The sequence below is a fragment of the Bubalus kerabau genome, chromosome 13 (assembly GCF_029407905.1).
Source record: "Bubalus kerabau isolate K-KA32 ecotype Philippines breed swamp buffalo chromosome 13, PCC_UOA_SB_1v2, whole genome shotgun sequence".
NCBI classification, from domain to species: domain Eukaryota; kingdom Metazoa; phylum Chordata; class Mammalia; order Artiodactyla; family Bovidae; genus Bubalus; species Bubalus kerabau.
This window is the reverse complement of record NC_073636.1, coordinates 26004606-26116452: the sequence shown is the minus strand read 5'-3', so window position 1 is coordinate 26116452 and position 111847 is coordinate 26004606. Positions and strand designations below refer to the sequence as shown.

The window sequence follows — 111847 nt, the reverse complement described above, 5'->3', positions numbered from 1 at the left end:
GTAGGTTTATTTACTTAAAACTTTTCAATTGATCTGTTTATTAATCCAGAAATTCTAATTAGGGATTCTATTTAAAATTATTCTTCTTAAATAATAGATAAAATGTATTGTGAGCTCCTTAGGTTATCTGGACACATTATTTAAGCCTCACAATAGCCCCAAGAAGTAGGAACTAACATTATCTTCATTGAACAAATGCAAAAAATAAGGCAAAGAAATTAAGAAATTTGCCCAAGGTCAGGCACGAAGTGGCAGAGTCTGATTTTAAAGCTGAGTCTGCCTGACTTGGAGCCAAAGGCCTAACACAGAGTACCATAAACTTTTCATTAGTCTAGGTATTACTTTATGGACTACAGCAATAAAAGCACATTGTTTTAAAGTAGTCTATAGTTAAGAATTTACCATAAATTCAAATTGACTTTTTCTTATTAGTTCCAATTACTAAGCTTTTAACATATGTTAGCTAATACTCTACCCTCAAACCTCAAAGTATTTTTGTAATAAAGTTTTATTCATGTTCAGTTAAAAATCCCATGAGATTTACTATAATTTTCCATTGAAGAAAGACATTAATATTGCAAGCTAAATTTAGAACTATATATCAAGAGTCTTAAAAATATTTATACCCTATAACTTAGAAATTCCATTTCTAGAGAATTTATCCACCAGAAATAGTTAAAATATACATAAATATTTTATTAAAAACATATTTATATATTTTTATAAAATCAAAATTTGGAAGTAATAAAAATATATTGAGGAATGGTTGGCATTGCCATTTCAAGCGATATTTATAAAGAGTTTACTATCCCGTGGAAAAACACTTGTGTTATATGTTTATTTTACACATAACATCAAAAGGTATTAACATTGTTAAAATGTCCATACTGCACAAGGTAACCTACAGATTTAATTCAATCTTTATCAAAATGTGAAATACCTATATCTATTGTAATATAATATATATAATGTAATGTTATATATTATCCATTATATTTATACTATATATTCCATTATATATTATATACATTATCTTATTTTATAAATTATATTTTACTTCATATATATAGTGACTTATTACTCACCATAAAAAAGAAGGAATTCCTCCTTTTTATGATAACATGGATAAATCTGGAGGACAGTATGCTAAATGAAATGAGACAAGACAAATACTGTATACTCTCACTTAGAAGTAGAGAAAAGAGTGGTAATTTCTGAGGACTCAGGTGAGGTGGAATTTTGGAGATGATAAAAATGTAGCAACTTTCAGTTATAAGATAAATAAGTTCTGGCCATCTAATGTATGGCATGGTGACTATAGTTAATAATACTATCTGGTACATTTTATATTTGCCAACAGAATAGACCTTAAGTGTTCTCATCACACACACACACACAAAGACAACTGTGTGATTACTATGTGGATATGTTAATTAGCATGATTATGGTTAATTATTTTACAATGTATAGGTATATCTTAAGTTACTACATTTTATACCATGTGTGTGTGTGTGTTTGTGTGTGTGTGCGCACGCACGCATGCATGTGTGTATGTGTGTGCGCGCTCAGTCATGTCAGACTCTTTGTGACTGTGGATTGTAGCCCACCAGGCTCCTCTGTCCATGGAATTTTCCAGGTAAGAATACTGGAGTGAGTTGCCATTTCCTTCTCCAGGGTATCTTTCCAACCCAGGGATTGAACCTGTGTCACCTGTGTCTCCTGCATTTGTAGGCGAATTCTTTACCACTGAGCCACCTGGGAAGCCCCTTTTTATATCTTAAATACATACAGTTTTTATTTGTCAATTATACTCAAAAAAGCTGGAACAAGACCAAAAACTTAAAATGAAAAGTTATGAACAGAATTATTAAAACTTAGCAATTTTCACCCTCTGTGAATCAGGTTTGACTTGCCATGAATCCCACTGGTGCAGCTGAGGTAGTCAGTAGAGTTAAAGGTCCCGAGTTAGAAAACACAGGGAACTCAGTTCCTTCAAGTACAAACCCCACCGGACTATTAACCTGGCCACTGCAATAGAATCTCATTGCCCTGGCTATGACAACGCATGACTTGCTATATCACATCCCAGCTTTGCCTCTTGGCTCATCTGGATATTCTATATGCTGGCAGTGTCTAAAAACAATGGCCTTGGAAGCCACCGCAGCCACCACAGTTACTGAGAGAGACCAAAGGAGATTGCCACAGTGAGATAGCTTGCATCTATCTTGCTACTCTGGAGGCTGATCTTGTTTGTAGAGGGGAAATAAAGTATGAATGGCAGAGGGAGAGGGAGTGGGTGTGAGAGTAAATCCTTGTCTTCTAAAATAATCAAGTTTCACGTCTACTTGAAGGATGGCACAAATTGCAAAGCCATGGCCTTTCAGAGGTTGAGAAAGGCCTTAGCCATGTCCATTTAAGTTTACTGCATATTTTTGAAAAGAAAAACAAAATGCATAGTCAGAAAACTATATTTTAAATATTTAGTCCTCTCAAATATAGCCTTTAAGTTCATATAAAATTGCCTACTTCCAGATAAGTATAAATATAAATATCTTATAATAATGCAATTTAAAAAACCTTTTATAAAACACCCTCTAAGAAGATTTGCACGGTAAAAAAAAAAAAAAAGTTTGGGAAACACTGCATTTTGCTATAGTCTTCTTGACTATTGACAGTACATGTTGGCATATTTAAGACTCCCAGACATTCCACAAGATAGAAATGTTTAGCTTTGCTTATCTCATTGTTTCTCAAACATAATGAATCACAACTTCATCTTTTTCAAACATAAAGAAAAATGAATTGAAACACACTTTGGGAAATGTTCCTCTAGGTAGATCAGTGTCCAAATCTCTTTTTCTTTCTCAGTCTCTTTTCCCATGTGAGATGACCTCGACCTCAAACCACTTCTCAGTCTCTTCCCCAAGCTAAAATATAACCCTACAGTACAATGCAGAACCTGACAAGAACTGGATTCATTCCTGGGATGTTGCCAGTGGATGTCATACATCAACTCTCATCTGAAGAGAATCCATGTTCAGCCAAGAGAATATTCAGCTCCCAGTCCAGTTGGTCCTTACAATTCCTACACCACCAGCAAAAGTTCTCACCAACTAAGGTTTCCTTGTTCTGTGTGTATGTGTGCATATTTGAAGTAGACATCTTTCCATTAGGAACTGGGCACTGGCTGAGGTGCCAATTAATTTTGCATAAGCTGCCACTGCACCCTTAGATGCTAATCCGCTCATTCATAACCACAAGGTATTGTGCTAGAGTCATGTACATGACTTGTGCCTCCAGCCCTGGGATTTATTTAGTCCTTAGCCTCTAGTTCCTGCAGCTGTGTCCTTTCAATGACTGCTTTATGGTGGCCAAGAGAGTTGAGGGCGGCTGCCAGGACTCTGAGATCTGGAGGAACACATGGACGCATTATTCTTCTCTGAACCTTTCCAATTCCTATTCCGGTCAGATGGGGGAGATGGTGGGAGGATATCTCTGAAGCAGCCCAGCACTTACTGCTGATGGTATTATTCGTGTCTGACATTATTGCAAAAGAACAGACTTAAATTTTACCCTCCGTGTGTTCTTCAGGGTAAGGTTAATTACAGTGAAAGTGTCATAATGCAAAACATAAATTCTGAATTTAGCTCCTGGGTTGTTTTGTAAGAACTGCTACAGAGTCATTATTTTTTGCTTACTCTAAGACTACACATTGGATCCAGTCTGCTTCAGACAAGAGTCCAGGAAAGAGGGCTTACTATGCTAATTGAATACTAATTAGGCTTTTGCTTAAGTTGTTTTGTGTTACAGTCATTTGCAACTACATTTTTTTCTGTATTTATGTCAAGGGGAAAAGAATACCTCAAAGGTAGCAAGATTCTTACTTAACCTGAATATCTGGAATAAAGTATCTTGCCACTTTTTTTTTTTTGGTACTTGTAACATTTGTAAAGGGTTTTGTTCTGCACTAAGAAAAAGCAAAATATCATCATCATTATTACTGGCCTTTGTTCACAATGGACTTCATCCAGACTCTAACCAGTGACTCTATGACTAACAATCTGAGTCACTAAGTTTCACATGTTTATGAATTTCAACACAATTCCCAGGCTGAGAGTTTTTTGTTTATTTTCATGTTTCAGGACTCAGAAAAAAGTAAATGCCCTTCTGGATTTCAAATCTGGTGTCACTGAGTGACTGCTCAGAACAACTCAGCACATAGACTGAATCACTCCTTCAATAAAAATTAATATTGGCACAAGTTCAAGAACTACCAACTGTCAGAAGATTAGTATATTCTTTTGTTGGGGGAAACACATTAAATGAAACCGCCTACCCTGGCCAGGCACAATTACCATATCTGTGAGTTATTTTATGACAGGAGGTCCTGGTGAGGAACATGTAACTAACAAGCCACCACCAACTGGAAGAACTGGGGAAATGTCAAAAGAAGACTCCATGTCCTACCACCTCCCAGAATTCTTGCTGGCATCCACCTTGACTGAGCCATGTGTGTGCCACCAAGGAATGATTACCCAGAGAAAACCCGGAAACTAATCCCATCACCATAAAACCTGAGACTATGTGCCACGTTGCAGAGCAGTTCTCCTGGGTTCCCTCACCCTCCTGCTCTCCACCCAGGTGCCCCTTCCCAATAAGGTCTCTTGGTTTGTCAGCACATGTGTGTCTTTGGACAATTCATTTCTAAGTGATAGACAAGAGCCCATTTTCGGGCCCGGGAATCAGTTCCCCTTCCTGCAACACTTTCAGGACAAAAGCCTTTAGCCTGGTAGAGAATTCAGGTAACCATAAATATTTGCATTTTCACCATGGTAGTGAAACTAGACAATTTCAGAATTGAAAATGGAGGAACCTCCAACTAAAAAGTGGATCAAGAGAAGGACTGAAAAATGCAAGTATATTTACTGGTTATTAACTTTGCAAAGATGTAGTCCTTATCCTTATAGCTTCTTCAAAGGAGTATCAGAAAATGGACAATCTAAGCTAAAATACCATTTTTTGTGTGAAAAATTCCATTATTTTAATGATTTTCTTTCTTTTTTTTTTTTACTGTATCCACTCTCATACCAGTTCCACCTTGTCCCTAGATTATAACTGTCCCTGATTGGTCACCCTACACCCATCTTAAAAAGGCAGTTACTGTGTCATTTTCCCATCAGATAACATTATAAACATTTGGTCACACACTGTCACAGCATCTCAAAGTAACACCTTACAGTTTTATAGCATTTTTCAAAGGATTCTCTTGCATGTCACCTCACGTTAATCTCATCTTCACATCCAGTAGAGCAAAAAAAAAAAACAAAAAAACAAACTTCATATGCAGTATTGTCCTTCTTACTGATGAGAAAATTGAGGCATATTGTTGGATGTAATTGGCTTAGCCTTATTATCTAACTTCATATGGATTATTACTAAAAAAAAATCAGAATCGTTGTCTAAAGCCATTGCAGTAGATGCATAACAGAAATCTGAGATTTAAAAAGAATTTTTGCCTCTTGGTCCTCATATTAGGATTAAGAATAAAGTCAGGATGGATGATGTTATTCTTGGGTATTGGTTTTGGCAAATGCGATTTGTGATGTCAAATGTATACTGTATTACATTAATGTAGTCCAAAGTAGAGAAGCATAATTAGATCACCCAAAATGTTATCAAAATATACAAAGGTAATAAATAAAATGAATTCAATTTTAACAAACCATTTGTGCACATTCCGTATTCTTCACAGGATGTCCTGTGGGTCTCTATAGGATCTTCTTGAGATTCTGTGATCATTCAAGTGACTTTTTTTTTTTTTTTCATTGTGAACCTACTGGATTTTACATTTAAATTAATGGCCTTTTTAAGGAAAAGATTTATCTGCCATTTCCTTTACATCTTTCACAGTGCCTGGGCTGAGCACACAGTAGTAGCTTTTTTATATCTTTAGAGCAGCTACATCTGTAACTGATACTGAAGTTTCTTGTTCCCAAGGCGCATGTACCCACGGGTAAACCTGACTTCACCGCAGTAACAGTGGGATTCCTTAAGGCAAACCACTGCGTTCCAACCTCCGAGCGTCTCAGCAGTTCAGGTGTCTGAATCGGAGCACACAGCTTCTCCACCGTAACCTGCCCCGACGTGAGGTGGCTGGCTTCCCAGCAGAGTCTTCTGGACACTTCAGTCTGATGATCACCTTCAGTTCCTGGAAATTTTAGTGACTTTGGTTGTGAAGATGCTTCCTGGGCTTGGTCTTCGACAATGAAAATAGAAGATGGTGCCTCACTTTTGAGAAAAGAGGTGGGTCAGACTATAAAAATCGCCCCAAACAAGGACGTCTGACTCGTTTATCTGTGCAAGAAGCATCTAAGCGCTAGTTAACAGGGGCCTCCCCGCCGCCTTTCCCCTGCCCCTCCGCAGCACCCCCCCCCTCCCCCCCGCCCCAGGACAGCGCCTAATCTCAGCGATGCACGTGCGGGCTGTACACACACAAGAGGCTGAAGGCACATAGGGCTGAGTCGGGCCACGTCGAAATGACTAATATTTTCCCCACCCGGAGCGACATTCACGGATTGGTAACTATTTTCCCCTCAAACCAAGCAAAATCAGCAGTCCTTCCCAGCTTTGCGCCAGAACTTGAAGATGAACAAAATAGTCTTTCGGAGAGGCCTGAGTCCAGCTCGGGGCTTCAGACCAGAGCCGGCTGCAAAGGATGAAGCGAGATAGCAGAGACGAGGGCAGTGAATACTTTTAAAGGGAGAGCCGGGCCCTGGAGGAAGGGACAAAGAACCAGGACCCTCTAAGGGGGAAGGCTGAGATCAGGGTTTGAATTAACACAAGATTCATAAAAGAAGGCTCGTGAATCTGACAAGAGCTATGGCTTTAAGCTGCAACCTGAAACAATTAAACTCTGACCATGTTCTTTAAAAAGTGGTGAAGTGAAGGACGTGTAAAAAAGCTCTCCCCCGTCCCCCTCCCCGCCCTGAAAGCAGTAAAGGAAGGGCCTTCTTTCCAAGTCCAGACCCTGTAACCGCGGGTTTGGTTCAAGGGTAAACCGCCGCACAGCTCTTTCCAACTCCTGGCTGGGCAGTTAGAGGGTTTTAAAAACACATCATAGTTTGGTTCACAGCCGCACTTCGAGAACATCCCATACCGCAGGCTCTTTCGCGGATTTACTTGCGGTCAAGAGCACCCAAAAGTCAGCAGGCAGGATTCCAGGACCTTGTTAGCCAGAAAGCGGGGACGACAGACTTAGGGAGGCGGGGGACCTGGGCACGTCTTCTGTTGCAGCATGGGCGAGCTGCGTGCAGCCTGGGTCCCCCGGGTCCCCGAGCTCGCAGACGGGCGGTGGCCGCAGGGGACCCGCGCTCAGGTGGAGCCGGCCTCGCGGCAGCTGCGCCCCAACCCCCTCCCCACCCCCACCGACGCCCCGGGCCCTTCCCCTCCCCCCGACCCCGCCCCGCCCCGCCCCGCGCCCGAGGACCCGCCCGGGATGCGGGCGCGGGCCGAAGCGCTGGAGTCCCGACAGGCCTGGGGTACTGGGTGAGCAGCGGCTCTCCCGCCCTAAGGCCAGGGGCGGAGCGGTCCCCCCTCTCACCCCTACCCACCCTCTCCCGGCCCATCACCCTCCCCTCTCGCTCCTTTCCTTCCCGCTTTTCCCCGGAGAAACATGGCAGGGAACCGTGAGGAGGCGCCAGACTACGGGCGAGGCGTCGTGGTAAATGCAAACTCCGATTTCGGGGCTGAGGCGCGCGCTCCCCGCCCCTCCTTCGTTGGCACCCCCCTCCCCCACCTCCTTTTTAGATTAAACGCCCGAAATGCATTCGGGAGCGAGCTGGCCATGGCTTTGTTCTTCCCTCCCAGCGGGTCGCTTCCATCCTCCCCCTCCCCCGACTGACCCCGCGATTAACAACCCTTCCCCCGGGTCCTCGGTGTCCCCACCGCCCCCCGACAGCCATCCGCTCCTCCCCAGGGTTGAGCCCGCGTGGTTCCGGGTCCCACTCCCGCTGGCCACTTGGGCGCCGGGGGAGGGGCGGGGGCTGCGAGGACTTACGTGCTCCCTCCCGACTCCCCCCAGCGCGGGCTTCACGTGTTGTTTTCAAAAAAGATACCGAGAGTTGGCCAGGGCAGCTAGGACATAAAGTTTGAGATTTGAAACGCCGACCAGGGCTCTTACTGTGGGGCCTCTGCACGAGCTACGGACACAAGAGTGCCCCTCGAGAGAGCATCCGTGTCTGCAAAAGGACCCGCTGAGCGAACTCGAGAGCATGTGTATGGAGTACCAGAAGGTGTGGGAGGCTGGGTTCGCAGACCAGATCCTCTTTATCCCTGGGAGCCCCACAAAGTCAGCCATCGCCCGGTGGGTACCCAAGGATCAATATTCTGGAATCAAATCTGTTCTTGCCATAGGGCTGCTGGGTTCTTTGGAAGGTAGTGGTTTTAACGTGTCAGGTTTAAAGTGAAACTGTGGCGAGGGTGGTGGGTGGGTGGGGCCAACTTCCTACTTTTTAAGATTCTTTGTTCAGAAATCAGCCTGTAATGTACAGATAATCCTGTCTGTGACTGAGGCCTGCAGGAGTGGGAGGGTTGGATTAAGAAACATCTCATTGTAACTGATCTGTTCGGGTTGAACTCTGTTGCCCAGCGTTAATTTCACAGCCAGGCCTGTTAGTCTTAAAGGAGTTCATTTATTTGTTCATTGGGCTCCTGTTTATTCTACTGCTGGGTACCTCCAGGCAGTGTTCTAGTCTCTGGGAAAACCAGACAGACCCCTGTGTTCGTGGACCTTACATTTTAGAGAGGAACACACAGGCAAGCAGTGTGAAAGTGTCTACACGAAGAATATGCTCTCAGTGATATGTGCAGGGAAGAGAAAAGAGAGTCTTGAGATAGTGATTGGAGGAGGGCTGGGGCTGCTGATTTAGCTCAGATGGTCAGGTTGGCCCCCTGAGTGACATCTAAGCCAAGAGAGAAGGCTGAGGGGGAGGTAGCTGAGGGGGAGGCTGAAGATTGAAGAAGGGTACCTGTAGCAAGTCCCCTACATACGAACAAGTTCCGTTCAGAGAGCAAGTTCACAAGTCCAATTGGTTTGTATGTCCAACAATAAGCCTAGGTACCCAACTAACATAATTGGTTGTATAGTACTGTACTATAATGTTTATAATATTTTTCACAAATAATATATTAAAAAAAAAAATAAAACATTTTAAATCTTACAGTACAGTACCTTGAAGAGTACAGTAGTCCAATACAACAGTTGGTATACTGTAGGGGACTTATTCTCCAAGACAGCACCTGCCAAGGGCAAAGAAATTGTTATAGTCTGAGAAGGAATCGTAACATCCAGCTTATGCTTTTTGAAAAAACGATCACTCCACTTGCCATGCAGACGATGGTCAGGCCTAGATTTGGGGTGAACATGTGTGAAAAGAGGAAGTCATTCAGTTCAGTTCTGGACAAGTTGAGTCTCTAATGCCTGTAAAGCCTATGGGTCAGGATGCACGGGAGGCAGTTTGAAATTCCTGTTTGGAATTTAGGAGGGTGACTGGATAGACTGGAAATCATCAGCAAACAGAAATATCTGATGCTTATCAGTGGGCTTCCCTGATAGCTCAGTTGGTAAAAAATCTGCCTGCAATGCAGGAGATCCTGGTTCGAGTCCTGGCTCGGGAATAGGCTACCCACTCCAGTATTCTTGGGCTTCCCATGTGGCTCAGCTGGTAAAGAATCCACCTGCAATGCGGGAGACCTGGGTTCGATCCCTGGGTTGGGAAGATCCCCTGGAGAAGGGAAAGGCTACCCACTCCAGGAATCTGGCCTGGAGAATTCCATGGACTGTATAGTCCATGGCATCACAAAGAGTCGGACATGACTGAGTGACTTTCACTTGGCAGTGGATGGGGATACCTGGTGAACATGGTGCGGAAATAAAACTTGTTAAGGGTAGAAACCTGGAAATCCCCGGATGAAAGAGACTTAGTGGGAGAAGCCAGATAAGGAGACCAAGAAGGAGTGGGAAAGTAGGAGAAAGCAGATAGGGTGATCGGTGCCTAAGGAACAGAGTTTTATGGAGGTAAGGGGGCAAAAGCAGGGGCTTTCCTCATGGCTCAGATAGTAAAGAATCTGCCTGCAATGTGGGAGACCCAGGTTCGATCCCTGGATCGGGAAGATTCCCTGAAGAAGGAGCTGGCAACCCACTCTAGTATCCTTGCCTGGAGAATCCCATGGACAGAGGAACCTGGCAGACTACAGTCCAAGGGATAACAAAGCACTGGACACAATTGAGCACACACGCATGTTCATGAGGGGGTTAAGATTGAGCAGGAGGGTCACATGCTGCAGAAAGAGCAGGTAGCATCAAGATGGCAAAGCCAGTTATGAAGCCAGCAGTAGTGAGAGTCTTTCAAACAACTATGCCATCAGTAGAATGGTTAAATACAGTAAGTACTATTATGCCCACCAGGCTTCCCCATCCCTGGGATTCTCCAGGCAAGAACACTGGAGTGGGTTGCCATTTCCTTCTCCAATGCATGAAAGTGAAAAGTGAAAGTGAAGTCGATCAGTCCTGTCTGACTCCTAGCGACCCCATGGACTGCAGCCCACCAGGCTCCTCTGTCCATGGGATTTTCCAGGCAAGAGTACTGGAGTCGGGTGCCATTGCCTTCTCTGTTATTTAATAATAGATACTCTTAATAAGGGATGAGGCCAATCAATGTGACTAATTGGAAAGGTAGATTTTTAAAGTCTAAAAAGCAAATGGTGGAACAGTGAATAGCCCAATCTGTTGGTGTCAAAAGAAGCCCTCTTGAAAACAAGGTAATTTGGTGAAAGATAAAGGAAGGCAGTGTGAGGGTTCACTGAGGTTGGAAATAATAAAGGTATTGTGGAGATATTCCCTGCATTCGTGTCATTCTCTCCAGTAGAGCTTGGGATAATTAGATTCACATCAAGTTGCCTATGGGCAGGCAAGACAAATTCAGAGTGAATTCAAGGCGAGCTAATGGCATCAAGGGTCAGGAGGATAAAGAAAGCTCAGGAGGAACGGTGTACTGGGAAAGTATATACTTCTTGAGAGCCCCTCAAGAAGGGGTTGCAAAAAGCCAAAGGGAAATTTCAGTACGTGTGGGAAAAGGGATAGGTAATAACATTGGGTTGGCCAAAAGGTTCGTTCAGAGCTGGGGCTGCTGTGGCGGATGGGCTGTGGCCAAGGTGGAGGGGAGGCAAAGTCGTTTGAGCTAAGGTGGGTGAAGTTGCCTCAAGATGGAGTAGCTAGAATGATCATCGCGGTGTGTATTGGAGTATCCAGAAATGAGGTGGTGAAGAGAACTCTGAGTTTGTAGAAACTTGGTGATGAAGATGGCAAGGGGCCTAGATGACTGAAGCCTAAAATGAGTACAGTTTGTGCAAGAGAAGGGAAAATGAAGAAATGGAAACTGGCTATTGGGTGCAGATGGCTTTCAGTTGAATTGGAGAGATGAGACATTAGTAGGTTATTAACAGTACATGGGATGGCCAAGCTAGAGATGTGGCCCTGGGTTCAGATACTCTGCTTAGGATAGCTGGTCACCAGTGTCCCCCCACTACCCCTCACCCGACTCCTCCACTGGTGTATCTTTGTTACTTCTCAGGGATAGAAAAGATCTTTACCTGTCTGCCCTTTGGGCATCAGGTTTATTAGATATATTTTACTTTTACAGAACCATTATCAGAAGAACCATATTTGGTACCTACACATGTGCATTTGGTAGGAAAATAAGGAGAAGAGGAAAATATAAAATAATTCTGCTTCTGTTGTCTCCCTCCCCATCCGTCCATGGAAATGTGGCGGGAATCAGAAAATCCATCGGAATCACAACTTTCCTAGGGGTGATGAGTTTCACCTTTCGGGTGTAGAACCTTCCATGGGAGAGGAAGGCATGCAGGACACAAGGTGTTATTTGGCCTGTGTGGTTCCCCCTTAGTTCTCCTGGTGGTAGATCTCCGGGGCCCTTCTTTTCAGACTCTGTTTAGACTCAGTTTCTCAACATGTGGCTCTGAGGCGTCCGTCGCAGTGTGCCTCCCTCCGTGGTTCTGGGCCTGGACTAGTGACCCCAGCTGGGCCAACTCCTGTTCTTGTCTGGGGTTCCTGGAAGCAGAGACTCCCTTCCTCTCCTGCAATGGATGGGTCGATGTGAACCTGAAATCGGCAGCCGCCATGGTCACTGCCAACAAAGGTCCATCTAGTCAAGGCTATGGTTCTTCCTGTGGTCATGTGTGGATGTGAGAGTTGGACTGTGAAGAAAGCTGAGCACCGAAGAATTGATGCTTTTGAACTGTGGTGTTGGAGAAGACTCTTGAGAGTCCCTTGGACTGCAAGGAGATCCAACCAGTCCATTCTGAAAGAGATCAGCCCTGAGATTTCTTTGGAAGGAATGATGCTAAAGCTGAAACTCCAATACTTTGGCCACCTGATGCAAAGAGTTGACTCATTGGAAAAGACTCTGATGCTGGGAGGGATTGGGGGCAGGAGGAGAAGGGGACGACAGAGGATGAGATGGCTGGATGGCATCACTGACTCGATGGACATGAGTCTGAGTGAACTTCAGGAGTTGGTGATGGACAGGGAGGCCTGGCATGCTGCGATTCATGGGGTCGCAAAGAGTCGGACATGACTGAGCGACTGAACTGAACTGAACTGATGGTCACTGCCTGAAGGAGAGAGTGGGGCCCGTGGTCTGGGGCTTAGCAGCAGAGAGGTGCCGAGATTAGCCTATTGTATGTGTTTCCAAACTGTTTTTATCCCCAGAGCAGCCAACTTGAAAAATAAAGCAGGAAATATTCTAAGCAAAAAATTAAGTTTTAATGACTTAGAAAGAAGGTCTTTAGTATATCTTCAAATGGGGAACAGAGGGTCCGAGGGAGTTCAGAGGCTTGGATGTGATGTAAAATGGCTTGGTGAATGTGTTTGTCACTTCCCCAGCTTGGCCGTATTTTGCGTCTTTGAACAGAGAAAGCATTGTTCTGAAAAAACTTAGAGCGTATTATCTGTGATACTGAAACTATTTAAAGACTTGTTTTGATTTTTCAAAAAGTAGATGGATAACATAATTATCTGCAGTTCCCAACAGCCTCCATTCCCTCAGGTTTGGGACACATTAACAGTGCAATTTTGCATGCACTATTAAGGATAAACCAGCAGTTCGCTCATCTCTAATTGTCTTTAATCTCAACAGTGAAAATGAACTATTTCAGACTCATTTGGAAATAGACTGGTTTGGCTTATAGAATAGTGTTTAGAGAAACACGTTTCTTCTACTTTTAAATTTGCAGCTTTAACTCAGGCCATAAGACTTTAGCAAAGAGGTTTGAGGCACTTTTTTAAGTTAATCAAAACATAATTTTTAAGTAAACTATTGATGTTTCAGTATGTCTTACTGGTTAGCATTTATTGCAGGGCCATGTGGGAGACCCAGGTTCAATCCCTGGGTTAGGAAGATCTCCTGGAGAAGGAAATGGCAACCCACTCCAGTATTCTTGCCTGGAAAATCCCATGGATGGTGGAACCTGGTAGGCTACAGTCCATGAGGGTCGCAAAAAGTCGGACACGACTGAGCGACTTCAGGGACAGCGTAGACCAGATACTGATGTAAGAGTTTTATATCCATTATCTATCTTATTTAATACTTCAGTATTCTTGCCTTGAGAACCCCATGCACAGTATGATAAAGGCAAAATGACAGGATACTGAAAGAGGAACTCCCCAGGTCAGTAGGTGCCCAGTATGCTACTGGAGATCAATGGAGAAATAACTCCAGAAAGAATGAAGGGATTGAGCCAAAGCAAAAACAATACCCAGTTGTGGACGTGACTGGTGATAGAAGCAAGGTCCGATGCTGTAAAGAGCAATATTACGTAGGAACCTGGAATGTCAGGTCTATGAATCAAGGCAAATTGGAAGTGGTCAAACAGGAGATGGCAAGAGTGAACGTTGACATTTTAGAAATCAGCGAACTACAATGGACTAGAATGGGTGAATTTAACTCAGATGACTATTATATCTACTACTGTGGGCAGGAATCCTTTAGAAGAAATGGAGTATCCATCATGGTCAACAGAAGAGTCCGAAATGCAGTACTTGGATGCAATCTCAGAAACAACAGAATGATCTCTGTTCATTTCTAAGGCAAACCATTCAATATCACAGTAATCCAAGTCTATGCCCCAACCAGTAACGCTGAAGAAGCTGAAGTTGAACGGTTCTATGAAGACCTACAAGACCTTTTAGAACTAACACCCAAAAAAGATGTCCTTTTCATTATAGGGGACTGGAAGACAAAAGTAGGAAGTCAAGAAACACTTGGAGTAACAGACAAATTTGGCCTTGGAATACGGAATGAAGCAGGGCAAAGACTGATAGAGTTTTGCCAAGAAAATGCACTGGTCATAGCAAACACCCTCTTCCAACAACACAAGAGAAGACTCTACACATGGACAGCACCAGATGGTCAACACTGAAATCAGATTGATTATATTCTTTGCAGCCAAAGATGGAGAAGCTCTATACAGTCAACAAAAACAAGACCGGGAGCTGACTGTGGCTCAGATCATGAACTCCTTATTGCCAAATTCAGACTGAAATTGAAGAAAGTAGGGAAAACCACTAGACCATTCAGGTATGACCTAAATCAAATCTCTTCTGATTATACAGTGGAAGTGAGAAATAGATTTAAGGGCCTAGATCTGATAGATAGAGTGCATGATGAACTATGGAATGAGGTTCATGACATTGTACAGGAGACAGGGATCAAGACCATCCCCATGGAAAAGAAATGCAAAAGAAGCAAAATGGCTGTCTGGGGAGGCCTTACAAATAGCTGAAAAGAAGAGAAGCGAAAAGCAAAGGAGAAAAGGAAAGATAAACGCATCTGAATGCAGAGTTCCAAAGAATAGCAAGAAGAGATAAGAAAGCCTTCTTCAGTGATCAATGCAAAGAAATAGAGGAAAACAACAGAATGGGAAAGACTAGAGATCTCTTCAAGAAAATCAGGGATACCAAGGGAACATTTCATGCAGAGATGGGCTCGATAAAGGGCAGAAATGGTATGGACCTAACAGAAACAGAAGATATTAAGAAGAGGTGGCAAGAATACACAGAAGAACTGTACAAAAAAGATCTTCATGACCCAGATAATCATGATGGTGTGATCACTGACCTAGAGCCAGACATCCTGGAATGTGAAGTCAAGTGGGCCTTAGAAAGCATCACTACGAACAAAGCTAGTGGAGGTGATGGAATTCCAGTTGAGCTGTTCCAGGTCCTGAAAGATGATGCTGTGAAAGTGCTGCACGCAATATGCCAGCAAATTTGGAAAACTCAGCAGTGGCCACAGGACTGGAAAAGGTCAGTTTTCATTCCAATTCCAAAGAAAGGCAATACCAAAGAATGCTCAAACTACCGCACAAATGCACTCATCTCACACGCTAGTAAAGTGATGCTCAAAATTCTCCAAGCCAGGCTTCAGCAATACGTGAACCATGAACTTCCAGATGTTCAAGCTGGTTTTAGAAAAGGAAGAGGAAGCAGAGATCAAATTGCCAACATCCGCTGGATCATCAATAAAGCAAGAGAGTTCCAGAAAAACAGCTAGTTCTGCTTTATTGACTATGCCAAAGCCTTTGCCTGTGTGGATCACAATAAACTGTGGAAAATTCTGAAAGAGATGGAAATACCAGACCACTTGACCTGCCTCTTGAGAAACCTATATGCAGGTCAGTAAGCAACAGTTAAAACTGGACATGGAACAACAGACTGGTTCCAAATAGGAAAAGGAGTACGTCAAGGCTGTATATTGTCACTCTACTTATTTAACTTATGTGCAGAGTACATCATGAGAAACACTGGGCTGGAAGAAGCACAAGCTGGAATCAAGATTGCTGGGAGAAATATCAATAACCTCAGATATGCAGATGACACCACCCTTATGGCAGAAAGTGAAGAGGAACTAAAGAGCCTCTTAATGAAAGTGAAAGTGGAGAGTGAAAAAGTTGGCTTAAAGCTCAACATTCAGAAAACGAAGATCATGGCATCTGGTCCCACCACTTCATGGGAAATAGATGGGGAAACAGTGGAAACAGTGTCAGACTTTATTTTGGGGGGCTCCAAAATCACTGCAGATGGTGACTGCAGCCATGAAAGTAAAAGACGCTTACTCCTTGGAAGGAAAGTTATGACCAACCTAGATACCATATTCAAAAGCAGAGACATTACTTTGCCAACAAAGGTCCGTCTAGTCAAGGCTATGGTTTTTCCAGTGGTCATGTATGGATGTGAGAGTTGGACTGTGAAGAAAGGTGAGCACTGAAGAATTGATGCTTTTGAACTGTGGTGTTGGAGAAGACTCTTGAGAGTCCCTTGGACTGCAAGGAGATCCAACCAGTCCATTCTGAAGGAGATCAGCCCTGGGATTTCTTTGGAGGGAATGATGCTGAAGGTGAAACTCCAGTACTTTGGCCACCTCATGCGAAGAGTTGACTCATTGGAAAAGACTCTGATGCTGGGAGGGATCGGGGGCAGGAGGAGAAGGGGACGACAGGATGAGATGACTGGATGACATCACTGACTCGATGGACGTGAGTCTGAGTGAACTCCAGGAGTTGGTGATGGACAGGGAGGCCTGGCGATTCATGGGGTTGCAAACAGTTGGACACAACTGAGTGACTGAACTGAACTGATCTTATTTAATCCTCAAGTTAGCCATATGTGGTAGGCATTGACTGTTTTATAGACGAAAACCCCAACCCAGAGAGGTTAACTCCTGAGGTCCCATAACTAGTAAATGCACCCCCAGGTGTGTTAAGGTTCTGATCCACGCTCTGTACTGTTACTCCATGCTGCCTTTGAGCCACAGATTTCCAGTATAGTTTTTGTCTGTAGTTTGATTGTTGTTGTTTTTTATTTGGCTGCACCAGGTCTTGGTTGCAGCATGTGGGATCTAGTCCCCTAACTAGGGATGGAACCTGGGCCCTCTGCATTGGGAGCACGGAGTCTTAACCACTGGACCACTAGGGAAGTCACTATAGGTTTATTTTATTTGTCATTTTATCATTCTTTTCTTTTTGGGAGGCATCATTTATTAAGCATTTATCATATATGGAAATGGAAATGTACTAGGAATCTAAGTACATTATTTATTCTTTTTATCCTGAAAACAACCCTGTCTTTGGGTTTTTATTGTGTTCTATTTAAAGGAGGGGGAAATGAGTCTCAGAATTTTCCTCACATCCATAGTAAGTGTCAGAGCTGTGCCCCAGAACATGAACTAGAGAGTGGTCTCAGATTCAGCTGGGCAGGGGCTACTGCAGGATTTCACGGTGGGAGAAATAACCCCTATTTCATGCTGCCACTGCTGCAAGGGCTCCAAGAGGTGGTGTATGTGTTCTGGCAGGGGAGCCAGAAGGTGCTGTGTCTCTGGGTGATCTTCCTGAGGCCGGGTGCTGCTCAGGCGTCTCTTCTGGTCTCTATCATGGCCTGCCAGCGAGTCTTCTGGAAGCTCCTCATGTTCAGCTGTTGCTTCCAGGCACTAACCAGCGGTGTTGAAAGTGAACAGCCAGCCCTAGGACGTCTCGGGGTGGAAACCAGTGTTGCTTTGTAAACAGATTCAATTGTGCCCCTAGCCGATTTGCTGGTCAAGGCATAGCCCGTGTGACACTCTGCAAATACGCAGATGACACATTGTTTGACCACCCGTCTGCCCTTGGTCAGGTAAGCATTTACAGAGCCGTGAACAGTGGTGCTCTTTATCACGAGGAGATAGACTGAGGGTTGGGTAGCACGTGGGTGGAGACTGTCATTTATTCACTCAGCATTTTTGAGCACCTGTGGTATTCTGGGTCAGTGTTGTGAACGCTGGAATTTCAACAATGCATGAGACAGACAAAGTCTCTAGCAGAAGGAGCTAACATTCCAGTGCGAGGAGATAAAACACACAAACACATGTACGCATGTCACACCCAGTGGAAATACATGCTGTGAAGGACAGTGAGGCTGAGTAAGAGAAATACAAAGATGCGTGGCAAGGAAGGGGTGTTTTTTTACATAGGTGTCCAGAAGGTCTCGCTGTGGAGGTGATGTTTGAGTGGAGCCTTGAAGGAAGTGAAGGGTAAGCCATGTGGGCTTCCAGGGGATGAGCGTTGTAGGCAAAAGAAAAGCAAGTGTAAAGCTCTTGGGGCAGAAGATGCTTGGGACATTCAAGCATCAGGAAGGAGAATGGTGGCTGAAGCAGGATGGGGTTAGACAGCTCCAGGGATGAGTCAGAGGCCCCCGCCCCTGCAGGCCATGGTGGCAACTCCAGTTGTACTCTTAGTGAAATGGGAAGCCCTTGAAAAAATCTGAGCAGAAGCCTGCTATGATGTATATGAGGTACATTTTTCAAAGGAGGACTCCAGCTGCCACGTGGGGGTGGAGGATGGGTGGGATGCCAGCACAGTGGAAGCAGGGAGGCAAAATTGGTAGCCATGGCAATGGTCCTGGAAGAAATGGTGGTGGCAGGGACTGGAAGTGGGGCAGTGGAGATGCTGAGAGGTGTGTGTGCGTGCTAAGTCATTTCAGTCATGTCCAACTCTTTGCGACCCCATGGACTGTAGCCCACCAGGCTCCTCTGTCCATGGGATTCTCCAGGCAAGAATACTGGAGTGAGTTGCCATGCCCTCTTCCAGGGGATCTTCTCAACCCAGGGATCCAACTCGTCTTTTATGTCTCCTGCATTGGCAGGTGGATTCTTTATCTCTAGTGCCACCTGGGAAGTCTGCTGAGAGGTGGTCCTGGTTAAATTCTGAAGGATCTGATGATAGGATTCGCTGCTGGGTTGCAAGAGGGGGATGATAGAAAGGGGTCAGTTACAACTCTGTGGCTTTGACCTCAGCAGCTGAGAAGAGTTGCCCTTTACTGAGAGGGAAGGGGTTCATCTGCAGTGGGTTTGATCTGGCCAGCGTTCCAGAGCCTGGAACCAGGATGGGAGTCAGTGGAGTCTGGACCCTATGTGGCCCTTCCAAAACCTGGGTGGAGGAGAACTAGTTTTGAGTTCCGGGTAAGGAGGCAGGGGAAAAGCAAGGGGATATCCCAGTGTTCGATGAAGTACAGATGGGTTTTAAAACAATAGAAAACAGATGAGATGAGGGAGCCAGAGGCAGGAAGAGACAGGAGTCTTCTCAAGGAGCAGAGAGCTCTGAGGGATACAAGGAGTTTGGGCGACAAGATCACACAGAGGTGGGAACAGTCAGCAATTACTGGGGCTTGTCCTGAGTTTCTGCGGATGATGTGGAGTTTGGGATACAGGTGGGGGAGTGGATTAGACAGGGAGAGGGTGTAGGTGAGAGACAACAAATGAACAGAACACAGAACTGGGGAGGATCCTGATTCGACCACAGACCAATCTGAGAACAGGAGGACAGGGTATGGGGAGTTGTACTGGGAATTTAGGATAGGTCTGCATTAGGAGAGACCTTGAAAGCATACAGCTGCATGGAGAAATCTGATGGAGGTGTGTGGGAGTAAGCAGAAAACCGGAGACTGCAGTTCAGCTATGGTTTAGCTTGAGTGCCTTTCTGGATGATCTGACGGTAAAGGGAATATGGTCTTCACTGGCATTTTCTCTCCTGCCTCTTTATTGTCTTAACCATCAGACTTGCACATCCAGTCCTAAGCAAGAGGGAGGCTTGCTAGCAGTCTGTCCACTATCTGAATACAACAGTTTTCTGGAGCAATCGGTTCCCAACAGGACTGACTGACGTTCCCACCACAGCACATCCTTTTAAAGTCTTTACTAAAACGACCCAACCACTCAGAAGTTTGGGTGCGCATGTACTTTTAGTAGGTAACCTTTCCTAGGCAGGTGAGATGATTACAATGCATAGACATGTAATAGTATATATAATCATATATTATAATAATGTGGAGTGATACTGTCTGTGTCAGTGGCCAGACCTCAGAGATAGTGTGGGTTCAGTTCCAGACCACCAAATTAAAGCAAATATCTCAATAATGCAAGTCACAAATTATTACTATTTTGGTTTTCCAGGACATATAAAAGTTAGGTTTACCCTATACTGTGGTTGATTAAGTGTGCAATACCATTATGTCTTTGGCTTCCCTGGTGGCTCAGAGGTTAAAGCGTCTGCCGGCAATGCAGGAGACCTGGGTTTGATCCCTGGGTTGGGAAGATCCCCTGGAGAAGGAAATGGCAACCCACTCCAGTATTCTTGCCTGAAGAATCCCATGGACGGAGGAGCCTGGGGGCTACAGTCCACGGGGTTGCAAAGAGTCGGACACGACTGAGCGACTTCACTTTCACTTTTCACCATTATGTCTAAAAAAAATATACATACCTTAATTTAAAAATGCTTTATTGCTAAAAGTGCTAAGCATCCTCTGACAACGCAAGGTTGCCATAAACCTTCAATTTGTGGAAAAAAAAAAAAAACTATCTGCAAAGCCCAATAAAATGAGGTATGCCTGTAATTACAAAAATAATGTTACTTATATTCATGATAATATTTATAATGTAAATATACATTGTATCTTTACATTTGTGCACTCTTACAAACAGTGCTGTCAGGTTAGCCGTAGGTTGGGGTTTTATCTTATGATACCAGAAGTCAGGATGGCATTCTCTGTTCACTTCAGTAGGTCTTTACCTTGTTCCGCCTGGCTTCTCACAGGTTGATGGAAGACAATTTAATGCCATTATGGATGGCAGTCTCTTATTTTCAATGGTATTCATTTTTACAAAGCATGCTCTTGTTTCTTTATGTTTTTAAAAATAAATTTCCAATGAAAAATATTGTAACCAAAATCAGTTGGTTTGCAGATTACAGATGACTGGCCAGGGTATGATTTGAGCTTATTCACGTACCCACAGCACTACTATGGAGACTTGGAATACGTGCTCATCCCTCATGGCATCATTGTGGACAGGTGAGCGCTCTTTGCTGAGTCCGTTTTCTCTCGTCCTCTCTTGTGTGAGTCAAACAATAGGCTCAGGGACCCTATTCTGGAGTCTCTTCTATAGAGGGGTGGATAGAATGTTTATAGGACAGAAAAATTGGAGTAAAATAAATCTGTGATTTCCTTGGATATTTGTTCAGGGGAAACAGAGGGTTGTACATGCAAAAGATAGTAAGGACTACAGATAGATAGTAAGGTGGTAACGGCTGTACATACAAGATAGATAGCCTCAAAACAACCGCGTCCTATACAGGCTGATAAAAATGAGGGCCGGGAAAGCATTTGTCTCCCGTTTTTCACAGACTCTTACCGGGGAGAGTGAAGAGGTGACCTTTACCTTCATTTGCCTTCACAGGCCATACCCTGGAAACCCTGGCTTTTCCTGCAATTTGCATTTATCTCGAATAAGTCCCGTCTCACAGGTTGGCCAATCTGTGGATGTTTTCAGCGGTAATGTTTTGGAAATAAGAATATGTACAGCTTAAAAATAGCAGCATGGAACTGTTTCTCCACTACTGTTTCTCGTTCTTCTGAACCCCTTGACACAGATGTCCTCTGGCTCCTTCCTAGTCACTTGACTCTCCTCTTCTAAGCCCCTAAGTCACCCTCATTTGTTTCTTGGTTTTCAGAGAAAAGAAAGTAATAGAAAGTTAGTCACTCAGTTGTGTCTGACTCTTTGTGACCCTATGGACTGTAGCTGCCTGCCAGGCTCCTCTGTCCATGGAATTCTCCAGGCGAGAATGCTGGAATGGGTAAGAGCCTCTTCCAATTCAGCCTACCACAGGCGTCAGCACTTAACAGGTCTTATCCCTTCAACAAAGCTGCCTTAATGCCCTGACTCTTGCCTTTCCTTGGACTTTTGATTTCTAGCACAAGATCAAATACGTAAGCCTTCACATTTATATGAAAAGCAAGCTTCCTGTATTTCACACTCAGAAATCGGGGTGGGAGAAGCTCTGAGAAACAAGGGCAAGCTGAGACTTGGGGCTCCCACTCTCCCCTTTTCCTTCAGCCTTTGTACTTCTGCCTCTATTTTCTTAAACTGTGACTTTCTTCTGAGTTGAAATTTAACTTATGAAATAGACCCTCAGCCAAAGGAAAGTTTGAAAAGCACCAGCTGGTCACTATTCCCAGGATGTTATCTTTCCATCAATGCCTGTCTGTAAGCAAAAGGAAATGTCATTCTTTCACTCAAATTCTAAGATTTCCCATTGGTTAAGATCTGCATATTGTGTGTTCTCTCAAACTATAAAATATTATTAAAATAAGATCTATTTTGGGATTTCTCACGGCCTCAGGTGGCTTTCCACGGAGTACAAGTTTTGATCCTTAAAGGGAAAAAAGGTTCTGAGAAGAAATAAATGTGAAAAATTTGGCATCTCCCAACTTGTCAAACCTCCCAGTTGGCAATTCATATTAAAGATGCAGATTCCTAAATCATTTCATTAGAGAACGCCCGGTACTTGCTATTGTTCTGTTTCACTAGATTGGGAGACAGATTTCTGAGCCCAGTGATACTTACTGTATGGCACCAAGGAAAACAGCTGCTCAATAAATTTTTCCTTTTCCAAATGTAGACAAATATGAATGCAAAACTCCTGTTATTGATACGGTAGGGGAAAAGTGGTCTCCGCTGTTGAATAGAATATTTATCCATTTCTTTTTACACATGCTTGGAAAGAAATTTCTCCCAAATTAATTTGATTCAGTGGCTGCATTAACTCAATATTTTGTTTAGTCCAACCTCAGCCATTATGATGAATGCATTACACATAAAATATGGTGGAAGGTTAGAAAACAATAAAAATACCTAATTTTGTAAAAGGGGTAAATTTTGTAAAATATATTCAGCTTCCTAAGAATCAGTCTACTGGATTTCTCCTACCAAAGAAGAAGGATACAGATTCTTGCAAAGGAAAGGGGAGGGATGGGGAAGAAATATGCTTAACTTTGATAGTTAAACCAACTTCTCTTGTGCATTGGGCATCTTTGTACTCAATTCGCTTCTTAATAGCTCTCAGAAGTATTTTGTCTTCACATAAGTTTGGGAACCCCCTGGTTTAAACAAATTCTGGCTTTTCTCATCTGAAAATTAATTATGACTTAAGTTAATTGCATCCTGATCTATTATAGGATTGAATCCTGGCAAGGTTACCAGTTGCCTCTACAGGAGGCTTTATGTCAAGAAATTCTGATTAGGGGGTCTGGGGTGGGGCGTGAAGAATGCCTGACCCCACCTTTAAAATGAATTTATTGAGGTATAATTTACATACAACAAAACTCACCCATTGTAGGTAAATGACTCAGTGATTTTTAGTACATTTTTATGGCTAGGCAACAATTACCAGCATCGTTTTACAATATTTTGTTGTCAATCAAAAGTTTGTTGTCAATCTCTGCTCCTACCCACACTATCAGGCAATCACTAATCTAATTTCTTCCTCTATAAACTTGTGTTTTCTGAGCTTTAAATATAAATTAAATCAATATCTGATTATTGATTCATCGATTGATGGACACTTAGATTTCTTGTTTGGGGCTACTGCGAATAATGCTTCCAGGAACATTTGCATGTAAGTCTTTGTGTGGACACATCTTTTCATTTCTCTTGGATGGGTTTTTGGAGAGGAATTCTGAGTTTTATGGTAAGCGTAAGAAACTGCCAATTATTTTCCAGATGGCTGCACCATTTTCCATTCCCACCAGCAACGTTTGAAGGTTCCAGTTTCTCCACATTGTTGTTTTAGTTGCTCAGTCATGTCCAACTCTTTGTGACCCCATGGACTATAGCCCACCAGGCTCCTCTGTCCATGGAATTCTCCAGGCAAGAATACTGGAGTGGGTTGCCATGCCCTTCTCCCTAGTTTCTCCACATACTTGGCAACATTTCATATTGTTTGTCCTTTTAACTCTAGCCATTCTAGGTCTTCCCAGGCTCAGTGATAAAGAATCTGCCTGCCGATGCAGGAGACAGAGGTTTGATTCCTAGATCGAAAAGATCTCCTGGAGAAGGAAATGGCAACCCACTCCAGTATTCTTGCCTGGGAAATCCCACGGACAGAGGAGCCTGGCAAGCTACAGTTCATGGGATTGCCAAAGAGTTGGACATGACCTAGTGACTAAGACAACAAAACAAAAACGTGGATATATAAAGGTGTTTCGTTGTGGTTTAAAATTTTCCTAATGATTAGTGTGCTTTCTAGCTGTTCATACATCTTCTTTGGAGAGGTGCCTATTTAAGTTTTTTGCCAATTTTGCTGTTGGGTTGTTTGTCTTCTAAATGAGTTGTAAGAGTTCTTCGTATATTCTGGACACAGCCCTTTATCAGACATATGCTTTGCAAATATTTCCCACTAGTATGTGGCTTGTCTTTTCATTATTGATATATTTTAAGGAGAACATTGGGTGAAGTATTCTGTAAATGTCAACCAGGTCCAGCTGTTATATGGTACTGTTCCTTTATATCCTTACTGGTTTTCTGCCTTGTTGAATCTGTCATGTACTAAGAGAGGGGTATCGAAGTTTCCAACTACATCAGTGGATTCATCTACTTCTAGTTCTGTCAGTTTTTTGACACTCTGTTGCTAGGTGCAGACACATGAAGGACTATTATGTTTTCCTGGAGAGCTGACCTCTTTTTATTACAGTAATGTCACTCTTTATTCCTGACAATTTCCTTGCTCTGAAGTCTGCTTTGTCTGAAATCGATGTAGCTTTTCCAGGTTTCTGTTGATTATGTTTGCATGGTGCATCTTTCTCCATCTGTTTAATCTGGGTCTTTTATCTGGATCTTTGTGTTTAAGATGAATTTCTTGTGGACAACATACCTTAGGGTATTTTTTGGTCCACTCTGACAGTCTCTGCCTTTAATTGATGTTTTCAGACCATGTGTGCGTGCTGTGCATGCTAAGTTGCTTCAGTTGTGTCTGACTCTTTGTGATCTATGAACTATAGCCAGCCAGGCTCCTCTGTCCATGGGGATTCTCCAGGCAAGAATACTGGAGTAGGTTGCCCTCCTCTAGGAGATCTTGCTGACACAGGTATCAAACCTGCCTCTCTTACATCTCCTGCATTGGCAGGCAGGTTCTTTACCTCTAGCACCACCTGGGAAGCCTATTTTTAGATCATTCACGTTTAAAGTCATGATTGATATTCTTGGTTTAATCTCTACCATATTTGTCTCTATTTATTACTCATCACTCTTGTTGTTTGTTTCCTTTTTTGTCTTTGCCAGTCTGTGAAGAGTGTCTCCCCAGCAGTGCATAGCTGTCTGTTTTTCTTGTTTTTCCTTTTAAGTTTTGCTCACTGGGGTTCACACCTGTATCTGAATAGCCTAGTCTTCGGCGTAATATTGATTAGAGATTGTTCTCAAACACCTTGAGATAGTGAGGCTTCCACTCTCTGCTGATGAATGTGTGTGGGGGCCTGGCAAACACATTCATATTGCCTCCAGATAAAGAGCCATATCTTTTTAATTAATTTTTACTGGAGTATAGTTGCTTTGCAATGTTGTATTATTTCTACTGTAGAATAAAGTGAATCGACTCTGTGTGTGTGTGTGTGTGTGTGTGTGTATCCCTTCTCTTTTGGATTTCCTTCCCATTTAGGTCACACAGAGCACTGAGTAGAGTTCCCTGAGTTATACAGTAGGTTCTCATTAGTTATCTATTTTATACATAGTATCAATAGTGTATATATGTCCACCCCAATCTCCCAGTTATTTCCAGCCTTTTCCAAGTCTTCCCTGGATTTTTACTTTTCACAGAGCTTTCTTGTGTCTGGGGCACCTTTCACATAGGTAACATGCTATCTTCAGTAAATAAAAGACAAATATTATTCTTTTGATAGTTACTGCAGGCTTGACTTTTCCTCTAGTCTTGTCTAACGTGGTCAGGTGGGTGAGTCATTCTCCATTTCCTCTTTCTTTGCTTTTTAAAGTGAATATAATATCACCACATACCATCATAGCCTTGTTAAAGCTAACAACCAGGCTCTGTAGTGATCAAATAAGTGCCTTCATGATCTTTGACATCATGTTTTACACCTTAATCATTTTTTTTTGTGACACAGAGGAAAAAAATGTACCACTGATGATATGGTTATCAGAAATATGTTTTGAACACTCTCTCTTTGTCTGACGTTAACAAAGCTTCTTTATCTGGAGGCTTTGGTCTCCCAAGACCTTTTCCACTTTTCTCCTGCATAATCACATATGTAGAGTACATCATGCAGTTTTTTTTTGAAAGGAACAAATATGCTCAGAGATGGCTATACTTTAATATGTCTTTTAATCCCTTCTTTCAGAATTGAATGGCTGGCTAAGGATATTATGAAAGACATAGGATGCTGTGACTTTATGGTCCTGTGTGTACTCAAAGAAGACTACAAGTTCTGTGCAGACCTGGTAGAACACCTGAAGAACGTCAGTTGAAACTCTGAAAGATGTGTCTTTATGAAGGTTGATTTCATCCGACTAAAAAGTTACAGGGTAAGTTATGATTTACTCCATTTTCATTATGTGATGTTTAGAATGAACAGTGTTATAAAAGCAAAGAGCTAATAATGTGATGAAAATGAAGGATGTATTTTATTTTAATTTGCAAGATACTATAGCCTGTCATTCAAATAATGTTCTTGATGGGGCGGGGAGACCCTCCTATCTATTGCTCATATAGGGAAAGAAGCTTCAGGAATGATTCATGCTTTCTTTTATGGCTATAAAGTTGAGTGGTTATTTCCTGGTGCCTAGTCTCAATGAATAAATGTGAGGAGAAAGAGTATTAAGGAAGTCCAGTGAATACAGATGTACTTCTGCTCTGGATATTGCTCTTGGCCCCAAAGATCTGTGTGAGGACGTCCCCCCAGCGTTAGTACTTGGGTGACTGCAGTCAGGGCCCAGATATGAAGAACTAAAACCTGTAGGGACAATGAGTTATCAAGAGCAGTGAGACAGAAGACCAGGGAATCTCCAACAGAACGCTCTTCTACCAGTCTGTGCTGGGTTTTCATGGCTACTCAGTTGTGTCTGACGCTTGGCGACCCGATGGACTGTAGCCCGCCAGGTCCCTCTGTCCTTGGGATTTTCCAGGCAAGAATACTGGAGTGGGTTGCCATTCCCTTCTCCAGGGGATCTTCGCGACCCAAGAATCGAACCCGGGTCTCCTGCATTGCAGGCAGATTCTTTACCATCTGAGCCACCAGGGAAGCCCAAATCACTAGCTTTGAATTGTGTTTGCTTTGCTTTGGGACAAAATAACCACAAACTTAGTGGCTTAAACCAACATATGTTTATCATCCTACAGTTTCTTTAGGTCAGAAGTTCTCTGCTCAGAATCTTTCCAGACCGAAATAAAGGTGTTAGTTGGGGCTTTGATCACTTCTAGGATTTGGGGTCCTTCTCCAAGATCACTGGTCATTAGCAGATTTCAACCCCTGATTCCCTGCTGACTCTAGACTGGATTCACTGTCAGCTCTGAGAGGCTGCCCTGGGGTCCCTGCCTCGTGGACAACAGCATAGGCTGTTCATTGCAGGGCAGGAGAGCTGCTCCCTCCAGTGGGGCCCTGCTCCTTTCTAAAGGACTCCCCTGATTAGGTCAGGTCTACACAGGATAAACTCTCTTTGATGAACTCAAAGTCAGTTGACTAATCACCTAATCATGAGAGTAAATTCCTATCATATTTACAAGTCTTGCCCACAGGTAAGTGGAGGAGATTATACACAAAAGGTGTGTGCCTGGGGACAGGGATGGGAGGGCATCTTAAAACCACCGAAGAATTGATGCTTTTGAACTGTGGTGTTGGAGAAGACTCTTGAAAGTCCCTTGGACTGCAAGGAGGTCCAACCAGTCCATTCTAAAGGAGATCAGTCCTGGGTGTTCTTTGGAAGGAATGATGCTAAAGCTGAAACTCCAGTACTTTGGCCACCTCATGCGAAGAGTTGACTCATTGGAAAAGACTCTGATGCTGGGAGGGATTGGGGGTACCAGGAGAAGGGGACGACAGAGGATGAGATGGCTGGATGGCATCACCGACTCAATGGACGTGAGTCTGAGTGAACTCCGGGAGTTGGTGATGGACAGGGAGGCCTGGTGTGCTGCGATTCATGGGGTCGCAAAGAGTCGGACACGACTGAGCGACTGAACTGAACTGACCCTACTGTTCTCCTTCTTTGACTCAGTTGCCTCAGCTTTCAAGCGGCTAGTAAATTTTTCATTTCTTAAAATACTCTTTTTCTGATGACCTCTGAGGTCAGGATAAAATTGTCTTTTGGTTTTGTTTTGGGGTGTGTGTGTGTGGGAGGGGGCATGTGGCCATCTTAACTCTAATTTATTCGTTTCATCTCTTGAAAATCTTTCCTCTCTTTAATTGTCTCTCATCCTAGTTTAAGTAGCAGTGCTTCCTTCTTACAAGATTTTTTTCCCCGCTTGGCTCTGATCCTTATTGTAAAATCTTCTAAAATCTTAAAAAAAATTAAAGTCAGGTTTATTTGAGCCTAATTTACATGCAATAGAATTTACCTGTGTCACTTTGGTGTTCTATGAGTTTTAACAAATGCATAGTCTTGTAAATCACCACAGTCAACACACAGAAGAGCCCTTATCACAAGAAATGTCCTTGTGTCCCTTGGTAGTTAATCCTTTCTCCAACCCCCAAGCTCTGGCAAGCGCTGATTCGGTTTCTTTCCCTGGAGTTCTGCTCTTTTTAGAATGTCATATAATGTAATCGAATGTCATATAATGTAATCAGATACCATGTGGCCTTAGTAAATCTGTAAAGCTTAGCATCTTTCATTTGAAATTCATCGATGTTGTTATATGTCCCAGTAATGCATTTCCTATTGTCAGGTAGGATTTCATTGTATGGATACGCCAGTTTTAAAATCATTCATCAGCTGAAGGATATTTGGTTTGTTTCCTTTCTGGGGTGATTATGAATAAAGCTAGTAAGGGGGGGTGGCAGAAGATGAGATGGTTAGATGGCATCCTTGACTCAATGGACATGAGTTTGAGCAAACTCTGGGAGACAGTGAAGTACAGGGGAGCCTGGCATCCTGAAGTCTATAGGGATCACAAAGAACCAGACATAGCTTAGCAGCAGCACAACAAAATATTCACATGCAGGTTTTTGTATGTACTTATGTCTTTGTTTCTCTTGAGCAAATTTGTCTTGAGATTGCTAGGTTATATGGGGAGTATTTATAAGAAATTACCAAACTATTTTCCAAAGTGATTGAATAATTTTGCTCCCCTACCAGGACTATATGAGAGTTCCAGTTGCTCTACACTTTTGACAACACTTGTTATTGTCAATATTTCTTTATTTTTTCCTTTTTTTTGTTTTACTGATTTAGATAACCAATAGTATCTCATCATGGTTTTAATTTGCATTTCCCCAGTGAATAATGATGTTGAGCATCCTTTTATTTGCTTTTTTGTTGTTTATACAGTTTCTCTGATGAAATGTTTATTCAAATATCTTGCTCATTTAAAAAATTGGGTTGTTTCTATTATTGAGTTTTAAGTTTCTTACATATTTTTGTTACCAATCCTTTATTAATGTGTTTTTGAATATATTTTCCTTTCAGTGGGTTGTTATTTTTGTTTTCATTAGAGTACTTTTTTTTCCAAAGGGTATAATTTAAACATTTTTGTAAACTCTACTTTATCATTTTTTCTTTTGTAGATCATAATTTTTGTGTCTGTAAGCAATCTTGCTTAAATCTTTGTATATATGAGTAATCTTTGTCTAATTCAGGGTCATGAAGATTTAGCCTCTATTTTCTTTGAGAAGTTTCCTAGTTTTAGGTTTCTAGGTGTATCTAGGTGTATAATTCATTTTTTGCATGTGTGCTTAGTCACTTTAGTTGTGTCCGACTCTCTGCGACCCCATGGACCATGGCCAGCCAGGCTCCTCTGTTCATGGGATTCTCCAGGCAAGAATACTGGAGTGGGTTGCCATTAATTTATTAATGTGGTACAGATCAAGATTTCTTTTTTTTTCTTTTTACAAGTGAATGTCCAGTTTTTCCAAGATCATTTGATGAAAAGACTATTCTTTTCTATTGAATTGCCTCTGATCTTTTATTGAAAATCAATTCACTGTATATTCGTGGGTCTATTTCTGAGCACTCTATTGAGTTCAGCTCATCGCTATGCTTATTCTTTGGTCAGTATCACACTGTTTTGTACTGTATCTGCATAGAAGTCTGGAAGTCAGAGAGCATGTGTCCTTCAACTTTGTTCTTTTTCATAACTGTTTATGAAAGTTTATCTTTCTATGTAAGTTTAAAAATCATGTTGTTGATATCTACAGAATAACCTGTAATTGGTGTCCTGTACTGGAGTGTTGGAGTTACATGTTCCTTCTGGAATGCATGCTCAGAGAATGGTGTGTTAGGGTGATCTGAGAGTGGGGGTTTTGGTCCTATGATGTCAAAAGCTCATCCATCAGGTATTTCCACTAGACCAGGTTAAGGGTTGGGGATCTTGGCTGGTTTGACTTGGGTAAGACTAACTCTCTGCCCCTGAAAGAACAGCTGTACTGTAGCAATCCATGTGTCAGAGGTGTTATCTGTAGGGGGTGCTGAAAGGAGTCTTGTGATATATTGTCTAAGCGATGTGAACCTTGGAGGGTGTGCAATTTTCAAAACAATTAAAGAGAGCTTAGTCAGGAAAGGCAGTTACAGGATGTTATTTATGAAGCAAGTTATAGTTTAAGGGATCCAACTGATGACTGCCCTTGGTTTCACTATTATATATGGTAAACTTTTCCTTGAATTTCAAATTGTCTGTTGCAGGTACATAGAAATTTTGTGTATTGAATACTTGACTTTTCAAAACTCTCATTAGTTTAAATAGCTCTTTTGTAGATGCTTTTGGGTTTTTCTATGAAGATAATGGTTTTCCTTCTTTCTTTCTAATTTGTGTATTTCTTTTTATTGCTTTATTGTACTGGCTAGGACTTCCTATACAATTCTGAATAGAAATAGTGAAAGAAAATATTCTTGCCTTGTTATCAGTCATGTGATATTAACTGTTACATCATCAAATTTTTGTTGTATTGTTTTCATTTTCATTCAACTCAAACTATTTTCAAATTTCCTTTGTGACTTCCTCTTTCATTCATGGATTATTTCTTACTGTTTAATTTCCAAATATTTGGGGATTTTCCAGAGATAGCTGTGTATGATTTCTAGTTTAATACTGTTGCAGAAAGAGTACTTTGTATGATTTCAGTTCTTTTAAATTTTTTAAGTCTTGTTTTACGGTCCAGAATACAGTCAATCTTGCTGAAACTAATAATCTTGCCGAAACTTCCCTGCTGGTCCAGTAATTAAGACTTCTCGATTATAATGTAGGGGGTGCAGGTTTGATCCCTTTTCAGGGAACTAAGATCCCACATGCTGTGTGGCACAGCCAAAAAAATTTTTTTTAAAGCAATGAACAGATATATTCAAATCAACATTATTTTTCCTGGGGATCAGGCTGTGGAGGCTCCTACCCAGGGTTCTGATGAAGGAGGAAGGCTAGAATAGACTTTAAATGTTTACCACCAGCATCGGTTCTTACACACAGCACGTTTTAGTGTTTGTCCCACCTTTAAATCCCAGGGACGGGGGAGCCTGGTGGGCTGCCGTCTATGGGGTCACACAGAGTCGGACACGACTTAAGTGACTTAGCAGTAGCAGCAGCACCTTTAAATCATGTAGCAACCAAGCATAACTGTGGCATCTCTCCTCTTCCCTTCTTACAAAATGTCCTTCCTCTTGTCCATCACCAAGGTGACGCAGATCATCTCCTGATCAATCACCTCACATAAAAGCCTGCCTGCTCACTTAGAGCAAGCTTTGCCCCTGATTAAATACCCTCTCAGAAATGGATAGAAAACCATACTCATAAACCAGGCTCTGAGGCAAACAGCCCAGCTTTCTCTGCTCACAGCACGTAAGCTTGTCCTCATCCCGAGATGGATTCAATGCCTTCAGATTAGTCTTGAGCTGACCACCCCTTTACACACTTGAGCTCTTTCCACAGTCCTGAGGACAGAGACCTATTAAAAGCCCAAGCTAATAACACCACCAAGGAAGAGAAACAGGACTAACTCATTTTCCTCTGAGGATGTCTGGTGCTCCCACATACCTCCAAACCGACTCATCCCAAGCAGACACCTCGAAAACAGCTTGGCAGAAACAGTGGCCACTGAGGTATTCTTTTCATTCCTTCAGAAGTTCCTGGAGGGCAGTCGGGACTCTGTAGGCTGTTGTGGGTGCTGGGCAAAAGCATCATGTAGGTTTACTCCCTCCTGTGCTTCTACTCTGTGATTCTTTTATTTGTTTGAGGAAAACGTTGGAAGTTCTGTTTACTGAGAGGCTGTGTCTCCTTGTCACAGCCGTAGGCATTCGGAGGTCACTCGAGGGGCTCTTTTTCTAGGAGGGGTCCCAGTTGTTTTACGCCCTCCACTAAAGTTTACTAAGGGACCTTCCTGGGGTATGGATGGGTCAGACGTCTCAAGGCAATTTGACTTCTCTTTGTGTTGTATTACACTTCCCATGAGACATGAAATGAATTTGCTGAATGATCCCCATCTAGACAAAGATTACTTAGAACTTACCATTAGGCTCATTCATTGGAGAACATAGCCCACAGGCTCCTGTTTTTTAAATGAAATGAGAGGCGCTGGTAGCCCGGGTTCCTTAACGTTTCGAGGTTTCCTTCCTCCTTCCCTTCTTTCGTTTTTCCTCTGTCCCTCTTTTCAGTAGTTTTCACTTAGCTCTTGCTAGATTAATTAATTTAATCTCATTTAATCCTGACTGTAACTCTGCCAAGTATCTCTCAGCTTTTTTTTTTTTTAACTGGTGAAGAAAAAGAGGCTCAGAAAGTTTAATTAACTCATAAGGTCACACAGCCAGTAAATAGTAGCGAAGGCACCAGAGGCCAGACCCATCTATTTCTCAAGCATGTGCCCTTTGCAACGTATCACATTTTCCACAAAATTTTACTGTTTCATGAGATATTAATATGTTTGCTAACATTTATTAAAGGAGTTGGTTGTATTTTTCTTCTAAACAATATATAAGACAAATATTAAGTTCATATATAGTTATTATTGTCATTATGCAATAATTTGCCTTTAAGAAATGGTGACATTACTTGAGAAAATCCAGAAGTTGCATGAGAGAGAGAACTTATTGCATGTATTACATTCCATGTGCCCGCAGGAGGCTATACTTTGTAGCTTCTCTTAAAAGATCAGCAAAACTTGTGAGAGTATTCAGTGTTTATTTTATTTAGCAAAGAATCTAATTTCAGTTATTTCTCAAAAGAATTTATTTATCTGAGGGGCCTAATTTTTCAGCTGATCTAATAACCCAAAGATAACACTGCATTATGTGAGCACTTATTTGTGTTACACCATTACATTACACATTAAAAAAATATTTTCTTTTTCTCAAAATAATACATTCAAATAGGTTAACAACCCAGACAAAAATTTAATTGTGGCAGTTTTATGGAATAAACAACTGGAAAATTCTCTTGCTACAAACATCTAATAATACTAGGTGAATATAATAATAAATTTTTAGTCATTCATTTACTGATCGTGGCACATGGGATCTTAGTTCCCAGACAGAGGGTTGAACCCGCAACCTCCTGCAGTGAAAACGTGGAGTCTTAACCACTGGATTGCTAGGGAAGTCCCTAAAAAGCCTTTTAAATGCTTACTGGAGTTCACAGAAGGTAGGGGATATCCAAGGCAGAAATGACGAGTCTGAGAACCTAAGCGTAAATGTGTACCAGGGCTCCTAGGAGAGGGGTTGGGAGTTGTTTTAGTAATCTGACTTTAACCCCCATGCAGAGACAGATGGCAAAGCCTTGGACTTGTATCAGATGGGACATTAGATGAGACCCTCATGCAAAGCCATTGCCTTCAAAAATATATGCCCTTGCTGAAAAAAAAAAAAAAAAATCCATCCTCTAGTAATGGGAGACCCTAAGAAGCTAGTTTGTCATTCTTGGCCTGCCCTAGAGGGGAAAGTAAATATCCTGTGAGAACTTTTAAACATGAATCTGTACCACATGTGAGTCTGAGGTTTTCATTTACTTTACCTGTATCATCTGGGAAACTCCAACCAGAAAACTTAATACTAAAATTGGTCTCAGACCACAAAATCCTCAAGACACCTGATACAAGCAAGTGGAAAACCTCTGTGGAGGAAATACCTTAACTTTGGCCAGATTCCTACAGATATACCTCACTTAACCTGAGCTCAAAAACCCAAAGCACAAAAGATGCATAGAAGCAATCTTTCACAGGCAAGATCAGCGGCTGGCAAAGTAAATAGCAAAAAATAGGTAAGCAAGCTATGTGAAAGACAATATAAAATAATTATAGTTAATTTGACTAAAGACATAAACAAAAAGATTTAAATAAAAGATAAGACAACACAAGAAGAAAAAATAAATGAGAACTTTTGGACGGGAAAGAGCAGAATGTCTAGCAGTGAGAAAGATACCAATTGAATGGATAAGAAAGTGACTCACATAATAGGATAAACAGCAGATTGAAGTTCTTATGGGTATGAATTTTTAACTGGAAGATAGATCTGAAAAAACTATCCAGGAAGTAGCATGGATAGAGATGAAATATAGGAGAGGATAGGAGACATGAAAAGTTGAGTGAGAGGATACAAAAGATGGTACCTAGGAATTCCATAAGGAAACACTAGAGACATTGAGGAGAGGTAATTTTTGATAAGATAATGCCTAATCATATTCCAGAGCTGATGAGAGACATGAATATCCAGGAAGCACATATCCAGTGAGACCACACGTAGACACAATCTGGTGAAACTGAAAGGCAAAACCCCAGAGTCAAAGAACAGATCATGAAAGTAACTGGAAAAAAATTAAAAATTCCCCTCTATCCTATCAACAGACTTCTCAAAAGCAACAGCAGAAATCAGAAGACATGGTGTAGTAACATCGTCATTCTGAGAGAAAATACCTGGTAACTTAGATTTTCATTTGAGCTGATCTCGAACTCAAGTGTGAGGGCCAGCTATAGACATCAGGGGTCACCTTCCAGAAGAGTTTCTTGATAATAGATGCTGGCTGAAAACACCTCCTAGTTTATTTTAGTATATTTAGGGTACATTTTAGTAAAAAGGAAATTGAAGCCAGGTAAATAAACATAATGCAAATGAATTGACAGGCATGTAGGTAAATCAGCAAAGATAGGTTCAAATAATAATTGGTGAAATAATAGTACTGACTATGACCCATTTTATGGGAAAACAATCAAGATGGAATTAAATACCAGCTCATATTCAGTTTTAAAAGACCAGAGTAAAAGCATTCTAAGGTTTTCTATGGTTTAGGAGAAGTATAGAGAGGTTTATGATTTACAGAATTTCAGTTAGGTATGCCTGTTAAAGTTTAGGTGTAACCACTGAAAGAATAAGAATACAGTGTATATTATGTATACCTTCCCAGCAAATAGAAAGGATGAAATGGAATGAAGAAGACTCCAAACTTAATTGATTCAGTAGGAGAGGGAAAATGAATAACAGTTGGTAACGTTGTTATACCCATTTTGCAGATGAGGAAAGTGAGACCTGGGCTGTGAGGTAACATGCCAAAGGTCAAACAGCTTGTAATAGAACTAATATTCAAACCCAAGTTCAACTCCAGAGCCCAAGATTGTGACCACTGAAACATACTGTGAATCTAGAGATGTGTTGATGTATTGAGAATTATTAGGCTAAAAGGAGGGAAATTTCACCAAATGAATCAGCTTAATTTTTTCCCAAGGTTTATTTTGATATTTACATACCTAGGTTAAGCCAACTCCTGTAACTGCTGGAAGAACGGCAAAATCTATAAATAGACAACTGCTTATTTTTCTGACATGTGTTATGTTTGATATTAATAAACTATGAAATGCCCTCCAGGAAAATGAATAATAAATATTCATAGGGGTTTTTTAATAAATGATGGGAAATTATGATTTTTTTTTCATCTTTGCCCCCTATGCCATGGAGATTTTCCAAAAGCTTAGAACATTCATTCCACCTGCTTCCTCTCTGGATTCAGTTAGAGCTGCTGCTCTTGGGAAGGCAAACCTAGAAGAATCTCCCAGAAACCTTGAACTCCAAGCTCCCTGCCAATTCTGGAGGCTGTAGAGGCTTGAATCAAAGAGAAACAGGCATCATTCAGCTTGCAGTTGAACTCCCCACCTTAGTGTGTTCTGAAGAAGCTCTTTTGGGGTGAGGGTGGGAAGCCTTTCAAAACATCTATTCTAAGGGGCTTGGGGGTAAAGAAATGGGAGGATATGAGAGAAGTCAGATGGAATATTGGTAGGTGCTAATAAGGGCCTCTTGAGAAATTTGTATGCAGGTCAGGAAGCAACAGTTAGAACTGGACATGGAACAACAGACTGGTTCCAAATAGGAAAAGGAGTTTGTCAAGGCTGTATATTGTCACCCTGTTTATTTAACTTATATGCAGAGTACATCATGAGAAACGCTGGGCTGGAAGAAACACAAACTGGAATCAAGATTGCCGGGAGAAATATCAATAACCTCAGATATGCAGATGACACCACCCTTATGGCAGAAAGTGAAGAGGAACTCAAAAGCCTCTTGAAAGTGAAAGTGGAGAGTGAAAAGTTGGCTTAAAGCTCAACATTCAGAAAACGAAGATCATGGCATCCAGTCCCACCACTTCATGGGAAATAGATGGGGAAACAGTGGAAACAGTGTCAGACTTTATTTTTGGGGGCTCCAAAATCACTGCAGCTATGAAATTAAAAGACACTTACTCCTTGAAAGGAAAGTTATGACCAACCTAGATAGCATATTCAAAAGCAGAGACATTACTTTGCCAGCAAAGGTTCGTCTAGTCAAGGCTATGGTTTTTCCTGTGGTCATGTATGGATGTGAGAATTGGACTGTGAAGAAGGCTGAGTGCCGAAGAATTGATGCTTTTGAACTGTGATGTTGGAGAAGACTCTTGAGAGTCCCTTGGGCTGCAAGGAGATCCAACCAGTTCCATTCTAAAGGAGATCAGCCCTGGATGTTCTTTGGAAGGAATGATGCTAAAGCTGAAACTCCAGTACTTTGGCCACCTCATGCGAAGAGTTGACTCATTGGAAAAGACTCTGATGCTGGGAGGGATTGGGGGCAGGAGGAGAAGGGGACGACAGAGGATGAGATGGCTGGATGGCATCACTGACTCGCTGGACGTGAGTCTGAGTGAACTCCGGGAGTTGGTGATGGACAGGGAGGCCTGGTGTGCTGCGATTCATGGGGTCGCAAAGAGTTGGACATGACTGAGCGACTGATCTGATCTAATCTGAATAAGGGCCAGCTCTTTTGTATGTGGACGCATTATTTGCAAGCCTTTTCCTTTTATTCCCTCTGAAATGCTGCCTTGATTTAAAGATTCTTCAATCTGTGTACAATCCAATGTGAGGATAAAGTGTGATTCAGGGAACTATACTCTGATTTCTTCATGTTCCACCATTTCGATAACTAACCTGTGAGCAAAGTAAAATCTTCATCGAACTTCAAATCTTTACAAACCGAGAATTTAATTTGAGGCATTGTAGTTGCCCTGGATCCCTTCCCTGTGCTACTTGTACATGCCCTGCTTGTATTCATCCATAATTCCTGTGTGTTGGCAGCACCGAGAGGAAGCTTTCTGGACATAAAATAGAATGCAGAGTGGGCTGCAATGGGACTGAGACGTTTGCCATGCAGGGTATGTGGGCCCCTGGGGATGCTGGCACCTTTATGAAAGAGGCTCATTAGAGCAAAGAGTTGGCCACAGACCTATTCCCATAAGAGGAGTTTCTTCTCTCTCATTCCCAGAGTTCAGAACAAAGGCTTTAAGTCATCCTTTGTCATCCAGGCTAGTGAGGAATGGGTAAGAGATAGATAAACCAGACCCAGCATCCCGAGAGTTCATGTTTTCACTTCACCTTGCAAAGCCTTTCACTGTAAGTTTTCCACATAGTAAGGGGGCCTGAATACCTCCTTTCTTTTTTTTTCAGTGTATTTTAATAAAAACAAAGATAAGAACTGTTCACTCATTTCTTCCACCTCTTACTGCCCACCCACCCATCCGCACCTCTAGTAACCACCAACCTGTTCTCTGTATCACCGAGGTTTTTTTAGTTTCCACGCATAAGTGATCATGTAATATTTATATTTTTCTGATTTATTTCACTTAGCATAATGCCTTCGAATTCCATCTACATTGTTGCGAATGGCAAGGTTTCATTCTTTTTTATGGCTGAATAATATTTCAGTGTGTGTGTGTGTGCGTGTGTACCACATCCTCTTCTTTATCCATTTTTATCAGTGGGGACGTAGGTTGTTTCTGTACTGATTATTGTGAATAATACTGCAGTAAATATGCAGAAATCTTTTCAAATTAGTGGTTTTGGTTTTTTCAGATAAATGCCCAGAAGTAGAATTTCTGAATCATAGGATAGTTCTATTTTTAATTATTTGAGGAATTTCCATTCTTTTTTCCATAGTGACTGCATCAATTTACTTTCCTACTAACAGTGCACAAGGGTTTTCTTTTCTCCATATCCTCACCAACACTTGCTATTTGGAATAGAAAATCTTAACAGACCAGTTACTATTAAGGTGATTGAATCAGTAATCAAAATCCTCCTAACAAACAAAAGTCCTAAGACGTGACAGCTTCACTGATGAATCCTCCCTTTCTTTTTGAGGCAGGAAGTCCACCATTAGTAGAGTCCCATCTTGGGCTCAGGGTGATAAAAAGGACCCCAGTTTGATTCTTTAGAGATAGACAGGTGCAGAAAAGAGGTCCTCATTTCTTGGAGATGCTGGTTGGATCCAAGACAGGTGTGTGTGTGTGTGTGTGTGTGTGTGTGTGTGTGTGTGTTTGTATCTATAGTGTATATATATTCATATATATATATACACACACACATACTATATACATTTTATATATATATATACATTTTACATATATATATTATATTTTCGTGCTTTTTCAAGTAAGAAAGGGAGGAAAAACAAAAGGACTAGAAAAATAGAAGAAAATAAAGGAATAAAAGAGGGAAGTTAAAAAAAAAAGAAACTCCAGAACTTAACCATATTTTGTTAAATTCAAGATATCATTGATTGTAAAGAACACTGTTACTTTACCTACCAATAAGGGCTTCCCTGGAGGCTCAGTGGTGAAGAGCCTGCCTGCCAGTGCAGAAGAGAGAAGAGACATGGGTTTGATCCCTGGGTTGGGAAGATCACCTGGAGGAGAGCAACCCACTCCAGTACTCTTGCCTGGAGAATCCCATGGACAGAGGAGCCTGGCGGGCTACAGTCCATAGGGTCACAAAGAGTTGGACACAACAGAAGCAACTGAGCACGCATGCTGGTTTTGGGCAGTTCTGAGTGTTTGAGTAGCTAATATGTGACAGAAAACACTGTCTTTATCCTTTGGTTATTCTTAAATCTCAGGTCTTGTGATATTATTCCAAAATTATTTTGCAAATGGTGGGATATTCCTTTGAGGCTACAGATTTTTTCCACCTTAGTATCTAAAATATTTTTAATATCCTCAAAACATTTTTGTAGACTTCAAAGGGAGAGTTATTTACCAAAGAATAAATCAGGGGGAAGCCTGGGTGGTTTGATTCAATCCACATAAATCCTTAAACGAAATCAAAAGCGCTTATGAAAACCAGAACATAATTTCTCTGTGACCTCTGGATAGAGATGCTGAAACATCTGTCATGTTTATATGTTTACCGAAACAAGGAGTGTTGACATTACTTGTTTTGTCTTTGACCTTTGGCTCTTAAGATATATTTACTGTTGGCTTTCAGGATGCATGAATGCCAACAAACTTGGCATGAAGCAAATATCTAGTTTGATTTTAAAAGAGATTATTTACCATTGCTCTGGGGAGGTTTACTTTGAGATTCCAGTTCATCAAGTAAAATACATTAAAGAAAAATGTGAAACCAAACCATTATGTAATGTAATAAGGTTGCATTGTGTTCAGTCACTCAATTGTGTCCAATTCTTTGCCACCCCATGGACTATAGCGCACCAAACTTCTCTGTCCATGGGATTTTCCAGGCAAGAATACTGAAGTGGGTTACCATTTCCTTCTTCAAGGGATCTTCTGGACCCAGGGATTGAACCTTTGTCTCCTGCATCTCCTGCATTGGCAGGCAAGTTCTTTACCACTAGTGCCATCTGGGAAGCCCATAATAAGTTAATGAAGGAATGGCAACTCGCTCCAGTATTCTTGCGTGGAGAATTCCATGGACAGAGGAGCCTGGTGGGCTATAGTCCATGGGGTTGCAAAGAGTTGGACACAACTGAGCGACTAACACACACACAGGGATTATAGCATACATTTTTAGCTATCATTCCTAGTCTTTATCTTGTGTCTGTGCATTTTATTAAAGTATACATTCTTTGTATTCAGGTTTACTTTCCCGTAGAACACTGAGAGGGCAAATAAGGGAATAATGCAGAAGCAATGGTTAGATTGTAGAGGCAACCAAGTTTTCAGAGAACACTGTGGGGTCAGAGCTGTGCTTAATTCAGTGTCTGCCTCAGGCTGTGTTTGGATCCGGGATAAGGAAGCACACAGAGGGGGGTATCTATTTTACCCATGCAGAGCAGGGCGTACTGGGGAAGGACTCTGCTCCAGCACAAGGTGAAGTCCAGTACAGCAGGCATAAGAGGTAGTTGAAAGATGGACTGAAGGCCCACGGCCTGTAGAGCTCCAAGCACTAGGCTGGTAGTTTCTGCTGGCTCGTGTTGTACTGTTGGTTCTATTATTAATAAAGCCTGATATACCCTGAATACTCATTTATGGCCAACTCTCCTTCTAAGTGCTTTATATGTGCGAACTCTCTAAACTCTCGCAAGATGCCTATGAATTGGACACTACTAATACTCCCTTTTCACATATGAGGACACAGAGGCCAGAGAGGTTAGTTAGACCCCCAAGGACACGTGGCCAGGAAATAAAGATCTGTCTAGTAGGAGAGATACTAGAGCTTTTTTTTTTCCAAGGAAAATTGCTTTACAATGTTGTGTTGGTTTCTGCTGTGCAACAACGTGAATGAGCTGTAAGTATAACCTATATCTCCTCCCTCTTAAGCCTTCCTCCTACCCACTCCCTGCCCCACATCATCACTGAACATCGAACTGAGCTCCCTGTGTCATCCAGCAGCTGTCTGTTTTACACATGGCAGTGTGTATGTGTCAGTGCTATTCTCAACTCATCCCGCCTTCTCCCACCCCCCCTGTGTCCACAAGTCCACCAAACTAGAATTTTTAACCATAGTACCACAGCTGCCTCTTGGAGCTGTGGAGGGGACAAAGGACCCCAGTGCTTAAGAGGTAGACGGGCAGAAGAAGGGAGCACCCCAGTTCTTCACGAATGCTGGGCAGGTTTCTAGGAGGAGACTTGGGCAAGGAAACAGAACAAGACACAGATGCAGAGTACAGTGGGTTCTGATCTTGAGAACGAGGCGGATTGCCAAAGCCAGCAGGAAAAGTGTACTACTGAGTCATGGGGTATTATGTTCTGATTGCCTGCCCAACAGTTCCAAAGAGTTCCAGTCCCATCTGACGTTGGAGTTGTTCCTAGATATGCGATGAAGTGGGAGTGGGGATCAAGTGACTGAGCTATTAGAGGCACCTGCCGATGACGCAGGGCCTGGCCTCCACAACGTGTGTGTCCTAGGAGTATTGATGGCAGCACATGCCCCAGGCTTCCAGTTGTATTTCATGTTCCCATGTCACCCCATGTAGTCTTCACATGCATGCTGGACCCATGAAATTCAAGTGTACTGCATTTCAGCACACTTATGTGTTAATGCTGCTGCTGCTACTGCTGCTAAATCGCTTCAGTCGTGTCCGACTCTGTGCGACCCCATAGACGGCAGCCCACCGGGCTCCCCCGTCCCTGGGATTCTCCAGGCGAGAACACTGGAGTGGGTTGCCATTTCCTTCTCCAATGCATGAAAGGAAAAGTGAAAGTGAAGTCACTCAGTCATGTCTGACTCTTAGCGACCCCATGGACTACAGCCTACCAGGCTCCTTTGTCCATGGGATTTTCCAGGCGAGAGTACTGGAGTGGGTTGCCATGTGTTAATAGTATGTGTAAATATGCTGAAAATCATTTAAATCCATTTGTACCTGACCTTTTCCCAAAAGTATGCAATGTGGTATTTTATTAATTATGTTCAGACAATTTCTAATTTTTGGCACAAAAATAATTGCTGGCAGCAAAAATCCTTGTCTTTATTTTCAAGTGATGTTATTTAATCAACATTTTGTAACTGATGTAGAATATAAAACCTAGCATCAAGACCATAAAGCCTTTAAGAAATTATATATTCCATAGATATTTTATAAACCACATGGGCTTTATGTGCTAGGGAAGTTACCAAGGAATAATTTGGATTTAGATGGGAAAAATAGTTGGATATAATAAAATGACTTGGGGGAAATTAGTCTCTTTAAAAATCCTTTATGATGATCATTGTGGTATAACATGGTTTGAGTTTAATGTTTTGGTTTCAATTTTGGATTATAATATGGGTTACTTTTATGGCATGAGTTTGCTGTTACTAAGCACAATACTCCAATTAGGTAATTTCAATGTATATTAATATAATTTTGACATATTAAAATGCTTGAGATCCATAGCTTTAAAGGACAAGAATGATTTCACTCTGTTTTTGTTAATTAGGCATTCTTCTAGAGGCTAGTTTTGAAAATACTTCTTTTTTTGTTTGCCTAGCACTATTTTCTCCTGGAGAATAGACATGGAATTCGAACAGACATTGACAAATGAGAGTCTTCCATGAAAACAGGATGACTCTCCGGGGGGAAAGGGCACAGCAATACGTCAAGGGCCCCGAAACTCACGCCAGAGACAGAAATGACTGGTCAGAAGCGCCTCCGGAAGAGACTCAGCAGTCACTGTAGAGCAGTAGTCGCGATGAATCAGCAGTGCTTTGGCTACAGACACTGATCTAATACAGCAGTGGGAAGCACAGGCAGGCATGTGACGCGCGGAAGCCAGGAATTCCTCTTTCCTCTCTCATGGGCCCCTGCAGAAGTGCGGGCATGGGCTCAGTGCCCTGCTAACCTCTGCGTGTTGTTTTGGTTGTAAAGTCTCTTCTAATTAGGAAAGGCAGCTGGAAGAAATGGCTTCCAGAATCTGCCCCAGTTAGAATTCTGGTAAGGGCACACGTCTGAAGTTCATCATGGCCTGTGTTTTCAGAAATCTGAGAAGTGAAAATGTACCATTTTAGCTTCCTTCCTCCTATGAAGATAATTTAAGAACTTTTCACATTGAAGCATAGGTGCTCTGGGCTTCCCTGGTGGCTCAGCAGGTAAAGAATCCGCCTGCCAATGCCTGCCAGTGCAGGAGACACGGGTTCGATCCCTGGGATGGGAAGATCCCCTGGAGAAGGAAATGGCAATCCACTCCAATATTCTTGCCTGGAGAATCCCATGAACAGAGAAGCCTAGCGGGCTACAGTCCCTGGGGTTGCAAAGAGTAAGACACGACTTAGTGACTAAACAACAGCATAGTTGCTGTGCAGTGTTATATGTTGCATGTGTACAACACAGTGATTTCACAATTTTTAAAGATTACACTCCATTTATAGCTATTGTACAATGTTGGCTGTCTTCCTCTTATCATACAATATATCCTTGTAGCTTATTTTATACCTAGTAGTTTGTGCCTCTTAATCCCCTACTCCTATGATGCCCCTCCCATGAAGATAAGTTCTTAAAGATGAAAATAGGATTTTTCTTTTATTCTACTACTTTCTGAGCCGGAGTCACTCAGGAAGGTGTTAATTATGCCTCTGTTGTTCAGTTCTTTAGATCACTTCTAACAGTTGTTGAATTGTAGGCATGGAAATTCTTAACAATGGCAAGACAGGAAGGTGTGGCAATTGGGCCCTAAGAGGGAAGGACTACAGATTAGGTGGAGACTGCCTTGTCAGGAAGTAGGTGATGATGCCAAAGGGGGGTCATTTGAACACAAAATTTCCATAGGCTAGTCATTCAACAAATAATTATACTATGGGTCAAACCTGTTACAGGTACTAGGGAGACAGGAGTGAACAAAACAAATTCCTTGCCATTCTCCAGCTTACCTTCTAGGTTCAACAGACAGAAAACTTCAAAACACAGATATGAAATATTTCAAGTAGTGAGAGATACTGCAGGGACAAATAAAGCTGGGTCAGAGAGAGAGGGTGAGTTGAGGAGGGCCAAGGGAGAAGTAGTTAGAGAAGATGGGTTCTGATGGGCGTGTGAAGCAAAGACTAGAAGGAAACCAGAGAGCACACTATATGGATAAGGGAAGTAAGCTCTAGGCTTCGTTGGGTTTTGAGCAGAGTGACACGATCTTACTTCTGTTTTAAAGGATAAGTCTGTTATGTTGAGAACAGAATGAATGGGGTAAAGATTGAAGCAGGGAGACATTTGGAAGACCATTGTGGTAATCTGAGAGATAACAATAGGCTGAACCAGGCTGAACCATGTTTCCTGAGCAGGAAACCCGGTGAGAAGTGTTTGGATTCTGTATGTGTCTTTTGTTTTGTTTTGTTTTGTTTTTTTAATTTATTTTTTATTTATTTATTTTTTTAATTTTATTTTATTTTTAAACTTTACATATGTGTCTTAAAGTAAAGCCAAAGCACCGGATTTACTGTCGATGGATTTGACATTGTGTTTCAAGAGTGACTCCCAAGTTTTGGGCCTGTGCAACAGTAAGAACTGAACTGCCATTTGCCTCAAATGAGGAAGAGTATGAAAAGAGGAGGTTTGGAAAGGAAACCAGAAGTTTGATTTTGAGCTGTTTTTCCTCTTGTATATCTAAAATAAGCAGCAGCTGGATGTGCCAGTCTAGAGTTCAGAGAGAAGCTTGAGGATGAAGAGGTCAATGTATGGAAGGGATTTGAAGCCATAATAAAGGATGAGGTCACCCAGGGAGTAGGTAGAGAAGAGATCCAAAGACTGAGCCCCAGGGCATCCTATTATTTAGAAACTAGGAGAACAAGAAGAAACTAGCACAGGAGTCAGAGGAGAAGCCGCCAAAGAATCATATCCTGGAAGCCAAGTAAAGGTGGGGCTGATCAAAAATTCAGTTGATGGATCAAGTAAGAAGATTGAAAATTGACCTCTAGCTTTAGCAAGGTGAAACTTGTCGGTGGCCTTGACAAGAGCCAGGTGTCTTTAGGAACAAAGAGAAGACAGGTTCAGCAAATGATGCTGTCAGCAATAGCACCTAACCTAGACAGCCAGTCATTGGAAGTAGGCTGCAACATGGAAAGTGACTCCTCGTCTAGGAGGCGGGTACGGTTCTAAGCCTGTAAAGAAACAGAAGTCAAATTTGGACAGTCGTTAAGAAGAAAATAAGAGGCTCTGGTAAAACACCATTTGAGTAGTAAATTCCCTCTGAAGCTCTTATTCATTTGGAAGCTAGAAGACCGATTCCCCTGTCCAAACGTCAGAGGTCTCTGAAAAGGCAAGCATAATAAAAAAGAATATGAAGAGAAGAAAATGGAAGCAATAAGCATAAACTTTAGAATAAAGATGCATCTGATACAAATTCCAATATTCCATACTAATTTTTGGTACCAAGCTACTAAATCTTTCTGAATCTGAGTGTTCTCATCTATTAAAAAAAGGCTGTTCACGTCTATCTTATGGGACGATTTTATGAGGAGTAACTTAGATTGGCCCATAGAACACCCCTAGAGTACAGATTTATGCAAATTGATGATCAATAAATAGCAACCATGATTTATTATTATCATTATTGTTATTATTATTATATCCTAGTTAGATCTGAGGTAGAGGCCCTTTGCTTTAATGTGGAAAAAAATGAAGTATTTCTTGACATGAACCTAGTTGGCTATGCCTGCAGTTTCAGTGAAATTCTCTGAAAGGCATTTCTCATAGCCTAGACCTTGTATACGGAGAAGGAAATGGCACTCCACTCCAGTACTCTTGCCTGGAAAATCCCATGGACGGAGGAGCCTGGAAGGCTGCAGTCCATGGGGTCGCTGAGGGTCGGACATGACTGAGCGACTTCACTTTCCCTTTTCACTTTCATGCATTGGAGAAGGAAATGGCAACCCACTCCAGTGTTCTTGCCAGGAGAATCCCAGCCTGGTGGGCTGCTGTCTATGGGGTCACACAGAGTTGGACACAACTCATGCAACTTAGCAGCAGCAGCAGACCTTGTACGAAGCAGAGCAGGGCTCAAGGCCATATTTTCACGATATCTTCCAAAACAAATTTCACTGACTTCTCTTAAACTCTACTCTTTAAACCAGATCATAGCCTGTGTTGAGGTTAAGATAATACCACACCCCTGGGATGCTGAGGGCAGAAACCTTGAGCAGGAGAGAACACCTTTCTGCCTAAGGATGTTGCCAGGCCAAGAAGTACATTTCTGTGAGGCACTCAGTGGCCATAAACTCAGCTTCATTCTCTTGTTTCCACTCTCCCTTATGTATTTTTACAATATGTACTCATGGGTGTTGGTTCTCTTCTCGCTGGTTCACAAAACAGAAAGCAGATCGCAAAACCGAGGAAATAATTTTGTGAAAGCATGTTATGACTTTCTTTTTATTTTCACAGTAACTCAGACCAAACTGGCATCTTTATAGTAGAAAGTGTCACATTCCTCACACTTGAGTAAAATATTTAGAAATTTAGCAAATGGGTTCTGTGTCCTAAAACAATGTTTACTTGCAGCTATTACTGACTTCGTTTTCTTATTTAAATATGTAATTTTGAGTCCAGGCTTTTTGATTTGTTTTTTCTAGCTGACTTTGACTCTGAAACTTTATGGCATTGAAACAGTTGAGCCAAGAGGTTCACAGGACAGTGTTGGTTTTGGATTTTGTTTTTGTATTACAGTTCGTGGTCATTTAATTTATCAACAGAAAAATTCAAACAGATATTCCCAGAAGTCAAGTAATTTCCCCAGAGGGCAAATAAAATGTCATTAGTTCCTTAAGTTTAAAATCTTCTAACTCCCTTTAATAATAACCATGGAAATCCTATTTCTTCACATGTGACTCAGAGAAAGATTTTTTTGTGCATCTTGAATGCACAGCTGCTTTGTATGCTAACCCCAATGTTTTTATTGTATGCACTCAGTTGTGTCTGACTCTCTTGCTACCCCATGGACTGTAGCCCGCCAGGCCCCCCTGTCTGTGGGATTTTTCAGGCAAGAATACTGGAGTGGGTTGCCATTTCCTTCTCCAGGGGATCTTCCTGACCCAGGGATCAAACCCACGTCTCTTGCATTGCAGGTGGATTCTTTACCCACTGAACCATTGGGGAAGCCCTAGATAAATTCTAAAACTTGCTTTAAAGACATTGCCTGAGTGAGCTTTATCCTTATTAGCATCTGACTGTAATCTGAATGAAAATACATTCTAATGGGGCATTAGAAATCATTTAGGCTAACTCGAAAGGGTCATTTCTGACAGAAATGACACAAGTTTATTATAACTAAAACTTTCATTAAGCATCTCATAAACTTACCATACTCATGAAGTTACTTAATGGGTCAAGCTTAAAGGAACAGCAAGATTGATGCTGAAGCTGAAGCTCCAGTACTTTGGCCACCTAATGTGAAGAGCTAACTCATTGGAAAAGACCCTGATGCTGGGAAAGATTGAAGGCAGAAGGAGAAGGGGACAACAGAGGACAAGATGGTTGGATGACATCACCGACTCAATGGACCTGAGTTTGAGCAAACTCAGGCAGATGGTGAAGGACAGGGAAGCCTGGCATGCTTCTGTCCATGGAGTCTTAAAAGAGTTGGATACAACTGAGAAGGAAATGGCAACCCACTCCAGTATTCTTGCCTGGAGAATCCCAGGGATGACAGAGCCTGGTGGGCTGCCCCCTATGGGGTCGCACAGAGTCGGACACGACTGAAGTGACTTAGCAGCAGCAGCAGCAGCAGAATTACTGAACAACAACAAAGATTGCTTGATGTCATTGCCTGATAACATAACACTTCCCTCTCGTTGCTAACCTAACTTTGAACTAACAAGAGGAAGCCAGTTACAAGGTTTTTTTTCTACATGAGGGCTTCCCCCATGGCTCAGGTAAAGAATTTGCCTCCAGTGCAGGAGGCACAGGAGATGTGGGTTTGATCCCTGAGTCAAGAAGATCCCCTGGAGGAAGGCCTGGCAACCCACCTCAGTATTCTTGCCTGGTGCATCCCATGGACAGGGGAGCCTGGAGGGTTACAGTCCAAAGGGTTGCAAAGAGTTGGACGTGACTGAGCATGAACATGAGCTCAGCATAGAGTTCCTCTACTGGGTGACTCTGCCTTCAAAGCTGGGCAGGCCTAGAAAAGGTAGTGTTTACTATAAAGTGGCTGAAATTTCAACAGTAAATGGTACTAGAACCATCCAAGAGGCCATGCTTGAAATCTTTTGTATTTGGTTTAGTGAAAAGATTTTATTATATTGAATTGCCAAGTCTACTTTTAAAAAATGTAAATGGGAAATATTTTCTGAAATGAAAATGTAAACATTTTGTCTGTTTTTATAAGTGTAGTTTTGACTTAGTAAAGGGAAGACTTTGAAAGGTTTCAAGTGGGAAAATGACAGGATCTGACTTTTGGTCTGAAGGGATCACTCAGGATGCTATGTTTGGAATAGAATGAAGGGGCAAAAGGGACCAGTTAAGAGGCTACTGCAGTAATACCAGTGAGAGATGGTGGAGCAGAGTGGGAGCAGTGGAGGTGATAAGAAGTGTCAGATTCTGGATACATGTTAAGACAGAGGCAAGAGCGTCGGATTATGAAAGGAAAGAGAATGAGAGGTGTCGAGGCTGACTCTAAGGTTTGGTGCTTAGGCACAAATTGGAGGAAAATATTTGCAAAATGTATCTGATAAAGGTCTTGCGTGCAAACGTATAAAGAATTCTTACAACTCATTAATGCGTGTGTGGTTGCTAGTGTCTGACTCTGTGCGACCCCATAAACTGCAGCCCGCCAGGCTCCTCTGTCCATGGGATTCTCCAGGCAAGAATACTGAAGTGGGTTGCCATTTCCTGCTCCAGGAGATCTTCCTGACCCAGGGATCAAACCCATGTCTCTTATGTCTCTTGCATTGGCAGGTGGGTTCTTTACCACTAGCACCACCTGGGAAGCCCCACAACTCATTAATAGGAGGACACACACCCAACTTTTAAAAATAAGCAAAAGAGAGACTTCCCTGGTGGTCCAGTGGTTAAGAATCCACCTTCCAATGCAGGTGACATGGGTTCAGTCCCTGGTTATGCTAAGTAGCTTCAGTCGTGTCAGACTCTGTGCGACCCCATAGACAGCAGCCCACCGGGCTCCCCCGTCCCTGGGATTCTCCAGGCAAGAACACTGGAGTGGGCTGCCATTTCCTTCTCCAATGCATGAAAGTGAAAAATGAAAGTGAAGTCGCTCAGTCATGTCCAACTCTTAGCGACCCCATGGACTACAGCCTACCAGGCTCCTCCATCCATGGGATTTTCCAAGCAAGAGTACTGGAGTGGGGTGCCATTGCCTTCTCCGGGGGAACCAAAATCTCACATGCCTCAGGGCAACTAAGTCTGCAGTCTGCAGCAAAGATCCAGTGCAGCAAAAAAAATTAAAAATTAAAAAAAAAAATAAGCAAAAGATTTGAATAGGCCATCCACCAAAAGAGATATATAAGTCACAAATGAGAACACGTGAAAATTCCCAGCATCATTAACCATAAAAGAAATACACATCAAAACCCCAGTGAGATAGGACTTCCTATCCACTAGGGTATGTATAATCAAAGAGTCAGAAGATGATGTCGAGAAACTGAAACCCTCAAACTGGTCAGAATGTAAAAAGGTTTAACCACTTTTTAAAACTCTTTGGTAGTTTCTTAGAAAGTTAAACATGCACTTGCCATGTGAAAAACAGTACTGCTCCCAAGAACTTTTCAAGTGGAATTAAAACATGTTTTACACAGAGACTTGTATACAAATATTAATGGCAACTTTATTTATAATAACTCAAACTAGAAATAATTCAAGTGTCCATGAACCACAGAAGGGACACATGGTGGTACATCCCTGAATAGAATCCTAGTCAGCAATAAAAAAGAATGAACAACATGTAAAGAGCAATCCATGGCAACATGGATGAATCTCAGTGCATTATGCCCAGTAAAAGAGCCAGCCTAGAAGAGCTACACATTGTGATTCCATTTCAGTGAAATTCTAAAACAAACAAAAAAAACCCCAGACACCCAAACTATCATAAGAACAAGTGGAACAACATTTGCCAAAGGCTGAAGGTAGAGAGGAGAGAAACACAAGGGGCACAGTGAGCTCTGGGGGTGATTCTTGATTGTGTTTGTGGTGATGGGAGCATCGCTGTTTACATTTGTCAAAACTCATTGAATTACATGCTCAAAATTGGCATATACAAATTAAGCTTCCAAAGAGTTGATTTTTTTTTTTAAAGTAGCTATTAGTATCACTGTCTTTATTTTTGAAGTTAGTGTCTTTTAATTGTTTGAGATTCAGTAACTAAATGCACAGGTGGAAAGTGCCTAAGCAAGATTGAAAAAGCTACTGAACTCTCTGGCCATCTGTCTCCTTACCTGTAAAATGAAGCCCATTGTTCCCGATTTAGTTTTTTTTAAACCTAAAAAGTCACATGTAATAACCATTTTTGTAAATTGTGTTGAATTTTAATTGCCTCAAGTTCAGTTTTCATTTAATGGAATCCAATAGTGATTCATGTGGTCAAGTATCCTTTGGCAGTAAAAGAAGTGGGCTTGAATTTTGTAGACTTGCATTTTTGAATATTTGATTTATTGAAGCCAGATAGATCTATAAACATATTTCTGAGGGGAGAAGAAGGCTTGCTCTCACACCGACAACCAGAAATGCTAGGATTTTAGTTGATTCTCACTGAATTAACATTGATTATGGGATTGACTGTGACCGTCCATTACAGTTTGACATACATTATCTTCATCTTCCATAGCTATGATATGCACCGCAAGATAAAAAGAAAAAGCTATGAGTTGCTAGATGACGTGCTCGTGGTCACCCAGCTTGTGATTGGTAAAACCAGAATTAAATCTTAGGCTTTCTGGCTTTATGCCCATTCCTCAACCAAAGCTGCATTCTTCCCCTAGTCCTTAAAATACACGTGAGGTGTCAAGCTAATAATGGTCCTTAATTTGCTGATACGCCATCTTCTGCCATTGTTCAGCTCATTGGATAGGTTTGTTTTGTTTCCATTTTATTGGACTAAATCTGCATGGGAACATGGCGTTGTTGACAGAGTCCGGCCACTGCTCAACTAGTCCCCTACCTAATTTCACTGAGGTGCTAAGGGTTTCGTGGACTTTCTGTAGGAGGTGAGATGAAACAAAATGTAAAGAGCAATATCGCATAGGAACCTGGAATGACAGGTCCATGAATCAAGGCAAATTGGAAGTGGTCAAACAGGAGATGGCAAGAGTGAACGTTGACATTCTAGGAATCAGCGAACTAAAATGGACTGGAATGGGTGAATTTAATTCACGTGACCATTATATCTACTACTGTGGGCAGGAATCCCTTAGAAGAAATGGAGTAGCCATCATGGTCAACAAAACAGTCTGAAATGCAGTACTTGGATGCAATCTCAAAAACGACACAATGATCTCTGTTCATTTCCAAGGCAAACCATTCAGTATCACGGTGATCCAAGCCTATGCCTCAACCAGTAACGCTGAAGAAGCTGAAGTTGAATGGTTCTATGAAGACCTACAAGACCTTTTAGAATTAACACCCAAAAAAGATGTCCTTTTCATTATAGGGGACTGGAAGGCAAAAGTAGGAAGTCAAGAAACACCTGGAGTAACAGGCAAATTTGGCCTTCAAATACGGAATGAAGCAGGGCAAAGACTATAATAGACTTTTGCCAAGAGAATGCACTGGTCATAGCAAACACCCTCTTCCAACAACACAAGAGAAGACTCTACACATGGACAGCACCAGATGGTCAACACTGAAATCAGAATGATTATATTCTTTGCAGCCAAAGATGGAGAAGGTCTATACAGTCAGCAAAAACAAGACCAGGAGCTGACTGTGGCTCAGATCATGAATCCTTATTGCCAAATTCAGACTGAAATTGAAGAAAGTGGAGAAAACCACTAGACCATTCAGGTATGACCTAAATCACATCCCTTATGACTATACAGTGGAAGTGAGAAATAGATTTAAGGCACTAGATCTGATAGACAGAATACCTGATGAACCATGGACAGAGGTTTGTTACATTGTACAAGAGACAGGGATCAAGACCATCCCATGGAAAAGAAATGCAAAAAAGCAAAATGGCTGTCTGAGGAGGCATAACAAATAGCTGTGAAAAGAAGAAAAGCAAAAAGCAAAGGAGAAAAGGAAAGATATAAGCATCTGAATGCAGAGTTCCAAAGAATAGCAAGGAAAGATAAGAAAGCCTTCCTCAGGGATCAATGCAAGGAAACAGAGGAAAACAACAGAATGGGAAAGACTAGAGATCTCTTCAAGAAAATTAGAGATACCAAGGGAACATTTCATGCAAAGATGGGCTCAATAAAAGACAGAAATGGTATGGGCCTAACAGAAGCAGAAGATACTAAGAAGAGGTGGCAAGAATACACAGGAGAACTGTACAAAGAAGATCTTCATGACCCAGATAATCACTGTGGTGTGATCACTCACCTAGAGCCAGACATCCTGGAATGTGAAGTCAAATGGGCCTTAGAAAGCATCACTACGAACAAAGCTAGTGGAGGTGATGGAATTCCAGTTGAGCTATTTCAAATCCTGAAAGATGATGCTGTGAAAGTGTTGCACTCAATATGCCAGCAAATCTGGAAAACTCAGCAGTGGCCACAGGACTGGAAAAGGTCAGTTTTCATTCCAATTCCAAAGAAAGGCAATACCAAAGAATGCTCAAACTACTGCATAATTGCACTCATCTCACACGCTAGTAAAGTAATGCTCAAAATTCTCCAAGCCAGGCTTCAGCAATATGTGAACTGTGAACTTCCAGATGTTCAAGCTGGCTTTAGAAAAGGCAGAGGAAGCAGAGATCAAATTGCCAACATCTGCTGGATCATCAAAAAAGCAAGAGAGTTCCAGAAAAACATCTATTTCTGCTTTATTGACTATGCCAAAGCCTTTGACTATGTGGATCACAATAAACTGTGGAAAATTCTGAAGGAGATGGGAATACCAGACCACCTGACCTGCCTCTTGAGAAACCTGTATGCAGATCAGGAAGCAACAGTTAGAACTGGACATGGAACAACAGACTGGTTCCAAGTAGGAAAAGGAGTCCGTCAAGGCTGTATATTGTCACCCTGCTTATTTAACTTCTATGCAGAGTACATCATGAGAAACACTGGGCTGGAAGAAGCACAAGCTGGAATCAAGATTGCTGGGAGAAATATCAATAACCTTAGACATGCAGATGACACCACCCTTATGGCAGGAAGTGAAGAGGAGCTAAAAAGCCTCTTGATGAAGGTGAAAGAGGAGAGTGAAAAAGTTGGCTTAAAACTCAACATTCAGAAAACGAAGATCATGGCATCTGGTCCCATCGCTTCATGGGAAATAGATGTGGAAACAGTGGAAACAATGTCAGACTTTATTTTTGGGGGCTCCAAAATCACTGCAGATGGTGACTGCAGCCATAAAAATTAAAAGATGCTTACTCCTTGGAAGGAAAGTTATAACCAACCTAGATAGCATAGACATAGATAGCAGCCTAGAAAGCAGAGACATTACTTTGCCAACAAGGTCCGTCTAGTCAAAGCTATGGTTTTTCCAGTGGTCATGTATGGATGTAAGAGTTGGACTGTGAAGAAAGCTGAGCGCCAAATTGATGCTTTTGAACTGTGGTGTTGGAGAAGACTCTTGAGAGTCCCTTGGACTACAAGGAGATCCAATCAGTCCATTCTGAAGATCAGCCCTGGGATTTCTTTGGAAGGAATGATGCTAAAGCTGAAACTCCAGTACTTTGGCCACCTCATGTGAAGAGTTGACTCATTGGAAAAGACTCTGATGCTGGGAGGGATTGGGGGCAGGAGAAGGGGACGACAAAGGATGAGATGGCTGGATGGCATCACTGACTCGATGGACGTGAGTCTGAGTGAACTCCGGGAGTTGGTGATGGACAGGGAGGCCTGGCATGCTTCGATTCATGGGGTTGCAGAGTCGGACAGAACTGAGCGACTGAACTGAACTGAACTGACAGTCTATGGGATCATGAAAATTCGGACATGACTGAGTGACTAAGACTAAAGCACTGGAAGAAAGGGACATTCTACCCCTACACAAAGCTGTCAAAATTAAGAAGAAATATACACAATATTTTTAAATTCATCCATTCAGCTAACATTCAGTGAAAGTCTGTGCATCAGTGATTCTGCTAGATCCCGTCAGTTTGCGAAAACATAAGCCCCACATAATCCCTGTCCTTGAAGAGACCACAGCCCAAAGGGTAAACAGTGTGATCACAGATAATGGATATTTTTATAATAAAAAGAGTGCATACCAGCTACTTATTTAAAAGTCCTGCAATATCTCTCTAATCTTTCAGATAGATGTTCTTTTATTTAATATTTATTTATTTTATTTATTTATTTAGTTGGTCCCGCTGGGTCTTAGTTGCAACATGTGGGATCTAGTTCCCTGACCAGGGATCAAACCCAGGCCCCTTGAACTGGGAGCTCAGAGTCTTAGCCACTGGACCACCATGGAAGTCCCTGAGGCAAATGTTCTCATCCCCACTTAACATATGAGGTCACCAAGGCTCAGGAAGTTTAGGCACCCTGTTTGAGATTGATCTTCCCAGGGTGGGAGTTGATGTTTCCAACAGCCGCCCTCTTTCCTGCATTCTCAGTCCAGCCAGAGATCTGTTTTCCTTGAGGTAGATGGAATCAAAGGGACTATTTGGAAGAGAGATTAACTCCTAATGTTCATCTCTTGCCTCCACACCCCACCTCGGTTACTAGGGCCCGAGTGGAAATAGGTCTCAGATCCAGTGAAGGAGTACAGTTGCACATGGAAAGTTCTAGCATTCAGCCCTTCCCAGCTCCTTCCAGCCCTGGCTATGCTGGCAGTCCTTAGAGAAAAAAAACCAGACACTTTGTCACTTAGTATATTTCTTCCTGCCGGAGACTGTGAAAAATAACAAAATATGTAAAGAAACACTGTTTAGGCATTAAAAAATGTTGCCTTAAAATACAGCTTGGAATCTTCCAGTCCTTTATTCATTAAAGGATAGAAGGCATGTTCAATTAAATTCAACTCATCAAAAATGCATTGAGGGTATGTTATGTGGCAGCTTGGGTGGGAGAGGGGCTGGGGGAGAATGCATATATGCATAGGTATGGCTGACTTGAGTCCCTTCGCTGTTCACCTGAAACTGTCACCACATTGTTAATCAGCTGTACTCCAGTACAAAATGAAAAGTTCAGAGGTAAAAAAATAAAACACTTTTATATTTTAAAAAATGCATTGAGGGCCTTCTGTTACGACAGGAGTGGGCATGTAAACATGTGATGTAGCCCTGGGCCTTGGGAGACTTTGTTACAGATGAAGCCACGGTCAGTGAAACTTGACTCTAAAAGGCTCTATTCAACATTCATGTTAAATGTCTTGGACCATATCCTAGAAAGCAGTGTTGCCCTCAAGTAAAATTTTCCCACATTTAATGCTCAAAACAGTTGGTTGCTAGAAAACTCTGTAAAGAAATTTTACTGAAAATCAAACTCTGAGGGCAAAGGTTATGACATTTTGTTGCCTGGCTTCAGAATGAAATAGCCTTTTATTCTGTATTCTCTATTTACACTGGGTTAGAATACTTCCCTTTGAAATGAAGTTGGATATAGTTTTAAAATGAGAAAGGACAGAAAGAAAAAGGAAAAAAACAATCATTCAAAATATTTTTTTATTGTTAAGACATTACATTTGGAAGAGTAGAATTTCTTCAGTAGTGTGGATGAAGCTGTTATAGATTTTCAGACTCAAGTGAATTTTAATTAGCCCCAAAAATGATCATGTTGCTTTTTTCATAGAAATGATTTTTTTTTCTCTTCTCAAGAATTTGCCTAGAAGTGATTCAAGTCAGATACTTTTATCCTGTGGGAATTCTAATTCATAAGCTCACCATCTCTCCATCTCCATCTCCTGAGTCATTTTCCATTTTTATTCATATCTACACTGTCCCATTTTTCCATAATGTGTTCATGTGACTTTTATATTCAAGAAAGTTAAAATGTGAGCTGCTTTCTGTTATGAAAGGATAGAACTATGACAAAACTGTATGCCCGTATTCCAAAGAAACCCATTAAAGGAAAGATCAGCTAGCAGCAAAATCAGGAAAAGTGCCAGAATTGCCTGACATCTTGTCCATTTCTCTATTTCTCGGACCTGTGCCTCTCAGAACCAGGGCCTGTGATGCTTGAGTAGGAGCAAGCAGCCAGTAGCCTCAAGAGATCTCTGAGGAGCAGCCGAGGCAAACCTCTTATGTGTGTTGCTCCCGTAAAATGAGGTCTTGTAGCAATCTCACTTTTATTTCTTTGATAAATAAAAATGTTCCAGTTCACTGGCCTCTTAGCAGAAATGCCAAGGATACCAAAGAATCAAAGGAAAAAAAAAAAAGAATCAAAGACAGGCTTTCGTGTTCCTTCTGTGTGGTCTATATTCTGGCCATGTATCAAGGGAGATATTATTCTGTTTGTTCCACATAATCAGGTAAACTCATTTATTCATCCTTACGAGTCATTACTTCCAGGTATCAGCGAGGCCCATCAGCATCTAGGAATTAGTAAGTGTGTGTGCACACATGTACACATAAGCTAGTATTATGTTAGCATTCAAATTATACCACATTATGTTTATTCTTAGTATTTCTTCATATGCAGCATCTAAGGATCCTCATATGATGGGTGACCCAGGCCTCTCTTGACTTCAGAGGGGACCTGGCAGCCACAGTGTCATGAGAACTGCAATGAGGCATATAGCACAGAGAGGCATACAGTAAGAGATGCGGGTTCCATCCCTGAGTCAGGAAGATCCCTGGAGAAGGAAATGGCAACCCACTCCAGTATTCTTGTCTGGGAAATCCATGGACAGAGGAGCCTGGTAGGCTATAGTCCATAGGGTGGCAAAGAGTCGGGCACGACTATAATGACTTGGCATGCACGCATGTTGTACACAAAGCCTGGGAGCAGAGAGACCGTGGAGAGCCTCCTCAGTCAAGTCATGAATGCAGAAGAGGGCTCCCTCTGAAGATAAGGGGAGATGGGAGTCAGGCTGAGGAAGTGGCACCTCCCACTCCAGAGGAACAAGAAGAAACTTGATCTGGGATGGATGGAGGCCCATGCGCTCAGGGTGTGATAGGAAGCAGGTCTGCAAAGATGGGCCTGGTCACCTCTGAGAAGTTGCCCCTGACCCTCTGGGCCTAGAGGATGAGTGAAATGAGTCGGGTAGAGAAAGACAAATACTGTGTGATGTCACCTAATGGGGAATCTAAAAAACAAACGAATGAATATTACAAAATGAAGCAGAGTCACAGAGAACAAACTAGTGGTTACCAGTGGGAAGAGGGTTGGGAAGGGCAAGACAGGGGTAGGGGATTGAGAGGTTATACTGCAAAACATAAAGAATTTAGCCAAGATTTTTTTAATAACCATGAATGGAGTATAATCTTTAAAATTTTTGAATCACTATGTTTTACATCTGAAATGTGCATAATATTGTAGATCAACTATGAAAATTTTAGTTGCTCAGTCATGTCCAACTCTTTTGAGATCCCATGGATTGTAGCCCGCCAGGCTCCTCTCTCCATGGAATTCTCCAGGCAAGAATACTGGAGTAGGTTGCCATTCCCTTCTCCAGGGGATCTTCCTGACCCAGGGATTGAACCCAGGTCTCCTACATTGTAGGCAGATTCTTTACTGTCTAAACCACCAGGGAAGCCCGCTAGATCAACTAGACCACGAGTGTAATTACATACAGAAATGTGCTCAAATTGTGAGTGTACAACTCAGTGAATCTTTCGCCAAGTAAATATGAATACACTTGTGTGATCATTACCAGTTAACTACAAATAGAACATTACCGATGGCTTCTTAACTAGTTTTCAACTTTTTAATTGGAGTATAGTTGATTTATAGTGTTTCACGTGTACAGCAGTGATTCAGTTATAAATATCTATTCTTTTAAAGACTTTTCCATTATAGAGTATTACAAGATATGGGATACCTGTGCTATACAGTAGGTCCTTGTTTTAGTTTTCAACTTTTAAGCGATGCTCAGTAAATAACAATTTACTTAGTTTGTGAAGATGATCCAGTCGTCTTTTCTCACAGAAGTCTCTGTCCTGTGTTATTCCATTCATAGTGGGGAATTTGTGCCAAACAATCTACTCAGTCTTTTATGGTCTTAGGGAAATCAGTAGGTATTTGTTGAAAGAATAAATGAATGACTATCTAAACCAACCATTATAGTAGAACACCAAAAAAATGAAGGAGAAAGAAAGTTAGCTAGACTCTTTTAATATATATATTTATTTATTTATTTATGTATTTATTTATTTATTTGTCTGCCCTGGGTCTTAGTTGCAGCATGTGGGATCTAATTCCCTGACCAGGTATCAAACCTGGGCCCTCTGCATTGCGAGCATGGAGTCTTAGCCATTTAGAGCACCAGGGAAAAGTGAAAGTGAAAGTTGCTCAATTGTGTCCGACTCTTTGCAACCCCATGGACTGTATAGTCCATGGAGTTCTCCAGGCCAGAATACTGGAGTGGGTAGCCTTTCCCCTCTCCAGGGGATCTTCCCAGCCCAGGGATCAAACCCAGGTCTCCTGCCTTGCAGGTGGATTCTTTACCAGCTGAGCCACCAGGGAAGCTGTAATTTTGATAGATGACATTTGCTTGCTTTTGCTCCTAGCTCTCTTCCTAAGACCTCGTCACTGTGTGGCGGGAGGAAAAAGCTCTCTAAGTTTCAGTATTACTCTCTTTGGTCTCAAGTGTGAAGGAAACTGTAAAAAGTAACTTCCTCCAGGACTTCTAGAAAGAGCCACAGAGGCCGTTTGCACTGGATTGCATTTACGAAGACTAGATCCTCACCCTGGTTCTGATGTGACCTACTGAATCACACAGTCTCAGGCAAAAGCTGAGTGGGTCTCTCATCTGTGAAAAGACAGAAGTAGACAATTGCTAGAAATTATTCCTACTCTAAGATTCTGAGGGCTTCCCTGGTAGCTCAGAGGTAGAAAAAAATCTTTCTGTGGTGCAGGAGACACAGGTTCAATCCCTGGGTCGGGAAGATCCTCCAGAAGAGGAAATGGCAACTCACTCCAGTATTTTTGCCAGGAAAACTCCACAGACAGAGTAGCCTGGCAGGCTACAATCCAAAGAGTCACAAAGAGTCAGACACAACTGAGCACGCATGCACCACTACTAAAATTCTAACGACACCCACTTTTTTCACAAAGACTAGCTGTATGTAGTTCAGGGTGCAGCCTCTGGCCACAGAGGAGATAAAAACGAACTGGGCCTTGCCAGTAGTGAGCCATTGACATGGCTCTGTGAGTTGGTCAGTCATACTAACCAGGCAGAGAGAGATCCGTGCCTAACTAGGATGTGAACTATCACTCTGCAAAAGAGCAATTTAAAGATTAAGGGGGAGAAAAGAAAAAATCCCGGGCAATCTTATCCCTCTCCCATTTAGCCAGACGGGCAGCTTTGATGAGTAATCCATCGATCGCTCTAAACCATCAGCCTTCTTTCATCCAGATTTGCTGCAGCAGAATTTTGACTGCCAAAAGCGACTCCGAGTGCGCAGGCTCACGCCGTCCGAACGGTGCAAGAATTGCAGTGATACTCAATTGGGGGAGATTCTGAGGCTTTGGACCCTGTGGATAGATAGCCTGTAACAAGTCATCTGGGCTTTGGATTGTCTCATTTGGGGGAGTTGGATATTCATGGATGTTCAGGAAGAGAAATTCACTGAAGTGCAGTGGTTTAACACAACAGGAAGCTGTTCTTGGTGTGACTAGTTCCACGACATGGGAACGATTAGAATTGTTCTGTGGCAGCCTTTTTAAAAACACACTTTCGTGTGTATTAGTGAGGTTAGGCAGTGGGGAGTCATCTCTGTTTAAAAGCAACTTTCCTTTGGTAACATCTATTTTTGCCGCACTGTGACAGCGTGCACACGCTCTGACCCTTGCCGGTTTCTTGATGCTTCTGATTGCTGACATTCTGCCAGAAAAGAAACACCCACTTGGTTTCTTCTCACACAGTCGCAGGTTCCCTTTTTCTTACTGACTTGATGTTACCCTGCTCGGCCATTCAAGAAACAAGAGCCTGACAATAGAGATCTTAATTGCGGCCTGCAAGCCACCACATGTGCATAAATGAATGGCGATACAATTTCCTGTTCAATTGTGTGATGATATTTGAGGCATATGATTTTGAAGAATTTTAGAGGATGAAACTCATTTCCAATGCTAAATTATGATTTCCAGGTTGTAAGTACTTTGTACTATGATAGTTTGAAGTTCAGTTTTCAGATTAGAAATTTCAAACACCCATTCTTGACAGGTGACCATGAAGTAATTTCCTTTCTTAAGGATGTGCACAGGAAGCAAGGTTCTTCCTTTTTAATGCACCCTTTATGCATAGATTTTATTTATATAAAATGTGCATCCCGAGTCTTTGTAAATAGTGTTCAGCCCAGTTATTTTTTTTTTTTTAATTCTGAAAGCAAATGTACAAAATGTGGTAACTAAAAATCCAGACTCATTGGGCTTGCAAAGTGATGTTATATAGATTCGATGATTTGGTTTGTAGGAGAAATGACTGATTAAAAAAAAAAAATCAGTGAATGGATTTGAGGAAACTGCCTAAAATAAAGAGCTATATATCCCAAAGAGCATTTTCTTTTGGTCACCCAATTAGCACCTTCTTCTTTCTTTATCCTCACTCAAAGTTCTAGAAGATTCTGAGGTGTTGCCTGTGTTAATTAGCCAGAGTAAGGGGACAGCTTCTTAGGAGCTGTAGAAGTTGGTGGGGAAAATTCAGTTGCAAAAATACTAAGTTCCCTAAAATTATATAAAAAGTCAGCTGCAGAGATGCAGTTTCAGAGTTTCTGTTTTTTCTGGTTTACTTTCCTGTTTGAGCTGAGGCATGAAATGGTGTGTAACCTACTGATCCAGGGCTTCAAGGGAGTCTGGCCCAATACCACCACCATCTCTCTCATGTCTTCTCAATACTTGTTCAGCTTTTCATAAGAATTTGTATTTGGAAAGAAACTCTGAAGAGTCAAATGTTTTTAAGTTCTCTCAGTTTAGCAATATAAGAAATGATCAAATAAATTGTATGCTTTTCAAAAGGGAGGATTAGGTTGCATCAGGAAATTAGGTGAGGTCTGAAATTCTGCCTGTTGATGGGCAGTAGGCAGCAATTAAAGTTTTTTTTTTTTAATTGATTTTCAAACCTTCACCAGCTAGCAAACTAAGTAGATTTTTTTCTCTTCATAAATAAAATCTGTGCACTCATTTCCAATTCATCTTCAATCCGCTTTCTAAATCTCCCAATTTTAGTGGGTAAGAATCCATGGATATCCACATCTGAACAATAAAGAAAATCCATAACAGGCAGCAATATTATTTAATTTGAAATACTTCCTGCAACATTGTTGGCTGTTCTCTAACAGAATTAGAGCATTTCACTGTTGTGGTAGCATGTTTAAAATGACCATCATTTGTCATGTCATCTGTCTCTATTGTCTTGAAATCTTGGATTTTTAAAGACTCATGCTGGATTTTTCTCTCTCTTTCTAAGCTATGGGTTTCAGCATGACATCTCTAATGATAGCATGATAGAGTACACTTTCTGGTTAGTTAGAAATCAGTATGTTTTAGAAAGGCTAGATTTCAATGGAATAGATAAGTTGCTGTTTCCCATAACCAGTTCTTACCCACTTTTGTGGAAGTGGGTACGAATTTCTTACAAATCTTTTGTGAAAGATTCGAAGTCTTTCATCAGTGGTGGCAGCTCATCTCTGGTCCCATTCAGACAATGAGAATGGGGACAGTCATGCTCAGGATAACCCCTGTCTAGTGCCCTTTATCCCAGACCACTTCCCAACCACCAAGGGAATTCCTCTACATGAAATAGAATAAGACATATTTCCTCTTTAATCTCACACACACACACACAATTTGGTCCAGCTATTGGAAAGGAAGCAGTAACAAATAATATCAGCAACTGAAGTTGCCCAGGTGTCCCTGACCATGCTGTTCCATCCTCTGTGCCTCTCACAGGGAATCCAAATCACCCTATTGATCACAGTGGTTGATCTCAAGTGGTTATTTGACACAAAGCAGACAAATCCTTCCAGGTCACAAATACAATGATTGGAGTAGAGATGCGATCCAAACCAGACCAGCCAAGTCTTCCTTGGAGTTTATCACAGGGAGAAACTATTTTCTCTTGGGCCACGAGGTTATTAGGATGAGCCCAGAGATGGAGTGGAAGCAGACACACGAGAAGGAGAGGGTCCTGAGACCATCTGAGTCTCCGGTTCAGGATGCCCTGTATTCATCCTACCTTCCTAAGCTTAGCCATTCAGCTCTTCCTTGACAGTCACCTTTCTGTTTAAATTAGTTCAAATGAGCTTCCTATCACTTGCACTTCAGAAAATCCTGAGTTGCACATGTACCAAAAAGAATAATTTCAAACTCATAGAAAAAGAGGTTGGGTCTGTGGTTACCAGAGGCAGAAGTTGGGAGGTTGGGGGAAGGTGGGTAACTGGATGAAGGTGGTGAATAGGTACAAACTTTCAATTGCAGAATAAAAAGGTACTAGTAATGGACAACATGATGAATATAATTGACACCACTGTCTGTTGTATATGAAACTTGTTAAGAGACTAAATCCTGGGAGTTCTCATCAGATGAAAAAAGGTTTTTGTTTATTTCTTGAATCTTACATCTATTTAATATGATGAGTGTTCACTAAACTTATTTTGGTAATCACTTTATGATGCATGTAAGTCAAATCATTATGCTGAACACCCTAAACTTATACAGTGCTATGTGTCAATTTCAATAAAATTAGAAGAAAAAATAATGAAATATTTTTTGGAAGAGCAATTTATGATACCAGTTTTAACCACTAGTAAGCAATGATAATCATGATGGTGTGATCATTCACCTAGAGCCAGACATCCTGGAATGTGAAGTCAAGTGAGCCTTAGAAAGCATCATTACAAACAAAGCTACTGGAGATGATGGAATTCCAGTTGAGCTATTTCAAATCCTGAAAGATGATGCTGTGAAAATGCTGCACTCAATATGCCAGCAAATCTGGAAAACTCAGCAGTGGCCACAGGACTGAAAAAGGTCAGTTTTCATTCCAATCCCAAAGAAAGGCAATGCCAAAGAATGCTCAAACTACTACACAATTGCACTCATCTCACACGCTAGTAAAGTAATGCTCAAAATTCTCCAAGCCATGCTTCAGCAATATGTAAACCGTGAACTTCCAGATGTTCAAGCTGGTTTTCAAAAAGGCAGAGGAACCAGAGATCAAATTGCCAACATCCTCTGGATCATGGAAAAAGCAAGAGAGTTCCAGAAAAACATCTGTTTTTGCTTTATTGACTATGCCAAAGCCTTTGACTGTGTGGATCACAATAAACTGTGGAAAATTCTGAAAGAGATGAGAATACCAGACCACCTGACCTGCCTCTTGAGAAACCTGTATGCACGTCAGGAAGCAACAGTTAGAACTGGACATGGAACAACAGACTGGTTCCAAATAGGAAAAGGAGTTCATCAAGGCTATATATAGGCACCCTGCCTTTTTAACTTATATACAGAGTACATCATGAGAAACACTGGGCTGGATGAAGCACAAGCTGGAATCAAGATTGCCAGGAGAAATATCAATAACCTCAGATATGCAGATGACACCACCCTTATGGCAGAAAGTGAAGAGGAACTAAAGAGCCTCTTGATGAAAGTGAAAGAGGAGAGTGAAAAAGTTGGCTTAAAGCTCAACATTCAGAAAACGAAGATCATGGCATCTGGTCCCATCACTTCATGGGAAATAGATGGGGAAACAGTGGAAACAGTGTCAGACTTTATTTTTGGGGGCTCCAAAATCACTGCAGATGGTGACTGCAGCCATGAAATTAAAAGACACTTACTCCTTGGAAGGAAAGTTATGACCAACCTAGATAGCATATTCAAAAGCAGAGACGTTACTTTGCAAACAAAGGTCCATCTAGTCAAGGCTACGGTTTTTCCTGTGGTCATGTATGGATGTGAAAGTTGGACTGTGAAGAAAGCTGAGTGCTGAAGAATTGATGCTTTTGAACTGTGGTGTTGGAGAAGACTCTTGAGAGTTCCTTGGACTGCAAAGAGATCCAACCGGTCCATCCTAAAGGAGATCAGTCCTGGGTGTTCATTGGAAGGACTGATGTTGAAGCGGAAACTCCAATACTTTGGCCACCTGATGCGAAGAGTTGACTCATTGGAAAAGACCCTGATGCTGGGAGGGATTGGGGGCAGGAGGAGAAGGGGACGACAGAGGATGAGATGGCTGGATGGCATCACCGACTCGATGGACATGAGTTTGAGTGAACTCCAGGAGTTGGTGATGGACAGGGAGGCCTGGCGTGGTGTAATTCATGGGGTCACAAAGAGTTGGACACGACTGAGTGACTGAACTGAACTGAAGCAATGCATCATATGCATATGTTTACAGACTTTTCAGGCAGCCCACTATGATTGGATACTTAGATCTCTTAAAGTGTTCCTGCATTATAAATAAGGCTGTGATACACATCCTTATTCACAATGTATTGTGCCCATCTCTGATTGTTTCAGTAGGCTTGCTACTAAAACCATGTGTACTTTGAAAGCTTATTTTTTTCATTAGAATATAATTGCTTTACAGTGTTATGTTGGTTTCTGCTGTGCAACATCGTGAATCACCCATAAGTATACATATATCCCCACCCTCTTGAGCCTTCTTCCCACCCACCCTCTAGGTCATCTCCGATCTGAGAGCTGAGCTCCCTGTGCTGTACAGCAGCTTCCCACTTGCTCTCTTATTTTACACACAGTAGTGTATGTATCAGAGAAGGCAGTGGCACCCCATTTCAGTACTCTTGCCTGGAAAATCCCATGGACGGAGGAGCCTGGGAGGTAGTCCATGGGGTCGCGAAGAGTCGGACACGACTGAGCAACTTCACTTTCACTTTTCACTTTTATGCCTTGGGGAAGGAAATGGCAACCCACTCCAGTGTTCTTGCCTGGAGAATCCCAGGGACGGGGGAGCCTGGTGGGCTGTGTCTATGGGGTTGCACAGAGTCGGACACGACTGAAGCGACGCAGCAGCAGCAGCAGCAGTGTATGTGTGTGTGTCAGTGCTACTCTCTTGGTTGGTCTGCCGGTCACTTCCCCCCGCTGTGTCCACAAGTCCATTCTGCATGTCTCTGCCTCTATTCCTGCCCTGAAAATAGGTTCATCAGTACATTTTTTTGTTACTTGTTTTTCTCTTTCTGACTTCACTCTGTATGACAGGCTCTAGATTCATCCACATCGCTTCAGTTGATTCAATTTTGTTCCTTCTTATGGCTGAGTAATATTCCATTCACACTGGCCAGAATGGCCATCATCAAAAAAAAATCTACAAGCAATAAATGCTGGAGAGGGTGTGGAGAAAAGGAAATGCTCTTACACTGTTGGTGGAAATGTAAGTTGGTGCAACCACTACAACGAACAGCATGCTGCTGCTGCTAAGTCGCTTCAGTCGTGTCCAACTCTGTGCAACCCCATAGACGGCAGCCCACCAGGCTCCCCCGTCCCTGGGAATCTCCAGGCAAGAACACTGGAGTGGGTTGCCATTTCCTTCCCCAGTGTATGAAAGTGAAAAGTGAAAGTGAAGTCGCTCAGTCGTGTCCGACTCTTCACGACCCCATGGACTGCAGCCTAGAATATAGCCTGTGAAAAATGAACTCAAAAAGACATATGTGTGGCAGTGTTCACCACAACACTGCTAAACGATAGCCAGGACATGGAAGCAACCTAGAAGTCCAGGGACAAATGAATGAATAAAGAAAATGTGGTACTTTGAAAGCTTCTGATACATTATCGCCAGATTTCCCTGCCAAACAATTGCATTTATTATGTACTGTATCCCCAATAGTGGTTCAAGAAGTGTTGGGTTTTTTTTTCCCCCACACTGTCACCACCTCAGGATATCGTCATTCTATTTCTTTAATATGTTTCTCAATTATACAGGCAAAAAGTGCCAACTCATTGTTTTTTGTTTTTTGTTTTTTGTTTTTTTTTTATAGTTCTACCAGTTTATTGCTACCAACCCGTGACCCTCCACCCTCATGCACACATGCTCAGTCATGTAACCCCATGGACTGCAGCCAGCCAGGCTCCTCTGTCCATGGACTTTTCCAGGCAAGAATACTGGAGTGGGTTGCCATTTCCTTCTCCCCAACTCATTGTTTTCTTCAGTTTGCACTTCTTGGGAAAAACGCATCATTCTTACAAAGAAGCCCGGAATTTCCTTCACATTTTAGAGCGTCATCACCATCATCACTCCACTGGGCCTCTGTGGCCACCTCACTCACTCTATCAAAATGTTGACACAGTTTCCTGCCATCAGAGGGTTCTGTCAGAACATCACATTGACTGATTTTGATCCAAAATACTAACAACATCCTTCATTCTTAGGGACAGGGAAGAGAAAGCATCAAATACACATCCTGAGAGATGATAGCAGGTGGTAGGAGCATTTCTGCTTTCATTTGTCTGGATTTGTTTGGATGTAGTGACTGAAGAACAGGTAGGAAAGCCCTTTCATGGACAGGGAAACCGATCTTTCCCAAACCGTGGGCAGGGAAAGCTGAGCACTGAAGAATTGATGCTTTTGAACTGTGATACTGGAGAAGACTCTTGAGAGTCCTTGGACTGCAAGGAGATCAAACCAGTCTATCTTAAAGGAAATTAGTCCTGAATATTCATTGGAAGGACTGATGCTGAAGCTGAAGCTCCAATACTTTGGCCATCTGATGCAAAGAACTAGCTGATTGCAAAAGACCCTGATGCTGAGAAAGACTGAAGGCGGGAGGAGCAGGGGATGACAGAGGATGAGATGTTTGGATGGCATCACCAACTCAATGGACATGAGTTTGAGCAGGTTCCAGGAGTTGGTGATGGACAGGGAAGCCTGGCGTGCTGCAGTTCATGGGGTCACAAAGAGTCGGACACGACTGAGCGACTGAACTGAACTGACTGAAACCAACCTTAAGGAGACTTTCTTTGAGCCAGCTCTTGATTTTTTAATGCACCCACAATAGTTTCTCCTTCTGGTATGGAGTTGGAATGACCTTGGATTTCACAGAGGCGCAGTGCCTCTCATTGCAGACTGAATGACTCATGCTCTATCCTTCCTCTGTCTCCGTTCCAAACAGGGTGCGTTTGCTCTTGTCTTTTTCTCCCCTTCCATTAGAAACAGACTAAATCTGCCGTTACACTCTCAGAAGTTGAACTTAGTGAACTCTGGGATACTCATGAAGAGGCCTGAGTGGAGAAAGGCCAGGTCTCATAATTAAAGGCTTCGGGGAGCATCCTTTTGGGCACATGCCAGTGGCTTCTGGACCTTGTCCAGCCAGAGCCCCTTCTCTGCGTGTTGCGGTGTGAGTGTGACGTGGCCAGAGTGGATGCTTGAGACTTTTTTCTCTGTGACAGTGCAGAATACGAGAGAAGGGGGAAACACTATATTCATTTCATTTTTAGGTTAAGTTGATGTTTACTTTTAAATTCCATTGGTCTGAGAATTACTATATGAAAAAAATTTTAATAAAGTTTGTACTGTGCTGTGCTTAGTCATTCAGTTGTGTCCAACTCTTTGCAACCCCATGGACTGTAGTCTGCCAGGCTCCTCTGTCCATGGGTATTCTCCAGGCAAGAATACTGGAGTGGATTGCCATGTCCTCCTCCAAGGGATCTTCCCATCCGGTGACCGAACCCAGATCTCCCGCATTGCAGGCAGATTCTTTATTATCTGAGCCACCAGGGAAGTTTGTACTAATGTATCATTATTATTGATGTAATGGGTTAAAAAGATTGCATTGAATCATATTGATTTTCATTTTTATCAGTCTATTATATGCAGTATATATAGTGGATTGACCAAACAGTTTGTTTGGGGTTTTCCATAAGATGCTATAGAAGAAACTGAATGGACTTTTTTGCCAACTTAATATGTTAAATATTAAATACAGTTTCCATATTTAAATACAGATGTGTATGTATATATTTGGGTTTCCCTGGTAGCTCAGCCAGTAAAGAATACACCTTTAATGCAGGAGATCCCAGTTCGATTCCTAGGTCTGGAAGATCCACTGGAGAAAGGATAAGCTACCTGCCTTCAGTAATCTTGGGCTTCCCTGGTGGCTTAGACAGTAAAGAATCCACCTGCAGTGTGGGAGACCTGGGTTCGATCCCTGGGTTGGGAAGATCCCCTGGAGAAGGAAGTGGCAACCGACTCCAGTATTCTTGCCTGGAGCATCCCCATGGACAGAGGAGCCTGGCAGTCTACAGTCCATAGTGTTGCAAAGAGTCAGAAACGACTGAACGACTAAGCACAGAGGTATATATTTAGCCAGCTTCATCTTTACACCCCTGCTAGGTTTTAAGGCTTTCTTTCACTTGTTCTAGAACTGCATCTTTTCCCTAAGCTTATAGCAGGTCCCCTCATATATAGAAAACTACTTTGTGTATTTAAATAAGAAAAATTTAGAGATTTGCAGAATAAAGGAGAAAAGGTGCATGGATATAGAAACAGAGTATAGAATATACATTTCTAATTCAACCTTGGTGTAAGTCACATCTTCTCTGGGCCTCAGTTTTTGCATTATGTAAGGAGAGTTTTATCATTAGAAGAGGTAACACAAGTAAACGCCTCTCTTTACCTCAGACCTGTCTGGGGAGCCAGGCCCCGAGTCTTTCACAAGCCATCAGCTCTTTCCCTCCCTCTTCCTCCTCCTAAATTTTAGCGCAATTCCCCTCTAGCTCTTCACCTGCTAATAAGGCCAGTCCGTAGGGTTAATAACCACCATTGCTTCTTACTCAGTTGTCAGAATAAGTTTGAGCTTCAGAGGTTGGATTAACTTGCTCTGTGAGGCACATAAACCAGGAGCGGTTGAACTTGGAGTTGAACCTATGTTATCAAGCTCCAGAGCCATGAGCTTAAGCACTGAATTATGCCATCTCCAGCAGCCTGATGGTTCGCCAACTTTTTTTCAGCACTGAAACTTTTTAAGTGATATCTTCCATAAAACCTCAAAATTGGGGCTGCTCTGGGTCAGTGGGAACCGAGGTCTCAGCCGCTTGGCCTCATCTACAAAGTCAGGTGGGCCCCATGGTGCTGCCACAGAACTCTGAGTGGCCGGAAGTGCGAAAGAAACCACTACACTCTCATGACTACACGTGACCACGATGGATGGAGCGACACCCACCTTGCCTCCTCTCCAGAGTCTCTGGGTGAAGACCAAGCAGTCAGGGTCCGCAGAGGCAGAGGCCAGTGCGTGACTCACAGCTTGAGCAGCAGCGCCAACAGCCAGAGGGCCCGCAGAGCTGCCCTATTTTCATACTTCCTTTGAGAGCCACAGAAACATTATCAGGAGACAGGCGGCATCTGCACTTCCTCTGCCTTGATCCCGCCTCACATTTCCAGTAGATATGACAAGGGAGGCGCCCTCGGGCCTTCATTTTGGAGTACAGCTGCCAGTAGCATTGCCAAGGTGATTAATGGTCATTTGTATCTTTTTTTTTTTTTTTTGCCACATCTTGTGGCTTGCAGGATCCCTGACCAGAAATTGAACCCTGTCCCCAACAGCAAAAGCACCAAGCCCTAACCACTGGACCACCAGGAAATTCCCAAATTTGTATTATTTTCATGAGGTTCACCATAATGGTCAAGTGTAAGAACTCTGCCATGGGTGGACCTGGGTTCCCATTCTGGCCCTTCCAGTGAGTGGGCTAGGATCAGCTTTTTAATTAAGATGCCATTTTCTCATCTGAAAAATGAGATAAAGGGACTTCCCTGGGGGCCCAGTGGTTAAGACTTCACGCTTCTGATGCAGGGAGTGAGGGTGCAACCCCTGGTTGGGGAACTAAGATGCCACGTGCCCTACAGACAATAAATACATTTTTTAAAAAAAGAAAGAAAATGAGATAAAGCAAGTAAAACCCAGCACAGCATCTACCACAATAAAGGTTAGCTATTAATAATATTGTAAGTTAACAAGAGATATGTTTCTAGTTATATGAAAAGTCAGTGTTTTAAAAAACTTTATTAATACATATATAATTTTTAAGAGATGGACCCATGAAAACTTTTTTTTTTTTTTTAGTTTGGATACTTCCCTTCTGAACTGCATTTGAATATCTTTTAATGATTTCCACAGTAAGTCTAGTTAATATCCATTACCACATATAGTTACAAAACTTTTTTCTTCTTATGAGAACTTTTAAGATCTACTCTCTTAGCATGATGTAAGATACAGCCTGTTGACTGTAGTTAATAATACCAATTATAACAGTATTGTGTATTTCAGAGTTGCATTTGAATTTTAAGTGAGTTTTCTCTCATTGTGTAATATAGGTAGTACTACTTCCATTTCATGGCACTTCAGTTAGAGGTGCCCTTAGAAACACAGATGTTATATGATCAGAGTTTGGGAGATTTTTATTATCTATTGATTAGCTAAATCCCAGGGTTTTAAGAGAATTTGGAAACTTCTTCCAGTTATTCTCAACCAAATAAAAAACAGTTTTATAAAAGTCAAACATCCTGTGTGGCAGGTTTGGGAATCATGAATACATCCTTCATATCTCACCATGTTAACAGTGGTAGCAACGTCTACTTTTAGGTCTTTAATGCTTCAGAAATAGCTAAAGCTTTACTAGAATCTGAATTGTCAGTTTTTTAGTGAAGAAGAATATGGTTTTCATTGCCACTTGCCTCCTGAAATACCTCAGTCCCTTTCTACTGCGGACGAGTGTATTTATAGTACCCACAATTTGTTATTACATTTCAGCTGCTGAGTTAGATGTGCTGGAAGGGTATGTGAGCACAAAACCACGGCTACACTACCTAATTGGCCCTGGCGGCACTCATCATCAGATAAGTGGGAGAAGAAGAGAATCTATTTTGACTGTAAGGGTAAAAATCATAGTGTGAGAGCCAATCTGAGCAGATGAGGATCAGGGGTGAGCATGCAGAAGAAACAGATGGTGGTGAGTAAAGGGAAGCAGGAGGCCAGGAGTTTTACATAAGAAGTGTGACCTAATCAGAACCCTGGCAACTTGAATGTGATTTAAAAGCACATCTGAAAGAAGTTTGCTTTACTGGTCTCTGTGGTAGAAATGGAGTGAGAGCCCTTGGAGCAAGTTTCTAGAACTTTTGGCCACAGTAGAGTGTAAATTATGTAACATTAATCAAATCTGTTTATTGATATTTTTTAAACTGAGTTTTTAGTTTTGAGTTTAAAATTTTCAAACGTTGTTGTTCAGCCACCAAGTTGGGTCTGACTCTTTTTGACCCCATGGACTGTAGTACACCAGGCTTACCATCTCCTGGAGTTTGCCCAAGTTCATGCCCATTGAATTGAATGCCATCCAACCATCTCATCCTCTGTTGCCCTGTTCTCCTTTTGCCTTCAATCTTTCCCAGCATCAGAGTCTTTTCCAGTGAGGTGGCTGTTCGCATCAAGTGGCCAGAGTATTGGAGCTTCAGCTTCACCATCAGTCCTTCCAGTGAATATTCTGGGTTAATTTATACTTCGGCCAGATATGAAGTTCTCTTTGAAAATGGCCAGTCCACAAGCATTGTTAGAGGCACATGTGGTCACAGCACGCTTAGCACGGGAGCCTATATAAACATCCACTCACCCACTTATTCACTTGCCAGTGTGAGGCATTTCTGTTTTCTAGTGCACAGCACCCTGCTGCCCACTTGGTACCTGTTGGTGGACATAGAAGTTCTCAGTTTGGGGCTATTGCAAGTACAGCTGTTACGAACATCTGTAACAGATCTTTGTATGGAGATAAGCTTTCTTTTCTCTTGGTAAATACCTAATGGTGAATAAATACCTGGACTTTGTAGTAGATGCATATTTAATTTTCTTAGAAACTGCTCAGCTGTTTCCCAGAATGGCTGCACCTTCTTATATTCCCCGCAGTGTGAGTTCCACTTGCTCTACATCCTCACCAGCATTTGGTATGGTTGTTAATTTCAGCTATTCAAAGGAATAAAACCATCTTATTGTATTTTAACTTGTATTTCTTTAATGAATGGTGATGTTATATATTTCTCTTTCCTTTTACTTTTAACCAATTTGTTCCTGAACATGCAAAGTTGGTGTCTGAAGGCAGCATATATCCAAATACCATCATACTAATCTGTAACTGTTCTGTAAGTCTGACATTATTCCAAAATTAAAAGTTTATGTTTTAAAAAAGAGTTATACTAAGAAAAAAATATTTTATGTTTACTCATGTAGTCACCATTTCCTGTGCTGTTCATTTCTTCATGAAGATCCACACTCCCTTCTCATATCATTTTCCTCTTCTCTGAAGTTCTTCCTTTAATGTTTTCTATAGTACAGCTCTGCTGGTGATGAATTATTTCAGCTTTTGTTTGTCTGAAACCATCTCTATGTCACCCTCAGTTTTTGAATGATAGTTTTTCGGAATATAGAATTCTAGGTTGACAGTCTTTTTTCAGTAATTTAAATGTATACTTCCATTATTTCCTTGTTGTTGTTCAGTCGCTAAGTTGTGTCTGACTCTTTGTGACCCATGGACTTCAGCACACCAGGCTTTCCTGTGCTTCACTATCTCCCAGAGTTTGTTCAAACTCATGTCCATTGAGTCAGTTAGTTCCTTACTTGATGAGTTTCTAATCAGAAGTATATCATCATTATTTTTATGCTTTGGTGTATTTTTCTTTATGTTGCTTGTACTTGGATTTCATTGAGCTTCTGAGGTTTGTGGATTTATACTTCTCGTCAAACATGGAAGTTTTTCAGTCATTATTTCTACTAATTGTCTTTTCTCCACTCTTCAGTTTCAGGTACTCTAATTACACATCTATTCGGTAATGTCTTAAAATTGGCCGACAGCTAATTAATGATCTTTTTACTTTTTATTAAGTTCTTTTTTCTCTGTTCCATTTTGGATACTCTCTATTGCTGCCATCAAGTTCACTAATCCTTTCTTCTGCAATGTCCCGTCTGCCATTAACTCCTTTTCATTGTATGACTTCTCTGTTGCTGCATGACATATTACTACAAATTTAACAGATTAAAACAACACATGAGCATACCTCATTTTACTCTGTTTCACTTTATTTAGTTTCATGTATTTTTTTCATACATAGTTTCATACCATTTTTTTGCAAGTTGAAGTTTATATCATGCCATTTTCAAGCAAGTCTGTTGTCGCCATTTTCCCAAGAGCATTTGCTCCCTTGTGTCTGTGTCACATTTTGATAATTCTCACAGTATTTAAAGCTTTTTTTATATTATTATACTTGTTATGATGATCTGTGATCTTTGATGTTACTATTGTAATTGTATTGAGGCACCATGAATCATGCCCATGTAAGATGGCAAAATTAATCAGTTGTTGAAATGACAACAAAGGATTTAGACTATCCCATAAAATTAGCTGATAAAGGAGCAGCAAGCGTTTGAGAGGATTGTCTCCAATTTTGAAAGAAGTTCTCATTCTACTGTGGGTAAAATGCTACCAATCAACATTGCATGCCCCAGAGAAATTGTTCTTGAAGGAGAGTCAAGCAATGCAGCAAACGTCATTGTTGTCTTATTTGAAGAAGTTGCCACAGCCACCTCAGCCTTCAGGAAATATCACCCCAATCCATCAACATTACAATAAAACCCTCTACCAGCAAAGAGATTCAACTCACTGAAGGCTCAGATGATGGCTAACATATTTTAGCAATGAAGTCTTTTTTATTGCTGTTGTTAAAAGTATCAATTCATTGTTTCAGTGTTAGTTACTCAGTCATGTCTGTCTCTGCAACCCCATAGACTGTAGCCTACCAGGCTTTTCTGTCCATGGAATTCTCTAGGCAAGAATTCTGGAGTGGGGAGCCATTCGCTCCTCCAGGGGATCTTCCCAATGCAGGAATTGAACCCAGGTCTTCTGCACTGCAGGTAGATTCTTTACCATCTGAGCCACTAGAGAAGCCCTACAAGTATCAATAGTTGTTTCTTTAATTCACTCATTCATTCCTTTTTGGCTGCACCGGGTCTTCATTGCTCCGTGTGGACTTTCTCTCCTGTCAGTGAGTGGGGGCTACTCTCTAGATGCAGTGTCAAGGCTTCTCATCGTGGTGGCTTCTCATTGCAGAGCGTGAGCGGGCTTCAGTGGTTGCAGCTTGAGGGCTCAGTAGTTGGAGCTCACAGGTTTAGTTGCCCTATGACATGTGGTATCCTCCTGGACCAGGGATGAAACCCGTGTCCCCTGCATTGACATGCAGATTCTCAACCATTGGACCACCAACAAAGTATTTTTAAATTAAGAAACATACATTTTTTAGGTATAATGGTATTGCACACTTCTCAGACTACATATAGTGCAAACACAACTTTTATATGCACTGGGAAACCAAAAAGTCTGTGTGACTTGCAAGAGGGTAAATATGGTCTTTGTTAACAAGTCACAGAGACTTATCCAAAGTATAATGAAATTTTGAAACTACCACAATAATAAAAATCATTGCCTTAACATTTTTTAAATTAAAAAGCAAGGTGTATGAGAAAATAGTTTCACGAGCTCCATTATGTTAAAGACATTGTGACTTCCACTGCAAATGAATTTGGTGTAGGCAGAGGAAGATTACCTAAATGCCAAATGAGTACCAGAAATTTCCAAAACTATATGCCATTTTCTGTGTAGCTTTGACCTTTGGCATTACCAGTTGGTAAATACAAAATTGGATCCATTTATGAGAGGGCCCAAAGTGCATTGAATTGGGGTTGGACATTTCCCCTCTAGCCAGTCAAAAAAGTATTCTTCAGTTATTTCTGAGGGTCCCCAAATGGGTCCTCACGTGTGTCTATAGATCAGTCTGTCAGCCACAGTTAGCATAGCGCATCTGTGTCCTCCCTGGCCAGCCCCCACTCCATCTGCCTGAGAAGCCTCTTGCTAGCATCATTAAGGAAGCCTTCCCTAATGGGCTTTATTATGAGAGAGCCAGCCCTCCGGCTCTCCAGGCTGGACCAGGTTTCTCACAGAGGCAGGGGCTCCAGGCAATTCTGAGCATACCATGCTTCAGACCTATCACCCCTGTAAAGAAAGCAGTTCAATCCTCCAACATTGGGGCTCAAATGTAAACCAGCGAGCCAGACAGGGAACAGAGACCACATCACACTCCAGCCTCCTCTTCTCTCCCCACCATGTCTGCGTCAGTCAAACTTCCTCTGTTCCGCCCCTGACAAAACAAAGGCCCTTGTGCTCATCAGGCAAAGACAGCAAATATTTGATGCGGCAGAGGGGGAGAAGAGTAGGTATTTCATGCGTTAGCAGTATCTGGATGCAAAAACCACATAACCCAGGTGCCCTGTTCCATAGTTGCTGGAGCTCATTAGCCCACGTCATGTGGACATCGTGACCTTCAGGACATAGAGGTCATCGGGTCTGAAGCCTCAGTTGAATGTCTCATTGAGTTGCTCTTGGATCATCCAGAAAAAGCTGAGGGCGAAAGCCACCCTCCCGGAGTGATCTGGCATTCTCCTTAGCAGTCTAGAATAAGGTACCCTCCTGGAAGGCACGACCTCTCCTGCATCAGGCACAGCTGTGGACTTCTTCCTCCTCCCACTCCTCCTCCAGGCTTCCGCTGACAGATCGGTCCAGCAGAGTCTCATTTCCTTTGGTGTCCTGGACCTTCCTTTCCACTGCGATTATACAAACATTTATTAGAGAATAATTTATTCCTCAGGCCCATTAATGGAGTCCAGATTCCATTTGTCTTATATGGACAGACAGATGTGCAGTGTTTTGTGCTACTTTTCGATGAGCAATGCTGTTTACACAGAATTTTCCCAAGACCACCCAACTCAGTTTGCATGTCATCTTCAGCTACTTCCAAACCCTGGCTTCCAGAGGAAAAGAAAAAATTTAATAACTCAGCGCCCCACCCAGTTTTGAAGACATGACTTCATACTGAAGGAATCTGCAAGCCTGCACTGCCAATCAACATGCCTACATCAAATAAACCATCTCTTATTCTGAAGAAGGGAAGGTGGCTCTAGAAGCATTCTGCTCTCTGACCTCCTCACATGGCTCATGGCTCATTTAGGTACCTGGAGCAGTTGGAAGCCAAGACCATAAATCTAAAAAATAATAATAGTAGATGAAACACTTAATAGTTGGACCTTCCCAAGTCTTCCATTTTCTGTAGGTTTCACATAAATTGCCTTTCCCCTCAGCTCTGGATTATATCTCAAGATACTGCTAATGATTTTTTACACATAGAAAGTTTGCTGGATTTTTATGGTGTTTGCATAAATTGGCTTTTTTTTTTTTGCTCACTCCATGAACTCTGACACAGGTAAGGTGGTTGGTAGTCTCTGTGTTTTTGAGATAAGTAAATGAGAAATCAGGTGAGTTTGCCAAGGTGTCCCAGTGAGTAATCCATAAAGGCAATCATTCTGGTTGATCATAATCATTTATTTTCTTTTGAACAATCATGTTTAATCTGGAACCATTTCCTATTTTTAAATTTGGTTGTGTTGAGTTTCATAGACATGCCATTACATTATAGATGGATATGAAATATATTATGTTACTTCATTATTTACCAAGATGTAAGGATACATCAGTGCCTTTTATTTGTAAGCCCTGTCTGAATTTTAGCCAGCGATTTGTACAGGAAATGTGAACCAGGAAGCAATATTCTGGGTTTCTTCTGTAAACACTGATGAATTTTAGTCATATGAATGACTGGGAATGTTACTCACATAAAGTACAGTAGAACTTGACAGAGTGGAAAAAATGACTGGAATAAAGGTTAAGATCCCTGTCCTTTCCTTATTTAGATAATAAAAGAGGAAAATCCAATTCAGTACATATTTATCAGTGGCTTACAGTGGGTGAGGTATTTTACATATGACTTTTTTTTTAACTTTTGGCTGCACGGAGTCTTTGTTTCAGCGCATGGGCTGAGTTTCCCTGCAGCGTTTAGGATCTTAGGTCCAGGGTCAGACCCCAATCCCCTGCATTGAAAAGTGGATTCTTAACCACTGGCCACCAGTGGTTAAGAAATCCTTACACATGACGACATTTAATTTAAACCTCACAACCATCCAAACGGGTAGGTGTTATTGTCCTATTTTATAGAAGAGAGGACCAACATCAGGGGGCTAAAGAAGGGGGCAAGGTGGGGTCATGTTCCTTTCTGCATACAAAGCCCCACTGGGTGTTAAGGAGCCTGTAAAGATGAAAGGGATAGAGTCCCTCTCAGCGTGCTTTCAAAATAGCAGAAGTGAACAGATGCACAGCCGGTGAGCAGAGAGGTGCCAGTTACGGAGAAAGAAGCAAGCACTGCCTAAATGGTGCTGAAGGCCAGGGAAGCCCATCAGAAGGACCAGTTGATTCTGGCTGTTGGTGGGGGTCTGGGGGTTGAAGAGGGTCAGGTGCTGACCTGTCATGAGCGTAGACTTTAATTTGTATATCTATATTTTTTACAAGCAGAGATGTGGCAGAAAGACATTCTGGGTGGAGGAAGCATCAGTAAGACACAGTGATGACTCAATCAGCAGGTTGGTATGGGCAGAGCACAGACCCAGGCAAGTGTGTCCCCTCAGGGCCTGCTCCATCCTTGTCGCCCAGAAGCTTGTTGGAAATGCAGACTGTCAGGTCCCATTGCAGAGGAGATCACAGTCTGCACAGATGAGTCATGTGCAGAAGGGGTAAAGGGTCAAGTCACACGGAAAGGTAGCTTCTGATCAGACCCAAGAGAGAAGTATAGGACTTATGGATTAGATGGAGCAAGACAGAGGGTCAGTCCTGCTCTGTCTTCAGCTCCATCACTTTTCAGCTATGGGACCTTTGGCGAAGTTTGTTGTTATTGTTGTTGAGTCACTAAGTCGACTCTTTGTGACCTCATGGACTGTAACCCGCCAGGCTCCTACGTCCGTGGGATTTCCCAGGCAAGAATACTGGAGTGGGTTGCCCTTTCCTTCTCCAGGGGATCTTCCTGACCCAAGGATCAAACCCATGACTCCTGCATTGGCAGGCAGATTCTTTACCACTGAGCCACCTGGGAAGCTCTCGGCAAAGTTATTAAAAAATTTTTTTAAGTTACCTGTTGCCTCAAGATTGTTTTAAATGGACTTTATTTTTTTAGAGCAATTTCAGGTTCACATCAAAATCTAGGAGAAAGGACAAAGAATTCCTATATACCCACTGCCCTCACACACCCTCAGCCTGCCCCATTATCAACATCTCCGACCAGATTGGTAACCTGTGTTACAGCTGATGAACCTACATTGATTCATCATCACCCAAAGTCCATAGTTTACAGTAGGGTTCATTCTTGGTGTTGTACACTCCAATGGGTTTAGATAAATGTATAATAATATGTATCCATCACCATGGTGTCATAGAGTATTCTCACAACCCTAAAAATCACTTTAAAAATGTGCCCCATCTTTTCATCTCTTCCTCCCCCAAATTCCGGGTAACTACTGATTTTTTTACTGTCTTCATAGTTTTGCCTTTTCCAGAAAGTCATATAGTTGGAATCATATAATATGTACCCTTGTCAGATTGGCTTCTTTTACTTAGTAATATGCATTTAAGCTTCCTTTCATGGCTTGACAGCTCATTTCATTTTAGTGCTGAATAATATTCCATTGTCTGAACGTATCACAGTCTGTTTATACCTTCACCCACTGAAAGGTATCTCGGTTGTTTCCAAGTCTAGCAGTTGTGAATAAAACTGCTTTAAATATCTAAGTACAAGTTTTCCTTAAGTATTTTTTCAGTTTTAATATTTTTTATAGAAGTATAGTTGATTTACATTGTTGTGTTAATTTCTGCTGTACAGCAGAGTGATTCAGTTACACATATATACATTCTTGTTTTAAATTTCTTTTCCATTATGATTTATCATAGGATATTGACTGTAGTTCTCTGTGCTATACAGTAGGTCCTTGTTGTTTATCCATTCGGTATATAAAAGCTTATATCTGCAAACCTAAACCTTCTACTCCATCCCTCCTCCAACCCCCTCGCCCTTGGCAGCCACCAGTCTATTTGCTCTGTCCATGATTCTACTTCTGTTTCAATAGGTTCATTTGTGTTGTAGTTTAGATTCTACATGTAAGTGATATATATTTGTCTTTCTCTGTCTGACTTACTTCACTTAATATGGTAATCTCTAGTCGAATCCATGTTGCTGCAAATGGCATTTTTACTTTTTTATGGCTGAGTAGTATTCCAGTGGAGAAGAAAATGGCAACCCACTCCAGTGTTCTTGCCTGGAGAATCCCAGGGACGGGGGAGCCTGGTGGGCTGCCGTCTATGGGGTCGCACAGAGTCAGACACGACTGAAGCAACTTAGCAGCAGTAGCAGCAGCAGTATTCCAGTGTGTGTGTGTGTGTGTGTGTGTGTGTGTGTGTGTACATATCATGTCTTATTTATTCATTCATCTATCGATGGCCATTTAGGTTGTTTCCATGTCTTGGCTATTGTGAATAGTGCTGCTATTAACATTGGGTTTTGGTCTCTTGTTGGATTAGAGTTTTGTCTGAATATATGCCCAGGAGTGGGATTGCTGGATCATATGCTAATTCTATTTTTTGTTTCCTGAGGAACCTCTATACTGCTTCACAGTGGCTAGGGTGTGAATTTTGGTATGAACCCAAGTGTTCAACTCTGTGGGTAAATAACAAGGAGCATGATTGCTGGATCACGTCTTACAGGATTTTGTTTGGACTCATGTAAGCAGTGGCCTTAGCATTATAGTGCCTAGCATTCAGTAAATGGTTCTCAAAGTCAGACTTGTCCCTTGTATGTATGGGGTTCAGGGCAAGAGAACAAATGGAGATTCACCTATCATATACCTAAATAGTTAAGGTTTTGAAACTTTATAGATTTGTCCATGGCCAGGCTCATGTTTCCAGCCAGATCACCTGAACTGGAAGCCGTAGGAGCTGTGCTCGTCTGGGCAGTGGACAAGCCTGGGCAGAGCCAAGTGCCTTCTGGGCAGGGCGGGGCACCAGCTGGGCCCAGCACCTGGGTGGTGACCAAGCCTGCCTGAACCCCGCATGGGACTGGCAAGGTTAAGCTCTCCAGGGGGTTGGGGCAGCTAGATTCTTCATGCCTCTCTTTGCTAACTCAGATGCCTCCAAAGACCCTATCCCTGAGCACAGAGGGAACACAGTTATCCGGGGACTCCAGTCTCTGAGGCACCTGCTTTGGGTGATTTAGGGCAGCCAACTTGAAAACAGACCAACCCCTCCTTGTCTGGTTTCCCAAGGTAGGCCACTGCCACCTTCCCTACAACAACTTAATTTGACCCTGCAAGGGTCGGGGGTGAGGCACAAAGCCCAGTTCAGCACACATTTCCCTGTTGCATAATTCCCATTAGCTCAAAGTGCCCCAGAGTTTCCCCCAAAACTGCCTTTTAAGACCAAAAAGAAAACAAATGTCTTTGTGTTTTGGTATTTGTGATGTGCAAGACTTCTCTTGCCTGACTCTAAGGATGGCCCTGCCCAACACAATGACAAAATGAGACTCCTTTCTATAGGCATGGGCAACTGCAAAAATATTTTGAGCTGAGAGGTCACACAAGGAAGCAGAACCTTGTGGTCCCAGAGTACAACCAGGTGGGAACAAAGGTGGATTCGGTCTAATGCCAGAAAGCAGTGTGTGTTCTGGAGGTCTGCTCAGCTGAGGGTGTCCTAGCAGCCCTCGCCCTCCATCCTTTGTGTTTACCATCCCAGCCCCTGGTGATCTTAAAATGGGTCTATAAGAGCTGCTTTAAGATTTCTTTAGTGTTAAACAACAATTTCCATTTGAATTCTTTTATTTAGAATTATAGTTATAAATCTGCCTTGGGTTATCTAGGGGGAAAAAACTGTGTGGTGAAAATGACCTTTCAAGAGATAGTTAGGACTTCCCTGGTGGTCCAGTGCCTAAGAATCCACCCTGCAATGCAGGGAATGCTGGTTTGATTCCTAGTGGGGGAACTAAGATCCTACATGCTGAGGATCAACTAAGTCCATGCTCTGCAACTAAAGAGTCCTCCTGCCTCAAGGGAAGAGCCACATGACACAGTGAAGATCTTGGGTGCAGCAACTAAGACCTAATGCAACCAAATAAATAAATATTAAAAAAAAAAAAAAAGAAAGAAATGAAGTTTATAAGAAAAAAAGAAAGAAAAAAAGTTACCACTGGGATATGGTCATCCATATTTGAACACATAGATTTTACTGAAGTCCTTTGGGGTCGCTGACATGTGTCAAGGGCTCAATTTGTTTTTTCCTACTGATCCATAATTTAAAAACGTAATTTAAACCAAAGCAACAAATCCATACCAGGTTTCAAAACAGAAGGATATCCTGCTTCAAGGTTTCAGAGTCCATGTAAAGCAATGTCACTGAATCTGTTTTTAAACTTAGTTTCCTCCTTTCTGGGGTCTTTGATAACTAAATTGAAGTAAAGGTCCATTTTTCTCCTTTTCCCTCCCTTTTTCCTTTTTCTTGGTGACCCTTATTCCTACCAGCCTATAGCTTCTTCTTATTATTGTGGTCGCTTCTTCTGTCCCAAAATTGCTTTATTTCTCATAAAGAAAAGAGCCTTTCTCTGTTGGGTAGGGATTACTCTTAGCTAACCAGTACCTCTCTTGGAGAATGGGTGGCATGGAATACCAGTCACAATAGAGCAATAAATCATTGTCATTAAACAGAAAGCTGTTTTGTCCTCGAATAAAGTCTTCAACCGTGCTTGCAAAAGCTACACACCAAATTTAGAAAATGCAAAATGTATGTGTCCCTTCAACTGAGCTAAATTGTACATGCTGATATATACATATTTTTTTTCTTGGTTAAATGCTAGTTTGCCTTTAAAATACATCCTTTACTCATCATGAATGACTGATCTTAATAATTCCTGATGCATCTTAATAATTCCTGTTTTATTTTTCATGTTCAGAATTCACATGAATTTTTGCATTTATATTTTTTTCAAAGTACTGAGAAGGCTCTTTGGATACCAGTGTAATAGAATAGTAGTAATAAGAGTAAATAAACAGTTTCTTTACTGGTGGGAATCACTCAGACATCACAGAGGAAGGTCTGTATTCTTTCAGTCTTAGCATTTTCCAGGTTGCTCAAGTCAACTTCCTTTGTGTCCACTTTCAATCGAACTTTACAGATATTTTCTCACGTGTTTGTTTATCTGTCGTTTTTATTTTTTCTCTGTCTCCACTGGGCAGTAAGCTCCTTCCAGTTCCTAGACAGCTGGAAGAAGAACTTAGAGCAAGGGAAGCCAAGTGCTGCCTGAGAACACTTAGTACTGTAATGTGGGTAGTGGAAGAGGTATTAAAAATACAGCGAACACATGTATGCAGATACTTCAGTGTAGCTCAACAAACACTGGATGCCACAGTGTGTCTGCCACAGGGGGTGTAATTAGGATGAAAATCAGGCTGTTTGTGCTCAAGTGTTCACGCCACTGGCAGTTGCTGCATTCTCAGAAAATTCTAGTTGGATGTGACCTGTTGACATTTAGAGAGTGTTATCAGACACAGATCAAGTTCACAGACTCCAGGAAAGCTTCCTAGAAGAGATCACGTGTGAACTGAGTCTTGAGGAAAGAGTAAGAATTACTGCCAGGAGCAGCCACAAGCTAAGACATGGAGGAAGAAGTACATCGTGTGCTGGGGACGCCTAGGATCTCATGCGGCACGGTGATGCGTGATGACGGGTCATGAGTAAGTTGTCACTAATCATGCTTATCAATATTTGCAAATATTGAGTTCTCCTGTAAATTGGTATGAAATCTTAGTCAAGGTTCTGTCGTTGACAAGTAGTGTAAATCTATTTTAAATTACCTTAAGCGAAGATGGTGAATCAAAGGGAAGAATTGAAGCAGCTCACGATCCCCAAGCAAAAATGCAGCCAGGGTTGGGAAAATTATCAGGAGCCCGGCCATCCAGTCTCCTGTTCTACAGATTGTCGCCTGCCATCTTGTGAAGCAATTTCAAGGTTAACTCTTTGCTCTGCTGACTGTAAACGGCGCCTACAAAGAATAGATGAGAGGTGATAAGGGCAAAAGAGGGTCCAAGCATGATTTCCAGGTGGCTTCTGTCCATCGGGAGAAAGATGAAAACAGCAGAGTGGACTGATGTGGGTAATTATACCCACAAAATGGTCCACTCTAAAGATTCAGACACCACCACTTGGGAGCTGGGGGATCACTGAGAAACCCTGAAGGAACATACAGTGGAGCTTGTTTTTAACCAAGACTGTAGCCCTGATGCACAGTTGCCACAGGACAGGAGTCCTCCTTAACCACATGCCTCATGGGTGGCCGTCAGCCTCAGAAACCTTAACCCCAGAGCACAAGACATTCATGTATCAATGATGGACTCAGTGAACTGTGCAAAGAATCATCACGAGGTCCAAGTTGAGAAACTTGGGTAGACATGCAAGTTTCTTAGACTACAAATAGATGATGATCCTGGGGTAAGCCAAGGCTTTAGGAATTGCTTCTTGTTATGCACCAGGTATTCCGTGCTCAATTCATATTAATTCATTTACTCCTCCCAATAATCCTAGGAGGTAGGAACTATTAACATTGATTGACACTCTCTTTTTATAGATGAGGACACTAGAGTACTGAAAGGTTAAGTCGCTTCCTTGAGGTTGGACAGCTCATAGAAGGTGGGGCTGGGACTGGAACCCAGGCAGTCTGGTCCCCAAGGGCATGTAGGGACCCCCCAGCTGCCTGTTTACCAGTCACCATGTTTTCCTTTTTCACAGCTCATCCACATATTGTAAGAATGAGATTCTAAACAAAAATGACCTCAGAAACAAATGGATATTTAAATGAGCAAGAACCAAAAAGATGGCAAGTCTGTTTAAAAGGAAGCAAAAATATTGACATAGGAGTTTTCAAACTTTTTGGTTCCCACCATCTTACCTTGAGGGAAGATTCCCTGGAGGAGGGTATGGCAACTCAATCTAGTATTCTTGCCTGGAGAATCCCATGGACAGAGGAGCCTGGGGGGCTACAGTCCATGGGATCACACAGAGTTGGACATGATTGAAGTAACTTGGCACATCTTACCTTGAACCCAGTTAATACAACAGAGATAAGTGGAGTTTCTCTGGGTGAAGCAAAGGGCAGACATACAAGCCACTGCCCTGTGACCTCCACTTTGACCCTAGGTGGCTTAAAGGACTCAGGGACCGAGTTAAGGGTCATGTCCTATATCCACCACTGGTTGAAAAGGAAACACTGGAACTGATTCATCTCTCCTTGTTATCTGACTTTGTACCACATGTTAAGAGTTTTTGAAAAATTTTTCAACCCTGCAACATTTTCATAAGAAGCTCTCCACTTTGATCATTAAAACTTCTTATAATGAACTGTTTGTGTTTTTTAAAAACTATTTCCTTACTTATTTTGTTATTTTTGGCTGTGCTGGGTCTTTGTTGCTGCACGTGGGCTTTCTGTAGTCGAGGTGAGCAAGGGCTACTTTTGAGTTGCGGTGTGCAGGCTTCTCGCTGTCGTGGCTTCTCTTGTTGCAAAGAGCGGGCTCTAGAGCCCAGGCTCAGTAGTTTTGATACACGGGCTTATTTGCCCAGCAACATGTGGAATCTCCCCAGAGGAGGGATCGAACGTGTGTCCCCTGCATTGACGGCAGATTCTCAACCACTGATCATCAGGGAAGTGCTATAATGAACTGTTTTGGTTGGGGGTTTGCCTTTATTTGATATAGTGCTGTTGACCTTACTGAGCACAGGAGAATAGCTGAGAGGAAGGATGAGGCTGAAAAGAAGAGGGAAAAAAGCAAAGTTAAGGCATCTGTGGCGGTTGAGAATGTAGAGAAAGTCTGTGCATGTATGGATTCTGAAGCAAGTCTCTCTGACTTTGGAAATGAGTGGCTGAGAGAGTGATTCTTTTGTTTATTTGTTTTCTTTACTCGTCGCCTTCCCGTTCCTCAAAAGGAATTCAGGATATTATTCTTACTTGGCTATGTTTTTTCCTGAACATTATCTAAACAGTCCAAATTCTCTTTTGTGCCAGCAGTCACTATATATGCTGAGCTCTTTTTTGTACCTGGAGACCAGGTCACCAAAACTAGTAATTTCCAATATGTTTCTTTCTGAGGGTGCCTGGACTAAATGTTGAAGACTTCCTTTGCTCTTTATTCATTTGTTTTAATGTTTTTAATTGGAGTATAATTGCTTTACAATGTTGTATTAGTTTCTCCTGTACAACAGCGTGAATCAGCTATATGTATACATATATCCCTTCCCTCTTGAGCCTCCCTCCCACCCTTCTTTTGCCATTTAAATAAATCCACACAACCGTTACCAGCATTTCTGCCAAGATGTGTATTTCTCCTAGCCATTTCAGCTTATATATTTTACTTCCTTTGTACAACCAGGACCCAGTTCTTCTCCGTGGTACTCTCAAAGGTACACTGTTATTTCTACCTTCTAGGAATGGTGTGGGGGATGGGGCTTGTTAACACAAGAATAATGCCAAGCCAGACAATCCTAGAACTGAACTGGTTTCCCTCACTTACTAGTAGTGCCTTTTTTGGGCAAGCTACTCAGACTCTTACTGCCTCCAGTTCCTCATTTGTAAACTGGGGATTAAATAATACCTATCCTGAGCTCTAGCTCTATTCTGAACCTTAGCAAAATAGATAAATTCATTCATATACAAACTTCTAGCCTACAGAAAAAAGACAAAGACCCACCCAACTCATGAGGCTTGTATAACTTGCTTTAAAAATCCACAGAGGTAGCAAAGGAAAGGAAAGTACAGGTCAGTCTTACTTATGAAGATCAGATGAACAAGCCCAAGTAAAATATCTTCAAATCAAAATCAATGATGTTGAAAAAAAGAAAGGAAACACCAATCCTAGGAATATCGGGATGTCTGTGAACCGCCGTGCAGAGTGAGTGCATCAGTGACCCTGATTAAAGGGCTTCTCTGCGTCTATGTACTGTGCTCTGTTACTTGATGATTGCTTCTCAGGTTAATGCTGGGCTTGTTCGTGTGACTTGCTTTGCTAATGGGACAGTAGAAACTTGACTCAAGCAGAGGTGTTTAAAAAAAAAAAAAAAAAAAAAAGCCAAAACGGCAAAAGATTAGTGGATTCTGGATAGTCTTTGATTTTCTCCTTTGGCTATCAGTTCCCATAAGAAGAAGATCACTGGTTTTTTCTAACTGATGGGGCACTTTCAGACATTTCAAGCACTGTCACCGCGCCTCTGCAGTTAGGAATAAATGCTTTCAAACTGGAAGTAAGAACATTTTAAGGTCATTTTTTTTTTCCTCTTGAGCAGTAAGGTGAAAAACAAAATGCTGCTTCATTGGTAAAACTATTATATTGGTTGATTGGCTTTTTTCTTTTTTCCTTTCTGATGACCAGCGCTGTGACAATGTACTTCTAGGTCTAGACCCTGAATTGCAAGTGACAGAATCCAATTCAAACTAACCCAAGAAAATTCCTTTAGGGGAATGAACTCCCTCCCCAAAAGAGGCAGGGCCTTCTTGCCAGAATAAGGGAGAAAAGCACTGAACTGGCCAAAGCAACAGCAGTAACTTCCAGAAGATACTTCCTGGCTCAGCACATCGTATGTCTATCCCCTCTCTTGGTGTCTTCTCACTTAGGTTATCATTCGGATGAAGGGGCTGCAATGTCGCCGCAGTCTTGCTTGATCATGAAACCATTTGCATGTAGGACGTCCCCTTCAGTTCCTCTAATGCATCTTTACAAGGAAACCAGAAGGTAAGCTGCTTGCCTTCTGTTACCTGTTCTGCCCCCATGTTATTCTATTGTGATATTTACTAAGAAACAACCCATATTTTATTGTGTGTGTGTGTGTGTGTGAGGTTTAATTGAGGCAGAATGATGTCCCGTATATAAATACTGTGAAAAGGAATGCTTATAATCTCTAATAGGACTTAAGTGAAAAGTCTTTTTTTAAACTGAAGTATAGTTGATTGACAATGTTGTGTTAGTTTCTGGTGTACAGCAAAGTGATTCAGCTATATGTATACATATACGTGTGTGTGTTAGTTGCTCAGTTGTGTCTGACTCATTGTGACCCACAGACTGTAACCTGCCAGGCTCCTCTGTCCAGGATTCTCCAGCCAAGAATACTGGAGTGGGTAGGCATTCCCTTTTCCAGGGGATCTTCCCAACCCAGGAATCAAGCCCAGGTCTCCTGCATTGCAGGCAGGTTCTTTTACCATCTGAGCCACAAGGGAAGCCTATATATATATATGAAATATTCTTTTTCAGAGTCTTTTCCATTATAGGTTATTACAAGGTACTGTGAAAAGTCTTCTAAACGGGATTCTAGTCTCATATTCCTGAATTCCAGAAAGTTCCTGAGGCTTTATCATCCTTGTGTCATGATCTAAGTGTAATAGTTGTTGATCTGTAGCCTTTTAGAATTGCCCTTGATACAGATAAGGGATTGGACCCACATTGGTAGTGAGGAGAGGGGGTCTCTAACCTCTGTGGGAACCACAGTCTAATTGTTCCCCATTGCAGGGCTGTAACTGGGGCTGTTGGCACAGCTGACAAACGCTAGGCCCCCTCCCCAGCTCCCCCCGCCGTAGCCCTAACCACCCCAGGGAAGTCCGGGAGCATGACTGTCTTCTCCAATTCCATCTGCCTCAGAATAGGCTCGGGCACCTTCCATGGTTTTATTTTGTTCCAAAATTAGATTTGCTTGTCCTCTCCCCACTCCCTCCATCCCCTCTCCACACAGGCTCGGCTATCAGCCATTAGGATGCTTTGTCTCAAACACGGTGGCAGGAGACTGGCTCTTGGTAACCATAGGCAACCATGAATCAGGACCAGCTATTTGTGCTATATTTGCAAGGCACAATCCAGCTCCTGGCTGGGTAGATGGGGAAACATGCTGTATACAGCTTTTATTGTATAGTAAAATATTATCTCCCCCTTTCCATTTAGAATGACCAGTCCATGGACGAGATGCAGATCATTGGAGGCGATGATCTTTGGACTCTGGCTGGAAAGGTTTGTTTATGTGACTGCTTTGTGCCCACTGAGGCCTGGGTGTTGCAGGGAAAACAGTAACCTCCATTTCAGGTCAGCGCTGCAGTCCATTTCAGACACTCTCCTGGGTTTGCTAATTCATGCAAATGAATGTGTGGATCCTTTTAATGATTCCTCCTTTTATAAAACACTCCTTTTATAATGCTTCCAAGGCCTGACTCAGACAAATCTTTCGTCTGCAAGCTTCCTTCCAATCTTATTTCAGACAACCTCACATTACAACCCCCCCTTAGCACTCCTTCTTCTCTTTCCCATTTTTTTTTTTTTTCCTGCTCACACTTTCAGGTACCTCCTGAAAGGGAATTCTTTTCCTTTATTTGTCTGATTTTCACCCTTCATCTCCTCCTGGGCACCAAAGCACTTTAGTAAGACATTTAAACATGTTTGTTGAAGTGTTTAAAATTTAGGCAGGGAATTAAAAAAAAGAATATCTAAAGACTTTTTCATTTTTCAACACTTTGCCTCCCCCCGCCCCCGTGCTGTCCCCCATTAAAAAAATGTATCCCATGAGATTTTGAGGCAGGCACCTCCGATATTAACTTGGAGATCCAAATCTGCCAAAGCTTAGTAATTACATGAAAAACTCTGGATTCTGACAGAAATCCATGCATTGGGAAGGAAGAGTGTTTCATCAAGCAGATGGTCTGTGCAAGTGTGACCTGAAACGCGAGTTTTGCCATGAATGAAAGCAACACAGAATTTGTTTTTCTTCAGCTCTGCTGACATTATCTTGTATTCATTATCCCTGAGCAACTTAAGCTTTCTAAGTGAAACGAAGCAGTCTGTTACACAAGCTTAATCTCGTATCTGCAGTTGTTACTGGTTTGCAGTGCCCACCTGGGGAAGGGATAGTAGCCATATTTAATAAAAATGTGTATAATAACAATAGGAACATTGAAGAGCCACAAGGACTAACTGCAGAACAGCTTCCTTCCTCTCCTCAGAAGATAGCTTAGCATCTGAGTGTTAAATTGCTACCTAGTAGTAAACTGCGTCCTACAGAAACTGGAATTCATTCGTTGGTGTTAATGTATGTATCACGAGGCCACCATTTGATGTTACTACATCACTGTATAATCCTGGAAAGATTAAAAAAAAATCAAAGCTATTTCCAGAAATTCATAACTTTTAACAACCCTGGGGTTGTCTTTAAATGATGTCATTGTAGTACTTTGTTGTATGACATTGCCTTGGAAGTTTATCACGTAGGAGAAATGGTGTGCCTTGTGCATTTACCATGGAATCTGTCAAAGTGGCAGCTCTAAGAAGCCCAGAGGAATGCCAAAAAAAAAAAAAAAATTGCACAGAAAAAGTGCAGTGTTTCTCTCCTGCCTTCTAAAATCATCTTGTATTTTGTTTGAAAGTCATTTTTCCTCTTATGTGAGCACTGGATAGTCCCTTCCTTTAGGAGGTAGAGAGAGGATAATGGTTCTAATTTTTTCAAGAAAGAGAGACTTGAGAAGATATTGAAGAAAGGGGAGTTTCTTCCTGGGGGTGAAATGAGCAAGAAGTGGTGATAAGGCTGTGCCTCAGTTTCCCCTTCTGCAATTACTGCAAAGACCATCCCCTCATGAGAAAATAGACATCGTGGAAGTTCAGGTTAGGAGAAACAGCAAACCAGCCAAACAGTAAGTCTGAGCAGAGGTTGGCTTCAGTTTTTTGCTAGCACGACAAATGATTCGTCCAGGTCACCAGGTAATATTACGTGGTATCTTTCCAGTCGCTGTGTGTGCAGAGATATATGCATTCAAATTCATGTCAAGTAGAACCCCCTGGGCTTCTTGAGTAAATATTTCTGAGATGTATCAACATCGATTAGCCAGGTTCTCAACTGTCATGACAGCTTAGGATTCTGCAGTTTAGGGTTCCTAGGCTCACATCAGAAGTCAATGTTTAATGAACCAGTATAGACCACACTCTGTTCTCTCAAATACATCTTGAATCTGTCCATGTCTCTCTATCTCCATGGTAACATTCCAAGTCTAGACCTTGCTACTCAAAGTGTGTTCTAGGGCAGGTGTCAGATAAACTTTCCAGGTCGGGGCAGGTAGTAAATATTTTTTCAGTTTTGTGGCCCATACAGTCTTCTGCTGCAGCTATTTCACCTTGCCATCATAGCACAAAAGCGGCTATTTGCAATAGATGAAGTGCAAACAAATGGACATGGCTGTGTTTCAATAAAATTTTATTTACAAGAAACAAGCGGCAGGCCAGATTTGGCCAATCAGCCATAGTTTGCTGACCTTTGGTCTAGGAACCAGCAAGGTCGGCAACTCCTGGAGACTTATTGAAAATGCAGTACCTCAGATCCCACCCCAGATTTGCTGAATTAAGTCTTCGTGTTAACAAGGTGCCCTGATGATTCTATGCACATTAAAGTTTGAGAAGACTGGTCTCTAAGGCGAGACAACCTCTATCCCTTTTCTGGGCAGCATGAGCCATGCCTAACTAGTCTCCCTGAACTTCTGCCTTCACTTAACTCTTGTTAAGATGCTCAGTTTTGTCCGACTCTCTGCAACCCCATGGACCAGGCTTCCTTGTCCTTCGCCATTTCCCGGAACTTGCTCAAACTCATGTCCATTGAGTCAGTGATGCCGTCCAACCATCTCATTCTCTGTCGTCCTCTTCTTCTGCCTTCAGTCTTTCCCAGCATCAGGGTCTTTTCAAATGAGTTTGCTCTTTGCATCAGGTGGCCAAAATATTAGAGCTTCAGCTTCAGCATCAGTCCTTCCAATGAACATTCAGGATTGATTTCCTTTAGTATTGACTGGTTTGATTTCCTTGCAGTCCATGGCACTCTCAAGAGTCTTTTCCAACACCACAGTTCAAAAGCATCAACTTAACTGTTGCCACCTCTCAAACCAGTCTCCAAGAAGCAAAGGGATTTTCTTAAAATACAAATTGGATCCCATCACTTGCCTACTGAAAACCTTTCAGCAGCCTGTCAATTAGGGTTGTCAGACTTAGTTTAAAAAAAAAAAAACAAGATGCCAAGTTAAATTTGAATTTCAAATAAACAATGAATAAATTTTCAGTATAAGTATGTCCCATGCAGTATTTGGAACACACTTGGACTAAAATGTTGTTCTTTATCTGAAATTCAAATGTATCTGGATGTCCTATATTGTGCCTGGCAACCCAGTGCTCTGAGATTATAATCCAAACTCTTTATCACAGCCTAGAAGACCCCGATGATCTGGCCCTGTCTCCTTCCCGACGTCATGGCACACCGTTCACCACCTCCTCTCTGGCCATCACCACACCGGCTAAGCTCCTTCCTGCCGAGACCCTGGACAAGCTGTGACCTCTGCCTGGAATTCACTTTCCTCCCATCCTTCAGATTTCAGCCTAAAGACTTTTGTGTCAGAGAGAGGCCTTCCCTGAGTCTCTAAAATGAGCACAAACTCCTCCCCTCTAAGCCCCTGTCCCCCTATTCTCCATTAGCCTCTGTATCAGCACCCTCTTTCCACTGAAGCCCTTTCCATAATTTCTGATGTTTATTTGGGGCTTATTTTTCATTTGCCTATTTCCCCACCAGGATGTGAAAGGAGTGGAGGAGTGAAAAAAAAAATTCACTTAACTTTCCTTCTCCTTAAAAGAATAAAGGCTTTAATATAGCTTGCCCTCCCTACCCCTTCTTTAGCTTTTCAGAAATAGGCTGTCCATTAGAAGTTTGAGAGAACTATAAAAACAAATTTCAAGAATTTCCCTGGCAGCCCAGTGGTTAAGACTTCGCGCTTCTGCTGCAGGGGGTGTGGGTTCGATCATTGCTTGGGGATTAGGATCCCCCATGCTGTGCAGTGCTGCCAGATAAAAACTTCAGAGGCCCTCTAGCATCTTCCCATCACGTAGAATTTATACCAGCTGGGAAAAAACTTGAATGGCACATAGCAATGGGCAGGTCCTTTTTTAAATGGTGGTAGAAGAAAGTCTGAAACTGCAATAAATATCTGCCTGGGATGGAAGATGTGTTGGATGAATATCGGCATTGGAAGGTTTGGTACAGGTCATCATTTAACTTTTCCCTTCTCATAGAGTAATCACACGATTTCTCAATTAAAAAATTCACACTGAAGTTACGTTTATCATTATATTACTACTCTACCATGAACTTGTTCTTGTGTTCTCTTTTTTAATGCTCAGCATCCAGGGAAGAACATTTAGGGAGTAGGGGGCCTTTCCACATGAGACTGTTCCTTGAGCTTAAAGAAATCCAAAGAAGGAATGATTTCTTCGGATTATAATTGTCTTAGAAGAAGGTGAGGTTTTATTTGGGACCAGAAGGTCAGGGAATAGTGCAGAAGAGGGAGAGAGAATAAATAGCATGTGGAATCGGGGAGGAAGAGAAGAAAACAGCAGAGCCAGAGAACAGGAGTGCCCCGTGTGACTGAAGGAAATTCATCAAAAAGTAGCAAAATAATAATTTAAAGAACTGAAATTGGATTTGGTTTATAGACTATATCGGGGACTTCCTTGGCAGTCCAGTGGTTAAGACACCTCACTTTCACTGCAAGGGATGCAGGTTTGATCCCTGGTTGGGGAACTAAGATCCCACATGCCACACGGTGTAGCTAAAAAAGCAAAACCCCCCCCAAAAAAAAAAAAAAGAATACATTGACTAATGAGTGTAACTTGCTCAGAAAAGCAAAGAGGAGCCACAGAAGTTGTTGAGCTGAGGTGAAATCAAGAAGCTGTGTTTTGGGGAAATCACCTGACAGGAGGGCAGAGGTAACTGAGAGAAGAGAGAGACTCCAGGGAGAGAAACCAGGGAGGAGATGGCATGGTTTGAGCACTTGAACTTCAGAAGTGAAGTGGCGTGAAGCAGAAGGAGTAGCTCTCTCCGAAGGAGCAGGATGAAGTCAGTGATTCCTGAAGGAGGGAAGGTTAGAGAATCACCTGTCTAATTTCCCATGTGTTAGAAATCCCATAGATTTACTGTGTCACTTAAGTCCTCTGCTGCTGCTGCTGCTAAGTCACTTCGGTCGTGTCTGACCCTGTGCAACCCCATAGACGGCAGCCCACCAGGCTTCCCCGTCCCTGGGATTCTCCAGGCGAGAACACTGGAGTGGGTTGCCGTTTCCTTCCCCAGTGCATGAAAGTGAAAAGTGAAAGTGAAGTCACTCAGTCGTGTCTGACTCTTCGCGTCCCCATGGACCGCAGCCTACCAGCCTCCTCCGTCCATGGGATTTTCCAGGCAAGAGTACTGGAGTGGGGTGCCAAAGCCCTCTGTAGATGCTCAAGTTAAAATATTTAGGAAACGGAGACTCTAGACAGCCCACATTCTCCTTTCTGTTTCTGGGCTTCTTTTATTACCTCTTCTTCCTTCCTTTGTCACTTCCTTCCTTCCGGCCTCTCTCTCTTTCTCTCTCCATCCTTCCTTCCCTCCTTCCTTCCTGCCTCTTTCTTTCTTAAAAGCAAAGGGAAGAAAGCTCCCCAGAAAGGCTGGCTGAATCATGGATCTAAATAGGTCAAGGCGGCTGAATAAAGAGAGCCCACAATGATTCAATGGCTCCTTCAGCTCCCAGCGTTAAAAGCGTTTCGTTCGGGTGTTTAAGCTGCCTGCACAACGTGCTCTCTGGCTGATTTTTTCTTTCAAAGTTGATTTAATCCTAGCACTTCATAAAATGTGTGTATCCATTAAAGCAAGGCGATTTTATTCATGTTCAAGAGAAATCTCTGAAAGGGTGGAATAAAACCCAAAAGCACAGAAAAAGGCCCAAATCCAGCAATGGGCAAACATAGTTGTGCAGGTTACGTGCGAGATTTCAGGAGACCTACCACTGCACCCGCCCCCCACCTCCAAGAAGTTTCTAATCAAATGCCAGAAATCAAGCATCAGAACCTGCCGAAATTTCCTCCTTGCCTGCCTGAACTATTTAAATCATTCCTTTCTATTGCATCTGACTAGGTTGAGAACAGTCATGGAAATGCCCAGCGACTGATGATTCTGGCAGTTTTGTGAATTATCACATAAAATGAAATGCTGGACTGCATGCCTTTCTCCATGGGGTTTATAGTCACACTCCCACGCAGGCTCAGGATCCATGCTCAGCTCACCATCACTCCTGCCATCGTCCCTCAGTGGGGTGCAGCCACAGCCACCAAAATACATTGCTGCAGATTAGACTGTGGTGTGCTGGTCACTTTACATTTTAAAAGACTAAAAGGAATAACCTATTTAAGAAAACCATTCTGATTTTCATCAGTCTGTCCTTTCTTTTCTTTTTCTCTTTCTTCCTTCCTTGCTTTTTCTTTAGGAAACCCAGAGGGATGAGCTTCCATCAGGATCATGAAATAGCAGAGATAGGACACGCCGTGGAGGTTCCCCATAGGATTCTTGCCTGCAGCTCCCAGGCTGCAGATTTCATTGGCTTTCTGGGAGGAAATGAGCTAGGTGTGATGAGATGACCATGACAGTAACTGGCGAGCATCTCAGATTCAGTGATGGGAGTCAGCAGATTGGAAGTGTTTAAAGAGGCACAGTGTGTTCTGGGAAAAAAAAATTCCCAAGGCAGCCCACTCAAGAAAATGGGAACTTTAGAAGATTTCTAAATGCAAAATTAAAAGCAAAAGACATTTAATACTAGCTCAGTTAAGGAGGAACTGTATATCATTAAGGAGAAATATAGAGGGGGTATATGATGAGCTAGAGACAGAAAGGAGGTCAGAATTGTTGCATTGTTCCACAGGCATTTCCTAAGCACCTACTACATAACAGTTTCCATGTTATATACTGATAGTATAAAGACGGGTTAGTCTTCCTCTCTCAGCTTGTGTTGCTAATCTTGGTCCACTAAAGCGTGAAGAGATGAGTTTTCTTAGACAGTATTGAAAAATGCTTCCACAGTTGGGGTAGTCACTTTCTCTCTACGCTTGGGCTACTTCTTGTTTTGCAAGGCAGAGCCAGTCTTCCAAAGGTATTAAAGTCATTGCTCTCGTTCAGGGTAAGCTTTCCACACAACAGGCAGGCCACTAAAGATCCAGGAGTCAATTCATGTACCACTGATGAAAGAATTTGAAAACGTAGCTGATGTTCTATAAAGAAAAATAAATATATATCTGATGGTTGCTCTGTAAAGCCAATAAAAAACTCTAATTTTCTGCTTAATCCCCTTTCAATAGCAGATGGTTTTTCTGTATTAGTATTCTCTTGCTCATCATTTTTGATCCTACTAAATAATTTTACTTTTTTAGTACTGTTCATAACACAGGAAATTCTTTTTGTTGTTACAGATTTTATCAACCTGTTTGCTTTCTTGATCCTCCAAAAATCCTTTTAAGAAAGACAATTAGACCATAACTAGTCAATGTTTTCCTCATTATAATCCTTCTAAGAAAGAAGAGCCTAGAATGGGACTTCCCTGGTGATCCAGTGGCTAAGACTCCATGCTCTCAATCCAGGGGGCCGAAGTTCAATCCCTGGTCAGGGAACTAAATCTCACATGCCCCAACTAAGAGTCTGTATGCCTTGACTTAAAAAACAAAAGAAGAAGAAGATACCACACTGAAAATTGAAGATCCTGTATACCACAACTAACAACCAGTGCAGCCAAATAAATATTTTTAAAAAGATGAGCTTCCAGGGGGTGGGGAGGAAAGGGCAGGAAAAAGTAAGGGTTATTACAGTATTATAAGACAATGGACTATGATAGGAAAAACAATTAAGAACTTCAAGAAAAGTAAACAAGCTCTAAAAAGAGATATAGTATACTACTTGACTTTTTAGTGGGAAAAAATGTAACCTGTATGAGAAGATACAGTCATAACAAGGTAACATTGGGGCATGGGGAAAGGAAGGGAGATAGTGTGAAAGAATATAGTAAATAGATGATGTATAAAGTTGTGAGAGTGAGAAACAGAAGCACAGAAAAAGAGACTCTTCTAAATTAAAGGACATTAAAGATCATTGCATGTTCTTAGATTAGACAAGCCAGCTACAACAAAAGCCATTTGAAATACATATATACTTATGGCTGATTCATGTTGTTATACAGCAGAAACCAACACAATATGGTTAAACAGTTATTCTCCAATTTAAAAAAAGCCATTTGAACGACAACTGGGGAAATTGTCCTGGTAAACCTAGTGAATGTGTAATAAGTTTATATGATATTAAGAAATTTGGGGAACTTCCCTCACAATCAGTGGTTAAGACCCCAACTTCCATTACAGGGGGCACGGGTTGGATCCCTGGTTGGGGAGCTAAGATCCTGCATGCTGCCTGGTGCAGCAAAAAAGTAAAAAAATAAAAGAAATTATTGTCAAATACAGAAATGTGGTATACAAACACAATGGAATTTTATTAAGCCATTAAAAAAATAAACCAAGGAAATCCTGCCATTTTCAACAACATGAATGGACCTTGAAAGCATTATGCTAAGTGAAATAAGTGAGACAGAGAAAAACAAATTCTGTGTTGTCTTACCCATATGTGGAATCTAAAACATGATAAAACTAAACAAAAACCAAACTCACAGGAAAAAAGACTAGTTTTGTGGTTACCAGAGGCAGGGAATGGGAGCTGGTCCTAGGTACAAATTTTCAGCTATAATAAAAATAAATACTACAGATGTAATGTATAACATGATAACTAGTTAACACTCCTGAGTAATATAGGTAAAAGTTATTAAAAGAGTAAACCCTAAGATACGGCAGAAACCAACACAATATTATAAAGCAGTTATCCTCCAATTAAAAATAAATTGATATTTTAAAAAAGAGTAAACCCTAAGAGTTCTTATCACAAAGAAAAAAAGTTTTTGCCCCTTTTCCTTTTTCTTTGTATTGTGTCTACATGAGAGGATGGATACTGACTACACATCGCAGTAATCATGTCACAGTGTATCTGAGTCAGAGCATCATGCTGAACCCCTTAAACTAACATAGTGAAGTATATCGGTTATATCTCGATAAAACTAGGAGAAAATGAAAAAAAAAAATGAAATGGATTGTTGTCATTTTTGTGTGTTGTCGTTGTTGCTAAGTCATATCCGACTCTTTGTGACACCATGAACTGCAGCATGCCAGGCTTCCCTGTCCTTCTTTATCTCCCAGAGTTTGCTCAAACTCATGCCCGTTGAGTCGATGATACCATCCAACCATCTCATCCTCTGTCGTCCCCTTCTCCTCCTGCCTTCAGTCTTTCCCAGCATCAGGGCCTTTTCCAATGAGTTGGCTCTTCACATCAGGTGGCCAAAGTATTGGAGCTTCAACTACAGCATCAATCCTTCTAATGAATATACAGGGTTGATTTCCTTTAGGATTGACTGGTTTGATCTCCATGCTGTCCAAGGTACTTTCAAGAGTCTTCACCAGTATCACATTTCAAAGGCATCAGTTCTTTGGCACTCAGCCTTTATAGTCCAGCTCTCATATCCATACATGACTACTGGAAAAACCACTGTTTTTGTTAGATGCACTAATAGTTTTGCTAGATGAAATAATATTTTGGATATGCATAGTATAAAATGCCATAACTTTAGTATAAACATATAAGCATTTTGAAATACTTTTACCAGTTAGAAACACATCAATATCTAGAAAACTTTAGACTTCTCTATTTTATTTTAAACATGTATACATTACCTTGATTTTAAAATGTGTTTAATTAAGTTTGACACTCTATCTCTGGATTTATGTCTCTCTGAATTCTAATTCCCAGATATCACTATATCTTGTAGTTGAAGCTAATCTCCTCAAGAATGACTCTTGTTTTGCAAGGCCCTGAACTTTCAAAAACCAGATTTAATTATGTTCAGTGCACTTCATTTAATTAGGCAAGAATGCGGACTAACAGTTTTAAAAGGGTTTTCATTGTAAGATTGAAACAAAAAGAGATTGTGAACTAGGACGTTAAATTAACCAAGTATTCTTCCAGTGTTCTGGTTGGCTAATAGGCCTCAATCAAACTAAAAATGCACATCCTAACTAGTTGTGATGGATTGATGGTTAATAATATAGCAAACGCATTGAGGATACCAGGGGGACTTCTCCGTCAGTGTGATCCATGGGGTATACTGTGGGCATGACCTATTTTTAAAACAGACAAAATAATCTTATATTTTAATGGTAAAATTAAGATTCTTTCATGAATTTAATGAATAAAAATACTAGAAAGAAAAACACTTCCAGAAAGATATTCCACCTAAGAATGCAGTTGACACATAAGGTAGTATAGTACAGATTTAACAGAGTGGTTGGTTGGTTCACGTTTCATTATTTAGATCTCTTTTGCATGAGAGAGAAGATAGCCAAAGTGTATGGTTCGATAGAATTTTTAAAGTAGTGTATGAATCATAGGGATAAATGAAAAGTTATCTAAAGAAAGACATCATTACATTGAGGAGAATATATAGCATGTTAACACAGTGGTATTTTAATTTGATGGGGCAATATTGACATGTGACTATAAATCCACTTATTGGTTAATTTTGTCATTAATAAGTATAATTAGTTATTGTTCCTTCTTTCACAAATAATTACTGAGCGTCTGTTTGCAGTATTTGTGCTAGTGGCTGAGACTATGGAAGTAAGCAAGAAAAATGTGATTCCTTCCATCCCTTGCAGAGTTGATAGTCTAATAATAGGTATCATTCAGGAAGTTAAAATGAAACATAATCTGTGTTCCTAGGGGAGAAGCAGAGGGATGCCTTAAAAGCGCAGGGTAAGGAGTGTAACCATGTCACTAAAAATATAAACCAAGCACCTCCCCTTCCTTAGAGTTGAAAATCCAAGAGTAAACACCAGATCCCTGGTGATTGTGGTGGTACACTGGTGTAGGGGTGGCCCCGCTGAATATAGGATCCTTCTGCCCAGTGCTGTCTCCATTAACAATGCTGTTTATCTGGGAAATTTGGCGAGCTTTGTATCCCAAAGGACTCAGGGGGGTCACTTGCCAGGATGATGGCGGTGGGATGACATTATGGATAGTTCTTCAGACAGGTAAAGGATCTAAAATCAGCCTGCTTCCCTGGTGAATCTGGGAATTCACCAGAATTCCCTGGTGAATCTGCCTTCTATGCAGGAGATCCTGGTTCGATTCCTGGATGGGGAAGATCCCCTGGAGAAGGGTTAGGCTACCCACTCCGGTATTCTTGGGCTTCCCTGATGGCTCAGATAGTAAAGAATCTGCCTGCAATGCGGGAGACCTGGATTCGATCCCTGGGTTGGGAAGATCCCCTGGAGGAGGGCATGGCAACCCACACCAGTATTTTTGCCTGGACAGTCCCCGTGAACGGAGGAGCCTGGTGGGCTACAGTCCAAGAGGTTGCAAAGAGTCGCACATGACTGAGGGACTAAGCACGGGACAGCACTAACCTGAATATAGATACCAATATTGCAGCATCCGTGATTCCAGCAAAACTGGAAAAATAAATCTGGAAGTCCTGGATTATCTCCAAGCATTTGGGTTAGATGGATAGTGGACGACCAGCTAAGTTAACTGTGAAATTCTAACTCCAAGCAAAATATGTGTTTATCTTATGAGCCAGATTTGCATCATATTCTAAATAGTTTTTTTTTTTTTAATTTCAGAATGTCCTCATTGTTGAGGTAAGCTGACTTTTCTTTATCCATACTTAGAAGTTGAAAGAATCTAATGTTGAGTTTCTAAATATAGACCTTGTTATCAAATTGGCCAAGGATTTATTGAATGCCCACTGCATGCAGGCTTCTCCAAATTTACAGAATAGGAGTTAACTAGAATTTGACTTGAAATAACTTAGAATGGAAGCTTTACAATAATAGTTGTGTGGTATTTTATCCTTTTGTATCTAATGCCACCCATGTCTAAATTGGTTCTTAGATCTATTTGTAAATCAGACATTTTCACAGAAGAGAAAACTAGCCCACAGAACCAAATTTTTTTAATAGAGAAACCAAGATTGGCCTCTCACCCTTAATTCCGTGTTCTTGCTAATGACCTCTAATGACTTGAAACAATCCTCCCTTCAGCATCTAAATCATAAATAGAATCAGTGTAAAAATTTGCTATCCAGGGGAAAGCTATAATTTAATTTAATTTGTTTTTCTATTTTTTTTTTTTTAAAGAAGAAAAGAAAAGAGAAAGAAATAATGGGTCCTTTAGCCCAGCAGGCCTGTCTTATCAGCTGGCAAAAATTCAGGGGAGCTGTTTTTGTCGCGCTTTTGTTACAGTTGCCTGGGTGTGCCATATGTATGTGCCGTTCTGGCTCAGACAAAACCCTTGAAGTAGACCCTCCAGCGAAAGGCACTGCCCGACCCTGGCTAAATTCAGACCTGTTGTTTTGATAATCAGCTCCAGACAGCTGATTTCTGTCCCACGGACAATCAATTTCGCCTGCCCATTGTGCGCTAATTGTGCAGCAGCTCATCAGCCAGGGTGAGCCTCTGCTCACGGTAGCCTCGTGCCCTCAGAGCTCACAGGCTGTCACCAGCTGCTGTCCACATACATCTCACTTCCCAGCCATCGAATCTCCTATTAAGTGGGGGGAGTACGTGAAGGGGGAGCGGGGGAAGCGTTTATCTGTCCATTCAGCATACTCAGATGTGCATCCCATGTCCATGAAAATTCATGCGCCCCGCGTTGTGTTACATTACCTCAGGGCCAAATTTAGTCCTTGAATGCGCATGCACGAGACCAAATGCACTCGATAAAGAGCCCCACATGCTCTCCAAACGCTGAATGTAGCCTTTTGACACAGCTCAAGGATTCTAGGAGGAAACAGTCACCAACATATTCCCCCCAAACCCAGTTTCCAGAAAGATGCACCTGTCTAAAAAATATAACCAGCTCTGCCTCCTACTTGGACTCCTAATTTGATGGCAATTCTAATTGTGATGCATTATTAATAAGGACTAGACTCATCTGTCTGGATGAAAAGCCTTTTAATGCAGCCCAAAGGCATCCGGTTGAATTTGTCTGTCCTCTTCTAAGGATGTTGTTGGAACCGGGAGAACCATGAAAGCCTTGCTCAGTAGCATAGAGAAGTACAAGCCCAACATGATCAAGGTAGCCAGGTGAGTACCACATTCACGTCATCATTGCTCTGTCTTTCCAAATTTGCCCAAGAGGGATGCTAACACAGGATGCTGGTTCCAAAGAATGCAGTCCATTCCAAACCACTAACCCTTTGCCCTGGGGCATTAGGGTTTGACCACACTGAACAAACAGCCCATTTGACAGCTAGCCTGAGAGAGAGGAAGGGGGAGAGGACATGCTTTGCTGTGTATCTGAGCCCCTTTTTCCAATGCCTCTGTTAGCTGTTTCCAGGAGCAGCTGTCTGAGCCCCAGTGCCCACGCCCCTCTCCCTCCCTTTTATCCAGAATCTCACTGATAAGGAGACATAGGAGGGAATTCAAGGCTGTGCTGATGCCCCACATGCTTGAGGGGGGAAAAAAATGCACGTTTCAAATATATATTTTAATGATGTTCAATTCTATTTGTAATTCACAAACATTTTATCTGGATCACTGAAACATTTTTTTTTTCTTTTAATGGTAGTTTGTTGGTGAAGAGAACACCTAGAAGTGATGGCTTTAGACCTGACTGTAAGTGTTTGAGGCGGGGCGGGGTGGTTGTCCATTGTTTATTGGCTAGTGGTGGTGTTTTGTGTTTAAGACTCTTTCCTTTCCTGGTTGTCAGCATTCCATGTGAAACGGAAGCTATAAAAGATTTGATGGTTCCATAAATGCTCTGTGTCTCCAGCAATAGAACCCTCTACAACCAGGGGTTTTCATTTTCTAATTACACCTTTCCCAGGAATTCTGTTGTGTACACTGGATGTTTTTGTTTTTAGGTTTTTCTAAAATCTTTGCACCTTCATTCCTAAGAACTCAGCTAAAATGGGGTTTGGGGATTGGAGGGAGATGTGACCCCCCAACCCTGGACTGACTTGGATGCATGGGATTCCAGCCTTGGCCTCTGTCCCCACCTGTCTGTCCTCTCTGTGTCTCTTTTGGACGCAAAGAGGCACTGGGAAGGTTGAGGGGTTCTACCATCTCCAGGAACTGTGAGCAGACAATGCACAGTGCTGACCTTCAGCAAATCGGAATTTTAGCACACAAAGGGAAATCCGAGACTCTGCCCCACCACCTCCAAACACAAATATAACCACACAGAGAATTAGAGCAAACATCTCTAGATACCATCTTCACACTTCAGTTCAGACATGTGTTCTCAAGGAGTTTTCTCATCTAAAGCAGTTTCCTCCATCCTCCCCAGGATACGAATAGTTGTAATGCCAGAAAGGATAAACAAGCTGCTTGATTATTTATTATTCTAACACTAGAGGCGATTTTTTTTTCACTTGCATAGGCAGACTTCGGCTGGATTTTTATAACTTACAATTGCACTGGGATAATTTGGCTACAGTTCTCATCAGCAAGCTGAACAAACATTAGCACAAGAAGCATGCTATGGATGGGTAATGTGCCAATGACATTGAACCAGTGATTCTTTATTCTGAAAACAAGTTGCATTCCTGGGTGGATGTCTTAAATCTAGACAATGTTAGCTCTGGCCAGATAGACCCAATAATATGTTCCTGTTTAGTTATTGGTTTGGGGAATATAATCTGAATATAGTTAGGGTTGGACAAGGTTAATAAACAGAAATCTTCTAAGGAAATAATCTAAAATATTATATAGAGAAAATTTCAACTGAAGTTGAAAGACATGCACTTCAGAGATATCCAACTAGTTACAAATTTCTTGTATCACAGCAACAGTATTAATAAAATAATAGCTAGCACTAGTAAGAGATTCGGAGAAGGTGATGGCACCCCACTCCAGTACTCTTGCCTGGAAAATCCCATGGACAAAGGAGCCTGGTAGGCTGTACTCCATGGGGTCACTAAGAGTCGGACATGACTGAGCGACTTCACTTTCACTTTTCACTTTCATGCATTGGAGAAGGAAATGGCAACCCACTCCAGTGTTCTTGCCTGGAGAGTCCCAGGGACGGCGGAGCCTGGTGGGCTGCCATCTATGGGGTTGCACAGAGTCAGACACGACTGAAGCAACTTAGCAGCAGCAGCAGCAGCAGTAAGAGATTAATTTTTTTAATTAAAAAATTAAAGTGTAATTGATTTACAATGTCATGTTAATTTCCTGGTGTGCAGCACAATGCTTCAGTTATACATATATATTTGGATACATGCATGCATGCTTGGTCATGTCCAACTCTTTGCCACCCCATGGACTGTAGCCCACGAAGCTCCTCTGTCTATGGGATTTCCCAGGCAAGAATACTGGATTGCCATTTCCTACTTCAGGAAATCTTCCAGACTCAGGGATCAAACCCACCTCTCCTGTGTTGACAAGCGGATTCTACCAGTGAGCTACCTGGGAAACCCATTTGTATACATATATATTCTGTTTTAGATTCTTGTCCCTTATAGGTTATTACAAAGTAATGAATATAGTTCCCTGTGCTATACAGTAGGTCCTTATATATGGAATCTAAAAAATAAGTTGCAGATGAACTTATTTACAAAATGGAAGAAGACTCAGACATAGAGATTTTGGTGTGTCTGACTCCGTTTTAAGAGCTGCAAAGAGATGAACATGTTTAATCCTCACAGCTTTCTCTAAAGTAGGTGCTATTGCTGTGCCCATTTTACAGATGATGAAACTGAACCCAGCCAGGTTAAAGAGCTTGCTGGGTCACAAAGCTGTACGTGTACAGTCACTGTTGAGTGCAGGCAATCTGATTACTATCATGGCTCTTACTCTTGCACTCCATCTGTAAGTAGCATCTGCAATCGCAAATATAAGGGTAGGAACTGCACTCACTTACTGGCTAGAGACCAGTCAACTCTTTCCTGGCTGTTCTCCTGACCTGCTGGTTCAAGATTCTTTTACTCCATGACAGCTTTGAAGGCTTGACCTTTGGAACCAACTTTTCCCAGTCTGAGTTGCCCATGCCCATTGTAGAGATTGCGTTACTCACTGTAAAGTCATCATTATCTTTACAACCAGGGGTTCCTGGGATTTGCTAATATTCTTTTAGCTAGCTCAGAATCTTTGTTTTTTTGTCTTTCTTCCTGGATTTCTGAGGCTTTGTACTCTTTGGTCCTTTTTCATAGTTGACTTTCTCCTCTGTGCTCAATGACACTTGTATCTTCTGACACCTTTTCTTCTGCTCTGCTTCTCTGATTATTTTTCTCAAGAAACCTACAGTTTGGAGGGATCAAAAGGGCTTTCTAACAGTGATACACAATGCAATCCTTAGAAAAACAAGTCCCTCCCCTCTAGCACTTTCTGCGAGCAGTAACCAGTTGGTTTCTCCATGTGAAAGCATCCTTGATCAGAAGGACCAACGAGGAGGTGAGTAGTCAACCACAGAGGTAACTTTCTCTGTGCTGTAAGTCCACTGGCTATGCCAAAGTACTGTTTTGTAAAAGTAAGCAAGTACATCTCTCATTTGTAATACTATAATAAACTAACAGAAGATTCCCCAACACTGGAAAGAATTTGAAAAATCACTGGGCTATAGGCACATTTATTCAGTTTTAAAATCTGAGGAAGAAGAACTATTTCATGCTCCTTAAGAATCCTTTTCAGGAACTTCCCTCGGTCTAGTGATTAAGACTTTGCCAGGTTAGATCTCTGGTTGGGAATCTGAGATTCCCACATGCCTCACGGGCAAAAAACCAAAACATAAAACAGAAGCAATACTGAAACAAATTCAGTAAAGACTTTTAAAATGGTCCACATTAAAAATCTTTTTAAAAATTCCTTTTCAATAAAAATCATCTTTCAATATATTCATTTTTTTACTTAACCTGAGTACCTTAATGGGCTGTGGCTCAGTGGAAAAGAATCTTCCTGCAAATGCAGGAGACGTGGGTTCGAGCCCTGGGTTGGAAAGACCCCCTGGAGAAGGAAATGGCAAACCCACTCCAGTATTCTTGCCTGGAAAATTCCATGAACAGAGGAGCCTGGCAGGCTACAGTCCACGGGGTCCCAAAGAATCCGATACAACTGAGCGACTGAGCACACATGCACAGTCTCATCCTGCCTGCGGTGGAGACAGAGTTAATTGCTATCATCTGCATGTGGATTCAAAGACTAGCGTTGGAGCAACCCTCAGCATGTCTTCCTCAAGCTGAACGGTCCCGTCTCCTTTCACCTTGTCTCTCAGGTTTTGCTTTCTAGCCGTTTATCCAGCCGAGGACACTGAGTGCAGTGGGAGGATGGCTTCCTATTGCAACAGCCTGTGCCCCTATTCACATATTACAGCATTAGGATGCCTTCTGATTGAACTGCACTTCATGCTTTTTGCAGTGTTTCCTTTGGCATGATATCGTTGGATACTGCTTGCTTTGAAAAAGCAGCGCTATATGCCTGACTCAGGCATACTTATTATCCACGGAGCTTCCTGAGCCCTCTTTCAACTCTGTCTACAAGGATGGCAGTCATTTTTCACTGTCTGTTTATTGGTTTGTCTTGTCTCCCTAAGTAGTCACTCTGGCCCAGGTCCTGCTGGGTTCATCTTATGCGTTGTCTGTCACTTTTCTCACTTACTTCTGCCTAATGGAAGGTCCTCATACATTAAGTGCCAACAACAGCTTATGGTGGCTTTATATTTATGTTATTTAAATTGTGTTCTTTTTTTCCCCTCCCTCTCTCTGTTCAGATGCTGGATTTGAGATTCCAGACTTATTTGTAGTGGGTTATGCCTTAGATTACAATGAATACTTCAGAGATCTAAATGTAAGTCTTGCATGCAAATCCGTAACCCCGTTTTCACAAGAACATTGCAATGATACCAATTTAACAGATTTTAAAAATAGCCATAATGATGACTGCCATTTATTGAGTGTCTTCTGTGTCAGGAATGTTCCGGGCACTTGACATTCTTAGTCTCAGTGAATTCCCACCACTGCCCAGCAAGGTTGGTATTAGGATGATGGAAGCAGTTATGATTGTCTCTATTTTGTACGAAGGAAATAAGCAGAAAGACAGCTTGCTGCTGAGTTTTCTCCGTCGTCATCAACTGTCTCTCCTTTGACCATACTAACAGTCAATACTCAATAAACTGTTTAGTGTCAGTGCTTGAGATCTAGAAGCCTCCGATTACACTGGCTTGTAGCTCATAACTCTTTCCCCTTGGGGGATGGCTATAGACATGGACCCTCAGGTGTGTGACCCTGACCACTGCTGAATGATCTGGAGATAAACATCTAACCCAAAGTGGACCAGTCTGTCTCTCTCCCCTAGGATTTAGAAACTTAAACCAAGAGCCACAGAGACCAAGGGGTTTGGGGCCTAGGCCTGGGCTGGTTTCTGGAGCCTGTTACTGGCTTCCAGTTGCTGCACTACTCTGCTCTTCCTCTGCCTTTGCGAGCTACCCCAGGCTCCTACCAGTAATAGCCCCCTGTACCCCCCACCGCTTTGCTTACGTTAACCCAGCGCCATTTCTGTTGCTTGCCATCAAAATACTTTCTGACACATTTCTGGCTACCCAAAAAGGATCAAAGGAAAGTCAGTATCTGTGTGTACTACAACTGTTTCTCTATTCACTGTAGAAGCTGTAACATCACCAGTAGGATACATCTATGTCCACCACTACCTATATTCCACAACCCTCAGCATATATCTTGTTGTTACAGACCTACAAAGCCAGATACAGAAAAGAGCTCAAAACTCAAACAGTGAAGAAATTTTTGTCTTAGTGGGTCTCTTTAGATTTTACAGATATCTGCATGTGTATACATATATGTGCATGTGTATGTGCATATACATAATACGTACATGTACACATAATACATTCACATACAAATACATACACATATAAATAAATACATATTGGGTTGGCCAAAAAGTTTGTTCATCTTTTTCCATAAGATGGCCTTAGTAGCGCTTGGTTGTCTTTAACTTCACTCAAAGCAGTTTTGTTAGATTGTATTGTGACAGCTGTCACATCAATGTGCATCTTTTTTTAAAAAAATCAAAATTGGTGAATTTCTGTGTGGCCATTTTAATATTGAAGATGGAAGAGAAAAGCAACATTGTTGACATGTTATGTTTTATTACTTCAAGAAAGGTAAAGACACAACCGAAATGCAAAAAAAGACTTGTGCAGTGTATGGAGAAGGTGCTGTGACTGATGAAATGTCTCTAGCGCAGTTTGCAAAGTTTCGTGCTAGAAATTTCTCGCTGGACAGTGCTCCATGGTCGGTTAGACCAGTTGAAGTTGATAGCGATCAAATCAAGACATTAATTGAGAATAATCAATGTTATACCATGTGGGAGATAGCCAACATACTCAAAATATCCAAATCAAGCATTGAAAACCATTTGTACCAGCTTGGTTATGCTAATCAATTTGGTGTTTGGGTTCCACATAAGTTTAGCAAAACAAAAAACCTTCTTGACCATATTTCCACATGTGATTCTCTATTGAAACATAATGAAAATGTTGCCTTTAAACCAAATTGTGAGGGGTGATGAAAAGTGGATACTGTACAATAATGTGGAATGGAAGTGATTTTGGGGCAACCAAAGTGAATCATCACCAACCACACCAAATGCCAGTCTTCATCCAAAGAAGGTGATGTGTGTATATGGTGGGATTTGCAGGGAATCCTCTATTATGAGCTTTTTCTGGAAAACCAAATGATTCATTCCAACAAGTACTGTACCCAGTTAGACCAACTGAAAGCAGCTCTCAAACAGAAAATGCATAATCTTCTGTCAGGATAACGCAAGATCGCATGTTTCTTTGATGACCAGGCAAAAGCTGTTACAGCTTAGCTGAGAAGTTCTGATTCATCCACTGTATTCACCAGACATTGCATCTTTGATGCCCATTTATTTTGGTCTTTACAAAATTCTCTTCGTGGGAAAAACAAAATTACAATTCCTTGGAAGGCTGTAAAAGGCACCAGCAACAGTCCTTTGCTCAGAAAGATAAAAAGTTTTGAGAAGATGGAGTTATGAAGTTGCCTGAAAAATGGCAGAAAGTAGTGGAACAAAACAACAAATATGTCATTCAATAAAGTTCTTGGTGAAAACTGTATCTTTGATTTTTACTTAAAAACCAAAGGAACTTTTTGGCCAGCCCAATTCATATGTATTTAAATGAAGAGTAATGAAGTAGGAGATGATATTACTGCATCCCATTTTCTGAACTTCTTATTTTGTTAAGAGGCTGATGCATTTAAATCCTTTATTGTTTCAGCACATATGTGTGATCAATGAACACGGCAAAGAAAAATATCGAGTCTAAAGAAGTAAAATTTTACCATCGCATCTCCAGATAACATCCTACTTAACACTCAGGAAGCCAGCATGTAAAATATGTCTCCCAGGCATCTTCACTCAGCAGGACTTAAAATGGAAAAAAATTTTTTTTAATGAATGAGCTTTCTTTTCTGAGATTATAACATAACATAAAGAGTCTCAGAGGTTTTTAAGGAAAAGAAAGCAATGCTTTTATTTGACTTGTTCCAAATTAAACACTCCGCCTTGTGACTCACAAGTTCAGTCCACCTTCACACCCCTGAGAAACTCCTTTTGTTTTGATAAAGTCATTATGGTTGATTACTATACCCGCACCTACTTACTCAAATATTTTTCAGTTAAGTTTTTGTGTTTTTTTTTTTTTTTTTTTAGTACTTCATTTTGGTGATATTTCACAATCTTAAAACCTGGTAGCCTTTTCAGTGAACCTCTGAGCCCATATACTAGAAATGCAACTGGATTCCATACTAATAAAGAAGGAAAAGGACAATTTAATATAAATTTCTGTTTGCAGACTTCTGGCAGGCCGTTATGATCTGCTTTGACAAAGCCTCTCTGAACAGCAGCGTTCAGTGCATCTTAATGATGTTATGAAATGGGCCTTTGCCCAGTGCTCTTGATTGGAGCTTCCGGTATGTGATAACGGTTTGTCATGTCTGCGTGGATGTACTCAACTGTGTTTAATACTCTGAATTTTAAATAGAAAAAACACAATGGCAGCAAGGACCCTGGTCTCTCAGCAGCACTCGTTTATGCGCTTGAGACGTGAGCAAATAGCAAAATTGCGGGGGGAGGGGAAGGTGTTTTCAGTGCTTGAAAGTGGGCAAGTATAAACTGTGCTTGTATTTCCGTCAGAGGGCCAGGCACTATTATGTATTATCCTAAAGAAGAATACAGAGGCTGAATACTTTTTTAAGTGGCCTTATGAGGCTGATCACATAACCCGGTGCGCTACAGAAAACTAGGATACTTAAAAGTTTTTTTCTGAATAACATTTTTTTCCATTTCCACTGTTTTATGAGAGGTTTTCTAATTTACGGGGATTTTAATTGAAAATAAATTTGAGTGCCAGTAGAGCTGTTTTTTCCTCACTTCCTAAAAGGAGCAAATGCAAAATAAATAACGAAGCAGCCTTTGTTTGGTTCTGAACTGTATGTGGTGTATTGTTACCGGGTTCCAGCTTCCTTTAAAGTAATAAAGAATAAGAAAACTTGTTATGTCTCCTAACTGCTTACTGTTTTTCTTCCGCCTTCATATCTTTTATATACTTGCAGCCAGTAAACTGTGTGTGAGCCAGTAGCTTAAATATACGGCTGCATATGTCTTCCCTGTGGCTTTATTTTTGTTAACCTGGAAAAAATCCAGTATATGCACCAATATAAGCAAACGATTAAGCCAGGCTTGATCTGCTGCTTTTTTTCTCTCTCTCTCTCTTCTTAAGCTTGTTTGTAAGAACAAGGAATTTGAGTTGTAGAAAGAAGATTTTCCTGCATATCTTTGTTCCAGTCAGAGAAGAAAATAAACCACACCCAGCTATCCCAAGGGGCCAGCAGGCAGAGGGAATTCTTTCTAGCTTTGTTCTACAGAAGAATCGGTATCCAAGTTATAGGTTGAAAATTTGGTCTAACTGGCCAGTTTCTTGAACTATCAACATGAATCTTCTACATATAATTTCCCACTATGTCACATTTATATCAGAGGACCTAGGAAAATCTAAAGACATTTGATTTTAAATATAAAATTAGCCAGAAAGTATGTATGATTGAAAGATTTTCTTGAAAATGTTGAATTTTAGTAAACATCAGTATCATATTTGAGGACTGTAAGTTTATTCAGATTAGAAAGGAAATTGATCTACATCACAAGATTTTGAGAAGGAATTATGAGAGTTAATAGTGAAAAAGAAAAATTCATTAAACACACAAGAAAGGTAATCATTCCTGAAATGTTTTCCAGTCAGACAACATTTTGACAGTGATATCCAAGAACATCATCTTGGGAAGAATATTATTTTCTTTTCTCTTGAAAACTCTAAGCTGTTTAGTACCACTGAGTTTATTCAACCTAGACCAAAAATGTAAAAGCTTATCATCAGATTAACAACCATTGCATTTATTAATTTAGTGTCCCAAAGCTGAGTAATAAGGGGGAAAAGTGTGTGGCATGTTTCCCTAGAAAAATTTGCATTTGGTTACGATCAACATATTACTAATACTTCGGAATCTTTGAAACAGATCAGAACCCCTTGGTATAAACTGGCCCTTACTGAGCTGGAACATTTCACATACTGAACCAGGTTACCCCCAAGCTGAACTATGTGAGGGTCATATCCTAATGTGTCTTTTTTATTCATTTTTTTATTGAAGGATAATTGCTTTACAGAATTTTATTGTTTTTAACCTTTGGATATCTTTGGGTATCACTTGTTTTGCCGTGTCTCAGGCCTGCGGAAACTGTGAACACAGTCACCTCCTCAGCCTCCTGTGCCATGAACTTCGATCTGCCCAGCGGAGACAGAAGGTAACCCATCCCACTTCTGAAGACCTGCTGTCATGGAAATATCGCCTCATTTTTGTAATCGAGTTACTGTGTTCTAGGAAACTGAAACCCTAAACCACACTCTCCACCCAGATGCCTGGCTAATTTGGGAAAAAAATAGCATTTGGGAGTTTACCATCATAAAGTTCCTTTGGGTCCCCTGATGACATCTGAGGCCTGGTGGGCCAGCGAGCTTTGTGAATGGAAAAGAGAATCACAGCAGGGACTCTGGGAGTTGATGCTGGGATGTGTACAGAGTAAGGAAGGAGGATGCGGTAGGGAGGGCTGTGTGGCCTGTGGCCCCAGTCATACCCCGTGAGTGGATCTGACACCAGCAGGAAGAGCTGTTTTCCTAGTAGTCTTCATGCTACACAGTGGGGCAGCCGGGTGGGTCCCTGCATTTCACCGAGGATCCTGGTGCAGCTTTACCACCGGGAGGAGTCCTAGGAAGACATCTCCCTTTGAAGAGCCCAAGGATTTTGATCTTGGGATGGGAAGAGTTGGGGGAGCTCTTGGGCTGGGAAGGGGGTCCACATCCAGGGTGCTTCATGAGATGTCCCCTCAAGAGACTTCATGGGCCACAGATGTCCACAAGGGGCCA

General features: G+C 41.7%; 1 protein-coding gene across 1 annotated transcript; it reads left to right on the top strand.

Annotated features, from left to right (window-relative positions):
* The first annotated feature begins 7672 nt into the window (after positions 1–7672).
* PRTFDC1 (phosphoribosyl transferase domain containing 1) lies at positions 7673–111343 on the top strand. Its single transcript, XM_055545371.1, is given in 9 exon segments — positions 7673–7851; positions 8158–8362; positions 20847–20953; positions 26288–26471; positions 88378–88443; positions 100015–100032; positions 101396–101478; positions 101963–102009; positions 111151–111343. Coding segments are annotated over 9 exon segments (906 nt in total). The 3' UTR covers positions 111168–111343.
* The last annotated feature ends 504 nt before the right edge of the window (positions 111344–111847 follow it).